The following is a 144,179-nucleotide window of genomic DNA, read 5'->3' as shown; positions in this document are numbered from 1 at the left end:
ATAAATGATCACTAAAGAACTATACTGTTGAAGAAGAGAAGGAAAGAGGGGTGGGGGAGAGAGAGAAGGGATAAGAAAGAGAGAAAAGAGAGAGGCACAGAGAGACAGAGACAGAGAAAGAGTGCACAAGTTTCAGATAGATGATTGTGTCCTATAAAGTAGACTATCTTTAGGTTCTTTTTTCCTTTGTCTCTGCTTCTCTAAGGTCAGCATCTATGTATTCATTTCTTTCTAGGTCCATTAGATTTTATTGAGATTCAGAAAACTCTCCTTCACTGTCTTATTCACTCTCAATATTCCATAAACAAAGATTCCCCGAGCCTACAACCATCAACCCTGTAATCCACGATACCACCTAGCATCCATCCATATCATGCTGTTCAGTGGGCCCTGCCTTAGACACCTCGTGGCATCATAGGTGGTGGCTGGGAGTTAAGATGTACCAGTTATAAGAAAGAAAGGTAATTTAATGGTAAGTTTTTTTTTAACTCATAGATGAAACCACAATCAGAAAAAACTGGTAACCATAAAGTTGGCACATAGACTTAAAAAAAATCAGTCTTTTGTAGGGAAGTTTTTTCTACTTTATGAGAAAACAAAAGCCACCAGACAGGAAGTTCCTCCAATTCTTGCCACAAACGTAGCTGCAGAAGTACTCATCATTTCCTCCTTCCTCTCTGTCACAGTTAGAGAGATTTCTCATTGCCAAGGCCATTTCCAAGGTCCTAAACTTGTTTTGCAGCTTGATAGATTTTGCTTCATTGCTATCCTTTCTCCTTAAGCCAACATCCTCCCTTGCTCCTACATCTTTCCCACTCACTGCCTATCTAATTTGTTTTGGATACATCAAGCTTGTTGAGATAGATGTCCATGCTCATAATCACTATTTCCTTGCTCTCCATGCTGAAATTCTCCTTGACAGCTAGCTTCTACTCTAACGTCCCACTGGTCTTGCCAAAATATCTAATAATCTTCCTTCCTTCCTTCCTTTCCTTCCTTCCTTCCTTCCTTCCTTCCTTCCTTCCTTCCTTCCTTCCTTCCTCCCTCCCTCCCTCCCTCCCTTCCTTTCTTCCCTTCCTTCTTTCTCTATGTGGCTGGAACTCAGGGCCTGAGCACTATTCCTAAGCGGTTTTGTTCAGGGCTAAATGTTCTACCACTTTGGGCCACAAGTTCCACACGATGACTTCTTAAAATCCTCTGTAAGTTCCTTTTTTGTTTAATATATTCACTGTAGAATTCATGGAATATTTCATAGCTTATCATTCCTTACCCAGAAATCTTACTATCATTTCACAATGAGCACATTCTATACTGAGTACATTATTTCCAACCCTAATCTTGCTTTCACAAGATCATCCTTCTCTCAGTAAATTGCGCTGTCATCTCTTAGGAATCTCCACATCATCCTTGATTCCTCCCTCTGCCCCATATTCTTTTTTTTTTTTTTTTTGCCAGTCCTGGGCTTGAGCTCAGGGCCTGAGCACTGTCCTTGGACTTTCTCAAGGCTAGAGCTCTACCACTTGAGCCTCAGCACCACTTCCGGCTTTTTTCTATGTATGTGGTACCAAGGAATCGAACCCGGGTCTTCATGCATGCTAGGCAAGCACTTTAGTCACTAGGCCAAATTGTTGGCCCATGCCCCATATTCTTAATGTCCAGTCAATCACCAAGACCCAGCAATAGTATTTCTCAAATGTCTCCAGGTCTATTTATTCCTGGATTATTCTGAGTTATTATCCCTCTCACCCAGTTAATGCAACAACCTCCTAACTTACTTGTCCTGATTCTCTTTTTGTCCCCTTCCTTCTTTACTTTACACTGTATCCAGGTTCTTTATTTTTTCTTTCATATATATTTTATTATAATAAATAGAAAGGTTACATTATATTCACCAGTAGAAGGTGCATTACTTCACATATATTGATACCTTTTCTCATGTCTTGGTCCCCATTTCCCTCCCTCCACCCCCCCATTTTGTTTTTCCCCCTTCCCTATCCAATTTCAAATAACCGAATATGCATATATACAATATATCAGATAACAAGGTGAAATACTGTAACAATATGAGATAACCAAGGGACAGCAAAAGAGATGAGAGATAACATAGTACATTAAGAACAACAATCACTCATTATATGGCTTTTATCTCTATATCATGGAGGTCCTTTCATTTATCATCATACTATATGGCCTTATGTATCTAGGTTTTGTTCTATTGTAACTCTCTGCTAGGAGACCCCAAGGTTTCTACTGATTATGACAAATGAGGGAAACCATTGAGCCTAAGTTCCTTTGAGTCTGGCTTACTTCACTTAATATGATTTTTTTTCTAAGTCTTTCCATTTCCTTACAAATGGGACGATGTCATTCTTCCTGACAGCAGTATAGAATTCCATCTTGTTGATCCACTCATCAACTGAGGGGCATCTGGGTTGGTTCCATATCTTTGCTATCTGAGCATGTCACTCCTTATTTACACAAACCATTAGTTAAGGCAATCAGCAGGACTGATGATTGTATTCTTTGATTCTCTGATATTTTTCACCACCCTCACCAAATCTGCAGTCTTCACTAAACTATAGTATTCTCAACATGCCTTCTCATTTGCCTTCACTTGTCTGTGTGATTCTGGAAATTTTGCTCTTAATTCCATTTCTTGGTTAACTCCCAAGCCTGTTTTAGATCCTAGGTTAAAAATAGGACTCTCTTTTAAAGTATCTGATCCTGGAGACCATAGCATACGACCAAAAGTATCACACTTACCACAATAGTGTGCTGAGAGAAACCTACAAGTTACTAGCAAGAGAGACTTGCTTGTTTTTCTAACAGCTGTAAGCCCATCAGGAGCAGGAGCAGGTCTGGTGGACTGGACCTTTTCCAACACTTTGCATGATGATGGCACAGTTGCTGAATATATGATTCCAACCAAGACTGTGGACAAAAATAACAGTGACATGATCCATGTTCTGAGAACATTAAAATCTTCGTCTTCACACTTCTGTCATTACAAGAATATATTCATTGACATGCACTTTGGGTCATGCAACTGTCTTAATCCAAACCACTTCCCTCTTTCTTCCATTGAGATGATTTTTAAATAAAGCCACTTTCACTTTTCTCTTAAAGCTGAGATCACTGTTCTAAGGATTGGCACCTGAAAGACCCCAAGGACTACTCACTGACTTCAGGCCACATTGACCGCAGGGCGATGATACATTTCCTACACATTCCTGATATTTGTGGACCCTGCAATGCCATCAGTTCACGATATGCCTAAAAGAATGTCAATGCTGTTCTAACTTAATTTGCCAATGCACTTGTTTAAGGATTGTTTTTAAACTTGCTGAACCGGACCATTTGTTTTCCAGATGTAATAATTAAATGAATAGTAAATCAATAAGCTAACTTTCGGTGTGCATTTAACAATGCCATTGGGAATAGGCGCTAGAGAGGAGGAGGTCATTGCGAAGCACAGTGAAGTCATTATTGGTGAGTTAGTAGAATTCTCAGTGGTTTCCTGGAGCATACATAGTTCACACATCTGAAATTTGGAGCCTATTTGGCAGAAGCTCTGAAAAATAAAAGGCTTACATACCTAACTGCTGAAGTCACCATCCAGGCAGACCTAACCCATACTTCTCCCAGAAAAGTTGGCCGAAATCTAAACAGCAACATCAGATTTTTGGATAAGTGATTCCATTTCCATTTTCATGGAAAAGACACTACTCTTCTAATGCTTCCTTAAATCACCATTCAGAAGTAGGAGAAAAGATATCATAAAGTTAGCATTGTCATCAAATTTAAACTGAAATTATGCACTTAAAGTTGGACGAATAGAATTAATTTTCTAGGCAAAACAAAAGTACTATTTAAACATTTTGTCTTATTTTATTAGGTCACGCTTTTTCTTCTTAAGTCACAAAAGTCATCACAAAGAATCAAATAGGCTCAGAATTGGATCATCAAATTCATTTTTCCCCATAAAATTTTAAATCAGAATAAAACTGAACAATTCAAATATCTTCTGAATAGAATTTGTACCAGAGAGTTGTTTCATGTGAAAATCTGGTTATCACTGAACACAAATGACCTTTCAGTAATTTTACTTCCTTTAATCCTCTAAGTATGGTAGTTTGGTCAAGAACAAAGAATTAGTATTAAATGTGCCTTCACCCCATGCTAAATTCAGAGAGGAAGATGGTACAGGAGTGAAGAGGGCCAGCAGTTTGGCCTAATGGTAGAGTGCTTGCCTAGCACACACAAAGACCTGGGCTTGATTTCTCAGTACCACATACATAGAAAAAGCCGGAAGTGGTGCTGTGGTTCAAATGGGTAGAGTTCTAGCCTTGAGAAAGCCCAAGGACAGTGCTCAGGCCCTGAGTTTAAGCCCCAGGACTGGCAAAGAGAGAGAGGAGAGAGAGAGAGAGAGGAGAGAGAGAGAGAGAGAGAGAGAGAGGGAGAGGGAGAGGGAGAGGGAGAGGGAGAGGGAGAGGGAGAGAGAGAGAGAGAGAGAGAGAGAGAGAGAGAGAGAGAGAGAGAGAGAGAGAGAGAGAGAGAGAGAGAGAGAGAGAGAGAGAGACACCCAGGGACATCGACAGAACTAGACCATTATCTCTTCTAGGTGTCATGTGAACTGGTTGTGAGGGTGGCTAATTGAGAAGACTCACTGATGGAGAAAGTTGGAATTCTGGAGCCTTCTCCTTTTTCCCCCCACAAACTCACTGGAGCAAAGTGTTTTCTCCAGCTTCAAGCCACACAAGAAACGTTTCAAAGAGAGGCCTGCTTCTGAATAAAACAGATGTCTTAGGAGCAAGCTACCATAGGAACAGGCATCATATTTGAAATGGATTTTGGCTAAGAGAATTTCCTAAGTCAGAGAAAGAGCCCTAACAGAAGTTCAAAGAGTTTGAAGAGACAGACTCCAAGGACTTCTAGAATATTCATAACGCCAGCCAGATAAGACTCATTTTTTCCCAGCAAGAGAGATTAAATGAGATGACCTTTAAGAAGCTTTATTTCTGAAAGAGGCAGCTATGCCAATCCATTCTTTGTCCCTTAACCTCTCTTCCTGAGTGACCCTGATATTTGGAGAGGAAGATGATTAAAGGAGGAGAGAAGAATTCAATGACACTTCATTCTTCCATCTGGAGATTTCCATGCCTGAAGCTGGTCTGACCTAGAAGTTTAGATGCAAATAAGATTGGAATCTTGATATTAAAGTATAATTGTTCTCATGTGCTTCATGATGCTGGGTATTGAAACTTGGACTTTGCATATGCTAAGCAGCACTATATCATTGAGCTTTATCCTCCGAGCTCTGCTTTTTTACAGTGATAGAATATTCTGGAACCTAGGAAGGCTTTAATACCTGCTTGTGATTCTGTATACTATCTGGAGAAATAGTCAAGAGTGAGTTTATTATAGAGCAAAGACAACATTAAAATTGTTCTCATGTGCACATTCTGCTGATATTAATTTCTTAAAAAAGTGGTCAGGTATACATCTTGGAATATTTATTTAAATATATGTAAATCAGTATTTTATAGCTTCCTTATATATGAATGTATGTACATTATATAATTTATTATATATCATCTATATGACTATGAATATGCATATAATCATAGACTTTCACAGATGATAAGATGTTTAGAGACAGTCCAACACAATACATTAATTTTATAAAGGAGAAATATAACGTTTTGTAGGATCTCTGAGTTCTGAAAGTTTATGAATTTCTTATGGGTTGATGGCAACTAATAGAAGATACTGATACTTAAATATATCATATTTTCCTTTAGATATAAATTAGATTGTCTTAAAATTGGGTCAAGAAAACTGTGGTGCTGGGTTGGCACTCAAAGCACTAGATGGCTCATTACTTTTTCAGTGTACCCAAAGATGATTTCTCTCCTCCCTCCTTGTCCTCCTCCTCTTTTCCCTCTTAATTAGAGTAGGGACACACCAACCTAAATAACTGCAGTACTTGACCAAGAGCCAAGCCTGAGTTGCTCAGTGTACAGCTAAAATATTGTCTTTGTTTTAGACAAGATTGTTTCCATTCACTTTCAGAGAACTTTAGGGGTGCAGGCAAAGTTTTAGGCCATGTCTGTCTTTCTGTAGAGTTGTGACATGCATCCCCAGGTTTACTTCCTGCCCATGGTAGGTGAATCCACTATGATCTTTTAGGACCTTTGGTAGTAAAAGTGAGATAGATAATGGCCACAACGGCATTTATCTCTTTATTGACTCTTCAATTCTCAACACACAAAATTGCTTTCTCTTACTACTTAGAAGGCAATTTCTGTGTGTTATCGTAATAGGTAGATGAAGGGAAGAGAACAAAATCTACTACTGGAATCTGACAATCATTCTATGATTGGTAAGCACCAAAAACATGGAAGTCTTAATCCTACACCTCTTCTGTTCTTACATTCCCAATGGTCATAGGCTCTAATAGCCAAGAATAGTTAAGTGGTTCAAAAGCCAGAGGCAGTGTCTGGAGCTGTGAGTTTGTGAGGGCCTCAGCTATTTAGACCAACACTGATAGCACTGAAAAATGTGTGGAATCTGGCTTGGAGAAACTCTTAATGAAAGGTGTGACCAGAACTCAGTGCACACTGTCTTCTCTGCCTTCTCTGGCAGCAGGTGACAGAAGGCTACCAAGGTCCACACACAAGGATGTCTACTTCATTCTTGGGGATACCCAGCACAGTTTCAGGCTGAGTGGACTAAGCATTTCATCAGCCTTTAAAAGTGTAGGGCTTCCTCATTAGCCCTAGTTTCTTGTTTCTAAGTTTTAAAGAAGTGTGCTGACTGATAATAAGAGTCTTGTTGTTGTTTAAAATTTGTTTTATTAGTTGATATTAGTTGTACAGGGGATGCTTATTGTGACACTTCCATGCCTATAGACAATGTAGCCCTAACCCCACTCGGAGCCTTAACTCTTATTTTCTACATTTTTCTTTTTAAAGTAGACTGAATATAAAAACATTACCCTTTAATAGAATCATTATTAGTTCAGCTATTGTATTAATCAAGAAATCAGGATAAGTAATAAGTATTGTAATAATTCCTAAATCTAAGTGGCATAATGACAGATTATTTCTTAAAAACATTACAGTCAATCTGGGTGTTTGGCAGGTAGGCCAAGCAGCTTCTGTCTAATATTTACCACATTTTCTAGGTTCTTGGATCCATTCACTGGACCCTCTGAGTATTTGGGAAGAGACAGCATTGGAGCTTGAAGTCAGGTTCTTGCCCTTGCTAGGCAAGATCTCTTATACTGGAGTCATATCTTGCTGCACCCTCTATAGATGACTCCTGTCGAGGAACTAGAGAGCAAGTAAACCCCTCTCCCCCTCAGAAGATCTAAGGAAGATAGTTGCATTATAGAGATTCACCAATTCAGATTTATCCCATCTTCATCACTGTGTGTGCCTGGCAAGGTGGGCAGCCAAACGTTTTGTGGTGCACAGTGTATAAAGGAGTTGGTAGGTAAGAGCCAGAGCCAGAGTCAGGTCTCTTTGGGCTGGAATCTTGCCCCTCTGCTTTACAACTGCATAAACTTCTTTGTAAAGTGGATACAATAATGATTGCCTTGGAGGGTTGTTGTGGGGTTAAGCATGAAGGTGGGTGTAGATACTAAATCTAGGATTGGGACTGTATGCTTGAAAGAATTGAGAAATATTAGCTATTTGTAATTCACATGACCTAGGCTGCATCTGACACAAGAGATCATCATCTGTGACAAAAGAAAGTCACTTGAAACTTACCTTCAGGGTCTTAATTAGATTTTATGTATGATTCCAAAATTGCACAACACCTCATTCCATGATCTAGAATGAGTATTTTGATAAGCAGAGAAAATAGGTTTTTATAGATAGAAAAAGGTCCAGGAAAGCAGAAAGAGACAAAATCCAGTTGGCCAGTTGCTTCAAAGTTACTTTCTCTGTAAAGATTAGCACAGTCTTATCTTGACAGTTAAGTGGAGCTTGAAATTTGGCCACTAAACTACTTCTTCATAATTTCTCAGAAAGTAAAATAAAAAGATTAAGCTTGGGCTTGGTAGTGCGGAACTGAGAACTTGAGGGTGTGTCACTCCAGTTGGATCCAGTCTGTTGGGCCCAGTGCAGGAGCTCAGTCCAAACCAAGGAGCTCCTAAAAGTTTTATGTAACCACTGGTGCAGTTACTCTCTTCCCTTATTTATGACTTTCACTAAAACATTGTTTTCTAGTGTTCAGGGCCCTCCACTGATTTCTACCAGCTTCTCCTTTTCTTTTCCGTTGTCTTCTTTGCTGCAATTTGTTTCTGCTGTGAATTTTTATTTCTCTTTCCTCCACCACACACCCAAGAGTCCCTTCCATTTACTCCCCTCCCTGTGGCTTCCAGTTCCTTCTCTATGAAATGCCTCCTGAAGACTTCCTCTTAATAAAATCTGGTCTTTATTGCACATTTAAAGATTCTCTCTAAATTAAGTGGGTGTTCCCTTTTAATTTCAGATTCCCTTCCTTATATTGTATAATTCTCACAGGAAATACAACCCAGGGGAGTCAGGGCCATTAACAGTAGCAATCCCTGTAACCAGAAGTCAGGTTTTATAGTCTCTGGGATTGTGATGGGACAAAGTCAGGAAATAGAACCTAAGATAATTCATAGGTTTTGTAATTGCCTCATCCATATAAATGACATCTGGAGGTTTTAGTTGGTGTCCTTGTAGCAGGGAACTTCAGGAGACAAGGCCTTTTTTTTTTTTTTTTTTTTCTTTTTTGCAATCTTGGGCTTAAACTGTGGGCCTGGGCATTGTCCCTGAGCTCTTTAGCTCAAGACTACTACTACCTTACCCCTTGAGCCACAGTGTCACTTACGGTTTTCTGGTGGTTAATTGGCGATAAGAGTTTCTCAGACTTTAGTGGCCAGGCTGGCTTTGAACTACATTCTGGCCTCCTGAGTAGCTAGGATTACAGACTTGAGCTTCCAGCCAAGACATCTTGTTTTTTTCACATCTGTCCCTACCTCACTTGGATCAGTGTACAGAGCCGGTGTTCAGATTGTTTTGTTTAACTGATCTTAAATTTGGAGGGAAGAAAGAAATAATTGGAAAATAAAGCAAAAGAACAGATTTATTAAAGACGAGTTTATTCTGATATTTTCCATCTTTCTTTTTATGATGGTTTAAAATTAAAAGATTAAAGCTGTCATTAACAAAGAGTGCTCTTGGTATCAAAGGACATTGGAAGGACTAAAATTAATTATATATAATATATAAAAATTGTATATATGTGACTAAAATTATATTTCAGGATCTAAATGATCATCGATATCTCACTATCTTCCTTCCTTCTTTCCTTCCTTCCTTCCTTCCTTCCTTCTTTCCTTCCCTCCTTTCTTCCTTCCTTCCTTCTTTCCTTCCTCTCTCTCTCTCTTTTTCTGTCTTCCTGTCTTTCTTTCGTTCTCTGTCCTGGGGCTTGAACTCAGGGCCTAGTCACTTAGACATTTCTTGCTCAAGGCTAGTGCTCTGCCACTTGAGCCACAGTGCCACTTCCAGTTTTTCTGTGTATGTGGTACCAAGATATTGAACCCCAATCCCCCAAAAGACCACCAGAGCCCACGACCAGTGCAAGCAACAAAGAGCCATTTATTAGCAAGCTCGAGCTTGGTCCTCTGCCCCTTAGAAACCAGTGATGCTTGGAGGCCCTGAGTACAGAATTAGCATAGCTTTTATAGTACAGAATAAACAAGGTTTTTTTTTGTTTGTTTGTTTTTTAGTTTTCATTCTCACAGCCTTAGTCTCATGTTTTGGTTAACTTTTACATTGGAACACTCCTTCATTTCTTATCGGCTTTGATGTTTCGGTTTTCCACACAAGTTTAGGTCAGGATGGCCTTGCTAGCTGTGGAGAACAGCTGCAGTCCTAGAGATGACCTTTGAATGTCCTTGCTAGCTGTCTGAGTAAACAACTGATGGGGCATCGTACAGTTCTCCTGAGAAGAGGCAATTAGGCGATTTCTCAGAGCTTTACAAAATGGAGACTGCTTAGAAATAACTTTTTACGGAAGTTCATCAAACTTCAAAATGAATTTAGGCCTCACAGAGCTTCATGCCTGCTAGGCAAGCACTCTACCAATAAGGCCACACTCCTGGCCCTATTTATTTCTTTTCTTATTGTCAAGAAGACATGTTCTGAGTGCTAGTCTAGCAGGCATGAAGCCCTGGATTCAATTCTTTGGTACTATATACACAGAAAAAGCAACAAAAAAAAAGGAAAAAGGAGAAAAAGAAGAAGACATTTTCTTCAGATGAAGCTTGATTGAAAACAGGCAGTTACTCACGTGTTCACATGGGTGAAATTTTAAGGCAAGACAAAACTACAGCCAAATGTTATATTCTAGTAAAATAAAGTCTTATTTCTTTATTTATTTTGCCAGTTATGGGGCTTGAACTCAGGGCCTGGCCCCTGTCCCTGAGCTTTCTTTTGCTTAAGGCTAGCACTCTACCACTTGAGTCACAGCAACATTTCCAGCCTTTTCTCTTTTTGTGGTACTGAGGAATAGAACGTAGGGCTTCATGCATGCTAGGCAACCACTCTACCATTCCCAGTCATAAATTCTGATTTTAAAGTCAACTTTTAAATGTTAAAGATAAACACACATGAGAATCTTCTTCAGATATTTTTCAGGCTTCTCTCGTAGGCACCATCCCTGCACTAAAGTTACTATAGCAGAATGAGTGCTTCACTGGGTGTTCCCTGGCTTTGGATGTAAACATACTTGAGAGGATGCTGCATACAGCCAATTTCGTCCATTACCAGGGGACTGTGTTGACAGCTGATAGTTCTTCCAGAGCTCTTTCCTTCCTTCTCTTTATCCCAGAGCTCCAGAGGCACCCACAGGATAGATAAGTGGTCAGGAAAAATGGAAACAAAAAGCCATCTGTTTGGCTTCTTAAAAGCAGTTCTTAAAAGGTTTAAATGAGAAAGTAATGGGTAATCCATTAAAATGCTGAGCCTTGGGTAACCTTAAGTGCTTCTCTATGCTTTGCTGGGGTAATTAACCACAAAGAACACTTGCTGGATCCTGCCTTTCCTACTTTCCACCCTGAGAAACTAATCCATGTTGGATAAGAATGAAGCAAAGGCCCAGGCCCAGTGTGGGACTGTTGTGTGTGCGAAGACTTGCTCTTGGGCCTCTTTTCCCAATCCTACAATCTTGCCTGTGGATTCTTCTTTCCCATAGTCCTGCAGATGCAGAAATAAGGTCAAACTGGCAGAAGCTATCATTCTGAGAAAAGTTGGAGATGCTGATATCAACTGGGAGAGTTTGTGGAGCTACTAGCACTTCCTAAGAGTAAGGTAGACAAGACTTGTAAGAACAGTTCATATTGTCTCCCATCTGATTATGCAGCCAAAAATGCAAGCTTTATTTCTGAGATTCAGGCTCTTGAAGAAGTGCAATGTAAACATTTTGGATTATCATTTCATTTCAATTTTTATTCACATGTGTGTGTACCTAGAGTTTATTTTATTTTTGGACTCTGTGACTGGGATGCTGGGAAGAATAAAAGCAGAGAAAGTAATGTTTGGATTTATTAAAAGGTACCAAGGGAGATTTAGAATTGTGTAGGTGGTTTAGGAAAAAATGGCAGCTGGGGATCTGTCCACCATTGGTCATGGGCTGGGGGTAGAGCAGGATTTTCATACAGAACGAGTGGGAGAGGAGACCAAGAATATATAAGGAGAAACCCGTGAGGTCACTAACTATTAGGCAGCTCCTGGGCTCCTTCTCCTAAAGAAGCTTTGTTCTTTTTGCTTCTATAATAAACTTCTCTTTGATTCGCATCCTTTTCCTTTTTTGCTCCTATATCTTTTCTTTTTTATTTGCTCACACCTCATTGGATAAGTGGCTCACTGAGTCTCCAGTCAGGGAATTATGTTAACTCATAAATTTCTAAAAGAGGACTTGACCTCTCTCTCTCTCTCTCTCTCTCTCTCTCTCTCTCTCTCTCTCTCTCTCTCTCTCTCTCTCTCTCTCTCTCTCTTCTCTCTCTCTCTCCCTTCCTCCCTCCCTCCTTCCCTCCCTCTCCCATCTTTACTTCCTTTTTCTCCTTCCTACTCAAACTTCCAATCTCTCATTTCTTTGAGATGATTGAAAAGACAGATCTGAATCCTAGACAACAACAGACCTTCATTGGTCTCAAATCATAGAAAAATAAAGAACAACAGATTTATAGTCTAGTGACTTTTCCCTCTAATTCATTTCAGAAAATCCATAATCATTTAACCCCTTCTAGTTTGCTATTTCCCTTCTAGTTTATGCATTTTTTTCCTATAGCATCAATCACACTTGTAGTCTATACAGATTTGTTAAAAGACTAAATAGTCTGACACTCTCCTGCCATCTTGAATGACACAGTAACTATCTGGACAGGAAGTTCATGACTGATCAGTGGTCACTGGTCTTCTTCACCTTGGAAAGGCAACTACCTAAGATAGAAATTTAGGAAAATATCACTGAAATGAACATGAGCATACCTGTTGTCGTCTTTGTATTGGAATGCAGAACCCATTGTGGTGGTGGCAAGACAAGTGGCCTTGATTTATGTTTCTTTGGATTATGCAAAGACAGATGAGCCCACATACAATTTGATAGGCATGGCCTATATGAGAAGGACTGCAAGGAGACAGCAAAAGAAACCCCCCAAATAGAATGAAGATCAGAGAGACTGTGATGGCTAAAGTTGGAGCTGGCAAAAAGTCAAAGCAATGAAGACCCTGCAATAACTTGATCTGAAGTGATGTGAAATTTTCACAGAGACCTTCTTAACACTTTCAAAAAAGAAAAAAAAGGCTGAATAAGCCTAAACTGCATTATATTAATATGTTGTTGGTCTGGATAAGCTAAATCCAGTGAAGAGAATAAGTGGCAGAAAATGCAACAAATTACAGGTCTTGGCTGCTATGACGATCTACACCTGCAATCCCAGCATTTAGAAACTGATACAGGAGGAGAGTGAGTTTAAGGCCAGCCTGAACTACCTAGCAAGGCTATGTTTCAAAAACAAAATGACATTCCTAGATCATTTTATTGTTTATTTTGGCCAGTCCTGGGGCTTGAACTTAGGGCCTAGGCACTGTCCCAGAGCTGCTTTTGCTCCAGACTAGCACTCTACCGCTGAGCCACTTCTGGCTGTTCATGTGGTACTAAGAAATCAAACCCAGGACTTCATGCATGCTAGGCAAGCATTCTACAACTAACCCGCATTTCCAGCCCAAATCTCCAGATTATAACATTAGGATCTGGTCACTATAAAGCCCTTCCTATCTACTGAATGAAGTCTGAGTCTGAGCCATGCAACTTTTAACTGTTCTCCTTACTAAGAAGAGTAGTTGGTTATATCCTTAACAAGTAATTCAAACTCATAAATATTAATTTCTGCACAAAAGATATATACTTTGCCTGGGTTTATCTACAACTCTTGTTTATCCCTATGCTAAACTATTTTCTGTTGCCTACCACACAGCCACAGGCTGGGTGAACTTTTGTTAAGAGAAATTTGCTTTGGCTCAAGGGTCCAGGCCATGATGGAGGAGCTATTACATCTAGAGACGATGACCGTCTCACTGACTAGGACCTGGGATAGTGCAGGATATAATGTAACAAGATAAGGCGCCTAATGCTTGTGCATATGTGTGTGTATGTGCTTGCTTGCTCATTCCTCTTCCTCTTCTCATCAAGCCACCATGATTCAGGTTGAGCCGTCAGGACTCAACCTTTTATCTAATCATAATCACGTCCCACAGGGTGCAATTCTAAACAGATGGTCTGATTATCTTTCCTCATCAGACCTTATTCTGGGGATCAAATTTGCACATAGAGGCCCTTGGAGGACACATTCAAACCACATACCAACGATCATGATTTTCTTAATCCTGGAAGAACTAGCTTCAGGCAAGGCATTGGCATATCCATTTCCTGTCTGATTTGGAATCTTTACCAGGTATACTATGTATTTCTTAGCTAGGAGGAGGAGTTAAGGGGAAGGAAGATCACATTCATTTCCTGAGTGTGAAATGTATGTTGGATATTGGGAGTGGTAACAAGATCAGACAGGAAGCCACAGAAATGGTATCTATATTATGGCCAAGCCAATTCCCTTGAACACAAAACACTGACTAAAGTGCAGCTGTTGCTAAGTTCATGGGGTTCCGGTGTAGTTAGGAGAAGCTGGGCTCATGTACGAATACTCATTAATGTGCCCTTGGCTCAAGATGAGCTCTTAGGAAATCTCCCTCTCGGTACAGCTCTGAGTCATACACACAGATATTATATGCGTTTTCAGACCTCTGAATTAAATATGTCCCACAAAATACCACAATTTAATAAGTAAAATCTAGACATGTCATGATTATCCTCAAGAATAAATTCTTCAGTATAAGTGTTATCAAAGCAGTATCATTAATGATATTATTTAAGGGGCCTATAATGGAAAGATTTTTTAAAAAGAGAAATGTGATTCAGAATATGCTGGATCTAAACAAACAGCTGAATAGAAAGGACCTTGACTTTCATTGTTTGCTCATTTCCATGGTCTTAAAGCCTCCATTATGACTGACTTCAAGTTCTTAAAATTCCTGAATATTGGAATTAATGATGAATTCTTGCAAGATGGCCAGAGCTGGCTGCAGGACACCCCACATAATAGAACTGCATACCCTTCATAAATCTTTGTTACAGTCATACAAAGGGCTTTATGTAAATTCAAGTCCATCAGGTATGGTATGGAGAGATAGCTTATACTCATGCACTAAAATCCTTACTACTGCTTTCTGGGACTAGAGATGCCAGGGAATGGAGATTCCTCATATCTTCTGTTTTTGCCCTTGTATTTCTCTTCTATTGTCTTCTAAAATCACTTGTTCACAGAACACTGGGATAGAGAGAGTCTTTCAGAAACCATAAAAGCATTGCCTTTGCATATAGCTTTTCTAGAATTCATTTATCATGTGTGTTTGAGAAAATTCTTGTCAGGCCTTCCCCTAACTGGAAAACAGAGATCTAACTATAAAAGAGGCTTCCCCCTGGGCTTATTGCTATTTTCTTATACGTACTTTCCATATATACTTTCCATCTTGTTGAGATAAACTCTGATAAATTGTTTTCAGCTGCAGTTATTGTTTGGCCTAGTAATAACATCTAAGGTCCATTTTTAAGTTCTTGATTTCCTTTTTAATCTGATGAAGTGACTTAGTGTTCGTCGCTCTTGCTTTCCCCACCAGTGAGATCCAATGACATCTGCCTCCAGGGCCCTCATGAAGCATGGAAGGAAGGTATATTTGGTATTCAATGTGGGATTATTACTGAGCCCTGTATGAGGCCCTTTTGTTCCTTTTGCTTGCCTTGAGAACTCCTGCCTGCCTGATTAGGGCACTACTAAGCACACACCCACACCCACACCCACACCCATACCCACACAGACTACTTGGAGACAAAGTGGTTACTTTCTGGAAGAATCATGAACGGTTCCACCTACTTATCTGCCTGCTGGTTGTTCCCCACCTGGTAGATTGATACAATCTTTTTCTTTTCTTTTCTTTTTTTTGCTTGCTAGAGCGTGGTGTGGGTGGCAGTGCTGTGAAGCAGAGCCTTCCAATTCTTCCATTCACTGGCCACTGAATAGGCACGAGTCACTCGGAATGGCCTCTGGTGTCATTATGGGCTCTGCTTTAGGCAAAAAGAACACAAGATTTGGGGAAAGTTCAGTAATATGAGGTGTTAGTCATTTGAGGTCCTCCTTCTGAGGCCAAGGCCAGGTTTGGCTTAATCTTTGCTAAGAACAGTTCTCAGCTCTCAGATGTAGCTTTACTTCCCATAGCTTGTCCTTTTATTACAAGGGTCTAACTAATCAGAAAGTGTTACTGGCTTCCCTTTAAAGCCTTTTATGTCACATGTGTAGAAGCAAAGGAAATAATTTCCTCTCCCCTCTCTGTCTCTCTGTCTCTGTCTCTATCTCTGTCTGTGTGTCTGCCTGTCTGTCTGTGTGTCTCCCTGTCTCTCTGTGTTGATCCTTTGCTTTCTCGCTCAAGGCTTAGCTCCACTGTGCTACCCATTAATTCTCAGGGCTTAGCTTCCTCCTGACTAGACAGGATTATAGGCATGAGCTATCAGTGCCTGACTCTTTCATTCTTTTACACTATTCACTATTTTGTCTCTATTCCAGGTTCCCTTTCAGTGCAGCAGGGATGGACATGTGTTTGTATCTGGGTTCAATTTGTTCACTTATTGAATTTACAGTTCATGTGGGGCCAGCCAGTTCTGTCTGGCAATTTACTTTCTCATCTTACAGCAAACCTCCATTTCCAAACACTTGGGTTTCCTTGCTTTAATATTAACCAGCTAGTTTCTACCTCCTCTTTCTAGCTGATTTTTGTTCATTTTGTTCCTGATCTGTAGGCCATTAACAACTGCAAGGTGCTTTCCATTCACCACTAATAAATTTTTACTAGGGATTTAATAACCAACAAGTCATTTCCTGTTTTTCACATGTCAATGTGAAAACTACTGTATCCCTCCAATGACAAATGTGCTATTATAACCTGATGTCTGGAAACACTTTTTGGCCAGTACTGGGATTTGAAGTCAAGATCTTTTGTTCTTGATTTTTTTAGCTCAATGTTCATTCTTTACCTCTTAAGCCACACTTCTGCTTCTGTTTTGTGTGTGTGTGTGTGTGTGTGTGTGTGTGTGTGTGTGTGTGTGTGGTTAAGTGGAGATTAGAGTCTTTCACATTTGCCTACCCGGCTGACTTTAAACCTCAATCCTCAGATCTCAGCCTCCGGAGTAACTGATATTATAGGCATGAGCCACCAGCTCCTGGCTTAGTTTTTAATTTGATACTGTTCACTGACTCCCCGAGTTTGACTAATGTGGATATTCTGAAACATACTCAGCTACTTCAAAACCAGGGCTGGGCTAGAATAGAGCCCAAGATGGAAAGCATTTGCTTTAGGTGACTATAGGTTTTGTTGGGAGTAGGTGACTTGGGAATTGAACCCAGAGCTTTTTGCATCATAAGCAAATGCTCTGCCACAAATCTATACACCCCCAGTTCAAGGCTGTAGTTTTGATTAAAATGTACAGTTGTGGGTCATTTTCTACCAGTATTAACATTTCTCTCTCATGATGTAGGAAATTTGGGATTCTGATTGAATTTCTTGCCTTGAAATGTTTTTCCCTTACACAATTAGAGACTTTAGCCATTTTATGTGAGACCTGTTAGTATGTTTATTTAAAATTTGGCTTGGATATAAAATGTTATACTCAAGGTATACATACTAATGGACAACATACTTGTAAGTTACTTCATTTAAACATATATATGAGTTCCAAAAAGTGGTTAAAAAATACCCTTCAAGGGTTAGGATGCATTTGCTTCAGGAAATAGGTAGAGGCAAAAGTGGAATTCATGTTTATGCCTGTCCTTCTGGAAGATACTGTATCACTAATCTGTTGCTTGGTTTTTGAGCTTTTCTAAAATCATGCCAAGCTTCTCTTTATAGATTTGGAAAGATTATAAAGTGGAATGGCAGAAATTTATTCTGGCATAGTCCAAGAGGATGAGAACATTGGAGTTAACTGTTTACTGGGAGAAAGAGCACCTGGAAGAAAGCAAGTGCTCACCAAAAGTAACTAAGAAAAATAGGGGAAAATTAATAACTCTAATTTTTAAAAACTTTAAATGGTACAACACAAAGTATTTGTTTGTTGGGTATCTCCCATAAATGGTAAGAGCAGATCTATTTTGTTTAAACAGATGTAAAAGCTGAACAAACAAAATCAGAAAGGAGACTTTACTGAAGGGATAGCTATCTATAACATCAAAGTGAATTTCCTGGAATAAAAATGATGATTTAGGAGTTTTGTATATAGGCTATGGGACCAGAGAGACCTTGCTTCTAAGTCCTGCTCTGCCATTTATGAGTTAGATTTGGGGAAAACCATACAGCTAAATGGGATATAAATGAGATGAGGAAAATCATATGCCTATCTCATAAGTAGATATGTTTCAAATGAAATAATGTATTGAAAGTTATGATGTTTTTCATATGTAAACATTTTTAGTAATGACAGGAAAGCAAGAAAAGAAGGTGATAAAGGACACAGCGATAAAAATAGATAAAAGCCATTTTAGACAAAAATGTTGCTAGAAAAATTTTTTTTGGTGGTACTGGGATTTGAATTGATGGACTTTGATCTCTCTATTACTTGGGTCATGCTTCCAACCCATGCTTTAGTTTTAAACAGGCTCTCATGCCTTTTGCCTGAGTGTGGCTTCAGATTATGATGCTATGTCTCTTGCATAGCATGAATTACAGTCATGGACTACCATGTACAGTTTGCTGGCTGCTGTGGGGGTTATCTCATAAACTCATTGTTTGTGATCTCCTCAAAGTGTGATCATACTGATCTCTTCCTGTCTAGTAGCAGAAATTATAGTTGTAAGCCTTCATGGCAGGCCTTGGAATACACTTTACTTTTATTTTTATTTTTGTGGGGATAGGGATTGACCCAAGGGCTTTTCATGTACTAGACATATACCCTACCATTAAGCTACATCTCAGCCCCAATGGATGAATACTTACTGTATTATCTTCTCATTACTGTAAGGGAATCGCTGAGATATTTTACCTTGTAAAGAAAAAAAGGTTATTCGTCTCATTGTTTTGGAGATTCCAGTTCATGCTCCGCTGGCCCCTTGCTCTGGTGTTTGTGGTGAGGTAGCACATCATGGTAAGGAAGGTGTGTGGAAGTATTTCACCTGTGTGTTTGGGATCAGAAAGAGGAGAGGAAAAAGCTATGGGCCAACAACTGCTAGGATTTCCACTAACCCCCATCTCTCTCTCTCTCTTTTTTTTTTTTTGCCAGTCCTGGGCTTGAGCTCAGGGCCTGAGCACTGTCCTTGGACTTTCTCAAGGCTAGAGCTCTACCACTTGAGCCTCAGCACCACTTCCGGCTTTTTTCTATGTATGTGGTACCAAGGAATCGAACCTGGGTCTTCATTCATGCTAGGCAAGCACTTTAACCACTAGGCCAAACTCCCGGCCTAACCCCCATCTCTTAAAGCTGATAGAAAGCTGCTGGTGGCTCATGCCTATAATCCTAGTTCCTTGGAAGGCTCAGATCTCAGTTTCAACTGAGGATCTCAGTTCAAAGCCAGCCTGGGAAGGAAAATCTGTGAGATTCTTATCTCCAATCTTCAATTAATCACAGAAAAAGCCAGAATTGGAGCTGTGGCTTAAGTGATAGAGTGCCAGCCTGAGCAAAAGGAGCTCAGGGACAGCATCCAGGCCCAGAGTTCAAGCCCCAGGACAGGAGGTGTGGAGGGGGGGAGGAAGGGGGAGCTGCTGGGGGAAAACCTTTGAAGACCATTTAAGACCCAAGTCATATAAAGTTATATATAGTATTTAATGTTTGCAGAACTGGTGAGGTTCAGAGAAGGGGTCTTCAAAAGAGGAGAGGACTCTATTAGGCCTTTGGTCCCTTTTACCTCTTGCTTTGGCCTTTGGTTTACACTGTGCAAATTTTCAGGGCATATTAAGGTAGAGATCAATAGTGTTTATTAGTGAAGGAAAGATAGTACATGACTCAGATACTAGTGTGGGCACATCTGATAACCATGCATCAAGTGCTTACAGGTATTTATGGTGAAAATGTGTAGGGGTTTTGGTTTAAATTTGCCTATCAGCTTACCTTTGTTCTAGATACCTGGCATATTCAATCATTCTTGCTGTTGTCTAATAAAATGAGCCTAGAGGTACTAATATTTGTCTGCTTGTTATTGTAACATAGATATCTGAGTATCGGGGTCATTCTGATGTAGATACCTGAGCATCTCTTTAAACAAATGATTGGTTCTGCCAGATATGGGTTCATGCCTTCAGTCCTAGCAGGAGGCAGAGATCAGGAAGATCACAGTTTGAGGAAAAAATAGGGGAAAGTTAGCAGGACCCTATCTCAATCAACAAGCTGAAAGCTGAAGTGGTGGCACTAGCCTGTGATCTCAGCTGTGCAGGAGGCTGTAGGTAAGAGAATATGATCTGAGGCTGGCTCTGGGTGAAAACATAAGAACTACCTGAAAAAATGTTAAAAGGCAAAAAAAAAAAAAGATTGGGAGCATGTTTTATGTGACAGAGCACCTGTCTAGCAAGTGTGAGACCTTGACTTTAAGACTCTGTGACACTAAAAAAACAAAAAACAAAAAAACAAATAGAGGCTGGGAGTCTGGCTTAGTGGTACAGTGCTTGGCTAGCATGAACCAAGTCCTTGGTTCAATCCCTCAGTACCATATACATAGAAAAAACTGGAAGTGGTACTGTGGCTCAAGTGGTAGAGGTCTAGCCTTGAGAAAGCCCAAGGATAGTGCTCAGGCCCTGATTTCAAGTCCCAGGACTGGCAAAAAATGTGTTTTACTTAGATAACCTCCTATGCAACCATGTCTGTGCTGAGTTGTTGCTGTTGTTTTGGTCCTGGTGCTTGAACTCTGGGCCTGGGCACTGCCCTTGAACTCTTCAGTTCAAGGCTAGCACTCTACCACTTGAGCCACAGAACTGCTTCTGGTTCTCTAGTGGTTAACTGGAGATAAGAGTCTCATGGACTTTTGTGCCTGGGTTGGCTTTGAACCATGATCCTCAGATCTCAGCCTCTTGAGAAGCTAGGGTTACAGGTGTGAGCTGTGCTGAGGTTTTTAACCAAATGTTTTGTTCCTAGACTGGCTTTCTTTAAGTTAGTTTTGCTCATTCCCAGAATGTGGTAATCATTTGAGCAAGAGGGCATGGTTAAAGGTAAAGGTATAAGCGCTCTCTCTCTCTCTTTCTCTCTCTTTCTCCATTATAGTTTAATGATAGTGCAAAGATGATAATTATTGTGTTTGTATTCAGGCTACTCATTAATACAATGCTTATTTCTGCTCTCCTGTTTGCTGTTTCCCATGCATTATTTCTCCTGCTTCACTTAATACTTATTAACTATTGCCAAGGATGAATCTGCCCAATAAGCATCTTGGCTAGATGGCAAGGGACAGCTGCTCTGTTTAGCTCTATTTAAAGATGTGATGGTGAGCAGCTAACAAAAACATTTCCAAAGCAGATTGGATAGAAAAGTCCAACCCTGGGAGGTTGTGTATATATGTGCATAAATAAATCTACGTGTTAAGGAATGATGGCTTTTTCCATGGATGGCTACATTTACAAATGGTTCTGCCCTCTTATTTGCTTAGTGGAAGGACATGTCATTATCCTTAACTGGCCATTCAACTTTGGTTAGTGTTTTAATCTTTTTGATAATTCATCCACCTTCCAGTTCTCCTCTCTCTACACACATGGGTGACATTTCCCCCTTTTTCTGCTCTTAGAAGTTAGTCATGTTCGTGTGATTTGATTTGGCAAATGAAACACGTGGGGACTTATGAGACTCGTGCTTCATTTCCAAGAAGGCACATATCAAGATGGAACCTCTATCAGCCAACTCTGCCAGCTGGTGTGGAATGTGAATTGTGGATGAGAAACAAATTGTGTTGGCCAAAGAGATTTCGAGATTGTTTTATTATTGATGCTGAATCTAGCCTATCCTGACTAACCAGTCAGTGTTTGACATTTGTATGTAGACTGGAGACATAACTAATAGCTTCAACAATTGAATGCATACAAACACAAAAATGGCCATTAACATAACAACAACAAAAAAGAAACACTTCAGAAGCCTGTGTCTTCTAATTTGCCCTTGCTTTAGCCACTCTCACAGGGGGATGTTGATGGTAGACCTTTCTCATTTAGAACCTCTGGTTCACAGAACCACTATTGTCAGAAGAGGACTGTGATCTCTTCATGATCACTTCTTCATCTCCTGTCCTTACCAACACCCTCCCTGCCTTTCTACTTCCTTCCTTCCTTTCTGAAAAAATTAAATGATTGCTTACTTTTTGCCAGGCACTGCACAAGTTTCTAGGTACAAAGGCAAAGAATAGTAATTTGGCCTCTAAGGAGCATCTGCCTAGTCAGCAAAGGAAAACTCATCTAAAGTGGAAAAGTTGTTCGTGCTGGTGACCCTAACTACTCACGAGGCTGGAACGTGAGGACTGAGGTTTGAAGCCAACCTGAGCAGGAAAGTTCCTAAGACTCTTATCCACAATTAAGTACTACATATTTAAAAAAAGCTGGAAGTGGAGCTGTGGCTCAAGTGGTAGAGTGCTAGCCCTGAGCAAAAAAAAACTCAGGCATGGTGCTCAGGCCCCGAGTTCAAGCCCTAGGATCAATACACACTCACACACACACACACACTACTTTCTTTCTTTCTTTCTTTCTTTCTTTCTTTCTTTCTTTCTTTCTTTCTTTCTTTCAGTTGTGAGGTTTGAACACTGGGTCTGGACATTGTCCCTAAGCTCTTCAGCTCAAGGCTACCTCTTAAGCCACTGTGCCACTTCCAGTTTTCTAGTGGTTAATTGGAGATAAGAGTCTCATGGTCTTTAGTGCCTGGGCTGGCTTTGAATCTCGATCCTTATCTCAGCCTCCTGAGTAGCTAGGATTACAGGCGTGAGCCACCAAGCCCAACAAACACACGATGTTTCTGTAGAAGAATTTACACAACTAGTAGTCTCAGAAATGAAGTGATGACGTTTTCCCCCCTTTTTTTCCCTTTTGGTGGTTGTAGGGCTTGAACTCAGGGTCTGGGCGCTGTTCCTGAGGTCTTTTGCTCAAGGCTACCACTTTGAGCAACAGCTCCTCTTCCACTTTTGAGTGGTTAGTTAGAGGTGAGTCTCATGGGGACTTCTCTGCTTAAACTGGCTTCAAACTACCAGTGCCCACCAGTGCCCAGAGACTAGGATGAACAGAAAACGCTATTTCAAAAACTTTTTTAAAGAGTATATTTTTTGGTCGAACTAAGATTTTAATTAAGGATCTATACTTGCTAGTCAAGTGTACTACTTAAGCCTCTGCTTCAGTTTTCTTTTTTCTTTTTCGTTTTTTTTTTTTTTTTGCCAGTTTTGGGGCTGAACTCTGGGCCTGATCATGGACCTTGGGCTTTCCTCAGGGTTAGTGCTCTACCACTTGAGCCACAGCACCAGTTCTGGGTTTTCTATGTATATGGTATCGAGAAATTGAACCCTGGTCTTCATGCATGCTAGGCAAGCACTCTAGCACTAGGCCAAACTCCCGATCCTGCTTTAGTTATTTTTAAAACAAGGTCTTATGTTTCACATCCTCAAGATGCTATGGACTGTAATTCTCCTATTTATTTATTTATTTATTTATTTTTGTTGGTCATGGGGCTTGAACTCTTGGCCTGAGTGCTATCCCTGAGCTCTTCAGCTCAAGGCTACCACCCTACCCTTGAGCCACAGCCCCACTTCCCATTTTTTAGAGGTTAATTGGAGATAAGAGTCTCACAGACTTTAGTGCCCGGGCTGGCTTTGAACTTTGACCCTCAGATCTCAGCCTCTTAAGTAGCAAGGATAACAGATGTGAGCCACCTCGCCTGGCTTAATTCTCCTGTTTATTCTTCCTGCATAACTGAAATGACAGCTGTCAAACCACTGCATTCAGCTGAAGAATTATTATGTATGTGGGTATTTGAGGAATGTGGGAAAGGTCTGTCAATTCTTTAAGGCCAGGATGTACCTTGCTGATAAACATGATGTTCTCATTATGGGAACTATCAGTCATACCTGAAAACAACAGTAGGCAGAAATAATCAAGTCACAAAGAAGGGACATAGACATTGTCAAATGATTTGCGTTATAGTGGGAAGTGACAATACTAGAAAATATTTTGTAGAACATAGTACATCTTAAAAAAGCCACAGATTGTAACCAGTAATAGGAATTTATTACTTTAATTTTTTTAAGCTTTAGCAATCTGAGGTAGAGTTACAGAAAGCGTGAAGAACAAGTCTGGGATATACTTTTTTGTTGCTGTTTGTTGTTTTTATTCAGCAAAGCATACCTTAAAAAAGCATAACATCACAAAACCATTCAGCAAATAGACAGATCAGCAAACATGCCACAAAGCAAACCAAACCAAACGTAGCTAGGTTTCCCAGTTAATAACACATTTTCCTATGGCATGTAGCAGTTATAGAAACTCACAGACTTAGTCATCTATGCATATTCTAAGATTTTAAATTTCTTTGGGAAATATCTTCATTTGGAATCAAGAATCTTGAATTATAAAATCAAATGGCTTGTAGAGTGCTACTTGCTAAATCAGTCTGTGTTCTTACATACTGGAGTAATCTTGCCCTTTGAGGGCTAGAAATATGTCATCTGAATTTCCACAGGGAATGGCCCACAATTAGTTCACATCACGGGTGGGATTCTCAGCGTGGGTATCCTCTTCATCTGCTGGGCCTTGTCCTCGTTGGCTTGGAATGGCAGGAAGCACTCGGTTGGTTCTTAGAGGTTCTCCAGATAGAACTGGGGTAGAGGAGGGGGAGGCATTGAGTGAGCTACTTAAGACATACCACTGTGTAAATAAATCAGGCAAAGTCAGGTGTGGTGGTCTATACTTGTAAATCCAGCACAGGGAGAGGCTGAGGCGGGATGATTGTGAATTCAAGGTCTGCTACACTATAGCAAGCGATCCTGTCTCAGAAAAGATACAGCCCCATCTCTGCTTAGGCATCACAGGTCATGAGTACAGAGAGAACATGGATTTCTATTCATTCTATGCATTTATCATAAGGAAACCAAGGGGTCAAGGTGACTAATAAGATTCTTTAAACTATGTTCTTAAAGACATCAAATAAGGCACAGGAAAATAAACCTGTTATTGTTTTTATAGTTCAAACACAACATTTTCTGAATGGAGCAAATATTCATTTTTTTAAAAGAAATATTTTTGGGAAGAGATTTAGTATTAGGTTTTAATGAGCTTTATAGATTGTCTCTATTTTCCTACGGTTTATAGGTATTGGTACTTGATGTTATTTTAGAAATGAAAATAAAGTGAAATAACATTGAGCTATGTCTAGACAAAGTGTGTACACTTGCAAAGGAAGCACAGGCAGGTTAAGATACTCACATTTTTGGTCTGTTAGGGGAGCTAGGTTGTTCCGAATGAAAGGAAGTTCTCTAATTTTGGGTCTGTTAGGGGAGAGATGCTGAAAATTTTGTCCTGGGAACAAACATATTTGTATTAGTCATTTGCACTCAGTCAAGTGCAAATTATAAAATCCAATGGGCTAGAGAGTCATAAATGTTGTTACACTAAACTGAATGTAACACAAACAATGAAATCAAGACTAGCCACACTCCGTTGCATTTTGAGTATTCCATTTGTTGTTTAAATGAGAAGGAACCAGGAATCACTTCTGGAATGGCCTAGTGCAAATAAAATTTTGTAAGCATGCATTAACGGTCATTCTATAAAATTGAAAGTTAATGGGCTAGGAGTATGGCCTAGTGGGAGAGTGCTTGTCTAACATACAGGAAACCCTGGTTTGATTCTTCAGTACCAAGTACATAGAAGAAGCCAGAAGTGGTGCTGTGGCTCAAGTGATAGAGTGCTAACCTTGAGAAAGCCCAAGGACAATGCCCAGGCCTTGAGTTCAAGCCCCAGGACTGCAAAAAAAAAATAAACCAAAATAATTTTTTACAAATTAAAAAATGAAATTTAAAGTTGGAATATATTTATTTTTTAAATTTAATTTTTTTAAGCTGTGAAGCTTGAACTCAGGGCCTAGGTATTGTCCCTGAGCTCTTTGGCTCAAGACTAGAACTCTACTCTTTTTTTTTTTATCATGTAATCCTTCTATTAATTACAATTTAAAAATACATAAAAAAGTAACACTGAAAAACAGATTTTACATCATTTGTAAATAACCAGTGGGACTTAATGCCACAATACAATATTAGAGTGAGCTTCATGTAAATAAAAACAGTCTGATGGTGATGCCTCAATGTGGAGCACTAGTTTTAAACTACTTGGAGCTGGGAAGATGGTTTTCTGCCCACTTGGCATTCTATTGCACAGCAAAAGCCAGCTGCAGGCCAGGACTCCTGGAGGCTGATGAGAAGAAGCATCTGGTCTGGTTGTGCTTGTAGCACTCTACTCTTTTGAGCCACAGCACCACTTCTGGTTTTCTACTGGTTAATTGGAAATAAGAGTCTCACAAGCTTTTCTTCCCTAGCTTGCCTTGAACCTTAATTCTCAGATCTCAACCTCCTGAGTGGAGTCAAGAGCCACCACTCCCCAGCCTGGCATATCTTTATACATATCTATCCATCCCATCCTCGATGAGTAAGTGATGACTAGACTTTTCTTAGAGCAAAGTTTCTCAATCCTGGATGCACATGGAAGCATATGAGCTTAAATAACAAACTGCTACCTTTTCCACATTCCAAGTCGATTAGATTGGAATTTCTTGAAGTGGAATGCCAGATCTTCCTCAGCTTGCAAGTAATGAGCATGTGCACAAGATTGCAAAACACTGACCAGAAAGAGAGCTTGGGGAGGATCTGGAGAAACAGCCCTCTTATGACTACAAAACCTGAGCTGGGAATTGATTGATATCAATCTGGTGTTTGAACTTGTCCACCAAGTGGAGCCAGTTCTTTAAAAAAAAAATTCAACACATTACTGATTACAATAATAGAAAGCCATATACAAAAGGTACTTAAGTACATTTTGAAAGCTGACCAAGAAATATAGTACCTAGGAGCTTCCAGCTCCAGCGGTCAGCTAGGGTTGCGCTGAATTTTCTGCTTCCCCATATTTTAGTTTGATGATCTTTCTAAGCTCCAACTTCCAAATCTATACAATGGAGAAAATAACTATATCTTTTCTAGTAATTCATGAGTTGAAGAGTAAGTATAAAGTATCTAGCTTAAAAAGTTAAACAATCAACATTATAAAACAAGGAGATTTGATGCTTAGTAGTCTAGTAAGAAAGAACTTGAATCATTTTAGCAATGCTCATGAAATTAAAGTCTTCTGTTTGGGAAAGTCATTTTTACTGTACGACAAAAGAAAAAAGAACTGTCAAGATTTTACACTGTCAAGATTTGTACTTAAATAATTAGTACACATCTAGGACGCTCCTAGCAGAGGATTACTATAGCTCAAAACCTACATACATAAGGTCAAATGGGATGAGACTAAATGAAAGGATGTCTAGGATATGGAAACAAGAGCTTTATCTTGTGTGATTGTTATTCTTAATGTACTGTATTATTTCTCCTCTCTTGTTGCCCTTTGCCTAATCTCATATTGTTACTGAATCTGACTTTGGATACCTGGTATATTGCATATATGTTTATTTGTTTATTTGAAATAAGAAAGGTAAGGGGGAAAACAAGATGATTGAGAGGGGTGTGGGGAGGGAAATGGGGACAAAAACTTGTGAAGGGGTATCAATGTGTAAGAAGTAATGCACCTACTATCTGGAGAATGTAACTGTAACCCCTCTATATATTACCTGGACAATAAAAAAAAAAAAAGAAAAAAGAAAAAGAAGATTGGGGCTGGGAGTTTGGCCTACTGGTAGAGTGCTTGCCTAGCATGCACGAAAGACCCGGGTTCGATTCCTCGGTACCACATACATAGAAAAAAGCCAGAAATGGTGCTGAAGCTCAAGTGGTAGAGCTCTAACCTTGAGAAAGTCCAAGGACAGTGCCCAGGCCCTGAGTTCAAGCACCAGGGCTGGCCAAAAATAAATAAATAAATAAAATGAATAAAGTTTAAAAAAAAAGAAAAAAGAAAAAGAAGATTGTATCTACTTGAGTGAACTAACAGATTTTGTAGGGGAACCACCTAAGCAATATCATTTGATGGAGTGTGGACAAAATTCCTAGTTTTATACTTTTCCTTCTCTTCCTCCTCCATCTCCTCCCCTTTCTCCTTCTCTTCCTCTTTACTGGACATTGAACTCAAGGCTTCCAACATGCTAGACAAGTGTTCTACTACGTAAGCTTAGTCTTTTTGTTTGTGTTTTGTTTTTGAGACTGGGTCTCAGTAACTCCAGGATGGGCCTCAGGCTTGCAGATCCCATGTGTCTGCCTCTTGATTAGACGGGATGAGCCATCCCAGCCTGATGGCATGAGCCCTCATGAGCCATCATATTTTTATTTTATTCCTTTAACACTGAAAATCAGACAACTTCAAGAGCCATCATTTATTGAAAAAAGGAAAAAGAAAAAAATTCTGGGGTAGAGTTATATTAAAATCCAAATTGGCTTATCTCTTGAATGCAAGAGCACATGTTGGTAACACTAAACAATGACTTGGGTAACTATAAATAGTATTTATTGAACACTTTTCTATGGCCTGGAGCTGGGAAAACTCTTGCATACATAATCTCATTTAATTCCATGTTCCACCTTACCTCCAGAGATGGGTACCATTGTCGTCTTCACTTTCCCTAAGCTTGGAGGGAAGAGCCAGTTTGTCAGACCAGGCCTGAACCTAATCCCACCCTCTCTCCATCCATTAAGTCAATCATCTACGGAGAAGCCACACAGTGTTCCAGACTGAAGGGCACACAGAAGTGGGGTACTTCCTAGTTGCTTAGCCAGGCTGTCATTTATGTGGGATTCAAGACAGGCAAAGTCAGTAACTCCAAAGCCCCAAGGTAGGGCTGGGATGCATGTGAGGGCATTACTGTGGAATGGGGGTCCGCCATACACCTAACCACTTCTTTGCTAATCTCTGACCTTGGGTAGGTAAGTGGAACTCTGTGAGTCTCATTCTTTTTTATTTACATGACACAGATTAAAAAAAAATATTCCTCTGCTTTGAAAACTGAAGCCCTCCAACTAGGCACGGATAATTGTACTATGAACAGGAAGGACGAGCCAGCCCTCCTTCGGACTCCAATGCCCTTCACAGGAAAGGTGACTTTTCAGTTGACTTCCCCACTCCCATTTTTGTTTGATACAGGTCTCACTAAGTAGCTCAGGTTGCCTTGTACTTGAGATCCTCCTGCCTCATAGCCTCCCCGGTGCTGGGCTGGTAGGTGTGTGCCACCATGCCTGGCTTGAGTTGGAGGAATTGGTTACACTCAACAGTGGGAAGAGGCTAAAATAGAAATATAGGCAAAAGAGTCACATAGTGGAAAGGTGACTTTCTAGGAACTGAGAGATATTCAAGGAACTCGTGAGGCTCTGGAGGTGAAGACTGGAGGGGAGAGAAGTACAGAGCGACACACAGGTCAAACAAAATGGAGGACTGCGTTGGTACATTTTAGGAATTTGACTTTTGTCCTGGAAAGCTAGAAATCTGCTGATGCTTTTAAACAAAAAGGTCACAGGATCTGACCTGCTCAGCCAGAAAACTGTGCATTGCTGCTGGGATAATCTAGAAACTTCTGGAGAAGGAAGTTCTCCCTGGAGGGAGAAAGGAAGTGAGCACTTTGTTCTTGTGATGTCTTGTAAATAACCAAGCTAGCAGAAAGCACCGCAGAGCTTTCTGTTCCATTTTCTCTGAAAGCCGTTCACAATAAATTAAGCAGAGGTACTCCAAATTCTAACTCATTAGAATAAGTACCTCAGCCTCATCTGTCATCTAGCCCACTGACAGGTTTCAATAAATGTTAAGCAATCATCATTACAGCTAACTGTTCAGAGTTGCTGATGTAAGCAAACGATAGCAGCTGCCCAGAATTCAAATAGTGGCGTTACTAACCTGCATTATTTTTCCCCTGAATCTGGACAGGAAAAGAGAAAAAGCCAAAGTAAAACGGAATACCCAAGTGTAAGTGAGTGAGTGGTCCAGTCGTCTGACTTATGGCATTACATTGTTTTATCACATTAAAAGGCAAATATGGAAGTTCACTGTAGAAATCTGCTCTGTTTCAACGTACCTGGACTTAACAACTTAGACCCCTTCAGGGAACCCTTCCATTTTAATGCAGAAGGCTCAGTAGTTCTAAACCCAATGGAGATAAAAATAATTGCATGAATAAAGTCCATAAGGCAAGGGAATCTTTTCATTTAGTGGAAAATAATGTAACTCATAAGAAAAATGACATGAGATAACTAGTAGGAATATCAATGAACTGGACTTCAAGATTGAAAGAGAAGAACGCATTATTGTTCCTAAACAGGACTGTGTTTTCCTATTTAGGAAATCTGTGTTCAAGTTCTGAATATATCACTAACTAGCTACAAGACAGAACAGATCACTGAACTTTTGTAGCACGGGTAAATTGTGATCTGAAAGGACCCCCTAAAACAAAAACAGTCCCTGCTCCTGTGTCCAGGGGGTCAGAACACTTGGTCCAGAAATATGACATTTCTTGATGTATCAATATGATTTCATCTTTCAAGCATCTTTCAGAGGATCAGAACACTTGGTCCAGAAAGGACTTTTATTTGGTGGTTGTGGGGCTTGAACTCTGGGCCTGGGCACTTTCCTTGAGTTCTTCAGCACAAGGCTATTGCCCTACCCTTGAGCAGCACCACTTCTGGTTTTCTGATAGTTAATTGAAGATAAGAGTCTTATGGTCTTTAGTGCTCAGTCTAGCTTTGAACCATGATCCTCAGATCTCAGACTGTGAGTAGCTAGGGTGTGATCTACCGATGCTCAGCTACATTTCTTGACATCAATATGACTTCATCTTTTAAGCAGAAGGAAATTCATACAGAATTATACCATGTTATACCCATGATAGAAAAGCTGGGAAGTCAAACATAGGGAGAGTGAGGAATAAAGGAGAGGCTGGCCACAGCTGAGGGATACAGGAAAAGATGGCATCACTGAGTAAGGCTCCTAATATTGGACTGCCTCTAGCCTAGAAAGTGTTGCTATTTGGGATACACTTTTCCCTCCCTCCCTCCCTCCCTCCCTCCCTCCCTCCCTCCCTCCCTCCCTCCCTTCTTTCCTTCCTTCCTTCCTTCCTTCCTTCCTTCCTTCCTTCCTTCCTTCCTTCCTTCCTTCCGTCCTTTTTCATAGTCTTTAAACATTATCTGTAGGGGCTAGGAATGTGGTTTAGTGGTGGAGTGCTTGCCTAGCATGCATGAAGCCCTGGGTTTGATACTTCAGTATCACATAAACAGAAAAAGCCAAAAGTGGTATTGTGGCTCAAGTTGTAGAATGCAGGTCTTGAGCATAGAGCAGCAGATCAGGAACAATGCCCAGGCTCAAGCCTCACAACGGGAAGAAAAACAAAACAAAACCAAAAGAACGTTATCCATAGCTTTGTCATAGAGATGATAGAAACTTAGCAGGAGGGGCCTTCTTGAAGACAGTGGGTCTTTAAAGGTATATCCTAGAGAAGTACATATTATACCAAGCCCTTGTCACTGCTGCCTCTTTGTCCATGCGGTGAGCCACTTTTCTCTACACATGCCTCCTCCATGATGCTCAGTCTCTTCACAGGTCACAGCCAAGGGGACTGGCCAAAGTCTCTGAAATCATGAGTGAAAATTAATCTTTCCTCCTTTAAACTGGAACGCTTAGGGAGATGAAATAACAGCAAGGAAGTGACAGAGGCAGAGTTTAGATGGCAGAGCTTTGGGATCCTTCTTTTAGTTGTGGATCTATCTTACTGGGCACTCAATAATCAGTTCACGAGGCATGAGATGACCAAAGTTCTTCCTGTTTAAAAACCCTACGACTTTGTGTCCAAACAGGAGGGAAAAAAGTCACTTGGAAGTCAGCTTGGAACTACGGTTGTAGTTCAATAGTAAGAGTGCATGCTGAACATATGTGATGGCTTGCATGTGAGCCTCAACAACAAAACGTCAGTAGCACAATTGTTTTAGCAAATTAATTTCCCTTAAAGCTTCTTTATAAGCTAAAGACTCAGGAGACTTGACTTATCATGACTCAGTTTCCTTCAATATCCGACCCCTAGTTATAATTATCACTGACTGTTGAAAACAATAAATACTTTGCTATAAGCAAAACTAATTTCTTAATAATCTCTTGGACAGTTTTGCTTCTCCTTTCTGCTGTTCTGCTGTTCTAGGACTTTTCTGCTTACTTCCTTGGGGGACTAATGCCCTTACCTAATATATTAAATGTCTTAATTATTTTGCTTCAAGTAATATAGAAAAACTTACAGGAGACATGAGATAGATGTACTAGTTTTATATTTAATATTTACCCTTTGTTGTTTTAAAACCGAAGTCCCATTTTGTAGACAGAATAATATGCCCAGCTGTAAGACTACAATGGCTAGTCTTCTTTGCAAATATGACAAAGTGCTGGCCAATGAGCTGCAAACAGAAGTGTGCAACTTGTGGTAGGTTTTTTAAATGGAGTTAATTCGCTGGGGACATCTGCCTTTCTCTAACCAACCATTTACATTTCTTCCTTGTTGGAGTGGTAATCAAGTGGTAGTCAAGATGACAGGGGTTTCTCAAATCTAGGTAATACTTGCCATAAGGGAAATTGAGAATTCAGTGCTGTCAGTTTCCAATTTCTGGAGAGAAACTAGCAGTTTTACATTGTTACATAAATTGTCCTAAGTTTTAGAAACTGGCAATTAATCCACTTAGATACAAATGGACACACTCTATGTCTGAACTGATTTTAGCTGCTTTGTAGCCCAAGAGGCTTTAGGAGCAGAATCACTTGCAGATGTTTCTAAATTAATAAATTGTTTCATGTGATGTATTTATTTATAAGAAGGGGGAATATATATGTATATATCTATTTGAAAATATAAATACTTCAGTGTGATACCATCATTGAAAGGGGAGATATAAGTATATTTCTTATGTATAGATGTAGATACCTTGAAAGGATAATTAAAAAAAATTAATAGCACTGGTAACCTTGGTTGAGGAGCCTGGGTAATTAAGGAAGAGACAGGAAAGAATATTGCTAGTTAAACCTTACATATAGTGAGACTTAAATAATAAACATGCAAATGTGTGGTTTGCCACTTCCATTTCTTTTCCTTTCTCACCAAATTTGGTTCATTAGGTACTGGGTGGGCACTGAATACTGGTTTTAAAACAGGCCACCACACAAACAAATCAACTTCTTATGAGTGATTTTGCCACATACTTCTGGTTAAGAATCCTTTCTAGTGAAAACCTTAACCTACTGTACTCTGGGAGACACCACACGTATTTGTTGGGAAAGTGAGAAGGAACACAGTTACCTGATCACTTTCAGGGCAGAAAAGCAGAACCAGTCTCTTAGCCTGGAAAGCCCCAATTCCATGGCAGTCACAGTGAAAACTGAAACCAAGAAGAACAACAACGAAGGTCCTACTTGCTCATGTAATTCTTTCTCTGCTGCAGTGGCTACCGACTCTTTCAATTCCTAGCCTGAAAGCATGTTTCCTGTAAGAGGCTACCAGGAATGGAGAAACAAGCAAGGGCTTTACCTGGGGAGGTACGATGAGGAAGATGTGGAGGCCCAGGTTGCTCCTGATGACCAGGCCTGGCAGCCAGCAGCCTGTCTAATAGCTTATCAGAAGAAGACACAGTCCAAGCTTTGTAGGAGAACACCTGATTAGAATCCCGTTTCCAGGAGTGATCTAACATCTGGCAGCCAGTCCTGTTATTTGCTAAGTCCTGCTCACTTCGACTTTTCTGAGATCGTTGAGTAGCATGCTGAACCCCGGAGCTCAGGCCAGCCTGGGAAGTGGTCCCCTGGGAGGTTGTCAGGAAGTTATTGCCCAGGGTGATGGGTGGGAGACTCTGTGTTCTGATTGGTGGAAGCCCCTTCCGGGCCAATGATTTCTTTTCAGACAAGTGATACTTTGAATTCTCTGAGGTCCTCTTCTTAAATTCAACCATAGCTACCTGGTCACTAGGCTGTTCTTGGCAGTTGGTCTCCACGATGCTGTCAAAGGTAGTAATGATGTCATCGACTTCCGAGGTGTCCTCCCCCCTGTGTCGGTCCCTGCTGAGATCCTTCTGATGGGCCTTTTGCTCTTCTTTCTTATTTTTTCCAAAGATTTGATTGAGCATGTTGAAGCGTCCTTCCTTCTTGGGGGGTCTACTGCTCTGGGAAGGAAGGGGCCGAGCAGGCTCTGCTCTATGGAAATATGAAGGGACAAGGGGGGTATGTGAGGACGGAAAGGGAAGGAACTATCAATGCCAAAATCCTGGCCCCTCATTCTATCTGCTTGCCAAGTGGGTATGCGATGGCTTATAGAGCTCCCGTAGGAGAGGTGGCTCTCTGCCTACTTTGTACAGGGCAGTCAGAGCCTCTTGTTCCTTAAGGGCTTTGCCTTGACAGTTTACCTTTGGTTGACCTGTTTCCACTAAGATTAATTCAGGTCAACACAGCTTTTGAAAAAACGCCACCATTCTCTCTTCTCAAGCACAAGTTACAGGAGTACAAGCTTTATGTGATGAGATAAACTCTAGGAGTGAGTTTAGGCTTTGCCTCAGAGGCAGGTGGAAGCTGCAGGGTGGAAAAATGTGGCTTTAGGCCTTTTCTAAATGAGATCCTAGAGAATCGAAGCAGAGCCTGACTTATCCACCACACAATACTGCCCAATTTCTTTTCTGTTTTCTGAAAAAATTGTGAATGGAAAATACTTTAAACAAACAGACAAAAAAAGAAGAGAGTACATTAAGTTGGGTGTTGGTGGCTCACTCCTATAATCCTAGCTACTCAGGAGGTTGAGATTCAAGGATGGCAGTTTGAAGCCAGCCTGGACATGAAAGTCTATGAGACTCTATTTCTCCAATTACCCCTCCTCCCCCACACACATACACACAGATGCTGAAATGGAGCTGTGAGTCAAGTGGTAGCGAGTGAGCTTTACATAAAAAAGTTCAGGGACAGAGCCCAGGCTCAGAGTTCAAGGCCCAAAACCAGCACCAAAAACAAACACAAAAACGAGTACACTAAAGGATCCAGGGAGAGGAGCCTTGGCTGATGTGTGCATGCCATGTTCAGATGTGGCAGCAGAGGAAAGCAAGTAGCTGGATTTGCAGGCAACTGCTACAGGGACAAGGTCAGCAGGGCTCTGTTTACGGTGAGTTTCCCCTTGGCACTACCCTGCTTTTGTTCCTTGGGAACTCTGGGTTATTCTCTTTAGAAGCCACAATGGAGTTAATGCTTCTTGTGGTATGAATTAATGATGAAACCTGACCTACACATTGCCCAGGAATCAGACTAGAGAATTACCCTGTGGAGGGAGATAGTGTAATCTGTAACTGGGAAAACATCACTGCTTTGAATGCAGTGAATGTTATCTTTACAGGTCACACAGTGTGTGATGGTCCTTGCTCCTGTGATGTGTTTTGATCTTTATTCTCTCACCTTGCATACATTTTTTTTAAGTATTGAAAGCAGCTTCTCTACTCTCAGGCCTCCTAAAGAGAACCTCAGGGATTGCCAACATCCCTTCAAATTTTCCCACACAGAATATGGTCCAGGTAGCACTTTCTACAACTATGCCCTCTGTTTCAGGCTGTGATTTCACCCAGCAGATTTCTCCATGCATCACTAAAACCCAGGGAAGGTATTCCCAAGACTGTTTCAGGAGTTTCATGAAATTAAAGCTATATTCATAACAATACCAAGTTGTCTGTTGGTATCATGGAGATATGGGCCCCCATTAAATAGGCATTTAAGGGCCGGGAGCATAGCCTAACGATAGAGCGCTTGCCTTGCATGCATGAAGCTCTGAGTTAGATTCCTTGGTATCACATACACAGAAAAAGTGCAAAGTGGTTCTGTGACTCAAGTGCTAGTCTTGAGGAAATCCTAAGACAGTGCCTAGGCCTTAAGTTCAAACCCGAGGACTGGCAATAAATAGGCATTTAATGCATTTTTGTCCTGTAAAGCACTAAAAGTTATTAATTTGATTAACTATTGCCTCTAGTATACATTCTTTTGTGCACCAGTCCTAGAGCTTGAACTCATGTCCTGGGACTCTGTCCCTAAGGTTTTAGGCTCAAGGCTGGCGCTCTTTCACTCAAGCCATAGCTCTACTTCCAGCTTTTTGGTAGTTAATTTGAGATAAGATTCTCATAGAGCAGTTCTTCAAAAGACTAAACATAGAGCTCCCCCATGACCCAGCAATTCCACTACTTGGCATTTACCAAATCATCCAGAAACAAGGACATACTAAATCCACTAGCACAACAATGTTCATTGCAGCACTATTTACCATAGCAAAGATATGAAACCAACCTAGATGTCCCTCAGTTGATGAGTGGATCAACAAGAGGTGATATTTGTACACAATGGAATTCTATGCTGCTGTCAGAAAGAACAACATCGCCCCATTTGTTAGGAAATGGAAAGACTTAGAAAAGATCATATTAAGTGAAGTAAGCCAGACTCAAAGGAACTTAGGCTCAATGGTTTCCCTCATTTGTCATAATCAGTAGAAACCTTGGGCTCTCCTAGCAGAGATTTGCAATAGAGCAAAACCTTGATACATAAGGCCATATAGTATGACGCTAAATGAAAGGACCTCTAGGATATAGAAAAAAAAGCCATATAATGAATGATTGTTGTCCTTAAGGTACTATGTCATCTCTCATCTCTTTTGCTATCCTTTGGTTATCTCATATTGGTATAGTATCTCACTTTGTTACCTGATATATTGGATATATTTGTATTTGATTATTTGAAATTGGATAAGGAATGGGGGAAAACAAGATGAGGGGTGGGGGTGGGGGGGAGGAAAATGGGGACCAAGACATGTGAAAGGGTATCAATGTATATGAATTAATGCACCTTCTATCTGGCAAATATCATGTAACCCTTACAATAAAAAAATATATGGAAAAAAAAAGATTCTCATAGACCTTCCTGCATGGAACTGGCTTCAACTTCAGACTCAGCCTCCTGAATAGCTAGGATCATAGGCATAAGCCTATGATCGGACATCACAGTAATTCTTGGGAGTGTGAACAGAAAGTGTGAGAACTGATGATTTAGGCAAAAGGGAATTAAGAGGACATGGTACCACGGAAAAAAGAAAGAGAGGAAAAGGGACGAAGAGGTTTCAAGTCACATGGATGAAGGATGATTCAGTCTTATTACTGTGAAATTTCCCTACATAAATGAAGACCATTTTATTATTAGATAGTAACAAACACATAATTAATTGCATATGTATTGCTATTTTTCTATAATTCTAAGATGACTCAGTTCATGCTGGTTTTGCCCATGGGTGATTTTGAAACTGTTACCCAATATTGAAAACCTCTGATGTACTCACCTGCTTTTTTGGGAGAGGAGCTGGACACAGGCTGTGTGGCCACAGTACAGGGCATAGGCCAGAGGCGTGCTTTCGTTGATGTCACGCAAGTTGCTGTCCAAGCCCAACTCCAGCAGTGACCGGACACATTCTGCCTTCCCTGCAGCTGCAGCCCAGTGCAGGGGGGTCCTGCGGAGAGCACACCACAGGAAGAGCACAAGTCTGAGCTCACACACTCCTCTTAGGCTGGGCATACTACCAGAAGTGGGGAGGAAGTTGGAAAAGCATGCTGCTATTTACAATATAGAAATGTTTTGTGTGAAATGAGGCATCAGGATGATGGCGTGTGAGCATGGGTCCCTTCTCAATCTAAGTATTCTCTGACCTGCCTTGACTTTTTCTGAGAATTTCCTAAGGAGGAAGTATGAACAATGTTAAAGCTATTTATACAGAGTGCCAGAAAGATTGACTCAATTGATCCTCCCTACAACAGGGTCCCAGTATGCTGCCAACTTGATAGGCAAAATCATACTTTGCTATTGTTTTCTTTTGAATTTCTCTGAAACTAAAACTCAACTTTGGAAATAAATGTTGGAAATTTGAATTTACTTGTTGGAAATTTCTTCACTTATTATTAATGCCCTGTTTCTGTCTCTGTTATCTGTCTGTCTTTCATAATAGACCTTTTTTAAATTTTTTGCTAGTCCTGGTGTTTGAACTCAGGGGCTGGGCAATGTCCCTGAGTTTTCTCAAGGCTAGAGCTCCAGCACTTGAGCCATAGCACTACCTCTGGCTTTTTCTGTTTGTGCTGCTGGGGAATTGAACCCAGGGATTCATGCATGCGAGGCTAGCACTCTAGGCCATGCTCCCAGCCCCATAACAGTCCTTTTTAGTAAGGTCTCACTTTGTAGCCCAGACTGGCCTTGAACTCATAATCATGCTGCTTTAGTTTATAAGTGTGCCTGACAATACTCAACTTTATTTTTCTTTTCTTTCCTTTCCTCATTTCTCTCTCTCTTCCTTTCTTTCTTCCTTCCCTTCTCTCTCTCTCTCTCTCTCTCTCTCTCTCTCTCTCTCTGTCTCTCTGTCTCTCTGTCTCTCTCTCTCTCTCTCTCTCTCTCTCTGTCTCTCTGTCTCTGTCTCTCTCTGTCTCTCTCTGTCTCTCTCTCTCTCTCTCTCTCTCTCTCTCTCTCTCTCTCTCTCTCTCTCTCTCTCTGTCTTTCTCCTCTCCTCCCCTGCCCTGCCCTGCCCTGCCCTGCCCTTCCCTTCTTCCCTTCCCTTCCCTCCCTTCCTTCTTTTTTTCTTTTCTTCTTTTCTGTTGCATCATTCATTCCCCCACATATCTAATTACTACTATTTCTAACAAAAGTTTGAGAAAGGTGGTTTAAATAATGTGTATAGGGTTAACCCACTGGGAGATAGAATTGACTTTCTTCAGATTATATTCTTTCTTTCTTTTGTGTAGCTTTATACTACTCTGTGCCTAAATGTTACTATGTTTGGAAACTGTGGACTTGTAATTGCTCAGAAGATACTGCCAGATCAGTGGAGCGCCTAGAGATGACTGAGAGTGGATGGCTTTGGTTAACAGATCATTATGGAAAATACTGTACATTAGATGTTATATACTTTATTTTTAATTCAAGACCGAATAAATGAACTGAATTTCAGAAGGGTGTTCTTAAGAGAGCCAAATGGTCTCTCAGACATGGAGGCAGCCTGGGGGGGGGGTGCAGAGAAGACTCAGTTGAGGCTACCTGTGAAGGGGTTTGGACCTAAGTGTAAATATATATATATATATATATATATATAATGTAAGTATTCTATACATAAGTATAGTGTATATGTATGCAATGTAGACTCATAGTTCCCCCACATAAATTATGTCCTCTGTCAATTAAACACCCTCTTCCCTACTTTATGCTAGAGGCAGCAATTTCATGACACTTAAGAGTGTCATATATTAGTTTCAGTACCATGAACCATCACTGAATATTTGAACATGACAGAATGATTTGCTTCCTTCTCCATGAACAGAGGTTGTCAGGTAATATTTATTCTGAAACAAAATGAGGCATCAGCAGATTATGCTCCCCAATTTGGAGAATATATTGCCAATAAATTTAGTAGATGGACAGCTGGACATTGATCTATCTAGTCAGGCTTACCAATATACAACAATTCACTTTACATACCCTGTTACCATGGCTAAGAGCAACTGTTTTACTTCTTCCATCACTGTGGAAGAGATCTAAAAGAATAGGAATGAAAACTGAGAAATAAGAGTAGTGTACAGATATACTCAGATTAATATCTTGAGGGCCTTTGGGACATCTAATTTCACTTTGTCCAAGCTATAGTTCCTTTTGAGAGCTAAGCTTCGGGACAGTCCTTCAAACACAGCAGACTGGTCTCTGCAATCACAATGGGAAGCTGGAAGGTCAGAGGCCGTGATTCAGAAGGAATTTGGCAGACACAAACAGTGGGTGGTTATGGTAGTCTCTGGATGGAGAGATGATGGACATAAGGACATAGCAATGGTCAAGCTTCAGTAGCCAAGGAATGGTTTGTGAAACAAACAAATATTCCCCTGAGAATTTCCAGAAATATGTAAGGAGAACTTGGTAAAGGACTGTCCTCCCTGAAGATAAATGAGTTGCTTATTAAAGTGAATTGTGACCTCACAGACTGATGAAATTTGGGACATTTGGAAAATAAACACTACCATTAATTACATATTTCCTATGGGTTTTTTTTCCTTTATAATTGGGAGGACTAGTTCTCCAAGCTTTCCTTCTGTTTCTCTTTTATTAAAGTACTACTTTCTTTTTTTCTTCACTTGCCACAAAGTTTTTCTTTGAGAAAATTTTTCATCAGAAAAGAGAAGGAAAGAAATTTGCAATGATTGTAAATGCTTAATGCACTTAAGCCTATGAAAAATTGAAAATTCAACTACAGAAGCTTATAAGTTCACCTTAATGAAGCTGCACATTCGGCAGCCGAAAAGTCATGAAAAAAGAGGGGAGCAGTCATGGTTCACTCAGTATGTGACACACTGCAAGAGTTGGGCTTTGCATATAATGAATGATTGCTGTCCTTAAGGTGCTATGTTATCTCTCATCTCTTTTGCTGTTCCTTTGTTATCTCACATTGTCACAATATCTCACTTTGTTATCTGATATATTGGATACATTTGTATTTGGTTACTTGAAATTGGACAGGGAAGGGGGGAAAACCAAGAGAGGGGTTGGGGAGGAGGGTAATGGGGACCAAGACATGTGGAAGGGTATCAATGTATGTGAATTAATGCACGTTCTATCTGGCAAATATCATGTAACCCTTTTATTAAATACAATAAAAAATACAAAAAAAGAGTTGGGCTTTGGAGCAGAAACAGCTCTCTTGGAGAGGAAGCTTCCCTTGAACCTTCACTAACTCATCCTTTGTACTTTCTTCCCTGAGGTATGGGGATCTAGCTTTTTTTTTTTTTTTTGCTTAGTACATGGTACTGAAAAAATGTATAATTTTGTGTTCACAGATGCTTCTAGGAGCATTTGAAAATAGGCAATGATCCTTTCAGTCCTCTCTTCTGAAGTTTGTTCTTCTCTTTTCAACCTTCAACTTTTCCATGTTACTAATGTAACATGAAATCTGCTCAGGGTCAACACCTGCTCTTAGGAAAAAGTCTAGCTTCAATGACCTATACATATTTTAATGAAAATCATCATATTAATCACTTCCAGCTTCTGAGACATATGTGGAACCCAAGAATTAGTTCTCCTGCCTTAAAAAAGCAACAAAACAAATAAGCATAACATATTAAATATTACTGAAAACAAAAGCAACTAAAAAACACTTGAGGTATTAGGACTAGTGTTTGTGAAACATTTAAAATCATAGTCTGTAGGTGGCTAATTTCATTTTAATAGGGAAGGGCACAGATGTACCCAAATGATACATAAGCCTTATGTATTTCCAGTAGCCATGTTTATATCTTCCGTCCTTCCTTCCTTCCTTCCTTCCTTCCTTCCTCCCTTCCTTCCTTCCTTCCTTCCTTCCTTCCTTCCTTCCTTCCTTCCTTCCTTCCTTCCTTCCTTCTTCCTTCTTTCTTTCCTTGTCAGTTGTGGACTTGAACTCAGGGTGTAGCACTGTCCTTAACATTTTTGCTCAAGGTGAGTGCTCTACCTCACTGAGCCATAGTTCTACTTTTGGCTTTTTGGGGTTCATTGGAGATAAAGAGTCTCGCAAACTTTCCTGCCTGTGATCCTCAGATCTGAGTAGCTAGGATTACAGGTGTGAGCCACAAGCTTCTGGCTTTTCTTCCATTTCTGTTGGTCATTGCCTAACCAAAACAAAAGTAAACAAATAAACAGGTCCTTGTAGATAGAAAACTCCCAAATTTGAAAGACAGAGATGCAGACCTTCACTGAGTGGCTAACTCTTCTGAGATATGTCTTTCACCTTTCTAGACTCAGTTTCCTCTCTCAGCTATAACACTTCCATTAAAAGAAAAATTAAAAGATTAAAAGAAAATAAAAGAAACATCTACCAACCATTTGTGTCCAATACAAAACCTCCGCATGTTCTCTTCTAAGACCATTGTTGACATTAGAATATAATTCAGGAATAAAGAAGAAAATAAAAGTCTGCTATTAGGAACAAAAAGAATACATGGCAGGAAGCTGCACGATACAAAGCCTTCTGAGAACCCCGAAAACATTTAGTGAAAAGTGGAAAATCTGACAACATTGTAGTCACACCATTTCTCCCCATAACAATGAATTTTCCTCCACTTACTAAAATAGAGCATTTTTTTATTGCCACAAACCCATGGGCATTACCAGTAATAAGACAAAGTAAGGTAGGATAACTCCTTAGACAGCCTTAGTTTAACATTACGGGAAGATGACTGTTGGTTCCCAGCACTTTCTGAGTTGCCATGGATACCTGTCATCCACATCTAGAGCCTGCAGGTTACACTCGGGGACTTTTGCCAGGTCATTAATAATGTCACCAAAACCTGCAGCTGCTGCGATATGTACACACGTCTTCCCACTCTCGTCATCGTAGTTGATTATGGATGGGCCCCGGTGATGGCTCAGAATGATGGAACATAGAATTCGATTTCCACTCTGAAAAAAAGTCAGAGAAAGCCCATTATGAACAGCCTAGTGTTTGTTGTTTTTATTTTGTCAGTCATGGGGCTTGAACTCAGGGTCTGGGTGCTGTCCTTGAGCTCTTTCATTCAAGACTTGTGTTATGCCACTTGGAGCCACAGCACCGATTTCTGGCTTTCTGCTGCTTAACTGGAGTTAAGAGTCTCCTGGGGACTTTCCTGCTCAGGCTGGCTTTGAACTGAGATGCTCAGATCTTAGCCTTCTGAGTAGCTAGGAATACAGGTGTGAGCCACCAGTGGCTGATTTAACACAGAGCTTTTTTAAGTTAAAAATTCAGAGTGAAAGACACAAAAGAGAAAGAGAGAAGAAAGAGAAGAAAAGGAACAGGTATATACACACACACACACACACACACACACATGCACACAAGCATTTAGTGGTACTCAGGTACTTTATTCATGCTCTATTCCTTTTCAAATAGACTCATGTTTTTGTCTAGGCCAATTTCAGACCTTGACCTTGGTTTCTATTCCTGTCTCCTGAGTAGCTGTTCAGTTTTTTTTCTTTTATCTTTCTTTCTTTCTTTCTTTCTTTTTTTTTTTTTGCCAGTCCTGGGCTTGAGCTCAGGGCCTGAGCACTGTCCTTGGACTTTCTCAAGGCTAGAGCTCTACCACTTGAGCCTCAGCACCACTTCTGGCTTTTTTCTATGTATGTGGTACCGAGGAATCGAACCTGGGTCTCCATGCATGCTAGGCAAGCACTTTAACCAGTAGGCCAAACTCCCGGCCCCTCTTTCTTTCTTTTTTCTTTTTCTATTCTTTTTTTTTTTTTGCCAATCCTAGCGCTTGAACTCAGGGCCTGAGCACTGTCCTTGGGCTTTCCTCAAGGCTAGCACTCTACCACAGCACGACTTCTGGCGTTTTCTATGTATGTGATAATGAGGAATTGAACCCAGGGCTTTGTGCATGCTAGGCAAGCACTCTACCACCAGGCCACACTCCCAGGCCTCTGTTTTTTTGACATAGTATCTCACTACCTTTTGTCCAGGCTAGCCTTAAACAGTAATCCTCCCATATCTGCCTCTCGAGTAATTGCAACTATAGAAGACTGCCACCAGATAATATATTTTTTCAATAAATAATCTCTCAAAGGACAAAAATTATAAGAATGTAAAGATGACTATATTTGTTTTTCCAGGTGCTGAGAACCGGGGGATCATGCATGTAGGCAAGCACTCTTGGTAAGCTATGACCCAGCTCAGGTTAAGGTTTTAATTGACTTTATTTCTTATGCTAAGACCAACCAATCCTTAATTTCATACCAATGGGCTGAGCAAAGGAGGCTGTTTTTTATAGACAAAGAATGTTGGTAAAAGCAGAAGCAAAGAACAAAAGATCAAGTGACTACTTCAAATTGACTTTCCTTCTTAGTCTAAACAGACAGCAGCAAAACAGTACTGAGGGTTAGCAACGGGTCATGCTTTTACTGTCTGCAAGGCGAAAATGATGTAGGATTAAATGAGAAGGAATCTACTGTTCCAGGTAGCGGACTGCTGGGAAATTTGGCTATCATCATCATTCTTTTTGGTTTCTCAGAAGGTCAGATAACAACTTAGTCTGGGCTTTGTGCAGTGGAACTTCAGTGCAGTGATGCCGTTGGTTTTCAGTCTGTTCTGTTAGGCCTCAGTGCAGAGATTTCATTCAAAGCAATGACCTTTAATAATTTCTACTTAATAATTTCAACACATTTCCTTTCCTTTCTCTGTAAAGTGTGCAAAACTCTCATTAAAGCCAAATTGTCTTCTATAATTAGCAAATTGAGGAGGGACTTAATTTGCAGGTATTCAGAGCTAGCTCCATAGATGGACTGCCCAATGACAACTTGGTCATTTGCCCTCTTCATTCAGCTTCCCTGCTTCACTATAGAGGGCGACTATGAAGACTGTGGCACAGCTAATTCTGATGCTAACAGAACGACTATGATGAGTACTGAGTAGTGACACAATAACACAGGAACAAAGCTTGCTCTTTTCATTCATTGGTGTCTCTCTTTATTGCCTTGGTGATTTTTCAGTGCTGTTTAATGCGGTACTCCCTTGTGCAGTGGATTTCTACCAGGGATGTGAATTCCTCAGATGCCTAGGACCCACTCTGTAACAGGGTGCATGCTTGAGCTTAGCCTTCTCAGAATCTGTGCTAGGGCCTTCCCTCCAAGAGGCCAAAGAATAGGCAGCCAAGAATCTGCCTCAGGGATTCCAAACTGTATGACTGGAGCATCTACTGTTGTATCAGATTACAAAACAAATTGAGACTGTCCTGATGATAAAAGCAGAGCACTGTCCCATCCTCCCCCACTCCCCACCCTGCGCAGGCCTTCCTTCTAGCATGGATCCCATAATGGCTGCTTGGTCACAGAGCAGAACGTTGCCTCTCACATTTTCTCTTTCCTCTTGTCTAACATGGCATACCTATCTTCAGAAGTTGGCTTCCCTCAAGCCGTCATTTTATCAATGCTTCTTAGGGTTCTTACACTTGATGTTACTAAATTTGTTTTGAAGGGATTTGAAATACATTTCTAACAGTCAAGACACTTTTCTTGGAAAGCATTAGCCATTGGAGAAGGGAAACAGAAAATAATGGCAGCTCAGAGAGTTATTTTGTTCACAACTTCTTGGAAGAGTAAAGGGATTCAGGTTGCCAAGGTGATCCAAAGGGCAAAACAACCTGTTACAATTTCCTGTCTTTGTGGCAGAGGGAGCATTAGGACAGCTAGAGAAAGCAAACCACACTCCTCACTCCCTCCTCCTTCTCTTGTCCTGACTCTTGGGAGTGACTTGGAATAAAAAAAAAGTTTCTTTTTTGTCCAAAATGTCTTTTGTCTTGAATTTTCCAGACAATTTATTTTTTGCCTTACACCTGCATCTTAACTTGCACCATTATCATTTCAATTGTCTTTTTCTTTTTTCAGTGCTGGAATGGAACCCTGAGGACCTCACACATGCTAGATAAACCCTCCACCACTAAGCTGCATGCCAGACTCCTTTTCCTTCTAACAAGATCTTTGAAAGACTCACAGTAGTAGCTGCATTTACTGAGAGGAGTAGATGCACATCTGCATCTATGCAGTGATTATTGAATCCTGATGAGGCAGATAAAATTCAATATTACCCTCATATTGTAGAGGTTAGAGAATAAAGTCTCAGGGGGATTATTTAACTTGTCCAAGGTCCCAATGAAGAAATGGCCAAGCCAGAATTGATTCTGCAGGATCCCTGGGATTCTTTCTGCTCTTCTGTGTCTGATTACAGGAATAGTCTTGCACACTGGCCATTGAGAAACTAAAGGAAAAACTGTTGTTGAACTCTGTACATGAGTAGCACTGACGCATGCCATGACAACTGCACCTTCCTTATAGAGTTAAGCACTACACATTCAAACCCTTTCCTAGGAAGCTTGCTAAGGTGCTCCCTTCCCAAAATTTGAGGACTGGCTTGTGCCAAAGCTGTGGGTGGCCATCACATGACAAGCATTGTCTTTTAAATACTCTGGGCTTGCTGTCAGGCAAAGGCTGGAGGTAAGGGAGGGGGCCATACAGGTCAGGAAGTGCCAGATGAGAAGAAATGGGGATGCTGCAAAGATGGAAGAAAGGAAGAGGGAGTTTATACTTGGTGAGAATGTGATATTTGTAAAACTATGAGTAAAATAGAATAAATCTTTCCTTCTATTAGAGTTGGAGACTTTGACACTCTTCTCCAAAAATGGACAGATTCAGTAAACAGAAAACAATAAAGACATATTTTAACTATAATACCATCAATCAATTGGATATAATTGACATGTATTGACTATTTCATCCCATTAATACAACTATATATACATTAAACAGTAATGTTTTCATGTTATATACAGAACCATAATTTAAGAACCCTAAAAGTTTCTTGATCACAGAACATCATAGGACCCTGAATACATTATTATCTTCCAATTTGCAACCAAGAGAGGCCACATTTGTGTAAGTATTGCATCACCAAGCCATAACCTCTCCCTCAAAGACACATTCTTTTTTTTTTTTTTTTTGCCAGTCCTGGGCTTGAGCTCAGGACCTGAGCACTATCCTTGGACTTTCTCAAGGCTAGAGCTCTACCACTTGAGCCTCAGCACCATTTCTGGCTTTTTTTCTATGTATGTGGTACTGAGGAATCGAACCCTGGTCTTCGTGCATGCTAGGCAAGCACTCTAACACTAGGCCAAACTCCCGGCCCTCAAAGACACATTCTTAACAAGCTCATATGAACATTCCAGTCCACCGGATAGGAGTGTTTATGTTTGGTAGGAAAGTAACAATATTTATTGTACATATTCTATTCTCCTAAACCTCTAGAATTCTGCATTGAGCAGCTCAGGATTGTGAAGTTGTTTGTTTTTGATTTTTTAAAGTTTTCTGCATTTTGTTCACAGCAAGTCCCCAAAGTTGCCTTTATTTATTCTAAAAAGTTTGGGAATTTTGTCATATTTGTTTGACCTATTATGAAGCAGAAGAGTTCATGAAGCCTGATTCAGAAAAAAAAACAAACAAACTACCAGTGGATTAGTATAAACAACAACAAAAAAACAAAAGCAGGAGTCTAATATTGCAACTGTGAATGCTACTTATTCTATTCAACTTTTGGAGGGAGTCTAGTATGAGACCTGTTTCTCTTGTTATGAGATATTTGAGATTTTTTTGAGATTCAAGGCAACAAGCGAAAACTAGGAAAAATTTATTTCAGTTCCTACCTTTTCAGGTTTCAGGCCATGATTGGCTGGCTTCTTTGGTTGGGAGCCTATGGTGAGACAGGATGGCAGGGCAGGGAGCACATGGTAGTAGAGCAAACCTGGTCTGTTTCAACGAGGCCAGGAGGCAGAGAGACAGGAAGTGGCTGAGATTTCAAGGGCATACATACACTTAAGAATCTCACTTCCTTTCCCTAGTCTCTGCCTTCCAGAGGGTTCCTCCCCCCGCCCCCACACAAACAATGCCATGGGCGTATCGCCCAGCCTTTATTTAACACATAGATAGGCCTTTGGGAAACACATCAGACCCAAACCATACCATCTGTTCAGAAGGCAGAAGCCTTGCTAGGCAAGCTAAGCTAAAGTGGATTTCATGTATCAGTCGGCTCCTAGCATATAGTTATAGAAAAGTTGATGAGCAAGAATGAAGGAAAGAGCAACAATGAAGGAAAATAGATACAGCCCAAGAGTAAGTACAAGGGAAGAAAGAAGAGAAAGAGGGGGTAGCAATAGTGAGGAACAGAAGGGAACCAAAAAGTGATGGGTAAAATTCAGTTGTTTGGCTTTGTGCATAGTTTATGAGGTTCATTACTCAAATGTTTATTCATCATGCAGCAAATATTTATTCAAAGTTTACTCTTGCTCTACTTCAGCAGAAAATTTCCTGTCATGGGTTTAGCAAGAAGTACATAACCGTGCTACATGGAGATCCTATCCTTGACAGTGAGCACTAGAACTCCGCACTTCTTCACACTGGCACATCTGGGGGCAGGGGAGGTGGTTTTTCCCACAGTAAACATTAGCAGCTTTGAGAGATGAAGTAGCTCAGTTGTGGGCCTCACCTTCTCATCGTTTCGATCTTCTTCTGCCTCTAGGACAATCAGACCCCGGCTTTTGTTTTCTGCTACTACTGGAATCCAGGCTATGTCACAAAACCTGGATCCAAAGGGGATAACTATGAGAATGGTTGAGACTCAAAGCCCTCTAAGGGATATTATTCCTTCTCCTCTGCTTAGCCTCACACCTTCAGTTCCCAAATGTTCACTCTGCTCCGATCTGCACATCTTTATTTCTGTCTACAACGTCTGGTTCTTGGTAAATTTGGGGACCACATGGTTTAGACATGTAGCTAAATAACACAGGCCAACACACTGGTAACTCCTAAGTATTATCACCATCATGAAACAAGCAGTGGTAGCATCTTCTGTCATCTAAGATAAGGAAGACTAGAACTTCCTCCAAAAGAAGCTACTCCAGAATTAATATATATGTTCGTGAGTAACCAGCCAGTTCTACAGGCTTGAACTATGCAATTATCAAGCATGAGAAAGTCTATGGCACAAATGGTATTTGTGTGCCCTAGGACAAGGCATGATTGCTTTGTGTACTGGTTTCCTACTTGGACCCTGAATTATTAGAATAAGTGACCTATGTTGTCCCTTCCAACTCAAAGATTCTTTGTTTTTCTATTTGTTTTCCTTTCTTCCTTTAAAAATTTTTTGACAGCATGCTGCTATCTAATCCAGACCAGCTTGGAACTCCTTATGTGGCCCAGGCTGGTCTAGACCTCACAATCCTACTTCAGCTTTCTGAGTATTGAGAGTATAGGCACATATCTCCTGGTTACTCACTGCCCTGCCATGATGCCCAGAATTATTATAATTAAAGAAACTTCTTAGGACCAAAGCACTATGTTGGTGTGAAGGGAGGTTATAGGAGAAGAGTCTGACCCCAGCATTTTAGAAGTGGGATTTCGAGAATCAGGGCATCACAGAATAGACACCTCAGTGGGAACCAGATCTGGAGTTATAAAGTAATCCACAGCTGATATATTGACCAAAGCTCTCTGTGGATGCCTGAGGGACCTATACTTCTGTGAGTTTTACCTCTCTAATCATGACCATAGATCATAATAAATACCAATCACCACCCTCAGATCCCAGCCTCCTAAATAGCTAGGATTACAGGCCTGAACCACTGGCTCCTGATGACAATGGCATTCAGTAGTAAAGAGAAATGAACTATCAAGCCATGAAAAGTCGTAGAGGAAACAAAATGACATAGAAGAAACGTAAGCAACTGTCATGGAGAGAATGTAACATTACTTAGCACAAAGCAGAAAAATGTCAGGTTCAGACAGGAGAGCATGAAAGACAACAATGATCTGTTACAGGGGGTCACCAGGTAGTAAGGGACCTAGATCATGGGAGCAGACATGATCAGTTTATTTCTGGGCCCAATGTTTAAAATCCTCGCTGCTTTGGTCATTTGGGTCCAACGGAAAGCACTGTCACTTTAAATGGGATCTTACTGTACTGCTCCAGAGAAAAGCAGGAAGTTGAGCAAAAGGAATAAATGACAATGGGAAAGAGATGATGTGGAAAAACTTTAAAAGGAGCACAGTGTGGGTCCCATATGATAAAAGAACAAGAATAGGAAAGAAGCCAGATGCAACTAGGACTTACCAACATTCAGAGTTACTTATAGCCTTTATAGTGTAAAGGAGAAAGTACAAAACTACATAATTTCTGGGTTTTATTGCAAACCAAAAGTGAGAAAAAGGAAGCACTGATTATGAAGCATCAAGATTTTTAGCCTTTGAAGGCAGTCACTGATTTTCACCGAGTAATTAAATAAAATGGTGGAATTCTTCCTCAGAAAATTGGCTACAAACATACGAATTCACTCATACATGCAATACTGTATATAATTGTGAGGATTAAAATACCTTTGGATCATTTTCCTTCTAGTACAAAACACATAGTAGTTCCTGAAGGAATATTTATGAAATGATTGAGTAAATAAATGAGAGTGGCATTACACAACAAGAATGTGAACATTACAGGCATGATTAAGGTCCTGGCTTGCATGTGTATGAATTCATTTTTCATAGTGTCCCCAATCCTAGCTGTATATTATACTTCCTAGAAAAAGAGAGTTTGAAAAAATTTACTGATACTTGGGTCCCTCTTAAGGGAACTGGAATGAGAATTGTACCCTGAGCATTAATATTGTTTCATAAGAATCCTTTAGATGATTCTAAACAAAATATAGTAGGTTGAAAGTAGTATCAGAGAGATGGAATATCAAGCTACAGGTATGATAAACCAAGTCTTCAACGAGGCAGTAAGGAATAAAACAATCATCTCATCCATTCCATTGCATGCTACATATGGCTGCCAGAAGTATGGTCACAACTGTATACCTTCCAAAGTTCCCTAGATAGTGAAGACACATAGGTGTTGATGAGTTGCCTCTGGTCAAACTCAAGTGTGCTATACATTCTCAAGCCTTCTAAGTCAAATATGTTGTTCTTCTGGTTATGCCAAACTGCCTCTTAGAGGATAAGAACAGAAGGTCTGGAGTCAAACTAGGAATGTTATTTTACAAGCACTGCTGTTGGCTCCATTGCAAAGGTAAGTCAAGGCAGCCAATCTAAATTGGGACTGAGGTAGGGTCTGGAGAAGCTGAAGCAGCACGTCAGGAAGAATTATGTAGAGGAATAATCTGAGATTCTCCCGAATGCACGTGCCTACCACAACTAGGGAATTGAGTGCAGGGTACAGAGAGTGAATAATACGGCAAGTATTCGATTCTGATGTCATTGTCCCCTAGCTGTGAACCATTGTGCATGGGGCTATCCTAAGGAGCAGAGCCATACAGTCCCCCTGTGGAAACACCTGCCTAGCCAGGGGCCAGCTTTGGGACTCCTGGGCAGAGACTGGCATGGAGGGGGTAGGGCAGTTGATCAGATACTGAAAATATGTAGTAAGGGACCAAGGGCAAGTTTTGCTCACCCTGCTCATTTCTGTGTCTTGCTCAAGGCAAGCAACTAAAGCCATTTTAGAGGGACAAAACCAGAGCAGTTTCCAAATCACTCCTGTTTTCCCCTTATTTGATGCACATGTGGCAGTTCTGAAAGTCCCAGGTGGCTACCTCTGCTGTGCTTGGCATAAGAAAATGTTGAGTGAAACCACATTTGGGTGGCAGAAATTACTCTCATGAGAATGCTGGCAGTGGTTCCAAGAAGGTGCTTGACTGGGTTGATAAAAACAGACAGTGGGAGTGAGTAGGTATCAAAGGCTAGAGTAGGTTAGGAAGTCCGCTGAAGGAAATTTAGTGCTACTAAATTTGAAGGAGGGAGTGAATGTGGGACTAGTGAATCATTCCCCTTGAAAACAGAAAGCATGTCAGGATCTAGTAACTGTCATCATTCTTCTACCCCATTCTCAGTTTGCCTGTTGGGTTCTAGATTTTGCAGGCCTATTGTGATGTCTGTAGTCTTATGAACTGACAGAGACTCCCTCTCTGGATGATAACAGAAGGCTAGGACCACTTAGTACACAATACAGGATCACCTACAAAGACACCCAGTGGAGGACTGGGACTGGGACCAAAGAAAGAGTGCTTCAGTGATTTTGAAGGGATTTCCCCAGTACTCCTTTGAAGATTGCCAAGAGCTAGTAGCAAGCACTGGGATGGAGAGCGAGAGCAAAGTGTGTGTGTGTGTGTGTGTGTGTGTGTGTGTGTGTGTGTGTATGTGTGGGGGGGGAGGGAGGGAGGGAGGGAGAGGTGGAGGGGAAGAGAATCAAGGCAATGCCTACATTGTGATAAATTTGCTCCCTCTCCCCCCTCACCACCAGTATGGAAAGAGGGGTGTAAATTTCTTGCTCTATGAAACAAATTTTCTATCAACATTATGGGGTTATTACTTCTCTGAAAGTTCCATCTTTCTTGTTTGACTAAGAAAATTGCCAGCCCCTGCTTTACCCCAGTTGAGTGAGAAAAGCCCTTGGTCAGCTCCTCACCTGGACTGCCCAGTGGAGAGCCGTCTTAAAGTCCTTATCCACAAGGGTGGGGTCTGCTCCTTTCTTCAACAGCATTTGGGTGTGTTGAGGCCGGTTGTGGAAAGCTGCCCAGTGCAGCGGAGTCATTCCCTATGAAACAAGCATCACAGGAGGCAGAGATGAGCACAGGCTCCCAGGAAGGAGTCACGAGTTGACCCTTTCTCTCCAGATTCATGGCAAGGACATCACCAAACTGGTTTAGTTGCTGCTTAAAAGTACACTCACTCATGAAGCCAATCTATATAGACTCCATGGATGTTCGCTGAGCTTCTGATTTTTGTGAGGTAATTACCTGTTGGGGATACGAAAGTGAATAAAAGAAACAATCCCTGCCCTCCTAAGAGTTTCACTGTAGTGAAGAGGCAGAAATCAAATATATGCAAGTTTATAATAATAATAATAATTACACAATAAAAATTATACAAATGATTTCCAGATTGCTAAATGCCATGAAATGTATACACAGGGATCTGGACTGGAAAGTAACCAAGAGGATTAACCTGAGTCAAGTAGGCCTCTGTGAAAAGATTTGGAAGACTAGATTAGCCAGTACCAAGCCACAGAGGTAGAGACTATGTTTAAGAATATGTTGTTAGCATGTGAAGTCTTACCACAGGGTAAGAGCATTATCTGATTATTGTGTCTTCTGTGCCTAGAACAGAGATCATGTGAGTAGATGTTGAATGAATGAATGAATGAATGAAGTAGCAGAAGGGTAGAGGAGCACAAGATGAGGTGAATTCTGTGAATATGAGATCAAGATGCCTTCCATTAAGATGTGAAAGGTGCAAAGGAAATTTGCAGATGACGTGGAGATAAAGTGACACTGCCTTGGTCTTCTTTGTCTCATAGGATAAGCTGAGTTGGAAGAGATAGCCTCTGTCTAGTCATAAGCGCAGTAACTAACAACCAAGAGCTGATATTTATTGATTCAGAGAAATATATATATAAGTATGTAATATAATATATTGTCTTAATGCTCTGAATCATCTGCTAGAGTGGAGAGGATTACCCTATTTACCAAACTATTTCCTCTTCTTCTGCTGCTTATAGTCAGACTCTATTCTAAGCCACCTGGAATGTGACTGAGTTCTGAGAATTGGAATTTGGACAGAAGGGTTGAGAATCCCTTCAAGGCTTGGCCTAAAAAACGAAGCCTATGTAATCTTCTTCACTTTTTCTCCTTGCTCATCTAACAACAGAGGATGACCAGACTCTAGAAGATAAGGTGTCTGGAGCTTTGATTAATAAGGGAGGACAAATCTTCTCAACCAACATTGGACCATGATGTAAGCCAGGAAGACATTTTCTTTTTTTTGTCATGTTTTTTCATATATTTTTTATTATAATTAAAAGAAGGGAGGGCCAGGAGTTTGGCCTAGTGGTAGAATGCTTGACTAGCATGCATGAAGACACGGGTTCGATTCTTCGGTACCACATACATAGAAAAAAAAAAGCCAAAAGTGATGCTGAAGCTCAAGTGGTAGAGCTCTAGCCTTGAGAAAATCCAAGGACAGTGCTCAGGCCCTGAGCTCAAGCCCAGGACTGGCAAAAAAACAAAAAACAAAAAAACAGGAAAACATTTTCTTGTGACAGGTCACTGATATTTTGAGTTGCTACAGCAGTTAGCAGATTCTGGCAGGTGTATTTGGTCCTCTTGTTTCCTAGAAGAGGAAACTGACCTCTCAGGGCTGAGTAAATGCAGAACTAAACTGTGGATTGAGATCTGCGGGACTAGGATTAGAGCACAAAATCCCCTCAACCAGTTTCGTATTTTACATCTGTCGGTCATGATGTGTTTTCAAGTTTCAAGTGTCATCTAACACTGAGCCTCCAGAGATATTCTTGAGGATATTTCAAAGACATCAGTTGCACGTTCTAAAAAATGGTGAACATGGTGCCCCTGTTCTGATAGCTGAGCTTGGAATGCAGAGGAGCTCAGGGCACTGCATTGGGCTCACTCCATTTGAAGTAATGCAGCCCCTGGGGATTAGAAATTTGAACTCAAAGGAATCAGATTCTTTTCAATTTTTTTTCATTCCATTCCTCATCCTGAATCCCACTTGTTTCAGTCACTGACTTCATAATGAAATGATAACAGCTCTGCCTATCTAAATCCCTAGAGCTAAGGGCAAGGCCAAGTGCATTGTAGCCACTAAGGAAATGCTAACTATTAAATGAATAAATGGCTTATCACTGGTTTTTGGTTTTTTATTAGTTTTTCAGTATTGGGAGTGAACCCAGAGCTTCTCCATGTGGGGCAAACTCCTCGCCATTGGAGCCATGTTCCCAGAGTTTTTGTTTATACTTTATTTTTGAGATAGTCTTTCTAACTTTGCCCTTGAACCCTCCATCTCCCTTCCTTCCTGTCTCCTGAGAAGCTGAGATTATGTATATGCACCACTTCATCTAGCTGGCCCTCTTCTTATCCTCAAATCAAGACTTGACTTTCTCCATACTTTCTCTAAAAACGATTACTGTATAAAATAGTTGCACATATTTGGTCGGGTCAAGAGCAATTTCTTGTTGCTTTTACTTATATTTTCAGCTAAGTCAATAGAAATAAAAAATAACTGTTTTTGGAAGTAGTACTATAAACTCACGGCCCCTCACCCCAAGCATTCCACATCAGCTCAAAGGCAGGAATTGATATTGCCTAGCACTGTTTATTGAGGAGCATTTTTCCATAGCCCCTTTTCCCTCCTTCAGCTTCTGTATGGTAGCAGCCATTGTAGACTCTGGTGATCATTTCCCCAGCAGCTTCAGAATGGATAGGCAGTGTCTACGTGGAGTAAGGAGAGAAATTACAATTGAGCTGTGACACATGAAAAAGCAGGCACGGTGGCTTAACCACTATGGTATGCACATTGCACCAAGCACATAGTAGGTGCTCAAGAAATGTTTAGTACAAGCAGTGAATTGCAGGTTATCCAGGATAATCCCTTGGACACAAAAGACGTGTAAAATCTGTTAGCTGAGTGCCAGTGGCTCACACCTTTAATCATAGCTACTCAGGAGACTGAGATCTAAGGGTCATCATTTGAAGTAGCCCAGGGAAGGAAAGTCCATGAGAATCTTATCTCCAATTAATCACCCCCAAAAAGCTGAAAGTGGACTTGTGGCTCAAGTTGTAGAGCGCTATCTTTGGGCAAAAAAAAATACAAAACAAACAAACAAAAAACAACTCAGAGACAGTGCCTCAGAGTTGGCGCATCACACACACACACACACACACACACACACACACACACACACAATTTGTTGAATATGGGACAGTCTCCAAACTGTGGAGACCTTTCTTACCAGGGACTCCCTGGTAAGAGGACTCGGTTGAGCCTGGGGAGTATCTATTTGTTGAAAATCCAGAAATTCCTTGCAGACATATTATGACAAATGCATACATGGTCTTAGTGACAGTAGAATGCCATTCTTTTGAGAAAAAGATTAAACCCCAAACATTAGTTCCAAGAGTAACTCACATTCAGTTAGTAAAATATGCCTTCCAGAATATTTTGATAGGAAATGCCAAGTTTTAGTTGGCCTGGGCTACTGCAACTGAAGTTGCACTGGCAGGGTCTATAAACTTCTCAGTACTCCACACTCCCTCCCAAAACAGAACAAAAAAATGGTTACATCTGTGTTTTCTGAACTAGAAATCTGACAATGTTTGGCAGGTTTGGGGTTTCAGATCAGCTCAGAGGCACAGAGAGGAGTGCTGATGTGGCTGGATGGGTGGGTGCTTGAAGCAGAATTATAGCAGGTGCATGAAAGCTCAGCAAAACAGTTCTCAAATAATTGAGTCTTTGTTTTGGAGTTTTCACATCTAGATCAAGAAAACATTCAATAATAGCAAAAGATTATAATTAAAGACACAAATTGATTTTAGGACACTAAGATGTCTACTAATAAAGCTATGCTACAGAATTCTCATGTTCTACCTATTATGATTGCAAGTAAGTGTGTTTGTGGGACATGGTGGTCCTTCACATTTGTTTTTCCTTTTTACAGTGCTGGGGTTCAAATACAGGGCCTTGCACATTTTGGGAAGTGCTGGGCCACAGAGCCACATGGAGTTATCCATTCAAATTTGTTGAATGAATAAAATAACTATTTTTCTGTTCCACTATTCCAGCATTTAACTATTCCACTCATTGCTCAAAATGTTTCTGGAAGGTATTTTGCTGTCATTGTTTGTTTTCTAATTTTTGCTAGAGAAAAGATTGTATTCATTGATAGAAATCAGGATTGAGTGACCTTCAATTAGACAAAAGCATCTTTGTTTTCACTAAGTTTTAATTGAGATTGGGCATCTTCTCAATTATGAGTATAGGTAACAGCTCACATGAGTGTTTTGCTGTATCTGTGACTTGCTTCCAGTGTAAGTTACAGATACTTTTCTATCCCAGTGGTCACTGGGGTACCTCAACACATTACCCACAAAAATCACTTACCCAAACCACAGGAGTTTTTTGGCACCTGTATCAAATTTTAATGCATTAATAAAAAACCTTGTATGGTATGACTAAACTTTTTTCCTTAAAATACTTTAATTGCTATAGTTTTAGGTTGTTTTTATTAGCATACATTTATTGTACAAAGGGTCTCATGATATTTCCATATGTGCATGTATTGTACTTTGGTCAAATTCATCTTTTCCGTTGCCCTTCTTTATACTTCCTCTTTCCTCTTTTATTCTTAAAGTTCTTATTTTAGAGTAATTGTTATTATTAGAGTAATGATAACATTAGTTTCTCTATATAAGATTTCAATCATATTAAAATAATTGATTTCTTCTGTAGTTCTACTTGCTTATTTATTTATTTATGCCAGTCCTGGAGCTTGAACTCAGGGCCTGCCCAGAACTTCTTTTTGCTCAAGACTAGCACTCTACCACTTGATCTACAGCTCCACATTTAGCTTTGTCTGTTTATGTGGTACTGAGAGATAAGATCCAGGGCTTCATGTATCCTAGGCAAGCATTCTTCTACTAAGCCACATTCCCAGCTTCTATATAATTTATGTTATGTTATGTTTTGTTGTATATTCTGATGAGTTCATAGGCTTCACAACATGTGCATAGTGTCCATGTCACAAAAAAAGAGAGTAAGGCCTTCTCCTTTAAAATGGATATTATTTTTGCCAGTGCCGGGGCTTGTACTCAGGGCCTGGGCATTGTCCTTGAGAATTCTCAAGGCTAGCACTCTACCACTTGAACCATAGCACCATTTCCAGCTTTTTCTGTGTATATGATAATGAGGAATTGAGCCCAATGCTTCGTGCAAGCAAGGCAAGCACTCTACCACTAGGCCACACTCTTGGCCCTAGTATGGATATTTTTTGAAGATCCGAAATGATATAAAATCTTATTTTGGGTAATAGAATTTAGAAATAATTTGTGGTACTTGAAGTAGAAAATAGGTATTGACTTAATTTAAATAAAAATAACACACAAGAAAATGGCTCAAGCCTGTCATCTGAGCATCTTGGGAGGTGGACATCAAGGGATCAGGGCTGGAGGTCAGCAACCAAAAACAAGATTCTTGAGGCCTCATGACACTAAACGAAATGAATTCAAGGATATGAAAACAAGAACTTTATCTTTGTGATTGTTGTTCTCAATGTACTATGCTATTTCCTTTCTCTTCTTTTCCCCTCATGGTTAATCTCATGTGGTTACTGTATCTGACTTTGTTACCTGGTATATTGTATATACATTTATTTGAAATAGGGAAGGGAAAGGGGGAAAACAAGATGATTGGGAGGTGGTAATGGAGGAAAACAGGGACAACATGAGAAGGGGTATCAATGTGTGAGAAGTAATTTACCCACTACCTGACGAATGTAACTGTAACCCTCCATACATTACCCTGGCAATTAAAAAAAAAGACTCCCTTGAGACCTCATCTCAATTAATGGCTGGGCATCCCACTGCTGTCATCACAGGTATGAGACAAGCACAATGGTTAGGCTTGGTGGCACATCCCAGGGATGTGAGAAAGCACAAATAGCGAGACTACAGTCCAACCTGGGCATGAAAGCAAGACCTTTTCTCAAAAGTAATCAGCATGCACACACACACACACACACACACACACACACACACACACACACATACAATTTAAAATGAAATAACATTAATAATATGACTTCTAGAGAGTTTAACTTCTAAGGAGTTTAGCCTAGTGATAGAGTGCTTGCCTAGCATGCACAAAGACCTAGGTTCAATTGCTTGGTAACACATACATAGAAAGAACCAGAAGTGGTGCTGGGGCTCAAATGGTAGAGATCTAGCCATGAGAAAGCCCAAGGACAATGCTCAGAGGCCCTGAGCTCAAACTCCAGGACTGGGAAAAAAATAACATTAATAACATGACTTGTAGAATTTCTCTCTGTGCCTCTTTGCATATAATATGTGTATATAAACATATGTATTTATATGTATACATATGTGTGTATGTGGATGTTATCCATTTTTATGTACATTTTTCTCTCGTTATGTACAAGTCACTGAGTTAGAATGTAGGGGTACAAAGATAAAGATACCAGTTCTAACTCTAGAAACTTATGGAGTTAGGTGTATGGGGGGAGGGAGGAAGTGGTGACTCCACTATATTTTTCAGTTTTAGTGATTCATTGAAACAATTTTGCTTTATTATTTTATTTCTCTTTATAAAGTAAGATGATTTCTAGAGCGAGGGACGGTTTCTTTGGATATGCACAATGTCTGGTGATGTTTGTATCTTAGGAATGTGGTTAAGTGGATTTAATGCAAAGAATTTTGTCTAAAAATTCACATCTGGTTTTGCAATTTCGATTTATTTTCTCAGTGTGCCATTAAAACTGAAGTTTGGATTGTTTGACTGTTCATAAAGATCGACTACCATAAGAATGTGTGTAGGAACCACAATGCATCCTCAAGAGCAGGCCTGCTAACAATCCCTGGGTAAGCGCACTGAAGCTCTAACCCAGAGGCCAGCAGCTCACACGCCCTCTTGATGGGTAACCTCTTGTCAAAGCAAACTTGAGAGCAGCAGAAGTTGGATTCCGATGATTAGCCCTTGCTAACTCCCTGTGGAAAGTGGAGAGTCTCTTTCTTGGCAAGAATCTCTCTAAGGTCCCAATTTTGGAGGAATAAAAATCAGAGGACATATTCCCCATTTCACTCACACTACAGCTTTAAATTCTACTGTATGGATGGCCTGTACAGAGGCTATTCAGAATAAAGCACTGTGGTTAATGACCAGGAAGAATAAACAGATTACTGGGACAACAGAGTTCAGAATTGAAATCACAGCTAAAAAAAAAAAATCTTACAGCTAACTATGAGGAAGTTTAGCATACTATGAGTAAGTTCTTGAGGGAAAAGAAGACAATCTTAAAAAAAAAAGACACCAAATGCAAAAGTAGTAACAGAAAAGGATGACCATTTTGGTTGTCATATTTAAACATTTCTATATAAGAAAAAAACAATATGACTAGGTCTAAAATAAGTAAAAGACTGTAAAATGATTTAAAACCAAACAGCAGACAAAGGATTAATGGTCAGAATCCAAAATAAACTCTCATAGAGCAGTAAGAAGCTAGCAAGTAACCCACAGATGAATGGCAAAGGATATAAACAGAAAAGTCACACATACAAAAAAGGCAAAAAGACCATGACAGTGGTGCAGTGATATGCAGCCTCATACCTGGGTGATACACAAAATGAGAAAATCCGGCCAAGGGAAAGAGTATAAATTAGGGAGTTATAAACTGATACTTTAGAAAACAATTAGGCCAAGTGTATTAAAATTAAAATGCACACTCTTTATTACCTAGCCATTCTTTCAGATGTATTGGCAGAACGCATTCAAGGTGGCTTGCACAAAACTACTGTGTAGATTATTGTCATCATATCCTGCACTTTTGGCTAAGATCATATTGAGGTATAAAAAATCAGAGACTGACTACCTATGTTTACGTCCATGACTAAAGGAATGGAAATATCTTCATAGTATAGAATACTATGGAGCCACTAACAAGAATTAGCTAGATCTGTATCTATCAACACAGCTCTAGTGGTAATACTGTGTGTGTGTGTGTGTGTGTGTGTGTGTGTGTGTGTGTGTGTGTGTGTGTGTGTGTTTTAACTTATGGCCTCATACTTATGTGATAGGTACTCTACCACATGTGTAGCCCTTTTTGTTTAGGTTAGTTTTGAAATAGAATCTCGCCTTCTTCTTTCTCTCTCTTCCTCCCTCCTCTTTTCCTTCCTTCCTTCCTTCCTTCCTTCCTTCCTTTTTCCCAACCTCCTACCATCCCTCCTTCCCTTCCTCCCTCCCTCCTTCCCTCACTGCCTCACTCCATCTCCCACCCTTCTCCCTCCCTTCCTTCCCTACTTCTGGCTTTTTTCTATATATGTGGTACCGAGGAATTGAACCCGGGTCTTCATGCATGCCAGGCAAGCACTTTATCACTAGGCTAAACTCCCAGCCCCTTGGTTCTTACTTTTGAAGAAGCTAAAACAGTGGATTCCCTTGTTCTCTTAGGTTTGGCTTGAAATAGCCAAAAAGTTGGGCAGTATGTATACCCAAGTCACGGAAGCATCCAGCTTCAGCCTTGGGCTACAAGCGTACTCTTTGGGTATGGTCATAATGCATGCACGTCGAGAGGAATCCTTGAACCCAGAGGCTTGGGACAAATGGGAGGGGGTGGCTGTTAGATTCTGTTACCTATAACGTTTTATCCAGCCAGAGTCCTTGAGAGAGCGTAGTACGGGGTACCTTGTATGTATGCATTTTTAGTGTCACTAGACTTTTTGCAACAGTACCAGTTCTTAGTAAACTTTAGCCAAACCAAGCAAACCAGAGAGAGCAAACATATCTAGAACCATCACTTGGCATCTAAGTTTCAGGGACTCAGGAAGACCATAGAAGTCAGTATTTATTTCCCAAGGTGCAGTGAGAAGTTGCAAAATTTCAGTCATATGATTAATGAGTAAGTATTTAAGTGCAATAAAGCCCTTTCCTGTTACAAGCTACCCACACCCATAGCATTTCTGCCTATGGATTGAGAATGGAGACGTGGGTTTCCTTTGCAAGGTAGTAGCACCATAATGTGCTCCTTTTTCTCTTTGAAGAGGAAGCAGAGGGGTGCAGAAATGTCCTCATTCCCACCCTCACTGGTAGGGCCGACTCACCTCACTGTCCTGGTGATTGATCTCACTGAGGTTGGACTGCTGCAGGAGGACTGTGAGGAGCCTGTGAGGAAGAACAGAGTAGCTCAAAAGAGAAAATGGGCATGAGCAAAACCACATTAGAAATCCTGCCAACTGAAGGCCTTCGAATGAGGAGGAAAGCCCTTTCCATTTAGCTGAGAGAAAGACCTGCAGAGAAGCCAGTGAGCTAAGTAAGAAGAGGCCAATGGGAACACAGTGTATGTCAAGCTTACCCCTGCCATCCCGGTGTGCACTTCAAAACCCAAATCATCTCACCTTACTTATTCCACATAAATCTATGTTGCTCTGCTCCTAGTTCGTATGGCAAGGCCTTTAAATGAGTCAGGAGGTGGTCAATGCTTGTGTAGTTCAGGAGGTGGTTAACATTTCTAACTTTGCTCAACCTCTGTAAAGCATGAGACTATCAGAGCATGGGATGACAGTAGTCAGAATGAAACCATGATCAAAGATTCTCAGGTTTACCCACTGGACCCCTATCGGGGTGACTGAGGTCAACACTTCCTCTGATAGCAGGAGGCGGTTGGTGCAGTGTTAGAGCAGACCCTGGTGCAAAACCCATACTGCCTGAGTTCACATCCCAGACTTTCCACTGACAGTTCTGAGTTACTTACTGACCTAAGGAACACTGTAAGTAACACCTTGAGAGGTTTTCTTTGTTTGTTGTTTTGGTTTGGGTGGTATTGGGATTTGAACTTAGATCCTTGTTCTTTCTTCTTTTTTGTGATTCTGGAGACTGAACATAGGGGCTTCTACTTGCTAGCTGCACACTGACGGCTTGAGCTATATCTCTAGCCTCTTTGCTAGGACTCCTAAGCCCAGAAGTTGGGGTGCTCTGGTCCTATAGAGAGAACACTTTGGGGAGGAAGGGAGCATTTTTTTGTTAGTCATAGGGCTTGAACTCTGGTCCTGGGACAGTCTGAATGGTGATCCTCAGATCTCAGCCTCCTGAGTAGCTAGGATTACTGGTGTGAGCCACTGCACACGGTACTATTTAGGATTTCTATCTCTGAAAGTTTGAGAAAAGCCCATCTCCTATAGTTTCATAAAGCTGTCCAAAGATTATGGTGCACTCAGGGTTAGAAACCACAGATAAAGGCACTGAAGGAGTTAATGATCACATACACATCAAGAGATGAGGAATGGTGTGTAGGCAGGCAGAGGAAAGAAGTTCAGATTTACGTTTGGAAGAATTTTTTTGAGATTAGATTGGAGAATTGTTTTGTTTCTTCCTTAATCCATTTTTTAGGACTAAAAGTTTGTTAGGACTTTTAAAGGGTGTTTTCTTTGTTTAAGATTAGTATTAAATTGCTACTAATCATAAAAGAAAAGCAGGATGGACTAATCATACTGCTTTAATAGTAGATGTGATACAGAGACTGCATAGGAATGGAATTCTAGTTATTTGCTATGGGTATGAAATAGCTAGGAAACTTTGTTTGCTTAGCTGGTGTGCTCACTCTACTCTCAATCTGTCAATCAGAGACCTTGGGCACGTTCTGACTACTCAAGGCCTCTTCTTTCTTATCTGCAAAGTGGAGAGAATAGTAATTCCTAATTCCTAAAGATATGTTGTGATTTTAAAGTAAATCATTGTATATAAACCCTTAGAACAACTCTGAATGCCTTCTTCCTCAAGTGATCAATTTCTTAAAGGCTCCTACTTTCTGTTTTCTGAGTCTTCTTCCTTGATCACAATTAGGAAAAGAGAGACCAACAGTGACAGGGAGCCAGAGCCAGAGACAGAGAGAACTCATTACCTGCTAAAAGCTTCCTGAGAGTCACTTTACTTCTCTAAGTTTTTCTACTTGGCTAGTGCCTCAGGCTCCCAGCCTATGAATCCTGTGACTTGTGGGAAAAGGGATACCCCTCAAGCAGCCATGTCACCATTCTGTTCCTGAATCTGTGTAGACATGAGACAGTATGCTGTAATGAAATATTGGCCTTAGGCAAGAGCACCTCACCTGGTAACTGGAGAATAGCACCCCAAGGAAATGAACCATAAAACCCTCCCACAGTAGCTGAGAGATGAAAAGAAGGAAGGTCTGTGGTTATGTGGAAGAGGGAGAAGAAAACAGTGTTGGTAACCATGGAGACCAGGAGAAGGGCTTTTGGAGGAAATGGCTGCTTGCCCTCTAACACTAGAATGCACAATATTATACAAACATAACTCTGTTCTCATTGGAGCTTTGTCTTCATGATTTGCCTCTCTTTCACATGGGGATCCTCTGAGTGTCCCAGCTATGGAAGCAAATAAAAACACTGGGGTGCTGAGAAGGAGAAAGCTTTGATGATGAGAAAAGCACAGGACTCAGAGGAGGAAATGGACCTGTGAAATAAAATCTATGCTCCTTTGATTTGGTCAACACAGCATGCGATTATAAACCCCTATGCCTGCATCTGCCTCCATTCCTACTACATTGGCCTTAGTAGAGAATGTACATTGTAAGTGATGGGTTTGCTAGGGAGTTGTTTCCATCAAAAAGCCAAAATCTCTTCTCAGGTAAAGCACAGCAGAGCCGTTCCCTTGGCTTGTTTACAAGCAGCTTCAGTTTGAGGTTTCTTCCAAATAACCTCTAGTCAACACCCAGTAGAAGGAGCTTACTGTTTAGAAACCTGAAGGTTAGCAGATATTAAAACCAGTATAACGATCTTTGCACAAGGCCACCATCTAGCCTGTGCTTTCTGCTTACTGTTAGGGGAAAATATAAATGCATGTGCACTAAAGAAGGTAGCAAGGGCAGTTTGAGTGGAGTTGAATGGCCAAGTCTAATGCTCAGTAGTGTTTGAAGTTTGCAAACAGTTCTTGTTACTTAGCCAATGTGAGCAGGAGGCTGTTTCTAACTCAGCATCTTTGCAGTAAATGTCTGTGCATGCTGCTGGGATTGGCACTGCATGTACGTAGACCTGCAGATGTGTGCAGATATTTGTGGACCTGTGTGTATCAAGGTGAAGGCAGGATGGGAGCTAAAGGGATGTCATCAAGAGGGTGGCATTATCATCATCACCATCATCATCAATGTTAACACTTTCTGATAACGGACAAGGTACTAAGCACAGTTTTTCATGGCTTCCTCACTTACTTCTGTCTACTTTCCCTACTATCTAAAAATGAAATGTGGCCAGACTTTGACATATTAACTTACCTCAAAAATAGTCGGTAAGAAACAGAGATTCAGATTCAGTGTGGCTTTTACCCACCCTTGATCTCAATCCAACTAACATTTTAGATGAATCTGTTACATGGGGTAAAACAGGATGAGTGAAGAGACTCGACAAAGAGAAAACAAGGGCAGAATAATAAAGATGTGACCTGCAATCCCATGTGTGTGCCAGAAGTAAGACACAAAGTGTTCAAACAAATAAAAGGATAAACATGATCATAAAAGTCACCATGTGGGCCTGGGAGTTTGGCCTAGTGGTAGAGTGCTCGCCTCTTATGCACGAAGACCTGAGTTCAGTTCCTCAGAAACACATACATAGAAAAGCCAGAAGTGGTGCTGAGGCTCAAATGCTAGAGATGTAGCCTTGAGGAAAGCCCAAGGACAATGAGCCCCAAGTTCAGTCCCCAAGACTGGCAAAACAAAAAACAAAACAAAACAAAAGTCACAATGTTCACATAGTAAGATCACATGATTTCTCAAGAAAAGGACAACAATTTATTTTTCTTTAGTAGAATTTTTTTCCACTGTGGTTTCTTAGGAATTTTGAGACGCTGTAATGACTAGAACACATTGTGATCATGAGATAATAAGTTTTGGAAAGCTGCTTCTAATAAGGCCTCTCAGTGTAGGTCAAGAGCTTACTGACAAAATATAACCATTAAAAGAAAGACCACATGGTCCACAACAGCAAATCTTAGATACCCGCAGAACCTATTGAGCTGGTTGTCTTCACACAGGCAGTAGGCAAGTGATTAGCTTCCCTATGCCTAAGTTTTCTTGTCTGTGAAATGAGGATAGGACTATTACCTACTGCAGAAAGCAGTGATAAAGACAAAATGAAGCCATATATAGAAAGCATAGAGAGTTGTGCTTAGGGCGTGGTGATACCCATTGTGACAGTCTTTTGACATCATGGTTATAAGTTAACACAGACCTCTGTGCTCTACCGAACAGCCAGCTGCCTAAGTTGTACCTGCTTAGGAAAATCAAATGATCAGACAGACTCACGTGGCCTGGCAGAGGCTTTCTGCACCTCTTGTTATGATGGTGGGATTGAGAAGTACCTGTAAGCCAGAGCAATTCTTTTTTTCTCAGAAAAACAAATTCTTCAGTTTATGCAGCCCAACTCTGTGACAGAGTGTGGTTTGGCTGGATTCTGCTTTAAACATTTAATACAAATATGACTAAATTCTCTAGAGACCACAACATTTCTCAATAAAATAGCTATAAGATATCTAACTTTTAGCAATTGTTAAGTCTATCAGGCAAGCTAGTATACAAATACTCTGCAAGTAATTAATCTAATTGACTTGCTATATGGGTTAAGAGTGAACCCAATTACTACTGGGAAAACATTTACTAGAAACACTACTTTCGGTTTTAGATTAGTTTTATTAGTTGAAGAAGCTTGTATAGCTAGAGCAAGATTTTATCTTTCAGAATCAAGTGTTCATTTCAGGCAATAAAACTATCCATTAGCACACAGAAGGAAGTCTATTTTTCTGGTTTCAATTTATCCCAGAGTAGTGACTGGGTCATTAGGTAGAATTTTAATAGAAAAGGAAGTCACAGTTCTCTTATCTCTCAGTTATAGCAATATAATGTAGAGCCTAGCATGATTGGGGAACAGTTTTAGATATGCTAAGAAATAACCACCATAGTCCATAAGAGCAGAAGTATACTTGTATTGGCTTCAATTTATTACTGCGCTGATTTCAGAAGATCAATCCACTTAACTGAGCTAGTTAGCGTCAAATATAATTTTTTTTTGCCAGTCCTGGGCCTTGAGCTCAGGGTCTGAGCACTGTCCTTGGGCTTTCTCAAGGCTAGAGCTCTACCACCTGAGCCAAAGCATCACTTCTGGCTTTTTCCTATGTATGTGGTACCGAGGAATCAAACCCAGGACTTTGTGCATGCTAGGCAAGCACTCTACCATTAGGCCAAATTCCCAGCCCCTCAAATACAATTTTAATGGACAAAGTTTAGTTTAGTCTCTCCCTGTGAGGTTCAGCAGGCCAGCTAGCACAGATAGCTAGGTTTTCATCAGAGTTGATGTTTCTCCTTCTTTACAGATCAGAATCACTAGTAGTATGTAGATTTCTGTCTGGTTCTGGGTCTGGATTGCTTGGAGCTCAACTTACTCTCTTGCCTTCCAGTGACTAGGCCTAATTAGTAGAATTGCTGGTTGCTCTGTTTGTAGGCTTTTTCAAAAGTGAAGTGAGGATCCTCCATACTCCTCTTTGCCCATCTACAGGCTAATAAAGGATGTCCTGTGTCCTGAGAGAGTGATGGAGCCCCAAGTTGGAAAAAACTAAAGCCCCCAATTCACCAGGGGCAGAGGAACCATCCACGGTCCAGAAACACCTACACCAGACTCTGGCATGAATGAGAAGATTTTATTGGGCTAACCACTGAATCTTTGAATTTTATTTATTACAGTAACTATAATTTACCATAACTTAAGTAGGCTTTTAATTTCTAGAATCAGTAGATTTTAAAAATAAGTACTCTGCTTAAGACAATTTAAGGCAGTTAAGTTCAGTACATCAAGGTAGAATCATCTTGAAAGGAAATGCTTTCAATTTATTTTCTAAAGATCACTCTTGGGAGAAGCTATATTTTTGTACATAAACCCTTGTGTGCTTTGTTTTAAAAAGTAATTTGTATGCTGTTCTCTTTTTCTACTTCTTCAAAAGGGAGTCTATCTCTTTACAAACAATGTTTATTGATCATTAACTGTCTGGGTTTGCTGTCTCATACTGAAATTTCCTTGCTTTGTTGGTTTTTGGGTAAGGCCTAGTTTTCTGTTTTTTCTGGATATAGTCCAAGATAGTAAAAGACAAGCTCTGGGAATAGTTCTGGAATTTCCCATGTCCTTTTCTTTTCTGTAAAAGTGACTAAAATGAAGAAATCATGTTATTTCTCAGCCTAGAGGATTATGGCTGTGATTTCTAGAACCCTTCACAGCTTCAAGGCTCAGCTATGACACAGATGAGACTTTAGGACCCAGGTTACAATGCCTTAGTGCTGGCCTGTGCCCTGGAACTAGGAATGCTTAATTCTTCTAAGGGACAAAAGGAAGAAAGAGCACATGGTTACTATGCTCTAGTAGAAATGCTGTCACTAATGGCTATGAGAAGCTTTCAAAAGACTGGAGCCATGGGCCAGTTAAACATCTAGAAATGAGGGGATAACCTTAGTGTAGAAAAAACGATTTTTTTGGTCGCTTAATTGTCATACAAAAAATGTGACTACCTCAAACATCAATTTCTTTTCGTAATTTTCTTCATGTGACTTTCTAATGCATGCATTCTTGGTTTTCCTTTTAACCCTCTGGCCTCTTGCCTCAGTAGCCTTTGCCTCCTCCCAGTTCCCAGAGCTGGGCTGGACTCTGGGTTTAGCTTAGTCTTTCTGACCAGCCATGGCTATGTTATCATGCTTGAATTTCTTCAAAACATTAGTCATGGTTGGGATCTATCTCATTGCTTTATTTAGAATGCAGCACTTAGCTCCATCATTACAATGACAGCACTCAGGGACACCATGGACTGTCATCATGACTGGTACAATTGCCAGGGCTAAGTACCGTGTTTGGTTCCTAATAAGGGTTTAATATAGAGCAAGTTAATAACTGACAGATGAATTGATTGGATGGATATACTAATTCCAATGATGCCTAATAATATTTCTTCTTAAATTCAAGATGAGGAGGGAAAATGTTTTGTTTTAGAGTGAGTTTAGGCCCTTTTGGTATGGCCCTCTCTAATAAACTTCAGATACTAAAAATAATAAGAGAGAATTAAAAATATTTAAATATTTAAAAATATTATGTTTCCCTACCATCCCACCATACCACTCCTGGGCATCTACCCTGAGCATCATAACCCAGGATATGATAAGGACACCAGCTCAGCCATGTTCATTTCTGCCACTATTCACAATAGCCAAGCGATGGAAACAACCCAGATGCAGATGAATGGATACAGAAAATGTGGTATACATATACAATGGAATTCTACATAGCCAACAGACAAGATAAAATAATGGCATTCACTGGGAAATGGATGAAATTAGATTGAACCATGTTGAGTGAGATAAGTCAAGACCAAAGGAACAAAAGGTACATGGTTTCCTTGATATGTGGCTATTTGATCCAAACAGTACAAGAGTGAGGACTCAACCTTGGATACCCAAGGTTATGGACATGGTCTTGGAGATATAAGCATAACTACAGAGACATAAAAATCTATGATGGGATATATACTCTATAGACATAATGTTATATTACATAGATTGATACATATCTATGACATACAAACCCCCAGCTTAATTTTAATTATGTTCTAAAATCTATGTGCCAGTGATTATATATAGAGATTCCCTCCTTGAATACTTGTTTATTAAACATGACATTTGAAACATGATGTAAAGTCTTTCAAAATAAAAAATTAAAAAATATATATTGTCAGTCATTGAAAGATGGGTTATCCAGCCACCCTTCTAATGAGAATGGGACTCTCCAGACCTGTATGACATAAGAACATGGATGCTTACCTCACATCAGGCTCAGCAGTGGCTGCGTGTAATGGCAGACGGCCATTTTTGTCTGGGATGTTGTGTTTGGCACCATTTCTGAGCAGACTCACACAGCCCTCAAGCCAACCCTGAAATGCAGAAGCAACCACATAGTTATATAACAAACTCATATAACATAGGTCAATAAGTTTTTTTCTCTCTCTCTCCTCCCCCTCATTTGTTTGGCTTGGCTAAAGACATATTTAATTTGATTTGAAGTTGTTAAGCTCCAACTTGGCCCTTCAACAGAGAGCTGACAGGCCTTAAGATGTAATTTTCTGCCTTTTTTTTTCTGGAGGCCCTTATGCTATAAAATGTGCCTCCATTCCCATTTCACTCACTAGTATTCTATTCATATGAATAGACTGACAAAGGTAGTATGTTGGTAGGGAGATTGACTAGTTCTGGCCTTTGTCTATGGCCATACTCCAAATCACAGTACTTAAACATCTGATTTGGATAGAATGGTCTAATTCTAAAAATTGGACTCTTACGCCACTTCTGAATTCTTGCCTTTATTCTTAGCCTTAGTATTCTCAGTGTCTCTGTCTAATAAATAAACTTTGGTTCTCTATTCCAAGCTTATCTTCTAGTAACCACATGGATAGCATTTTCCTTACTCCAGTCAGTCCTATTTTCAGTGCCTAGACATATAACCCAATCCTTGTTCCCATGGCTGGGTCTCCATATTACAGCCAGGATCTGTAATATGTGGGCATCACCAGCATCCTTCAAAGTCCCCCACTCACCTATGAATCCCCTAGGAAACTCTGTGACCTCCTTGCTGTTCACTGATCATGCCAATTGAGACCAGATATTACCACATCCCATGCTAATCCCTCTTGTTGGCCAACACTGAATGACTGAGTCTTTTCCCCAGTCTCCTATTTCAAAGGGCAGGAGTAGTCTTGAGTGTCCCTGCCTCTGCATTCCATGCTGTTTTAACTGACTCAACCATACTAGTTAGCAAATTGGGCTCCATGTTGAGAGGAAGCCCTCCTACATTCATGTAAAAGGCTTGGACTATTCACTCCATGACAAGGAAACTAAGAAATAGGTGATGCTGGGCGGGGTGCCAGGGGCTCCTGCCTATAAGAGTCAAAGATCTGAGGATCCCAGTTCAAAGCAAGCCCACGCAGACAAATCCCACACTCTTATCTCCACTTAACCAGCAATAGAACCAGTAGTGGAGATGTGCTCAAGTGGTAAAACACCAGCCTTGAGCAGAATAGCCAGTGAGAACATGAGGCCCCGAGTTAATGCCCTAGTATTAGCACAAAAGAAAAGAAAAAACAAAATATGCAAGCTATTATGAAAAATATTTTCTCTTTTGTTTGGAAGTAGACTTCCTGCCTTCATCCATTCAAATAAAATTATGCCTCAAGACTCTTTAGTAATATAAGAAAGACGACTGAAGATATCCCCCAAATATGATGCTGGAAACATTGGAAATGTTAAAAATGTGTAAAGGAGCAAGATAATACTACAAAAAGAACCTTTTAGTTTTGAAGTCTGGAAAATAATCTGTAAATCAAAACATAACAAAATTCTCAGACTCCAATGCTGAATATGGTTCTAGATAATTAACCAATAATTTCTAAATCATAAGTTGAAGCATTATCATGTTGACTCATATTTTGCTAATGTGTAAATCTGTTTTAAGTTACTAATGTCTAAGTCATCAATTTCTCTGGGGAAGAGTAGAAAATATGAGCAAGAGACCCAAAGGAAAGGGAGGCAGAACACATTTTAGAGTTGCCCAAGATTTATAGTTTTTGAAAAGCAGATCTTTGGGCAAAAGAAGGTTTCAAACATTTTACAAATTATTTCACAACGTTTCCTGGAACTCTGTGTGCACATGTGGTTTTCTTTCTTCAGGAAAATGTTTTAAGTCATTGAAAATAGATAAAACCCTTATTACCACTCAGATTCAACAAATGAGTTTGGTATCTACTACATGCTGACTGATTCCATATATATTTTTCTTTCTGTTAAAGTAAACTGAGGTTATGATTTTATTGTACGTTATAAGGAAGGAGTAGTTGGGTATGGTGATGCATGCCTGTAATCCAAGCTACTGGGCAGATAATGGTTGGAAGAATATGGTCTCAGGTTGGTTCAGATGAATGTGTGAGACATTTCTTTCTTTCTTTCTTTCTTTCTTTCTTTCTTTCTTTCTTTCTTTCTTTCTTTCTTTCTTTCTTTCTTTCTTTCTTTCTTTCTTTCTTTCTTTCTTTTTTGTCAGTCCTGGGCTTGAGCTCAGGGCCTGAGCACTGTCCTTGGACTTTCTCAAGGCTAGAGCTCTACCACTTGAGCCTTAGCACCACTTCCAGCTTTTATTTCTATGTATGTGGTACCGAGGAATTGAATCTGGGTCTTTGTGCATGCTAGGCAAGCACTCTACCACTAGGCCAAACTCCCGGCTCAATGTGTGAGGAATTTTTTGAAAAACAAACTAATAGCAAAGGCCTAAGGACACAGTCAAGTGTTGGAATGCTTGACTTGCAAGTGTATGGCCCTGAATCCAATCTCCTATAGTGGAAAAAAAAGGAAGAAAGGAAATAAGTACAGTGAATTTATTTTCCCCAGGTCGTATCAGCTATGCCGTTTATTTGTATACTGATTGAGACAATATTTAATTGCCCATTTTGCCAACATTCTCTTTACTCCTGGAACCCAAGCACTGTAAACAAAAGACTTCACAGTTCAAATCTGAGATAGCTATCTTTCCAGGCGCCTTGGCAGCGACAGGAAGTTGCTCTGTCTTGGGAAGCATACCAGCCCTGGTGTAGTTAAGAAGATGCCTACTTCCCTGCCCTAGAGTCCTATAGAGCATGTTCCTAGGAAGAGCTGACTGCAAGGGCACCATCTTTCTAGGCTCCAAGGTCCCCTCCTAACTCACTGAAGACCATAGAAGCTCATCTTCCTAAATGCTTGCATAGAGGCCAACCAAAGAAATGTTGACTTTTAGAATTTGGGAAGAGGCACAGTTTGCCAACATATTTTCAAAGTCAGTGGCAGTCAACTTTAGATTCACTTCTCTTCTTTCCCTCTATTCTTTATGCAGTTTTTTTCTTTCTTTTTTTTTTTTCAGCTTGGACACTAAATGTCTGTAGGAAGAGCAGTTGTTAGGCCTTGTGTTATCATGGAAGAGACTGACAAGACTGTCATACATCTGCCTGAAATAGGAATTCTCAGCTAGAGAAATGATCTCAAATTGAGTAGACACAAAAGTTGCCAAGGAAGTGTGTTTACCTGACAGACTCCATCCCAAAACATCTATTTCACTAGCGAGTCTAATGTGGCCTCTCAGGAGCCTGCATTAGAATCAAGCCCTCCAACCCTTATCAGCACTAGAGATCTGTAGAACATATTGGAAAATTCTGCCCATATTTTTTTATAAGTCTTAGAGAAATAATGTACATGAATGAAAAGCAAAAAATTAGGTTCTGAAGAAAATCTCTGTAAGAATTGGGCAATGCATCCCTGCAATCCAGATGGAGGCAGGAAGAGGTGGTGTGGTTGCGGGGAGGGTAATGTGTTACTCTTCCTCTGAAGACGGAACCAATAAGATCATCACAACAGAAAAGAGAACTATATGGAGTCAGTCATCATTGATTCCACTGGAGTGCCGGGCCCTTTCAGCAGGGCTAGTCTGGGGCAAATCGACCACTATCAATGGATAGCCATAGCCTGTGCAAAGACAGCTAGTTCAGAAAGATGATGGTCATTGAAAGACCTCTGAGTATCTTCCTATAGTAGAACAGTGATGCTTGCATGGGGTGGTTAGAACTTGTTGGACCCAAACTTGGGGGTCCTCAAGGCCTAAGTCCTCTTGGGACAGTCACAGAGAAGATTTGAGAGAAGTTGGGGTTGGAGATTTTGGCTGAGTTTTCACCAACCATTTTATTGTGGGGCAAGGCTGAACTGAAATCTGGAGCAGGACTGGCATTACAACTTCTGACTGGAGATTGACTGTGAACCGAGTTCTGCTACCTCTAAGAATCTGGTATTTCCTCTCCTTCCTACTTCTCATCCCTTTTTACATTCCTCATCCTGGAACATCCACTTAATCAATCCAACTGGATCTCGAAAGAGTTACATTTTCTCAGAGTTATTTTATATAGAAGACACTTTCACAAAAACCAAGTGTCCAGAGATGTTCCGAGGGAAATTCTGGCATTAAGATAGAAAAGAATATTTTTCCAATGGTGCTATCATCTCAAACTTGATGAAGGATACAAAAATGACTTCACTCCACAAAACCAAGTCTAAGTGATAATAAAAATTGTGCAGATGATTGGAGTACAGTTTTGAGTTCAAGTCTCCTAGCTAGCTACATTTGTCCAAGGATGTTCTTCTGCAAGTGAGACCCATAGGACACTCCTTAGCCCCCTTCACAGATACACGCTGGTACCAGGTAGGTTGCCAGGCATAAACTTGTGCGACCACATGCATCCTGCGTGTTAATATTGGCTCCCATCTTCAGTAGCAGCTTCACGGTGTCCACTTGACGCCCAGAAACTGCATGCATTAAGGGTGTGCATCCTGGAACGAGATGTTAACAGCCTTTTAACATGTTTGACTTAGAAAATTCATGAGCAGACTTGCCTGTTGATTTATTTTTCTCTTTGCAGCATAAACACAGCTGTTAAATTGTGAACTGTGTGAGACTTGAGAGAGGTGAAGTCAATTGTTACTTCATTTACACAAATGATGTATTGTTTTTTTCTGGCATTTCTTCCATCTCTTCTTCTATAATTTTTGCAATCATTGGTTGATGGAAACATTGGAGGCCAAGGATCATTTTTTTTTTTAATTATTGCCTCAGAGATCTGTATAATTTGGGACCTAACAGGCATGCTTATGTGATTTTGCTTCAACAGGCTGAAGCTGGAAGGGCCTTTGAAAGGCAAATTCCAGCCAGGCAAGCAGCTTAGCATGCTTTCATTGGTAAGTAAAAATGCTAAGTGAGGGGCTGGGAGTTTGGCCCAGTGGTAGTGTTTGCCTAGCATGCATGAAGACCCGGGTTTGATTCCTCTATAACACATACATAGAAAAAACCTGGAAGTGTTGCTGTGGCTCAAATGGTAGAGCTGTAGCCTTGAGAAAGCCCAAGGACAGTGCTGAGGCTCTGAGTTCAAGGCCTAGGATAAAAAAAAAATCACTTCTTGTTTTCAGGATCAGTATAGGCAAAAGCATCTTCTTTTGGTTTGATTTAGTTTGTTTTTGTGGTTCTGGAATTTGACCTTGGTTTTGCACTTGTTACGCAGGTGCTCTCACTTCTGAGCCACACCTACCTCCAGGTCAGCGATTGGATGTGTTTTAGTTTTATCTTTAATACTTGGGCAAAGGATTTGCCATTCAGCAAAGCAGTTTATGATTATTATGTGTCTTGGTCAGTGTCACCCCTTTGAAATATTTTTACCCCTCCTTCCCAAGTCAGCATTAAAACTTTATTATTGTTATTATAAAGGTGATGTTACAGTTATACATTTCTTTCTGGACAATGTCACCCCTTCCCTCACCCAACATTTGGTTTTTAAGTATAGAGATGGGTTTACACATTTTGATTAACTTTGCAGAGCTTTTTGAACAAGTGAGCCCAGTGAGCTAGAATCCAGGTTGCTTGCCTTTCTTCAGAAAAAGACACAAGACTTCAAGCATAACCTCTTGCTCAATTGAGACTTATTAGATGTCTTTTGCCTGGAGATTTATGTTCACATTGAGATTCTTTGATAAACTGCAACCTACAATCCTCAGAGGTCCCTGAAAATGGGTATATCTCCAGACTGCTGGTTTTCCTGGATGATTCAAATCGGCAACTCAATGTTTCTCCAATCTCTCCCTTCTAAGATATTTTCACATGTCTATGTTTGGTAAAAGTAGCAATAAAATGCTCTCTCTCTTCCTGTCAAAAGTGATACTTATAACTATTGGGGCGGGGGAAGGAAGACATGCTTAATAAGATAATTCTGAAAGCAATTTGTGAATATAAAATATTCCATTCATTAACAAATGAAATTTTAGATAATATTTTAAATTACATACTCTGACTAATTTGCATCTGTCTTAAGATCCTAGCTTACATATAAATTTTTCTAAGAAAAGCCCTCTGGCTCTCCTGTAAATTAAATCTTCAAGTTATGATCATCATCCTTAAATTTTCTTGAATAACTCGTAACAGAAGATCATGGTTTGAAGCCAGCCTGGTCAGGAAAGTCTGAGAGTCCTATCTCCAATTAACCACCAAAAATCCAGAAGTGGAGCTATGGCTCAAGTGGTAGAGTGGTAGCTTTGAGCAAAAATGCTTAGGGACAAGGTCCATACCCTGAGTTCCAACCCCAGTACTGCCACATACAAAAATACGTTTTTATAAAAATTACCAAACTTAAAAGAGGTGTGACATTGTTCAATAAGAAATGCACTCATTACCTGACATATGTAACTGTAATCCTCAGTATATCACCACTGTTATCAACCTTTTTGAATGATATAAAGAAGAACGAAACATAATCCAAATGGTCAAATTTATGTGTGTAGAGTTGTCTGTAGTATTTATTACCTGTTAGATATCTGCAGGGTCTGTAGTGATATCTTTAGTGTTCATTCTAATAATGGAATCATGCTTTCTTCCACTTTTTTGTTAATATCACTAGAGGCCTGACAAATTTATTGATGTTCCCATTGAATCAGTTTCTTGTTTGACTGATTCTTTCTATTGCCTTTGTGTTTTAAATATCATCTTCTATTATCTGGTTTTTGGTCAAAGCACTTGAAGTAAAAACCTAGATTAGTAATTGAAATTTTCCCTCCTTCCTGAGACCACTAAACTTGTACAGGTCCTGGAGTATTAAGTCCTGGAGTTTTGAAGTACATTTGGCCATTGCTACAAAGATATTAAATATTAGAAACAAACTCAAAGAAACTGACTTCATATAAGGTATGATGTGAAAGATTTTGAAGCTCTGTGTCTAACATCATTCTATAATAAAAATTGAGGTATCTGCACAGGCAAGACACCTCCAGTATCAAAGTGACCAGTCAGAAATACTGTTATTAACATTACTTATCTCAGAAAAAAGTAAGGCTGAAGAGTACATTTGGAATGCACAAACATCTCACCTTCACTATCACAGCATTCTAGGATGGAAGGATCTTCCCGAATCACTGCAGTCAGAGCAGTGACATCTCCGTTCGATGCCGCCTGGTACACCATGGTCAGGTCAACATCTTCAGCCGCGTCACCTCCATGAATCAAACAGGCACACCGTTAGCGTGTGGAGTGAATCCACTCATGAAATAGCACCCAAAGTGTCACCCACACAAATGATTCATTCCACCTTTCGGGAGAAAACAAGCAGAGTTTTGAGTCATCCTCATCAAACTCTCTCTCAGCATCTCACCTGACCAGTGTGTGGGCCATTTGTAACACCAGTGTATGTTGGACAGGTGCCTAAGCCATTAGATATCCTTTTAGATTGTATGATTCCAGGCATTCAGGTTTCCCAAATTAGTCTGTTTTCTTCTTGATCTGAAACATGTCACTTGTCTTCTCATGGTTTTGCTTATCCACCTTTGTAAGAAGCATGGTGATGCACATTCTACAAACACTTAGCACCTGTCCTGCTGGGTACTGCTGTCTGTGTCTCCACAGTCCCCTCCCCACTTGCAGGTCCATGGGAAGCAGACTGGGGCCTGGAGGAACAGATGGGGCAATTCTTCACATCCCCCAGCATAGTGGTGAGTAGTCGCTTCCTCCCTTCTATCAGGAGCTCTTCCTTTGCAGAGCCAGCTCTCAGTGGATCCTTTGATAACCAGCTCTTCTCATTCTCCTCCAGCTGTATGCCATACAACAGCCTTCCACCCGTGGTGATAGTTCTCAGATCCTTTGCATGTTGTCCTTTCTTGAAAGCCCCCTTGTTTTAGCCATCTGAATGAGATTTCATAAAATGGCACTTAATTTCAATTTGGTAGCCATTTGTATGGTTGTATGGTTTGTGCACGATCAGTCCAACTAGTAATTTTGGCAAAGGTGACAATATAGTTGTGGGACAGGTAGCTCTGGAGTTGCACAGGAAAGCTGAGAAGCAAGTTCCTCAAGAGAAAAGCCCTATTGAGAGGCAATGTTGATCTTCTCTATGTCCTCAATTTTCTTAGACATAATTTTCCACTGAACATAACCACTACCCTGAGAAAACCTATGAGAGTAAGTTTTACTTTATGTTGTACTTTCTACTAATGATTTTGCTAGAGAGGCTTTTCAGATCTGTTGGGTTTCTAGTTGGCAAGAGTACAAGCCATTAGGTTAGTCTCTGTCTCAGTATTAAGAAACATTAATGGTTTTAAACCAGTTAGCCTCTGGCAGAAAGTACTTGTTACCGAAAATGACAACACCATTTTGTAAAGTGAGTAGTTGCTTCCTGCTTCATCCATAGTAGTTAAAAAAAGAAAAAGAAAATTCAACCGGAGACACGAAGTGGTGTCCAGACTAAATGTACTACTGTGTTAAGTTTGGAGCCAGACAACTTAGGTACAGATTCTGCTTGTACTGACCAGTTGTGTAGGTCAGTTATCCTTGCTGGGCTTTGATGGTGGTGATGATGACAATTTATATGGTTATTGTTTGGAAAGAATGAATTAAGTAGGTGCATAGTCAAAGATGCTGATAAATATCATCATATTTACTCAGAAATAAAGAATAAATTTTATGTCATTTTTCAAGAAAATGGATGGAATGGGAGAACATGTTAACAGAAATAAGCCAGACTCAGAAAAACAAATACTGCATGTTTTCTTTCACAGGTACAGTCTAGATATTTAAAGACATGGAGAGAGAAGGAGGACTACTAATAAAGAGGAAGGGGACCGGCAGAAGGGAGAAGATAAATGTGGGTAACGGCAGGGGTGACTAGGACCCAGATATGGTAGCCATTATTTTATACAATAAAAGACAAAACTAGGAGTTGGTTGCAGTGACCCACACTCATAACCTTAACTACTTTAGAAGGAGAGGATCATGTTCAAGGCATATCTGGGTTAAAAAAAAAAAGTAAAACCCTCTCATCTCAACCAATAAGCCACGTGTGGTGGTGTGGAAATAGAAGTGGTGTATGTGTGTTTGGGGGGCAGGTTTGTGGTCTGAGGCCAGCTGCAGGCAATAATGTGAGACATTATCTGAAACATAACTAATGTAGTAAGCTGAGGACATGGCTCAAGTGGCGCTGTGCCTCCTTAGCTAAGTGTGAGCACTAAGTTCAAACCCCAGTATCATTTTAAAAAATACGCAACCTTAAAAAATTGTTTTTTAAAAATAAAAACCTAGAGACTTGAAAATGAAAGTAAGCGTGTTCATCTCATAGTGAAGCTTCATTATCTGAAAAAAAATAGTATTCATAAAACGTTTTGCCAGAATGATTTCTATAAGACCAAATTTGACAGTAGACTATCTTGGATGATACAGTACTCACTTTAACCTATCCTTTCTGTTGCTCAAGCTCCTCTTGCCCAGCTGTAAACCGGATTATTCTCTGAGGTCCACTTCTGCCTCACATTCAGCCCCCCGGCTGATTCAGTGCATGGACTATATCCTGATCAGGGGGAGGAACATGCAGCCTAGATGACTTGGCATTCTCATTACCCTGATTCATGGATGTGACCCAATTAGAGTGTGAAAAACAATAGCACTGGCTAGAATAGTTGGGAACAATGGTTTTACCTTGTTCTGTCAACCATGAACCTGAGAGCGTGGTGACATCTCATGGGTGGAGAACCTGCCTAAGAAGAATGATGACAAAACCAGAAGGGCAGAGCTGGATCAAGGGAAGGAAATAGTTGAGACCTGGTGATGTGATTTAAACCAAATCAAGGCACACCTTACACCAGCATCATCTCTGGAATAGCTACATGTGCCAGTAAGTCCCATTTTTTGCTTAAGCCAATTTACATTCTATTATATGAACAACTTTGATCTTAGTTTTAGCCATAGGGCACAGTGGCTCATTCTTGTAATCCTAGCTACTCAAGAGGCTGAGATCTGAGGATTGAGGTTCAAAGCCAGGTTGGGCACTAAAGTTTGTGAGACTCTTATCACCAATTAACCACTAGAAAACTGGAAGTGTTGTCATGGCTCAAGGGTAGGGCGGTAGCCTTGAGCTGAGGAGCTCAGTGACACCTCCCAGGCCCAGAGTTCAAGCCCCACAACCAGAAAAAAAAAGTTTCTAGTAATAGCATACTAGAAAACAATTTGAAGTTTTAAATTCAATAGATAGCTCCATAGGAAATATCCTGGGCCAGGCTAACTAAAAAAATAATATAATGACTAAATTAATAAATGAAATAACTAGGTGGAACTTTGGCTGCGTTATTGGTAGTCTGGGGGACAATAGGCCCCTTCTATTCATAAGTGATTATTGTCACATTAAGGTAGATGGTTATGCACTAAATAGGGTTACAGGTAGCTGGAGAACATTCAGAGGAAAGTGACCAGGAAGAGGTAGGAATGGACTCCACCCATGTCCCATGCGAAATGGCTGAAGAAAACAGGTGTGTTTACTGTGCAGATTATGCCAGCCTTTAGAACATTTTTTTTGGTCAGTCATGGGACTTGAACTCAAGACCTGGGCATTGTCCTTGGTCTTTCTCAAGGCTAGTGCTCTACCATTTGGGCCACAGCATCACTTCCGGCTTTTTCTGTGTATGTGGTACCAAGGAATGGAACCCAGGGCTTCGTTCATGCTAGGCAAGCACTCTACCACTAGGCCACACTCTTGGCCCCAGACTTTAGAATGTTGAAGTGTTTTTTTTTGGGGGGGGGGTTTGTTATTGTTGTTGTTGTTGTTAAAAATCTGTGTAAGAGAGGCAGGGGAAATGTTGGATTAGAAGTATTAACAATTTTGATTCTGTGAATGGGAAGAGTCAGATAATGCAAGAACAACTATATTCTGAAGAAAGGAAGAGAAGAAACATATTGAGAACCACTGAAGTAGCAGTACAACAGAAAAACACAGAAGTTCAAGCAGCAGAGGTAAGCAATGAACAAGTTCTAAGCCCATCACCACTTCTGAGATTGAGATAAAAAACTCAAGAAGCCATCACAAGGTAAGGTAAGATAGCTTTGGCAAAAGAGTGATAATTCTAGGTAAATCCACACTTCTTACAGGTCTTCAACCTAGAAAAGGGATTTGTGAGATAGTGACTACTCCAATGTAGAAGGCTAGCTTTGTTGAAGAAAGCCTAAGGACAGTGCTCGGGCCCTGAGTTCAAGCCTCAGGACTGGCAAAAAAAAAAAAAGAATAAAGACAAAATATGAAAGCCCTATAGACAATACCATATTAAGTGGAAGAAAAACTGAAATCATGTCCTCTGAAGTCAGGAATGGGATCAGAATGTCCATTTTTACTGCTTCTATTCCATTATAGTGGTGGAATTCCTGGTCACATCATGGAAACAGAAAAATCAGAATATATTATAGAATCAGAATATATTATAGAAGTATGATCATACAAGTACAAACATTTATCCTTTTTGAAGAAAAGTCAAAAACATTCATTGGGTGCCGAGTGTACTAAAACTAGATGTCTATCTCTCACCCTGTGCAAAAAAAAAATCCTAATGAACCCAAGATCTTACTGTAAGATCTGAAATTCTCAAATCACTACAGGTCAATATAGGGAAATAATAGAAGATAGAGGGGGCCGGGAGTTTGGCTTAGTGGTTAAAGTGCTTGCCTAGCATGCATGAAGACCCGGGTTCGATTCCTCGGTACCACATACATAGAAAAAAGCCAGAAGTGGTGCTGAGGCTCAAGTGGTAGAGCTCTAGCCTTGAGAAAGTCCAAGGACAGTGCTCAGGCCCTGAGCTCAAGCCCAGGACTGGCAAAAAAAAAAATAGAAGATAGAGGTATAGGCAATTATTTTCTGAATAGAAAATTACCTAGAAAGAACAACAAGAACTGACAAATGGGATTGTATTAAATTTAAAAGTTTCAACATTTCAAAGGAAACAAGTAAGAGAATTAAGAAACAATCTAAGCCAGGCAAGGTGGCTCATGACTGTAATCCTAGCTATGCAGGAGGCTGAGATCTGAGGATCAAGGTTCAAAGCCAGCCCAGGCACAAAAGGACCTGAGACTCTTATCTCCAAGGGGCTTGGCTCTTCAGCTCAAGGGCCCAGGCCAGGCCAAGTCCAAGCCCCATGACCCCCGAGAGAGAGAGAGAGAGAGAGAGAGAGAGAGAGAGAGAGAGAGAGAGAGAGCCTACAAGAGGATAAAAATGTTTACCAGCTACTCAAAGAATTACTATCCAGAGTATATATACATATACAGAGAGAGAAAGAGAAAGAGAGAGAGAGAGAGAGAGAGAGAGAGAGAGAGAGAGAGAGAGAGAGAGAGAGAGAGGGGGGGGGGATAAACAGCAAAAGAACAAGGAATCTAATTCATATATGGACAAATGAATTGAACAGACAATTCATGTCTGATAAACATGGAAATTACCTTGAAATTTCATCTCACCCCGTCAGAATGTCAGTCATCATTAAAATAATCATAAATTGTGGTGAAGTTTTGAATATCACATTCCTTCACTTGTATGTAGAATCTAGACCTAAAACTACAATGATATCAAGTGGACCTGAGTGTAAAAAGGGACTATTGTGGTGTGTGTATGCTCGCGGGGAGGGGGGGAGGGGGTTATCAGCAGAAACATGGAGGGAGAAAGTAAGGGTACTGTGAGCTAAAGAGCTTTATAGTTTATGTTTATGATTTGATCTTAGGTACAGCTTTTGTTAATTTTAAATATGGTGTAAGTTAAGGATCTGGTAGCAGGTCCTTAGGAGATCTGGAGCCACAGCTCCACTTCGGGTAGCTAGGATTACAGGCATGAGCCACTATGTCCAGCTTGTATTGAGCTTTGAAATAAAAAAAAAAATGAGTCTTATAACTTTGTCCCCAACCCCCTTGTTTTTTTTAACATAACTTTGTTTTGGTATCTTGGGTGGGAGTCTCATGAGATTTCATATAAATTCAGGGTAGATTTTTCCCATTTTTGTAAAAACATCACTGGGATCAGTAGAGATTGAATCTGTAGTCTGCTTGGGTACTATTGACTTAGCAGCCATATTAAGCCTTCTAATTCAGAATAGTTTTTCATTCATTGATATCTTCCTTAATTTCTTTCAACAATGCTTTGTAAGTAATCAGTGCACGTGTATTTTTGCCTCTTTGGTTAAGTTTAATTCTAAGTATTTCTTTTTATAAATAGGATAGATTTTTGTGAATAGAAATGTGTCTACAAGGACTTTTCTACAAGCACTATTGTGGTGAAATTATTCTTTGAGGTGCTAATGGGCAGAAAGAAAGGTATTTGAATTGGTAAAACTTTATAAACATAAAATTGTTCCAGGTCACTTCAAGCGGTAATGAGATGGCCAGTTTGGCAAAAGATCATCCAGGAAATGTATTTAGAAGGAATTTAGCCACAGAATGAAGTATAGGGAAGTAAAGCCCTGCAGAGCTGAGAAGAATGGCATTCAGAGTTTCTTTTAGCCCAGGAATAAGTTCCTCAACCACCATTAGGAGATAGGAAATGAAGGAATTTCCCAAGAGATTGCACAAGAACAACCAATCTCAACTGTAGTTAATGCAAACCACTGGGCCTTAGCTTAGAGCGCATGCAAAGAATTTCTATTGAAATGAGAAAAGATGTTGTAGAAATAAGAGGTACAAAAAGAAGAATGAGTGACCATCTTCGATCCTTGTAAAATCCAAAATGGGGACAGAAAAACTTTTTTCTACGGAAGGTTACAAATGCAACTAACATCTAAAAGAGGCTCACAAATCCAAAACATAGCAATCTTTTCTTCTCTTTTGTTCCTCCCTCCCTCCCTCCCTCCTTCTCTTCCTTCCTTCCTTCCTTGCTATTGAAATTCCCAGGAGTCAGCTTGACACATGTCTTGTATAACTAGTGACCTTCTTGTTGAAGGGCTAGGTAAATGTAATGGCAAACTGAGCACTGCAGTTTTAAGGGCTTAAACTTGATCAATGAAGAGGTTCTGTTTATACTATTCTGGGGATTCTTGAGTGACTGAACCCATCTGAGTCTCCATGGAGTCTGGGTGCATCTGGGGTGACTCCAGAGCCCTGTGCAGATGTTTATAGACTGTGCCTTGGAGTGGAACTACTTGCCTCTGAAGTACTTAACATTTTTTTTTTATTGACTCATTTACTCGGCATCTCCCATAAATCTAACAAAACTTGGTTACAAAGATGGGAAAAATCTCCATCACTGAAGAAGAATATGGCATATCCTAATCAGAAGATAAATGTCCAATTTGTGCTGAGACATACTAGGAATATTCTGGCAGGAAAGGGTCACTTAAATGGAAAACAGAAAGTGCAGACATTCTCTTAGTTGTAGTCCTCTTTCTTTCTGAAGAAAATTGTTCTGGAAGCTTCAGGACAGTAAAGAAATTGCATTGTTAGGGCTACGCAGAACTACCTTTCTAACGAAGACAGACTATTTTTCTTTCAGGGAAGGAACCAGACTTTTTGCACCCCAATGGCTGTATATAACAACATTGCCACCCACTGGTGATGAGGACTCTCTGTGGGACTTCACCTTGGCCTTGAGCAAGGCTGGTGCCAGTTCCCCTGAAAATTGAGAGTCAGCCTGGAATTATCTCTGCCCAGGCAGGAACACAAGGTAAGTGATACAGTTGGCTGATAGTGAAACAAAATCAGTCTCATGTGCTTCTTACCATACATAGCATTTGACGCACAGTGTGGACTCCTGCAGGTAATATTCAAAAATGGTAGAAATTCTCACTCTGACCCATCCTGAATGCTGGCACTACCATTTGCTAGCTATGTGACTGTAGGCACTTTGTTTAGTCTTCCTGGGCCCTCTTGCCAACTTGGTTAAGAAAAGTCCATGAGTTAATTCACATTAAATGCTGAAGCCTTATCTGGCACGAATCCAGATGGATAATAATGAACCTTAGTAGTGTAACAATAATTAGTACCATTTTCCACATTTCGGTTTCGATGTACGTAGGTCCATCTGTCTGTCTTCTTTTCCCTGAGTGAGGCACTCTAACTTGCAGAAGAATGACATGATTCTGGAAGCTGAAACATTTTTCTGTTTCTTAGAATGCTTTGCTTGAGAGTTTAGGAAGGTTTTATGAACTTACAGTCACATGGGAAGAATAAAAATAACCTCCAAACTTTTCTACATTGAACTGGTTGAGGGAACATGTAGTGAAAACAAGCTTTATGCTTGTTTGTGGGGGTACAAAAAAAAAGACTGCCTATGGGAAGGAAATCCTGCAGCAATATTCTTTTAGGGGTAATAAATATCTAGACATACTCTCACTTTCCCTCATAACCAGACTTGTCATACAACATATTGTTTTGTTGTATCTCAGCATCTATGATCCTGGCAGTGTTATTCCTCCAAGCTGTGAATGAATTCCATGTCTAGTATATCTCCTGGCCAGAATTGTCCTTGAAAATGACATTTCTGATTTAGGAAGCATGTCTGTGTGAATTTGTGTATACTTAGGCATGTCCTGACCAAATATCTGTGGAGAATCTCTTTCTCTCCTCCCTCCCCACCCCGTTTCTCTTTCTCTCTTAAGGATTGAACAACTCAGCCTCATAGCTTCTAGGCAAGGGCACACTACTTTCCTGAAAGTGAACCTGGGAGTTCAATGACTGATTCTTGGTCAAATTTCCTCCCAGAAGAGTGGATCAACAGCACTTGAGGCCACTTACTTTGCCCCATCTATCCTCAACAGTACTGTGCACTATTATTTCTTAATAAATTGATATTGGTGTGAAAGAATAATACATAAACTTGCATTGGCCATTTATTTTATTGTTCATGTTTATTTCAGTTTAATAAGTTCGCTACTGGTGTCTTTCAGTCCTATTATTCTTATGTATTTATCTACTTGATATGGAAAAGCTTCTCATAAAGACATTAACCCTTCATCCATTAGATGCTGCAGTTGTCGTTACTTGTTGACCTCAAGTTCTTACCTTGGTTTCATTGGCTTTTGCTTAGTTTAATGGTTACATTATCAGAATTTATATAAATAAAAACCAATGAATACTGCACTGTGAAATTGAATTCATTGCCCTAAAGACTAGAAAAGTCATCTTTGCCAAACTTTATATTTTTTTATATTGAATGGGAGATATTCAGGCATTATTTTATATATTGCAATTCATTTGTTGAAGTATCAATAATTCTCTCTCTCATGACAAATGCTAACTTTATCATTTACTGCATCCTTATTAGTAATAAGTCCCCTTTTTGCTTTTTCAGTGTAACTATGATTTAGGGAGTGGGATTCCCCAAAACCACACTTCTGTAGTGGTTTGTATATGAATTTGGGATGACAGCCAATGTCTGCCTTAGTCATATTCTACAAAACTCTGTGGTCAGTGTACTGTTAGAGTTCTTAGTTTTTTAAAAATATTTCTTGCATATGTTTGATTTCAAAACTTTTGACAGCACAGAAGAAGGAATTTAAAGTAAACCTAAGCAGCCACATAATCAGTTCTACAGAATATCTCTTTGTCATGATAAAAGAATTGATTCTCACTGTGTGGCTCACAGGGTCTTTTCAGGAATATGTCACTGTTTAAACAACAGTCAAAATGATGGTCCCCACTTATCTAGAACTCACTGTATGCCAAACACTGGTTTGAATGTTCTATAGATCATATCACTGAATTGTTAATAGCCTTAAGGCACGCCGAGAAACTACAGTGATTCTCATTTTATGACTAAGGATACAGAGTCATTAACCAATTCATCCAGATTCCATAAATCACTAGTGGTGAAACTGATAAGGCTGCAGGCTGTCAGACCTTGGATTCCATCCTCTGACCCACAAGAACTGTGGTCTGTAGCCACCTGTCCCTGGGAGGTAGACCCATATGATCTAGTAACCTGTGACCTTTCTTTGATACTAAATAGGCATTTCACTTTCCTACATTCCAAATTCCATTCTGTTTTACAGCCTCTGTTCCACCCAATAGGGTATAATCTACACGGCAGTGTTCTGCCTCACGGACAACTTTGTGCTAGAGTTTATACTCACTGCCACAAAATAAGTGTCACACATTAACCCAAAGTTGGGAACACACTTCCAACTTCCTGGTGGTTACACATGAGTGAGGAAATCAAGGCTAGTGGCAATGGCGGAAATGTCCCATAGTGTCAGGGAGAGGAATCTTGTAAAATGTTAAGATAGATGTCAAGTGACCAAGAAGCAATGATTCTCCTACTGAAGCATAAACAAAGACATGTCTTCCTAATTTATTATCTATGGTTAAGCCTAAATTGATAAACACACATGCTTACATACGCACATACTCATACACACTCATACACATACATACATGCACACAGGCCAATTCCATGAGAAAACAGAATTTGAAATTGTAAATTAAATTATATGGAAGCAAACTCAAGTGAGGATTAAAAGAATGTATTTCTGACCAAATGGAGTTTATTCCAGTATAGAAAGATAATTTCATTGGAGTCTATATCTCAATAAAATATATCATAACATTAGAGCAAAAGAAAACACGTGATTAGATGAGCAAAGATCAGAAAAACATTTGATAAACTTTGGTCTCTATTTTTAAAAAATAGTGCTTTTAGACATAGAAGATTACATTCTTAAAATATATTATTTCAAATCAATTATAGCCATCATGTCTAATAGTAAAAGAATAGACAAAAAAGACAAACTCAAATTATTATCATAAGATAAAAAAGCAAAAATAATGGCATCTAATAATCACAAAGGAAGAGAAAAATAATCATAGTTGTAGCTAACTTTTATAATAACTTGAGCTCCAGGCACTGCTCTAAGAGTTTCATCTTGCTGGATCATTTATGAAGTAGGTAGTATCAGAAATGGAAGTTTTAATAACTTTTTAATACTGCACTTAATAGCAAAAAGTGCCAGCAGAGGATGTGAAGCTGTTCATGGAACCTGGAGCAGGATTCTTAATTGCTAAGTGGCCCTTCCACTCCTCATTTGAATGCTTTAGAGTAACCCCCATCACCCCTTTATAGATCATTTCACTTACCCATGGCAAATATAGTCCAAAAACATTAAACGGAAGTTTCCTGTTGTAAATATCTGAGTTTCAAACTGCCTCAGATTCTGAGTCATTCTGAAAGTTCTTGCAGTCTTGCACTGCCCCCCAAGGGATCTGAATCATCCCTTCGTCAATGCATTGGAGCTGCATAAGCCATTCGTCACTTCGCAGCTGTCCTGATTATCACGTTGGCCGCCGATGTGTCACAGTTCCTGTGTTCAAGGCACCTTTATTTTACTTGATAAAGGTCCCAGAGTACAAGGACAATGATTCGGAAATTCAGATATGTTAAAGAGAAGCTATGAGATGCTACCTTTAAAGTGAAAGTATAAAATGCTTGTGCATGCGCGCGTGCGTGTGTGTGTGTGTGTGTGTGTGCGCACGCGCACACATGAGAGAGAGAGACAGACAGACAAAGAGACAGAGACAGACAGAGAGACAGAGACAGGCGGGATACATTATATTACTAAAATTCTAATTTAGCAATGGTTAAGATTGGTAAGCTCTTGCTTGTGCCTAATTTTTAAACTAAACCTCATCTTAGGAATGCATGTGTAGCAAGATATAGTATAAAGAGTTTGTTACAATCCTTGATTCCAGACACCCACTGGGATTTTGAAATTAACCCTTGAGGAAAAAGGAGAACTACAATAATCATTCATGAAGGAAGAGAACTAACCAGAAGAGATAAATTTATAGAAAGAATAAATTGTGTTCCTAGATAGGAAGACTACATAGTACAAGCAAACTTTAATTGTTACCATAAACATAAGTCTAGCATCATTTCAATCAAACTTCTCACAGTCTAGGAGCCAAAGACATCACACATTCATTTGCATTTGTAAAAGTAAATGACAAAATTAGGGGTTTTTGCCAGGTGAGGTGGTTGAGATCTGAGGATTGCCATTCAAAGCCAGTCTGGGCACTAAAGTCCATGAGACTCTTATCACCAATTAACTACTAGAAAACTGGTAGTGGCACTGTGGCTCCAGGGGTAGGGTGGTAGCCTTGAGCTGAAGAGCTTGGGGACAACGCCCAGGACCAGAATTCAAGTCCCATGAGCAACAACAACAAAACTATCTTTTTTGTTATTGTTTTGCCAGACCTAGGGCTTGAACTCAGGGCCTGGGCACTGTCCTTGAGCATTCTCAAGGCTAGCACTCTACCACTTGAGCCTCAGCACCATTTTTTTTTTCTGTATATACGATACTGAGGAATCAAACTCAGGGCTCCATGCATGGTAGGCAAGCACTCTATCATTAGGCCATGCTACTGGTCCCATAAAACTATCTTTTGAAGAAGACTAAGTATTTGTTTATCTGCTTTTTTTTTAAGTCTCTCTGAAAAGACGTATCAGGAACTGGTTTACATTGCTTAGCTGCTAGATAGGGGAGCTAGATGGCTGGAGGCTGGGAAGGGGATGCAATATTCACTGAACAGGTTTTTATACCTTGAAAGGGTATGATTGTGCTACTATTCCAAAAAGCAGAAACAAACAAAAAGAGGAGACAAAAAATTGGGTAAGATTATAAAACATAATTTTTAAAATAATAAAGTTCTACTTTGAGACTGGACAGATTACCAGAGAAATTTAAAGCCCAGAAACTTGAATGGCATCCATCTACAAGGTGAACTCTATCAGCAAGGCTGGCTTTTGAGCGAAGGGAAGAATTTTATCTAGAAGATGTCTTAGTTTCATAGGAGAAAGAGCAGGCACAGAGGAAAAAGAAAATAACAACATTCCAAGGTCTAGGAGTTTTCTTGGAGAATTCATTTCTTTCCAGTATAGTGTTTTGCTTAAGTAAGATCTGTTCTCCCAAAAGAAAAAGGGTGATGTGCTGAGCACCCATCTGAAAGGAGATAGCTGGGAAACTTTGTCCAGTTGACTCTAGGTGAGTCACCTAAGTCACTGGTTCGAGGACTTCACATGAATTACTTCATTAAATCTTTATAATAATCCTCTAAGGACTGTTATAACCATCTTCATTAGCCACTCTGTTACCCACACCAACACTTACTGAGCAATTAGGGTGGGACAGGCATAGTTCCAGGTGTTTTGTGTGTATTAATTAATTCAATATTTATGGCAGCCCTTCATAATGTCCTCCTTTTAAATTGCAAGGTGAAGAAGGCAAGGAACAGGGCTGTTAAAAGAACTGGCCCATGAGCTGGGAGCGTGGTCTAGTGGTAGAGTGCTTGCCTAGCATGCACGAAGCCCTAGGTTCCATTGCTCGGCACTACATACAAAGAAAAAGCCTAAAGTGATGCTATGGCTCAAGTGATAGAGTGCTAGCCTTGAGAAAGCCCAAGGACAGTGCCCAGGCCCTGAGTTTAAGCCCCAGGACTGGAAAAAAAATAAAAAAGAAGGAAGAAAAAAAGAAAATTGCTGGCCCACACGGTAAATGGCAATATTGGAATCTGGGCATTGCGTTTGGTTCCCAGTGGCCACACAATACTATGACTGACTCCTCTAGCTCTCAGCCTCCACGTATAAAGAGAAAGGTATGGAAGCTAGGAATGTGGCTTTGTGCAGAGTGCTTGCCTAGCACTCATGAAGCCCTGGGTTCAATTCCTCAGTTATCACATACACAGAAAAGAAAAAAAAGAAAGCTGGAAGTGGTGCACTATGGCTCTAGTGGTAAAGTGTTAGTCTTAAGCAAAAGAACTGTCAGAGACAGTTCAAGCTTCTCAGTTCAAGCCCCAGGACTGGCAAAAATAAAAAGAAGAAAGGAAAAAAAGAAAAGAGACGGAGGGAATTGGATTTTGGATTATTTATTCACTAAGGTTCATTGCAGTTATAAGATTCTAAAAGTATATTTTAAAGTAAATATGGTTCTTATTTAAAGGATCCATATTAAACTGATTTCTGCTGTAGTCACCTGAAAGTAGACACCTACGAACCCACCAAAATTCCTTTCTGTCTGTATTCAATAATTCCTCATGTCATGCTATTTGTAAGCAAAACTTTAGGACAGCATTTAAAAATAATAGTAGGTAATCAGAAGGATGAGTGTCAGCTGGGTGGATTTGGGATTCCCCCCTCTCACTGGCTTTGAAAAACAATTGTAAAAAGCATAGATTATGTTCTGAATCACTCTGGGGAATCAAAGATCATGGATGTGGCCTCAAGGGAAAGCTGAAGATATCCCAACCAAAATGTAGAATGCTAAGTTTGAAGACGTTCTTTTTCTTTTAGTTTAAATCAGCTGCTGTTTTCCTGTGACCTTGTTTACAACATCCGAAGTCTCTGAACTGTCTCTTGGAGAAATGTCAACTTGCTGCCTAGAACAAAAAGACTGAGTAGGAGGGTGATAAGGAACCCACCTCAGATGCTTCTGCGATGGAAGCCAAGTCTTGACCTTGCAGATCCCTGGTTCCCCTCACATCGGTTCCTTAGGACACTCCAGTGCCATCTCACCCTTTGAATTCTTCCTCTGCTCCTTGTTCTCCTCCTTAACTGCTCAGGCCATTCTTTGCTTCTCACACAGGCTACCATGGAAACTCAATCCACCCCCACCCTGGGAAAGGCCAAACTGTCACAGTTTGCTAAGGCCTCTTGGCCAAACTCCCTTCAAAGGGAAGCCCAGCCCAGATGAGCCATGGTTATCGCAGCTCCACTAAATGAGTAAGATGCTTTATTTCTTACTTGTTTCATAATTGAAACAGCTACAAGATTTTTTAAAAAAATCTAATTTGGACTGCTTCTTATTGTTGGTGTTATTTATTTTTTTAAAGCATCTTTAAGTAGTTGTACAGAAACAGCTACACATTTGGTGGTTTTCTTTTGGGTTCCATTGACATGGCCTGTAACAATGTGGTGATATTCACAGAAAAGGGAAAATCTCCAGATATGAAGTGACCAGCCGAGTTGCTTAGTCCTGAAGTGCTGTGAGATCAATGAACAGAGAAAGCAGGGAATGCTCATTACTGGGCCGGGGCTGCACTGAGGCTTGGTCTTCTGAAGTGGATATGATAACATTGTGGGAAATACCTGAGTTGACACAGAAGATGTAGCTCCGCAGGCAGAGGATCCTTTCTCCCTGGATACCACTCCTGGGGAAAAAAGATGCATGGGCTACCCAAAGTGAACATGCACCCAGTGTCTTGGGATACCTATTCCAGCGAGAGCTCCCCATGTCCACTGTAGAGAACGACACTTCACTAGTCTCTTACTAACTCACTTGCATTTTCTGGGTTGTTTGCAGGGGGGAGAGGAGAGTCAGTGGCTGAAAAGGGGAGGAGGAAAGGGTGATCAGGATTGTTGTTCAAGGTGGTGGACAGATGGGAGCCTCCATCTGTTATAGCAGAGACTCTAGAATCACAGCATTTCCTAGGAGTTGAGTGAGGAGAAGAAATGAGCAGCATAAGAAGGAGACAGAGAATCATGTGGTGGCGTGGGGGTAAGTGGGTGTGAGGATTGGAGTAAATTCCTAGTAAGCACACTTGCTTAGGCGTGGTCTTGAATGGCTAAGCATATTGACAATGATTCTTTTACCATTTCTCTTTCCCCTTCTTCTTTTCTTTCTTATCCAAGAAGAGGAGAAAGTGAGACATCTCTTCAGAAGAAATAGAGAATCTGATGCTATCTAATAGATGAGTGATTTGTCATCTGGTCACCCTTTATCCAAGCTGTCAATATGAAAATCAATCTCAGGATTATCCTCAGTGCTCCTGGACTTCGATCCAGGCTCTTAGTTCAGATCTGCCAGCTTGATAATCAACTGAGCCATATCAGCCTCTTTCTTGACTTTCATGTCTGCCTCCCCATTGTGCAGTTCCCTGATTCCCTTCTAAGCCTGCTTATTCTTCCTTTAGTCATCTGGGTTGTTATACCCCAACTATAACTTTTACACTTTCAAAAAATTCAAATATTGTTGTTTAGCTTCTCATTTTAGGAAAGAAACTGGGATCAAAACCCAGAACATCTATGTGTGGGAACTTAAAAAACTTTAAAGCACAATAGCTTAATGATGAAAGTAAATACTCTGCTATATTTGTATTTGGTTATTTGAAATTGGATAGGGAAGGGGGGAAAACAAGATGAGGGGTGGGGGTGGGGGAGGGAAATGGGGACCAGACATGTGAAAGGGTATCAATGTATGGGAATTAATGCACCATCTATCTGATAAATATCATGTAACCCTTCTATTAATTACAATAATAAATCTATGAAAAAAAGTAAATACTCTGTTATTTTGGTTTTTTTCATTGATTCCTTAATTGTCCATTACACTTTATAGATGACCAAGGAGGAAACACACTGTGACAGAAAGAACATGGGGCTTGAAGTAAAAATAATGGGACTGAAGGTCAGATGTGATGAATGCCTGTGATCTGAGCACTTGGGAAGCTGAGGCAGGAGGAGTGCAAGTTTGAGAGCAGTCTGGGCTGTATAGCAAGTTCAAGGCCAGCTTGTGCTACATCATGAGATCCTATCTCAAAACAAAACAAAACAAAAACAAACAAAAATTGTGGGGTTGAAAAGAGACTTCTATGAGCTTGATAAAGTCCAATCTTTTACACAAGAGTCTTCATCTGTTACTCTATAATCAGCCTTTGTGATTGTGTTATTAATGGAAACAACCTGTTAAGCCTGTACCAAATACAGCCCCCTCTCTTCTATACACCTCTGAGATATCAACTTCCCTTCTAGCTTCACGAAAATGGATTCTACCAAAAAACCTTATCATCAGGTTGCATCCTTTCTGGAGTTGACTTCCTACTTCATGTGCTGGAGTAAATGATGGCTCTAAAGATAAATTCATGACCTAATTTCAGAACTTGTGACCTTTTCACACCTGAGATGTGAAAAGATGTGGTTAAGCCAAAGCTCTTGAAGAGTTTATCCTAGGTTTTCTGGGGCTGAAGGAATTTGAGACACACACATGGAAGAAAGACACACATGGAGTAGGCCATAGGAAGTTAGAGGCAGCGTCATGAAGCCAGTCTAGCCAGGAGATGGAAAAGGTAAGGAAAGATTTTTCACTGACAATTTTAGAAGTATGCTCTCTGCTGACAATCTTCATTTCAGATGTCTGGTCTCAGAACTATGAGAGTAAATTTTCTGTTGTTTTTAAGTACCATAATTGGTGGATAAATTGTTACCACAGCCCTAAGATGCTATGTAACACATTATATTACTCTGCATACCACCAGCCTTTCCTCTCATTCTCTTAGTTACTTTACAAGAGAATCAAGCAGGAGGGGCCCGCAGCCCCCCAGGGCAGGACCAGAGTCTCTCACTCTCAGCCTTTTAGAAGCCTCAGTAAGCTACCAGACCCCCAACACCTTGTTCCTCCTGTTTTCTCTCTGAGGCCAGGGATTCCTTTAGGCATATCAAAGCATTGCTTTTCACAAGTAGAGATAAAGCTGAAAATGAAAATATGTTCAGTTACATAACATGTCGACTTTCGCAGGAAGCTTTGTGTTCTGTAGTAAATGATGTTACTACAGTCCTTTCCTGAGTGTGGGCTTTGAGAGGGACTACTGCCAGGAAGAGCACGTGGGACCAGAGAGCTGTTGCTATGGCAAAAGCAAAGAGCACAAAAGAGGAGTAGGGAGCTCTGAAGAGTCAGGCATCCCCCTCTTAAGCTTTTAGAGCAAACAGAGACTCTGCCCAAAGCCCAGCCCAGTGGCCAGGCACAGAATCTGATCTTGAAGCCTCCAGAATTTTATGGATATAAAAATCAGTATAATATTAGCCAGATTTTTTTTTGGGGGGGGGCAGTCCTGGGGCACTCAGAGCCTGGGTACTGTTCTTGGACACTTTTTGCTCAAGGCCAGAACTCTGTCACTTGAGCCACAGCGCCACTTGCAGCTTTTTCTGTGTATGTCGTTCCCAGGAATCAAATGCAGGGCTTTGTGTATGCTAAGCTAGCACACAACTACTAGGCCATACTCCGGGCCCTTAGATTTTATAGGAGGGGAGACTGAAGTCAAAGGAGATTAACCAGCTTGCTCAAGCTCCTGGAACTGAAAGAATGCTGCGACAGGACTGGAGCAAATGTCCATCAGTCAGTCAATAATCCCTGACTTGCACTTGGAGGGAGGCATTCAAGTTTTCCAGATCCAACTGGATCATTTTATTTCCCTTCTCTGGGTAACCATGAACTAAGCTCTGGACTACGTTCACTTACATTAACAGGAAGCTTCACAGCGCTCTATCTTCTGGATAGAGAACATTCTCTGATACTAACAAATGGGGTGTGATTGTTAGAATATATGTCAGGCCATATCCCCCACCAATCAAATTGGAGGCTCCATGGATTAGAGTTAGGTACCCATATTTTCATTTCCCCTCCCCTCCATCCTCCTGTAGTAGATGTCCATGCAGCCAAGTTGGAGAAGCAGAAGGACTGCAAGACCTAAGGTTCTTCCAGATACAATGGTTTCTGCCAAGATTTGCATTTTTCCTAGATACTAAGAACTCTTAGAACCTCTTCCTAATCTCCATATTCAATTTTTCCTAAGAAAGTCATCTCAGCGTGGGTCACCTAACAAGAGGCTATTTATGAACTACTCAGCTGTGATCTTCATGCTTCTTAAGAGGAGGACTAATGGGTCAATGGAACTATTCACATCTTATTTTGTTAATTTATTGCTTTAAAGCTTGTTTAAAATGGTACCCTAGAGTTCTGAGAAAAGTAATTGGTGCAATCTAGTCACCCATCACCAACTAAACCCTTTTAATCTGAGGACTATTAAACCCAAGCTTGGAGACTGAGAGGTCAGGAGGTTTTTATGCTTAAGGAACTTCTAGCACATGGTGGAAATAAAAATGAAAGTAATAACAGCAGTGGCATGATATGGAAATGCCTACTGTACCTAGGTGATTCTCATGTGTTAGCCCTATTATGTAAACATGATGCTTCTATTTTATGGCTGAGGAAACGAAGGCCTAGAGAAGTTAGGTTAAATGGCCAAGCTTACACAGCTTCAAAGTAGTTAATCTGTCATTTTGATTGAGCTATGACTGTAAGATTTAGAAGCCCTGACATTTCCATCATATCTTAGCATCACAGAGAGAAAGTCACGGGGGCTGCAGAGATTATGAGGACAATTTATGTTCATGGGGAGAGGCCAATCTAGGGTTTGAGGAATTGCTGTAAATTACTCACATGAAAGGTATGATGAGAAAATCAATACTATCAATTAATATTTCAGCTGTCTTAGGCTCATGTCTCTTGGGAGGCACCACAGTGGAACAGATGGGTTCATTATGATGGTTACATCTCTGCAGTCAGTCCCAGCTCCCTCCAGTTTGTCATCAGAAACAAACCCATTGTGTTTCTCTACAGATTTCATGGCTCAGCAGTGTCATTTTTTAGCCACAGTGAGTGCTTTGCTTCTGAGCAGATTTTTCACTCTTGCTGATTGGACAAAATGTGCAAAGAGGATGGGGTGGTGGCGGCAGTGGTGATAATCCCCTTTTCTGTGGCGTATGTATACAAAAGCAGTAGGAACCAGCACATATTGAAGGTGCATGCAGGTGCACGCGCACACACATAATACACACACATACCCCAAAATGAGTTAAGATCTAAAGAAGACATTGACACAGGTAAACATTAATTAGCCATCTAAGTTATAGTTTGAGACATTCACTGTACTAAAATGATCCACCCATGAAGCCAGAGGTAGTAACCAGAGATTGAGAGATGATAAACACGATGTGCTCAGGAAGCTAAAGGGAGAAGGAGAGAAGGAGTGGGTTCTCTGAGAGAGCTAGCACAAGCCACCACTTCACAATGCAGCCAAAACAACACAAATTACCCAAGTACTTAGGTGCTTGAAACATATTCAGAGGCTGTGGACTATGGTTTAGATACCAGACAAAAATATTTATTACATTTAAAACATGGAAATTTCCTATGCATAACACAGATTAGATATAAAATTACATAGATTACATGGACATATATATACACACACAATGCATATGTAAGATGCACATGTGTAGACTATATGAATATATACATATGTATATACTTGTTTATTAGAAGAATAGTTGATTTCATAGTAAACTTTGCAGGCACAAAATTATCTACACTCTGGAAATTGCAAATAAGTAAGCTATGCCCTGATATTGATGATAATCGCCAAATGATAAATCCTTATAACATCTTGGATGAGATATCTAGCAGCTCACCACCTCTATGGTCAATATCTCTGCCTGAAGAGAACCAGTGACAAGATGCAGTGACAACACTGGGTTTGCAGACTGAAAAGAGACACATGACATGTTCTTCTGATGTGATTTTCTCTGATATATTGAAAAGATTATTTAAAAGCAATAAAATGGCATTGTTTGATTTAAATTCAAAATTTTAAGCTCTTAAGTACTTCTATAAGACAGAAAGCCCATAAGCTTATTTTCGTCTTACAAATGCTTATTCAAAGTGAACATTCAGAACACGGTTTGTTTTTTAGATGAAATCTTTCTTCTATAACACACACACACACACACACACACACACACACACACACACACACACACACACCCCTCTTTATAACTGAAAATCCCTGTCATTGTATGAAGGATGCCAAAAGCCAAAGGACGTATTAAAGTAGCTTTTTACCTTTTTGCTGATCAAACACTGAAGAGGTGCTGAAATCCATGGTAGCCTGTCTCATCATTTACCATCAGAATGGCAAAAAAAGCATCCAGGTCTCTAGAGAAGAAAACAGCATCTCACGCGTTGTGCTGCCCACACTAATGTGATACAGCAACCCTCGCCAAGACCCTTATGAAAGAACTAAGCACACATCAGACCTGCAGGCTGTTGTCAAGATAAATGATAAAAATAGGTGAATACTCTTCCTGTAATACCTAACAGGAAGAGTTACTCTCATAGCTTCATTCATCAGCTGCACTTGTGTCTAAGTATTACACATCCCACCGCCAAGCAGAGAGACAAAACAATGCAAACCCTTAAGAAAAATCAGTATTCATGCAAGCTACCTGCCTTGGACCTGGGCCAGGAAAACAACGCAGGTCTCAGAGCTTTAGCAGCTGAAACGTTGCTTTAAAAACCAACAGAAATCTCAATGGATCAGTGAGGACTCACAGGGCCAGACGGAGCATGTGCAAAGCTGCCAATGCAGATTGCGTTTCGGCTGTGTTCTTGGTGGAGTGAGAACTGCATTTGGGTCATGTGAGCAGAGAGTGCCATCTCAATGGAATAGGATGTAAATATTGTAGCTGCTGGCCATGTGCTGTGTGGAGGAGGAATTAGCTGCTTTTGCAGCTCATCTTCCATCTCCCCCTCTGTGCTGCTTTCTGGTCTCTGACAGGGAGGCTGGGGAAAGAAAGTAGCATTTGATAAGGCTTTATTTCAAGTATTTGTTATAACAAAATGACAATAGGCAGTCACAAGGGTGTTGATTGCAGCATTGGTGAAATGGAACCTGAAAAAGCTCCCAAACATATATCTTTTGTGGGAGCGGCTGAATAAATGGCAGTAACACCATGACACTATAGATTTTAAAAATGAAGGTCTAATCATACTCATAAGACAGGGATGTCACTAATCTGTGGATAAACCAAATCATTTCTACTCTATTTGTTTGCACTTTTATGAAACCAGAAACCCCCATGTGTAGATATGCTTACATATAACCATATGAAAAGCACATATATGAATACTATTTAATAATTACATTATAATACCACAAGGATTGCAATTAGAGCAGAAAATGTTTAACTTATTCCTTCTCAGTCTCTGCATTTTTGGCTTACTATAACAAGTATCTATTATTTTATATTTGTAAATAAAAATCTGATATAATCAACCCAAACAAGGCAAGCTCTACATTCTAGTTACGGACAGACTTTTGATATGTCAAATAGCCACTTAGTAGGTGTTGCCATAAGTGCTACTAAAAGTGGTAAATAGCTGTTTTCTTTTTAACCAATTATTTAACCAATGAGGAATTAAAATAGAAAGCTTTAGCTGGGTGCTGGTAACTCATGCCTGTAATCCTAGCTACTTGCTAGGCTGAGATCTGGGGACTGTAGTTCAAAGCCAATCTGGGCAGAAAAGTCCTTGTAAGATTCTTATCTCCAATTAACCACTCAAAAACTGGAAGTGGTGCTGTGGCTCAAGTGGTAGAATGCTAATTGAGCACAAATGAGGCTCAGGGACGGTGACTAGGCCCTAAGTTCAAGCCCTTCAAGAAACAACAACAAAATAAAGGAAGCATTGTCCTCTGCATATAGCCACACTGTGTGTGTGTGTGTGTGTGTGTGTGTGTGTGTGTGTGTGTGTGTGTGTTGTGTGTGTATTTTGCTGAGGTCCTCATACATTCTACCATTGAGGTATACTATACTCCCAACCTTCACATCTGTTTGGTTTTTATGGGGGGAGGGGTATTTTTATTGCCTTCAAGTAATTGTATACAAAGGAGTTGCCATTCACCAAAGCAATTTATGATCACTGCCAGCCTTTTCATCATTCTCACCCATCCCCCCTTTTTTTCTGTTATTTTGTTTCCTTTGTGAATCTCAGGCTGGTTTCAAACTCATGATCTTCCTGCTGGATTTCTTAGTGCTGTATTCCAGGTGGGCACCACACCTAACTTATTCACATTTGTTTTGGCAGGGACTGGTCTTATTTATACATTGGGTCTCTTTGATAGTTAGGTTACTTTCTATAACAAATTTGAGGCTTTTACTTTCCTGTGACAAGACCACAATTCACTGAATAATAATGTTGCTGAAGCTACCATATACCACACACTCAACAGTATGGTTGCTCACCCTACAAAGTCCACAACTCACTCTGCTTTCCCATACTGGCTATGAACTTCATGATGCCCTGTATTCTGCTTACTTAAAAATGAAGGCAGATGGCATATGGCCACCTTATCTTTGATAAGGGAGCCAAAAAACTAGAATGGAAGAAAGACAGCTCTTTAACAAGTGGTGGTGGCAGAACTGGTTAAGCCCCTGCACAAAACTAAAGTTGGATCCTTCTTTGTCACCCTGCACTAGGATTAATGCCAAATGGATCAAAGATCTCGAGGTAAAAGCAGATACACTGAAAACTTTACAAGAAGGAATAGGAGATACACTAAGTCTCCTTGGAACAGGTCAAAACTTCCTTAATAAGGACCAAGAAACAGAACAAATCGGAGAAAGGCTGGATAAGTGGGACTGCATTAAACTGCAGAGCTTCTGTATGGAAAAGGACATAGCTAGCAAATTAACTAGAAAGCCTACAGAGTGGGAGAAGATCTTCACTAACCATACAACAGACAAAGGCCTCATATCTAAAATATATCAACAGCTCAAAAAATTGAATCACTCCAAAACTAATCTCCAAAGGAACAACCATCCCATTAAAAGATGGGCCAAAGACTTGGGGAGAGTTTTCTCTGAAGAAGAAATAAGAATGGCCTAAAGACACATGAAGAAATGCTCGACATTTCTGGCCATAAAAGAAATGCAAATCCTGGGTAACAGATCAGATCAGAAATGAAATTAAAAGCTTCCATGAATGCAATGACAATCAAGAAACATCACAAAGGAACGTATGGGACACAGCAAAGGCGGTTCTAAGAGGCAAATTTATCGCACTAGGAGCGCATATGAAAAAGACAGAAGAAGAGCACGTAAATAACTTAAAAAAACCTGAAACACCTAGAGGAGCAAGAAAAAGTTAATTCTAAAACAACTAGAAGGACAGAAATAACAAAAATAAAATCAGAAATATCAGAGATTGAAATAAGATCTATTATACACAAAATTGATAAATCAAAAAGTTGGTTCTTTGAAAGAGTCAACAAAATAGACAGACCCCTGGCAAGATTAATCAAAAAAAGGAAAGGGGAGACTCAAATAAACAAGATTAGAGACCCCACGGGAACAATCACAACTGATTTCCAAGAAATTCAGTCCATAATGAATAGGTACTACCAGGGCCTATATTCAAAGAAACAAGAAAATCTAGTAGAAATGGATGAGTTCTTAAATAAATATAGGCTACCCACACTGAACAACGATGAGGTAAACAAATTGAACAGACCGATTTCTTACAACGAAATTGTGGAAGCAATCAGGGAAATGCCAACCAAAAAAAGCCCAGGTCCAGATGGATTCACTGCGGAATTCTACAAGACATTTAAAGATGAAATAACACCTATACTCTTGAAACTCTTCCAAGAAATAGAAACAGAAGGAGCAAACTCATTTTATGAAGCTAATATTACTCTCATCCCCAAACCAGGGAAAGACCCAACAAAAAAAAAGAAAACTACAGACATATCTCTCTTATGAACACAGATGCAAAACTCCTCAATAAAATATTAGTCAACAGAATCCAAAAACAAATTTAAAAAATCATATACTATGATCAAGTGGGCTTCATCCCACAGATGCAAGGCTGGTTTAACACTCGCAAATCAATCAATGTAAAACATCACATCAATAGAGCTAAGGATAAGAATCATATGATAATTTCTCTGGACGCGGAGAAGGCATTTGACAAAATACAACATCCATTCATGTTGAAAGCACTAGAAAAAATAAGAATAAGAAGTACATTCCTCAAAATAGTGAAAGCCATATATGAAAAATCTACAGCCAGTATTATACTAAATGGTGAAAGACTGGAACCATTCACCTTAAAATCAGGAACTAGACAGGGATGCCCACTCTCTCCACTTCTCTTCAATATAGTGCTGGAACCCTTAGCCAGAGCAATAAGGCAAGAAAAGGACATCAAAGGGATCCACATAGGGAAAGAAGAAATTAAACTATCCCTATTCGCAGATGACATAATCCTCTACCTGAGTGATCCAACAAACTCCACTCCCAAACTTCTAGAATTAATAAACTACTTTAGCAAAGTGGCAGGATACAAAATCAACCTTCAGAAGTCAGTAGCCTTCTTGTACACCAACAATACACGAACAGAAGGCCAAATCAAGAAAATGATCCCATTTGCAATAGCCCCAAAAGAATAAAATACTTAGGAATATACTTAACCAAAGAAGTAAAGGAATTATTCAATCAAAACTATAAAAGCCTAATGAAAGAAATTAAAGAGGACACTAGGAAATGGAAACACATTCTATGCTCATGGCTAGGGAGAACCAACATAGTGAAAATGGCTATACTGCCAAAATTGATATACAAATTCAATGCAATCCCCATCAAAATCCCAAAGACATTCTTTACGGAAATTGAAGATACAATCCAAAGATACATATGGAACAAGAAAAGACCTAGAATAGCCAAGACAATTCTAGGCAAAAAGAGCAATGCTGGTGGTATTACAATACCAGACTTCAAACTCTACTATAGAGCCATAATAACAAAAACTGCTTGGTACTGGCACAAAAACAGACCAGAAGATGAGTGGAACAGAATAGAAGACCCAGAAATAGAACCACATACCTTTAGGCAACTTGTATTGACAAAGGAGCCAAAGATATACAATGGAACAAACACAGTCTATTCAATTATTGGTGCTGGCAAAACTGGGCAGCCACATAGAGAAAACTAAAAATTGACCCTAGCCTTTCGCCATGCACAAGCATTAACTCAAAGTGGATCAAAGACCTCAATGTCAGACCGGAAACCGTGAAACTGCTACATGATAAAGTAGGACAGACACTGGAACTCATAGGCACAGGCAAAGGATTCCTGAACAGAATCCCAGGGTCACAACAGATTGGAGAGAGACTCGATAAATGGGACTACCTAAAAATAAAAAGTTTCTGTACAGATAAAAACATAGTTGCAAAAGTAGAGAGACAGCCAACCAACTGGGAAAAGATATTCACCAACAATACATCTGACAAATGCTTAATATCTAGTATCTACAGGGAACTCAAGAAACTAATCCCCCCCAAACCCAATAAACCATTCACTAAATGGGCAAGGGAACTAAAGAGAGACCTATCAGAAAAAGAGATTAAAATGGAAGAAAAACATATGAGAAAATGTTCATCATCTAAGGTCATAAGGGAAATACAAGTAAAAACAACCCTAAGATACCACCTTACCCCAACAAGAATGGCCAAGATTTTGAACTCAGACAATGACAGTTGCTGGCGGGGTTGTGGAGAAAAAGGAACCCTACTACACTGCTGGTGGGAATGCAGCCACTCTGGAAAGCAGTGTGGAGGTTTCTTAAAGAACTGAAAATAGACCCTCCCTACAATACCGCCATACCACTTCTGGGCATCTATCCTGAACATCATGATCCAAGATATTATAAGGACACCTGCTCAGCTATGTTCATCTCTGCACTATTCACAATAGCCAGGAGATGGAAACAATCCAGATGCCCTACTGCAGATGAATGAATACAAAAAATGTGGTATATATACACAATGGAATTCTACATAGCCAACAGACAAGATAAAATAATGGCATTTGCAGGGAAGTGGATGAATCTAGAGCGAATCATGTTGAGTGAGAGAGGTCAAGAACTAAGAATCAAAAGGCGCATGGTATCCTTAGTATGTGGCTATTAAATCCAAAGAGTACAAGAGCGAGGACTCAATAACTGCATACCCAAAGCTATAGACATGGTAATGGAAATACAAACATAACTATATAGACATAAAAACCTATGACTCTATAGACATAATTTTTATTTCATAAATTAATATGTTTCTATGACATACAAACCCTTAGTCTAATTGTGATTAAGTTCGAAATACTAAGTCCCAGTGATTGTAAATAGAGATTCCCTCCTTGAACACTTGTATGTTAAACTTGTCATTTAAAACATGATGTAAAAATCAACGTTAATAAATTCTTTAAAAAATTAAGCTGAGGGTTTGTATGTCATATATATTAATATATGTAATAAAACATTATGTAAAATATATTTTTAAATGGGAAAAAAAGATGCAAATCAAAACAACTCTTAGATTCCACCTCACTCCAGTTAGAATGGCCAGGATCAAGAAATCTAACAGATGCTGGAGTGCAAACCACTCATGATCCAACCACTATGGAAAGCAGTATGGCAGTTCCTCAAAAGACTAAACATAGAGCTCCCCTATGACCCAGCAATTCCACTACTTGGCATTTACCTAATCGTCCAGAAACAAGGACATACTAAATTCACTAAGCACAACAATGTTCATTGCAGCACTATTCACCATAGCAAAGATATGGAACCAACCCAGATGTCCCTCAGTTGATGAGTGAATCAACAAGATGTGGTATTTATACACAATGGAATTCTATGCTGCTGTCAGAAAGAATGACATCACTCCATTTGTTAGGAAATGGAAAGACTTAGAAAAAATCATATTAAGTGAAGTAAGCCAGATTCAAAGGAACTTTGAGATATGTTACATGGGTCAATCTCTTAAAGTTTCCAGCACCAGTCTTTTGTACACACACTGTGTGTGTGTGTGTGTGTGTGTGTGTGTGTGTGTGTGTTGTGTTAACCATAATAGCCTAACTGAAGAGGCTAAGAGTAGTATGAGAAAAAAATTGTTGATTACAGAAGCATAACTCAAGGGTAAGGTGGTTGCCTTGAGCTGAAGAGCTCAGGGACAGTCCCCAAGCCGAGTTCAATCCCCATGACCCACACATAAAAAAAAAATCAATAGAAGTCCAACCTTCACTCTATGAAGCTTTAGAAAGTGAAGTTCCTTTCTGGAAGATTTATTCCTACTTGGTTGCAGTTATATCCTGTACAGGTCAGGCAATGAAGGCAAAGGAATCCATCTTCCTCCAGCTATTCCAAGATAACCTTTTATGCAGATTCTAGAAGTAGCTGAAGTGTGGGATTCACTTTTAATGTAGAGGACAGCCATCCTTCCTTAGTGGTGAACAGTTCTAAGTTTGACGGAATAAGGAGGTGGGCTACTCTCAGAAATTAATAGGAAATTGGAATGCTTCCTTTGATATTACAGTTAAAAGATGAGAAGAGAGGTGGCATGACATAAGGACAGAAGAAAATCAGTTCAGGCTCTCCAGATCAAAAACTACAACTCTTTAGAACTTGTGTCCTAAATGGCTCCCCAAACGCAGGGCCTGATTACTTATGGCATTCCAGCAAGTGCTGGAAACCCTAGTGAGCTTTGTACTGAGTCTAGTCTTTTTTGATTTGGATTTTTTTCTATTGTAATACTACTTATTAAACTGTTCAACATGCAGAAAAAAAAGAAGCATATCCCCAGCTAAAAAGAGATAAGCTCAAACTGAAACTTACCCAATTCTGGAAGGTGCAAGAAGTTGTAGTTGTGAATTGCACTCTGGTGGCTCACATCTATAATCCTACCTCTTTGGTCGAAGGCTGAGATCTGAAGATTGCCATTCAAAGCCATCCTAGGCAGGAAAAACAACCAAATATAAAGCCAGAAGTGAAGCTGTGGCTCAAGTGGTAGAGCACTAGCCTTGAGCCAAAAAAGCTCAGTGACAGCACCTAAGCCCTGAGTTCAAACTCCAGGACCAGCATACACACACACACACACACACACACACACACACACACACACACACACACACAGAGCAAGCCACAGAGAAAATATAAAATATATAACAAAAGTCTGGACTACCTAAAGAATACTAAAAAAACCCCATAGTAATAGGAAATTATATTAAAATAAATATATCATCAAACACTAAAACAGATGTGTCAAAAAGAAAGAGACTTATCAGACTTTTGCCAAAATAGAGAAGGAATGGTGGAAGCAGTTAAGCCGCTCATCCCTCCACCCCGGACTGAGCTGTCCAACTCGGGGCAGACCTTTCCCTTTCTGAATTTGTCAGATGTTCCCCTTGAGACCATGCTTGCTATGTAGCCTAGGCTGGCCTGTAACTCACGTTCCCCCTTGCTTCAGCCTTCCAAGTGCCACCTTGTGCCATCATGCTTGGTCTTGGAAGGCAGTTTTTCTTTTCTTTTCTTTTTTCTTTTTTGCCGGTGCTGGGGCTGGAACTCTGTCCTGGACACTGTCCTTTAGCTGAAAGCTAGCACTGTAACACTTGAGCCCCAGCTTCACTTCCAACTTTTTCTGTGATTAAATGGAAATTTGAGTCTCTCAGATTTTCTTGCTCATCTGACTTCTAATCGTGATCCTCAGATCTCAGCCTTCTAACTAGCCAGGATTATAGGCATGATGCACCAGTACCCAGCTCTCAGAAGGTTTTGAATGAAGTAAGTTCATTTAAATTGGTTGCGTTCTCAGAGCAATACCTTATGCAGATAGATAGATAGATAGATAGATAGATAGATAGATAGATATTGTTTTGACCAATCATCTGTGTCATCTCTTTTCCAACTTCATCCTTTTCCCTCATAAAAAATATTCTCCCTAAGGAAAACAAGATGAGGGGCAGGGGTTGGGGGAGGGAAATGGGGACCAAGACATGAGAAAGGGTATTAATGTATGTGAAGTAATACATCTTCTATCTGGTGAATATAATGTAAACCTTCTATTGATTACTATAAAATATATGAAAAAAATTCCCCCTAGCCTATGCCTATGTTCACATCTTTCAGCTTAAAAACAAATGAAAATAAAACTAGGCTGTTTTGTTTTTTTTTTCCTTCCTTTTTTTTTTTTTTTTTTTTTTTGCCAGTCCTGGGCTTGAGCTCAGGGCCTGAGCACTTGGACTTTCTCAAGGCTAGAGCTCTACCACTTGAGCCTCAGCACCACTTCCGGCTTTTTTCTATGTATGTGGTACCAAGGAATCGAACCCGCGTCTTCATGCATGCTAGGCAAGCACTTTAACCACTAGGCCAAACTCCCGGCCCAGGCTGTTTGTTTAAACAGACCTAGTTTTCTTTTCCTGACATGCTTACAGAAAACCAAATAACCCTTCTCATGGACCCAGTTTCTGGGTATAAACACTTAGATGTTTAATGGTTTGAAAAGTTGCTTGGCAGCATTCCCTCTGCCATGAAAAAAAATATAGGTGAATAGAAACTTTTCTACAAACCTAAGAGCATTTTTTTCCATGTACACATCAGTGTTGAGGGGTAGATTTGCAGTCTAAGCATGTAGGTAGATACGGCATAAAGGGGTAAACTTCGGGTCACAAATCAGAGCTTAAGTAGCTATTTTGCTTTGATAGTGTTAAATTTTCAACGAAGAGGAGTTTATTTGCTCAGAGAAACAGTCAATTGCCTTCTTATTTATTTATTTATTGCCAGTCGCGGGGCTTGTGCTCAGGGCCTGAGCACTGTCCTTGGACTTTTCTCAAGGCTAGAGCTCTACCACTTGAGCCACGACACCACTTCCAGCTTTTTGCTCTCTATGTGGTGGTACCAAGGACTCAAATCTGGGTCTTCATGCATGCTAGGCAAGGATTCTACCACTAGGCCAAACTTCCGGCCCAATCACCTTCTTATTTTTATGGAAATAGACAAGCTATCAAGGATGGAACCAATGCTAAACACACACACACACACACACACACACACACACACACACACACACACACACACACACACACACCAAAAAAAAAAAAAAAACCCACAAAAAAAACCCCAAGCAGATGTTGATTGTGTGAGCCTTTAACTCAGGAGATGGTAATGCAAAGAACTTGGATAGGATTTCCTCTGTGAAGGAAGTTGGAGCCAAAGAAGAAAGAGTTGATGGAGCTTCTACTGGATCCAGACATGACCATTCAGATAGAGAATAAGGCTCTGTGGAAATCCTCTCACATTTGAAGCTAATCTGGTTTTTAACGGTATCACCAATCTCTTCCTTTTTCTCTGGGATTTTTTTCAGGGGCTCTTTTTCTCTACAGGAGAAATTTAACCTTGAAATTCCCCTGATCACAGTTTGAAAATTTCTTGAATGTTCAGAGAATCCTAAACAATAACAAGCAAAACATTATCATAGCATCCTCCTTTTACAAACAGACTCATGTAGTTGATAATTAAAACAATAATCCTCAGGAAAAAACAATCCTCTAATTATAGAAAGAAAAATAAGTTTGGATTATGATATGGTTGGCTAAAGTGATATTCTCAGTGCCTGAGTGTGATATCAATTGTTCAATTATGTCATGGAACTGGAGTCTTCCTTGACATTCTGTTCAAAGGATATTTTCAATATGGTGTTGCCAGATAAGTTTAGAAATGGTGAAAGATACTAGTAATCCTGTTTTCTAATTGATTTCACAATCTTTTTTTCTTAAATATTGGGGATTCTCTACCATTTGAGCCACACATACCCCAATTCTTTGGTTTTGGGTTTCATGCTTTTGTGTGGGCCAGCGTTTCAGACCAAGATTCTCCTATCTGTACCCCTGCAGTAGTTGAGACTATGGACACGTGCCACAATGCCTGGTCTGATAGCACATTTTCTTGTTCACTTTGCCATCATTTATTTATTTCTTGTTCCAGAACACAAAACAAACTCTAAACTTTGGATTAAGCAGTACTAAAGTAGAACACTTCATGGAGGACATTGCTGAAAATGTTTTATCTTTTATCCTTCTTTTTCTCTGAACCTTACAGATAAGTTATAGTGAAGACTTGCTGCCTATAATTTCAAATATTACACCAAGTTTCTGAGGAAAAAAATTGACCTAGAAATAGGGTACCAGTCATTGTTCCTTCCCTGTAATGGAGAAGATTGTCAGCACAAGAGACTTCCATTGCTGGTTTCAGAACAGACCTTAGCAAATGGACTTGTTAGTCCTTTGAGGAAGACAGATACTATCTTCTCTTATGCCTAGTCTCTAAGAATTTCCCATTTAAGTACTGTGCTTTTACTCTGTTTCTAGTTTGAAGAGAAATATGGTGGCCTTAAAAATCATAGGTTTTCAGCATCAAAGCCTCTGTCTCTTAACTCCCTACATGACTATATAAAGCGGAACATTCTGAGATGAAGACTCTAAGACATAGAATCCTAGCCTAGAGTTGTTAAATAATGATAATATATATACATATATATTTGGCCAAGGATATTTCTTTTTTAAAATTGTTTTTGTGTAGTTGATACACAGATGGGTTACAGTTAACATGAATCACGTACCATCAGTACAATTTTTTGAACCATTTTTCCCTTTCCATAGAGCTCTCCCAGTGTTTTTCCTCCCATCCCCACCCATTAAGATATCCAATCCATTTTCTATACAGTGTCTGGTGAGTATCACAGTGGTATTTGTTTATACTTGTTCCACCCTTAATGTGCCCTCCCTCAACCCTCTCAAACACAAGCTAAGTATAACAAACAATAAAGACACACATTTAGAAATTTCTATTTCTTTTCCTTTGGACATGGAGGAAACAAATTTATATTAACCTTACAAAGCAGCAAATCAAAATTTTAGTCAAACCATGATGTATATTATTATATGTCACACATTATACGAAACAATTAGTATGACTGACTTCTGATCCTAACGTGATCATCTTTTTTGTACTACAGTTACACAGACTTGGTGTTTCTTGGTGAAATGGTGACTGAAATCTTTTGCCATAGTATATCGTATTTGTTTCTGTGAGGTTTTGATGTCTGAGTTTGACATACAGTTTGTTGGGTTTTTTTTGTTGTTGTTTTTGCCAGTCCTGGGCTTGAGCCCAGGGCCTGAGCACTGTCCTTGGACTTTCTCAAGGCTAGAGCTCTAGCACTTGAGCCTCAGCACCATTTCCAGCTTTTTTCGATGTATGTGGTACTGAGGAATTGAACCCGGGTCTTTGTGCATGCTAGGCAAGCACTCTACCACTAGGCCAAACTCCTGGTCCGACATACAGTTTTATATCAGCCTTTAGGCAAGTTTGTCATTTAATTTTTCTTATTTGTCATTATAGTTTTGCCTATAGTGTTTTTTTTAATCAAATGCCAGATGAAATTGCTGAAAATTTACAGGGACTTTAGGTAATGTTATTTTCTTATAATGGTTGTCTTCTGGCAAACAATATCCTGTTATAACATAGTTTTATGCTATTTTGAGCTAGGCTATTTCTGCTTTTCCTTATTCCTACAGATCAATCTTAACCTTAATCATGACTTCCTCCTATGTACTATAACTGAAAATTCTAACCCAATCTTTAAGTATCCAGTGGGTTACTCTCCCATCCATATTTTGAGTTTTATCCCATGCATGGTCAGTCTAGGAATCTACTAGCTTTAGAGAAATATATATACACAATATTTGCATATTATGTGTATATATTATGATATATAGTAATATATAATATATATTACATGTATATATATAATATACATAGTGTGTGTGCAGACTTTTAGGCTTCTTCTGTATTATTTTCTTTAATTCAGGATTCATCTGACTTCTACCTGCATGGCTCAGAAAGACTTGTTTTCCATTTTGCAGTTTGTAAATGTTGTTGAAAATAATCTGGAATGACTGTGGAACGGATGACCTGGGCTTCCTTCCTTCCAGGCTTGACTGTGCTCATTGTCTCTAATGCCACAGTCCATTGCTTTTGTATTTTATCCAAGACTTCTACATATTTATTTTTTGTTAGTTGTAGGATTTGAACTCTAGGCCTGCGCACGGTCTCTGAGCTCTTCAGTTCAAGCCTACTGCCCTACCCCTTGAGCCACAGCTCCACTTCCAGTTTTCTGGTAGTTAATTGGAGATAAGAGTCTCACATTCTTTAGTGCCCAGGCTGCAGCACACCGCATAGCTTTTCTGGAGGGGTTCAAGGAGAAATCTCATGAAAGGAAGGAAGGAGGGGCACCTCTTTCTCACCATCTACCTGCATAATGAGACGCCTGTTTACCCAGCTACTGTAACGGAAGCCAGGGCTGGTTTGGGTGGGTAGAGTGAGCTTCAGTGTAGCAAGTATTAAAGAACAGTTTCTTAGAAAATGTATTTTCAGGGCTGGGAGTTTGGCCTAGTGGTAGAGTGCTTGCCTAGCATGAATGAAGACCTTGGTTCGATTCTTTGGTACCACATACATAGAAAAAAAGCCAGAAGTGGTGCTGTGGCTCAAGTGGTAGAGCTCTAGCCTTGAGAAAGTCCAAGGACAGTGCTCAGGCCCTGAGTTCAAGCCAGGACTGACAAAAAAGAAAGAAAATGTATTTTCTTCTATTTTTCCCCAGAAAATGGAATCTTTTCTGGTAAGTACATTTGGATGTTGTTTTCTTCTTGAAAGAGAAGCTCATAGTTCTGATTTCATCCTTCTTCCACCGAGACTTGCATTTGTAGAACTAAGGAAGGGCATTGGAATCTATGGGTTTGCATCTGTGGGTTCAATCAATTTCAAGTAAAATAATTGTCAGAAATGACATCTGCATTGAACACATGCATACCTTTTCTTGCCATTATTCCTAGATGATACAGTATAATAAATACTTAGACAACATTGATGTTGTGTTAGGTATTAGAAGTAACTAGAAGTGATGTGAACTAGAGAGGATGGGGGCACAATCTATACTCAACTATTGTCCTTTTTTTATAAGAAATTTGGAGTCTAAGTGTTTGCTTATGGAGGGATACTATGGTGCAGAAAAGGAGATTCTTCTATACAGTATATTTGTAACCAGTGAACAAATCAATTGTAAGGATTAGGATAAACCAACTAAACAAAAAACATAACTGGAGGAGCCAACTAGACATAACAAAAATGGAAACTAAGACAATCAAGCAAACAAATCGGAGATAAGAATGGGAACATCTGTACAGAAACAAGGAAGATGCTGAACACTGGAAAGGAATATTTTGACAAACCTTTAAGCTAGCAAACTGGAGAATCTGGAAGAACTAAAAGAATTCCTAGAGAATGTTATATACTCAAACTAAACCAAGAAGACTTAAGCCAACTAAATAGACCCATAACAAATAATGAAATAAAAATGTCAAGAAAAGATCTCCTATCCAAGAAAACCCCAGAAATTCTATAAGACTTCAAGGGAGAACTCATCCTGATGCACCTCACTTTACAATGAAATAGAAAGGGATTTGCTAGTTTCCATTAGAAAGAATGATATTGAACCATTCCTAAGAAAATTGAAAGACTTAGAAAAAATGTATTAAAGTAAGCCAGACCCAAAGAAACATAGGCTGCATGGTTTCTCTCATTTGTAATAGTTAGAATGTACCTGTAAGCACAACGGATGGTAAAAAGACAAAAAATTATGCTTGGATATGGTAAATTGACTCTAAAGAGTCACACAGTGAGACCAAAGGAGGATAGCCAGGAGAGGCTCATTAGCTATGTGTACATGATCATAAAAGATGGTGTTTATCCATAAAAGAAATGCAAATCAAAACAACTCTAGGATTCCACCTCACTCCAGTTAGAATGGCCAGGATCAAGAAATCTAATAACAACTGATGCTGGTGGGGTTGTGGCCAGGAGGGATCACTACTACACTGTTGGTGGGAGTGTAAACTCCACTATGGAAACAGTATGGCAGTTCCTCAAAAGATTAAACATAGAGCTCCCCTATGACCCTGCAATTGCACTACTTGGCATTTACCCAATCATCCAGAAACAAGGACATACTAAATCCACCAGCACAACAATGTTCATTGCAGCACTATTTACCATAGCAAAGATATGGAACCAACCCAGATGGCCCTCAGTTGATGAGTGGATCAACAAGATGTGGTATTTATACACAATAGAATTCTATGCTGCTGTCAGAAAGAATGACATCACCCCATTTGTAAGGAAATGGAAAGACTTAGAAAAAATCATATTAAGTGAAGTAAGCCAGACTCAAAGGAGCATAGGCTCAGTGGTTTCCCTCATTTGTCATAATCAGTAGAAACCTTGGGCTCTCCTAGAAGATTTACAATAGAACAAAACCTAAATACTTAAGGCCATATAGAATGATAAATGAAAGTACCTCCAGGATATAGAAACAAAAGCTATATAATGAGTGATTGTTGTCCTTAATGTACTATGTTATCTCTCATCTCTTTTGCTGTCCCTTGGCTATCTTATATTGTCACAGTATTTCACCTTGTTATCTGATATATTGTATATATGTTTATTTGGTTATTTGAAATAGGATAGGGAAGGGGGAAAAACAAAATGAGGGGAGGGGGTGGGGGAGGGAAATGGGGACCAAGACATGAGAAAGTGTATCAATGTTTGTGAAGTAATGCACTTTCTATCTGGTGAATATAATGTAACCCTTCTATTAATTACAATAAAATATATGGAAAAAAGATGGTGATTATCAAAATGAACTTCAAGAAATAGAAACCAGAGGATTTGTATTTTACTTTTTGTAGGTTTTTCTTCTGCTTTTCCCTTTCTGTCTCTGTTTTTGATCTCTGTACCTTTTGTCTTGTATATAAGTTTATCTGATTTGGAGAGGGGAAGAGGAAGCACAGGAATGGTGGGATAAAGGGTAAACGAATGCAGCAGTGACACTCACTAGACATTATGTTAAAAACGAACTACACAGCTGGAAGGAGAGGGGGCTTAGGAGGGGAAAACTGGGAGAAAATATGTAAAGAGGTAACACTGTTGAAAAAGAAATGTTCTCATTGTCTGATGTACCCTTCTGTAGATCATCTTTCACATAAAAATTAATACACTTAAAAAGAAATCAATGAGGTGAACTTTTGTGGTCTGGAAGACATTGATAATTGATGTAGGGAATAGGAGTGGCTACTAGGGCAGTTCAGGGTGGCTTAATCTGGTTTTATGCCCTTGCCTTTTCTTCATTGATCTTCCCAAGGCATCCAGGGTTCTGAGGCTGCCACCGTTCTCTGCTGTGTTCCCAGGACCTGTCACTAGGCAGGGACCTGGGTGTAGGTGAAAGCAAGATGAGAAGTTAAGAAGGTTAAGAGCGGAATCTGATATTATCTGGATGTGTGACCTTCACCAGTGTCTGATGGTGTGTGTGACTGGTAACTGGATTGGATCGATTGACACCTAGGAGATTAGCAAGGCAGACCTCTGGATGTATCTGGAGGATGTTTGCATTACCAGAAATGGTTAGATCATGAGGACCCAAATGAAATCAGTGGTGGAGCAGTAGCCCAGTTGGAGGAAGTGGGTCCCTGAGACAAGCACTGGAAGGGGCTATCTTGGTCCTGACCTCCTCCTGTTTTGCCCAGCAGCTATGCTCCACCAGGCCCTTTGACCATGATATTCTATCTCATTTCAGGTCCAGAAGCACAGGGCGAGCTGGCCGTGGCCTGAAATCCTGAGCCAGTACAAGTCTTTCCTTTCTCAAGTTGATTTTCTTAAGACTCTGTCTCAGTGGATGACGAATACAACCAAACTTTCTTCTACTTTCTTTTCTTCTTTCTCTCTCCTTTCTTCCTTTCTTTTTCCTTCTTTTTTTCTCTCTCTTTCTCTTCTCCTCTTTTTGTCTCTCTGTCTCTCCCCTCCCTCCCTCCCTTCTTTCCTTCCTTTCTTCCTCCCTCTGTCCCTCCCTCCTACTATCCCTCCCTCCCCTTCTATATTTGAACTTAGAACTTTATCCTAGCTAGGAAAGCACTATCATTTGAAAGTATAGTCCATAACCAAATTTCTTAATCAATCCAATAAGAAAACTTTGGAATACAAATAGAATGAAAACCACCTTCAATGACTTAAATAAGAACAATAATTTATTTCCTCACTTGTTACGAAGTCTAAGACAGAAAATTGAAAAATATATTATAATTATCGGGGCTGGGAGTTTGGTCTAGTGATAGAGTGCTTGCCTAGCATGCATGAAGACCCAAGTTCGATTCCTCCATACCACATACATAGAAAAACCCCGAAGTGGTGCTGTGGCTCAAATGGTAGAGCTCTAGCCTTGGGAAAGCCCAAGGACAGTGCTCAGGCTCAGAGTTCAAGCCCAGGACTGGCAATATGTATGTATGTATGTATGTATGTATGTATGTATGTATGTATGTGTGTGTGTGTGTATGTATGTATGTATGTATGCATGCATGCATGTATGTATATGTGTGTATGTATGTATGTATCTATCTATATTATAATTATCATTAAGTAGTTGTACAGAGGAGTTGCCATTCAAGACAGCAGTACGTGAATGCACGGTGTCGTGACCGATGTCATTTTCATCTCTTTATTTGCTAGATTCTCAGTCCCTGAGTCATTCTTCCCATGTGACTCTTTTCATTAGCCAACCACCTTTTTTCAGAAGCCCCCAGAGTTGGAGCTGCAGCACAAATGGTCGAATATTAGCCGTGAGCAACAAAGCTCAAGGACAATGCTCAGGCCCTGAATTCAAGTGACAGTAAACACACACACACACACACACACACACACACACACACACACACACACACACACACTGCTGTGCTAAAGGTTGCTAACTCTTGTTACTCCTCTGAAACACTGGGTAGTAATAACATCAGTTCTACAGGATGATTATAAAGATTAAATGCAATAATCTACAGGAGGCATCTGGCGCAAGTGACACTTGCTACTGCCACACAGGCATTACTACTGGGCTCCTGGAGAGTGTCAGGAGAAACTGCTGATGAAAGAAAACCCCTTAAAAACTGTTCTGAGTATCTCACACATTATGTAGAACTAGACAGAAATCTCAACAGATATATCCAGACGGGTAGAGTGTCCTCTTCTCAGTGGGTAATGTAGGTAACATCTGATTTGTCACTTTGGATCTTGGATGGATTGCAGGTGGACTGTTTTTGGCTTGTATAAATCTGAGCTAAAGGTATCTGGACATTTAGTTTTCTTTCCCTCTGAAAAGATTTCTTTGGAATACATACTTGCTGAGCAGGATGGAGGATGATCAAAGCAGAGGAAGAGAGGATTGCTTCAATAAACTATCCATGCTTATATATTTCTGACTCTGGCATGTACTCCAATATCTGTTTGACATATATTTTGTCTCATCATCCTTTTTGTTCATCCATCTAATGTATGTTCAGTTCTCAGTCATCTCACTCTGCAGACAAGGAGCCTGAGGTTTGGGGAGGCAGAACAACACGTTCCAGTTTCCATAGCTGGTAAGAGGTTAAGGTGTGATTTGTATTTTAGCCTGTTTCACTCCACTGCAAGCAGATCCTTTGCAACTTCCTTTTCTGGAAGCTTCCCTCATGTTTAATTTCACCAGGCTTTGTCTGTTAGAGATGGGGGCAGCGGGAAGCCCTTGAAAATGTCACACAGGCTGACAATTTGAAGGAGAGAACAGTGTTGCATGGACTGCTTAGGTCACTTTGCATTAGTTCTGCTGTGTCCAGCAGGTGGCAGGCTTGTATCAGTCAGTGCTTGCACCGCACTTGCAGAGACTAGGGGCAAACTGGCAATGTTGTTGAAATCACCACATATGAGTTTTGGCCTCACTCTGTAGAGGAGCAGCTGGACCTTTATAGCTACCAACATATAAGAAGTAAAAGATTCAAAAGCACCACATTCGTATTGGGTTTTTACTTTTAAACAGTGCTCATGTATTTCTGAGACACAGCCACAGTTCACAAATACTGAACTACTTAGGAAACATACAATGGAGACATCCTTAGCATCTCATCCCCAAAGCTATTTTTCCTGTGAGCCTCCATTTTCTCTTATATTTACATTACCAGAAATGGTTAGGGAAATGGAGGAGGAGGAGGAGGATAAGGAGGAGGATAAGGAGGAGGAGGAGGAGGAGGAGGAGGAGGAGGGGGAGCAGCGGCTGACTCCTAAGCCCATTCATGAGAACAAAGGCCTGTGAATGTTTCTTGGTTGGTATTTGTCAGAAATAGTTATTGTTTTCAAGTGAAATGGCTAAACACATCAGATCAGAAAAACTATTATTACAGATTATAAGGTGCCTGGAATTTAGCTAGACCCTAAGGGTATCAGCTCATCTTTGATTGATATTTCCTGCCAATAGTTCAACTATAAGCCTTGTCACCTCATATGGAGCACTGTTGAAACAATCTATTGAGATCGCCCTTCCTGCAAGGAGGCTGTACCCATCACTGCGTGTGTAAGGGCAAGATTTTGGTGTTTGGTATCTAGAGTCAAATCTGGGCAGATAGTTTAAACTTTGTATAACATTTCGACGATTAGGAGTTTGAGGCCAGTTTAGGATACTGTTTAAAAAAAAGGAAAAAGAAAGGTAAAATGGTAAAAGAAGACCAAACTAACAATAGTGATCTGAATCTCCATGAAAGTAGATTAACAGCTGGATTTAGATATCAACCTGATATCAAAATTCATTTACTATCAAGCATTATAATTTTATTTGGGAATATTTGTAACATTCAACTTCTTTTTGTTGGTGGGGGTGTTAATGAGAAAGGTAATATAAATTAGCTGGACTGATGAACAGGCCAGAGCAAACCTAAATGGAAGGCGTGCTTTTTATTCTGAACTAAACTCTCTTAGCTTGCTTAATTCATGACTCAGATGACCAAAGTACATAGTAGGAGACACCATAGAAATATCAACATAAATGGATGGAACTGGATGCACAGCACACTTAATAGTCTCTCTGTGAGTGTCAATGATAGACTGAGCTTTGTGGCCTCAGGTTTTGAGGGCATATATTCTACCTGTTTTCTTGCTGTGGATGGTCCTTTTTTTCCTATCTCAAGAACTTTATGCTCAAGTGATGACACAGAACAGGTAGTAGGGGAATTTCCTATACATAAGGAAGGAAGGTACCAAAAGGACCAAAGAAAGAGAAATAAAAGTCAACTATGCAAACGACAATCTCAAACCACATCTTGACTCATTTTCAGATCAAATGGAAACTAAAACAAATCCCACACACTATATCATTAAAGTGGAAATATCTTGTACCACATAAGGGAATACGGAGGGATAATAATTGTAAAGGTAAATCAATTTTGCATTAGTTGACGGCCACAGTGGCCTGGAAAGGGCTGGGTGTTAAGCAGGCTTGGCTATTCCATAGATGCAGTACACAAGATTAACCAGTAAGGGTCAGAGATGTTCCATATTTCCAAGCCCAGGCAGCACCTCCCACTTTCTGCTCAGCACCTTTAACCTCCAAACCTCCCAATCCTGCACACAGGAAATCAGTTGGAACTTTTGGAATTCATATTGCTATGCCTCATCACAAAGGTTGGTTGGTTTTGACTTCAAAACCATGTGCTTACTTTGTGCTTTTTCTTGGTTTTGTTTTATTTTCATGTTTTCTCTTCCCATCCTGATTTTCAGTAAGAATCCCTCTGTAAATCACAGGACTGTAGCCCATTTCCTCAATCCTTCTCTTAATGTAGCTTTCTTTTGAAGTCACGAGGAGTCTGAAGACAATGCTTAGGTGGGTGGGTGGGGAAATGTCTAACAGCTCACAGCTGTATAGTGGCATTCATTGATGGCTCGTGCTGGTGGCTCGTAATCTGATTGTGTTTATTTCTTACCACCAGTTAAGTAGTGTCAGGTTGGTAGTTTGATGGGGACTGGCATGTAGATATTAATGCCTCCCCTTAGGAAACTGCTGCAAAATCAGAGCTTTCTCCCAGTATTAATCAGCTTCCCCAACTGCAACAAAATATCTACAACAAACAGAAAATAAGCAAAGTTTATTTTGGATTTCAGTTGGGCTTGTGGCTTTAAGTCCTGTGGTAGAATTACATGTTGAAATAAACTGTTAACTTCATGGTCAGGATACAAAGAGGAGGAAGAACTCAGGATGCCAATGCTCCTCTGTGGGATATCCCCGGGATTGACAGCCCTCTTGCTGGGCATTTTCTCTGAGTTTCCTTCCACATCCCACTAGTGCCAAGCTCGAAAGGAAACCTTTACTACATGGATATTTGGGGGACATTCAATATAAAACTATAGCATTCCCTGGAAAGCTGCATCGTCAAATATCAACAGGCACAACAATGGTTCCATGTGTTACCACCATCCATGCTCAAGCCACAACTTACTTTGTAAGGCGAGAAAGAAGCAGGATCTGATAGCACGGGGTCTTCTGGTGTGTGCTATTCCAAAACAGCCCACAAACATGTCCATTCCTACCAAAGACAAGCAAGAAGGAATACAATTTTCCTACGAAATATTTATTTATTTTGGTACCAGGGCTGGAATTTAGAGCTTAGTGCTTGTTTGATTTGCTCACTTGGCTGGTGTTCTACTACTTGAAACATGACTTTGAACTTGGCTTTTGGCTGCTTATTTTTCTGAATTGGTTTTTTTTTAATTTTTTTATTGTAATTAGTAAAAGGGTTACATGATATTTGCCAGATAGAAGGTGCATTAATTCACATACATTGTTACCCTTTCACATGTCTTGGTACCCGTTTCCCTCCCCCCCCACACCTCCCACCCGTCTTGGTTTCCCCCCTTCCCTATCAAATTTCAAATATCCAAATACAAATAAATTCAATATATCAGATAACAAAGTGAGATACTATACCAATATGAGATAACCAAGGGACAGCAAAGGAGATGAGAGACAACATAGTACATTAAGGACAACAATCATTCATTATATGGCTTTTGTTTCAATATCCTGGAGGTCCTTTCAATTCTGAATTGGTTTTGAACCTTGATTCTCTGAATGTCAGCCTTTTGAGTGGCTAGGATTACACGTGTGAGCCTCTAGTGCCTGGCTCCAATATGATTTTAACGGTGGCACAACAATGCTAAGAGGCCCATGAAGTCACATGCCCTGTTTCTCATTCTAGTTTTGATGTTCCAGAAAAAAAATGTGAGCCTCTTCAAGATTAACTACTCAGAGCTTGGAATAATCTCTTTTATTGTGGCACATCATGAGCCTTGGGGGAAATATACATTTGCTGATGTCACACAATTGTACTACTCATGAATTTAAATTTCATTAATTTAGCTTAGGGACAAAACACTTCCATAGCCATGGACGAACTTTCACTGCAGTCAACAATTCCACATTGTTGGAAGACACACATTGGAAAAGTCTGCTGGTTTTGATATTACACTAAATACAAAAAATTAACATTTATGTTAGCATAATTATTATAATTTATAAACTTTGCTCATGGTGGCCCTGAATCTAAGGTCACAGTCTTGAAATCTAAGATTTCAGATTAGCAAACTGCAACTACATTTGGCCAATAAAGGCTTTTATTTGAGATTTATTTTTGGTGGACTGTGGCTGTTGAGATTGGCATCGCTCGTTCTTGTTGATTCTACTTGTTCTCCTGAAAGTTTGTGGGGAATTTACCTTATAAGTAAAGTGTCCAAGACAAAATAGTCCCTAGAATCAAAAGAAATGACAGTTGACGCAGCAGGACAAGCTCTCAGGGAGAAACATGACAGGTGCTGAAAGCGCCCTTATCAATGTGCCGCAATAGTGAATGAGATGTCAAAGACAGAGGAGGGAAGGGAAATTTGCCACTGATACCTCTGGAAATGGGTCATATTAGTTCCAATATATGAGGAACTAAAAATTAATAGCAAACAGATCCAATAACTCATTTTGCTAAATGGGCAACCATCCTAATTAGATATGCACACGTATCCACACAGGCATTTTCTGTTTCTTCCAGAACTTTGAATGACCCAGATGCCCTGGAATATTCAGCTAGCTAAACTTCCAATCTTCCCAGATTCTCATTCTCAGAGAAACCAATACCAATCACTCCAGCAAAAATGAAAATTATCCCTCATTCCATATCCCTGACCTCCTGTCTCTGCTCTATTTTTTCCCCATAGCGATGTCACTTTTCACAGCCCATGTTACTATTTATTTTGTTTAGTTTTGATCTCTCTCCTCTTGCACATAAACTTCACGATGGCAGGTGTCACAGGACAAGTTCCTTGGGAACAGAACTCAGAGCTGGGGATTTGTGTGCTGAGGGCTTGCGGGAGGAGGGATGTTTGGGGGGCCAGCAGCTACAGCGCACGGAGGGCAGCATGCCTGGCAGAGAAAGGAGCGAGATGTCCATATAACGACATGGTGAACTGAAAGGAGGACTCATGGAAGTGGTTCTTGAATGTTTTGAGTCGGTGAGTCAAAGAGGCTTGGACTTTTTTTTTCACCTCTTCATAAGCCAGTCCTTGGTGTAGGCTGCCCCAAGGAGGAGTGTCCTTGGGGATACAGCCCCCTTGGGGAGACACGGCTCCTTAGAGTAATTCTTGAGGAAGACTGAGCTGGAAATCATTAGCCAGTGACCTTCCCAGCAGCTGAAGAAGGAGCAGCGTGGCTCTGAAAGGGAGTCAAGGCAAAGCACTCAGGGAACAATCATCTAGACCTATTACTGTGCCTGTAGACCAGGGCCAGGGTCATTGAATGGGTGAGATGAATGTATGAATTTTGCTCAGAAAGGCAAGCATGTACAGAGGATGTGGCCACGCAGACAAGCAGAATGGACAAACAGAATGACAGAAAAACACAAAACATGACACACAAACCTTCAAGTCAGTTAAGCATTGTCTTATTCCAGAAAGTTTCCAAGTCATATGCACACATCTTGGGCAGTTGTTGAACCAGGATGTGTTGTACCTGGCCTGAGCAGGGCCCAAGGTTAAAGGAAGCATGCCATTAACTGGTGCCCATAACAGAAATTTGAACAGGCCTTTTCTCCTATCTGTTGACTCAGTGCAGGCTGGGGAATTCTTTGAAATGCAACATGCCTATAAGTCAGCAAGCCTGTAAGCATGCATTCCAGGGTCTTGGAGGAAAAAGCTGCACACTAAAGTACCTCCTCTAAGTCTGCAGGAATGCCACCACGAGTGGCCTCAGAGCTCTTGGGGTTAGTCTCCAGGCTAGGAATAGAAAGTACCCAGGAGAAGGGACCAGGGAGTCTATAGCCAGAGTGGCACAAGATGTTTCAAATATTAATGTAGAGCATCTCCCCCTCACCCAATGGTGCCAAGCAGATGCTAAGCGCTCAGTGACTAGCTGGTGAATGACACAGCCATAGCCAGGCCCTGGTTCTGTCGATCACTTGCTCTGAGACCTCCAGAAAGTCTCTCCACTTCTCTGAATCTTGATCATAACCTCTATTAAAAAATGCATTTGAATACAAATGGAATTTTGGGTAATGAAAGACTTGTGAGACTGAATTGCAAATGCATCTGAGTGGAAATATAAACAAAATTTTAAAAATCAGGTAGACATGATCAAATGGGAGATTCATATACAAGTAGTTTGTTTTCCTACCTCCCTGTCGCCCTTCCTGCCTTCTTCCTTCACCCTTTCTATTTTATGCCAAGTCAACCCAGCTACCTGGCAAGGGCTGCAGCTGGATGAAGCTAATGCTCATATAGGACTAGTGTCCTGCGCAGACAACTTGTGAGTTGTGTGTTCACATCTTCTGTCACTATGCAAAGGCAGTTTGTCACTGGACAGTATCACTGTGGATATACAAGCATTGTTAATCCCCAAGTCACCAGGAAGAGAAATTTGGCAAAACTGGCACGAGTACTGGGGATGAGAGAGGTGAGATGTCAGGTGAGGGTCAGATTTGGCTGTTCTGGCATAGTGTAAGCAGGGACTTGCTGGAACATGGCTCTGTCTTCTCTGGGAGCAATGGCCTGCTGTTAGCTGGCTCAGTGACTTGATAGACGGTGATTACTGTGAATGATGAGAATTGACCATGCATTTGCTGGCATCTCCCCAGTTCTGAAGTTCACTGTGAGGACAGGCATCACATCTGCTTTCCTTACCTCTGGATCTCTGCAGTCCTTAGTAGGTGCCGGTAAGTATGCATTTTTAAATAAATAATTGAATGAGTTACAAAGAGACTCAGAAAGTGAAGGCTAACAACAGGAGTCAAAGGAACGGCTGGGGAAGTGGGGAGTAACTCATCATCCATGGAGACAATGCAGAGGTTTGGTGATATGGGAGGGCCCAGCACAGTGCATGCTGGGTTGGCAGGTCACTTGTGGTCTGAGAAGGATGTAGAAAACAGATTGCAGTGAGCTGAGGAAAGGACAACAAGGACAAAGAAAGGATGCAAGGAAGGTATGTTTGGGCACATTTTGGTAGGAAGTGGCGGTGGGGGCGGGGAAGAAGTTTAACAGAAGTTGAGAAGCATTTAGCCAAGGATGAGTGAAATTCATTCAGGCTTAGAGAAATTCTGGGAGAACTACAAGCTGAGGAGAGTAGCTTGTGGAGGAGAGAGAAAGAGAGAGAGAGAGAGAGAGAGAGAGAGAGAGAGAGAGAGAGAGAGAGAGAGAGAGAGAGAGAGAGAGGAAGAAGGTGGGAGGAGTAGCTTGCAGTTAGAGGTGAGAACTGTGGCTCAGGGAAGAGGTTGATTCTGAACAGGAAGAGGGAGAGAGGGAGAGGGAGGCCTTATAGACTAAGGGAAAGGAAAAAAGGCTAAGGATGTGGTATGTTTATAGCTAAGGGAGCAGGAAGGTCAGTAGGATCTTTCCTGATTAGCAGGCATGTAGACAGTGAGCTGAGGCTTGAAGAAAGTGCAGGAATTCACATTGGCTCCATCAGAGCACTCGGTAGGCTCACTGACACCAGCCACCCTGTCAGTAGAGTGACCTTAGCAGCCAGGAACAAAAGAAAAGCCAGATTGGATTACAGTGATTTGAGATCTGCTGTGAACTTCAGACTAGTGCATGCTGGTGATTAGAAAATGGTGGTGGGGGTTGGTGAGGACTTAGGGAACCACGAGTGAGGAAGAGCAGATGGGGTGGGGAAGTGAAAGGAGAGGTTAGACTTTCTTGTGGGGAAGCCATAAGTGATGGCTAAGTGTCACCATGAATGTATATGGGCAGATTTGTAGACTTGCCAGTGTTGAAAAAGTCCAGAGATTGCACGGCTAACGACCCTGATTTAACCCCTCTGGCATTGATTTAGTCCAATTGCCTTTTGCACTCATTAGACCTTGCACTGAACAAACCTCTTACTGTGGCTTCCAGTCTTAGGCAAGTATCAGGAAAGCAAACTATGAGCTGCTAACCATTATGTGTATGAGAAGATATTAACCATACAAAGTCAGGCCTATGTAAAATGAGCATCTTTCCTCTATCTTCTTTATATAGCCTAACTGATTAGTTATTTGATGGAAATTTTAAAAATAGTTGTACTCATCTGGAAGTAGTGTGGTAAGTAGAGGAAAATATCTGCCCTTAAAGTCAATGCATCCAGTAATTGGCCCTAGTCCTGTCATTAACTAGTCATATGATTTGGGCAAGTTTGACATGTGGGGTCTAGTTTCCTTAGCAAAAAAATAATTAGGAGCATTTGATATCTAAAGTTTCTTCCAGTTCTGAAAGCTGTAGCATTAATATATATATATATATGTGTATGTATGCTTGAGAGGGTCTAACTATATAGCCCAGACTGGCCTCAAACTTGTGATACATCTGTCTCAGTTTCCTGAGTACTGGTATTATTGTTATGAGCCAACATGCCTGGCATTTTATTGTTCTCTAAAGAAGTAGTAGTTGGTGCAGACCCGAAACAGAGCCCAGAGCCCGACAGCTGATGGACTCCAGGAGCCCAGCCTGAGGTATGATGACTCAAAATGACTGAAGGCTGATGTTTATATGTGGTTGGACTTCCAGGCTAGATCTCCACATGTATCATGAACTCTGACCTCCCAAATGCACTCTGATACTTCATACATACACCCCCAATCCTCTCTCCCCCTGTGGCTCCTTTCCTGGACTCTAAAGAAATGCTTAATTTTCCTGACATTGTCTTTCCTTCTATGCTTCCATTTCTCTTTGGGATTTCATGTAAAAGGAGCAGACTCACTGCCTGCAGATTGGTTATTTCCCGACTTCCCATATCCTCAGTAGTTCACTATAAGAAAATCTTGAAGAATATTATGAAAACTAGGTATAGAATAAGGGCACATAAAATCCTATGTATTGTTATCAATATCTCAAAGAGCTTCTTGTTTGGGAGGAATTTGATTTTGTTATCCGAATAGTACTTTTCATATTTACTGATCTTCTTAATGTCGTTAAACCCAACAGGAAATAATTTCAGCATCACAGCTAATTTGTTTTGACATGTCTCTAGAGAACTATTTTTTTAAAATTGTGCCTGCTGCTTTCTATCAAACCATGCCCCAATTGAAGGGGCATCTGTTATTGGAATGTCTTTTTAAAAATAACAGTGGAGTCTGAACGTCTGGAAGGTTTACAATAAAATCTTCTATTTGGGGCCAACATTTGTGGTGGGATATTTGGGTTGACTTTACTGTATTTGTTAAGATTTCTAGACTTTTTAGGATGTCATATTGGGTGATCAGGTTTCTTTAGTTGATTGTCATTGATTAAATCTGTGTCTGAGACCCAGAGAGCAGAGGTACAAATTGAGTATTCTGGGTTCTTAAAGAAATTCCTTGCTTCTACCTGGAGTCAATTTCCATTTGCCTCTGTTTTGAAGAGTTAAACTAACATGATAATTTGGTAAACAGTGAATGTTCTTTTGATACTCATGAATAGTATAGAAACCTCCATAAAGAGGAGAATTTTTGTATTCTCTTAGTCATAATGTCACAATAGTGTACACTAAAATTAAAGTGAGGCTTGATCAAAATTTGGCAGTTATGTATTAATATTTGCTTGTAATTATGAAAGATAAATGTCAAGCTATTTCAAAGATGCCAGGTGCCAGTGGCTCACGCCTGTAATCCTAACCTCTCAGGAGGCTGAGGTCTGATGATTACAATTCAAAGTCAGCCTGGGTAGGAAAGGCCAGGAGATTCTCACCTCCAGTGAATCATTAAACAGTAAAGCTGTGGCTTGAGTGGAAGAACAGTAGCCTTGAGCACAAAACCTCAGGCCCTGAGTTCAAGCTCTATTAGAGGCACACACACACACACACACACACACACACACACACACACACACACACATACACACACGCACAGAGGCACAATATTCCAACCCTTTTACTCTAGAAGATCAGGTTTGTTGTGAAGTCTGAAGATTTCAAACCGATGAGATCTAGTAATGATATAAATTACCTGGTGTGTCAGATTCAGCTTTCTGTGTGCCTCCTCCCAACTGATGACCAAACCCTAGGTCAAGTACCAAAGCCTCTCGGGGCAGATAGAGATAAACTATTGAAGTGCGAAGTAACCTAAAGGTGATTGGCTCTGGACTGGGGTTTCCAATTTGTTAATCAACAACAACGAAAGAGTTGATTTCTAATTAGAAAATCTTGAATGTTATCTTCTGCTAAATACTAGTTTGGAGTGAATTTGTAAACACATCACACATCCTGTTCATGGCCAAATCCAGCATAATTTTCCTCTCTACTGCTCAAGCTAGACAGCTCAGAGTATTGCTTCATAGAGCCATATAACTTGCCCATTGACAGTTCTGAGAAGTCTGACTAGTCATTTTTCAGCTTGGCTTTCAGTCCTTAGCAGTAACTCCCCTTGAATTACAGAAGCTCATCTTCACTTTCTTCTCTTCCAGTAGTTATTTCTGCATAAAGTCTGCTGGCGTCATGGGGAGCACTCTACCACTGACCAACACCCCATCCCTCCTCAACAGTGAAGCCAGGTGTCCCATCACACCTTCTGTTCCAGTCATCAGATGCTTTTCACAGTTTCCATATGTTTGGACCTGGTCTCCTGGGCAGGGCTCTGGTAGACTCAGCTCTTGGCTGCTCTCAGTACCTGGTGCACATTGTTCCTTATGTTGGGGCCTCCTTTGTGCTCCTGTTTGTTGAGATCTAATCTTCAACTTGACCTATGTATAGTCACTGATAGGAACTATTGTGTGTGTGTAAATTTGGGCTGTCAGGCCCAGTGCAGGATGCCCAGTGAAATTTGAATGTTCACAAATAATGAACAGTATATTTTTCCATATATTTTTATTGTAATTAATAGAAGGGTTACATTATATTCACCAGATAGAGGGTGCATACTTCACACACATTGATACCCTTTCTCATGTCATGGTCCCCATTTCCCTCCCCCTCTCGCCCCCACTCATCTTGATTTCCCCCCTTCCCTATCCAATTTCAAATAACCAATTAAGCATATATAAAATATATCAGATAACAAGGTGAAATATTGTAACAATATGAGATAACCAAGGGATAGCAAAAGAGATGAGAGATAACATAGTACATTAAGGACAACAATTACTCATTATATGGCTTTTGTTTCTATATCCTGGAGGTCCTTTCATTTAGTGTCATACTATGTGGCCTTAAGTATTTAGGTTTTGTTCTATTGTAAATCTCTGCTAGGAGAGCCCAAGGTTTCTACTGATTATGAAAAGAGGGAAACCATTGAGCCTATATTCCTTTGAGTCTGGCTTACTTCACTTAATAGGATTTTTTTTCTAAGTCTTTCCATTTCCTTACAAACGGGGCGATGTTCTTTCTGAATTCCGTTGTGTATAAATACCACATCTTGTTGATCCACTCATCAAATGAGGGGCATCTGGGTTGGTTCCATATCTTTGCTATGGTAAATAGAGCTGCGGTGAACAGGTGAACATCTTTGTGCTAGTGGATTTAGTATGTCCTTGTTTCTGGACAATTGGGTAAATGCCAAGTAGTGGAATAGATGGGTCATAGGGGAACTCTATGTTTAGTCTTTTGAGGAACTGCCATACTGCTTTCCAGTGGTTGAACCAGTTTGCACTCCCACCAACAGTGTAGTAGTGATCTCTCCTGGCCACATCCCCTCCAGCATCTGTTGTTATTAGATTTCTTGATCCTGGCCATTCTAACTGGAGTGAGGTGGAATCTTAAAGTTGTTTTGATTTGCATTTCTTTTATGACCAGAGATGTCAAGTATTTCATGTGTCTATGGCCATTTTTATTTCTTTTTCAGAGAGGACTCTCTTCAAGTCTTTGGCCCATCTTTTAATGGGATGGTTGTTTCTTTGGCGATTAGTTTTGGAGTGATTCAATTTTTTGAGCTGTTGATCTATTTTAGATATGAGGCCTTTGTCTGTTGTATGGTTAGTGAAGATCTTCTCCCACTCTGTAGGCTTTCTAGTTAATTTGCTAGCTATGTCCTTTGCCATACAGAAGCTCTGCAGTTTAATACTGTCCCACTTATCCAGCCTTTCTCTGATTTGATAATGAACAATATTTTTATACGGAAGTCTCAAGCAATATTTGGAACTTATTCATGCTACACAGTTACCCATTTGCATTTCAAGTTGAATTGGATGTCCAGACTTATATAAGTAAACCTGGCAAGCATTGTAACTCAGCTCTGTTGTCGTTCATTGGAAAAGCCTTGAAGACACTTGTACTCAACTGAGCAACCAGACTCCAGACGCAGCATCATGTTCCTACTGAGTACATGTTTCTAGAATAGAAAAAAAATGACCAAAAGAAAAATGGATGTCACCACTTGCCTTTTCCCGCTTGGAAAAATAACAAATAATGATGTCAGGCTTCTTGGTGGGTGCAAGAACTAGTTCTCCTTATGTCTAGAATATTTTGGAAGTTAAAAGTTGTTCCAGGGGGGGCTGGGAGTTTGGCCTAGTGGTAGAGTACTTGCCTAGCATGCACAAAGACCAGGGTTCAATTCCTGGGTACCACATACATAGAAAAAAGCTGGAAGTGGTGCTGAGGATCAGATGGTAGAGCTCTGGCCTTGAGAAAGCCCAAAAAAGTTGTTCCAGGGGCCAGGAATGTGGCCTAGCGTGCACAAAGCCCTGGGTTCAATTCTGCAGTACCACGTAACATAGAAAAAGCTGGAAGTTGTGCTCAAATAGTAGAGTGCTAGCCTTGAGAAAGCTTAAGGACAGTGCCCAGGCCCTGAGTTCCAGCCCCAGGACCATCATAAATAAAAGTTGTTCCAAAATAGGAAAGAATAGGAGCAATAGGCTGAAAAAATAGGAGCAAAGTAAATGGATGTTACAATGAGCATGTAGAAGTAATAATAACTACCAAGAAAGTTATTAGGTCCCAAAGCCTCACGGGGACACTGACTGGGGAGAATTGTTTGAGCCTACCTTATATCCAGAAGCAATGTATAAAGTTGCTGAAGGTTTGCATGACAGTTGGACTCAGTCCCATTTCTTCCCAGGAAGTTTTCTTGGCCTGTGAGGGAATCTTATGCTTCCACTTTTGTCTCAGTCTTATAGCTATAAAACGGCCTGGACCAAGAGTTTGTTTTAAGGGCTTATGACCCAGGGACATAAAGAAATGTTTGACAAGGGGGAAGGGAATAAAAGCATGACAGATTCCGTGTGGGATGAGGCGTTTGGTACAGCCACCCTCCCCCCTTTCCTTTAGTTGAACCCATGGTGGGAGACCATTCAAAAGGCCAACAACTTGGGTAACAGCCCTTAAATTGACATTGTTTGGGTATGAATGGGTCCAAGTGGCTTTAACTGTTTTGTTCTCCCACATAATTCCTATTTTAGGCAGATTGGTTACTATAGAGACTTGTGCTTCCTTCAGTCTGGATAGTCAAGAGAAGACATGTTCACTAATGGCTAGAGCAGAGGTCAAAGTTCCAAGGTCCTGGTATTAGCTCAACTCAAACACTGAAAATCTGTCTGTAGTGTACCCCTGTGTTACATTCTCCATAAGTAGAATAGAGTAATATATATATATTAAACATTTAAAAATATTTATTACATATGCAATTATTATATATATACATACTCACATTATTACATATTTCTATACATATAATTACATAAATATATGTGTGTGTATGTCTAAACCTTTTGCAAAATGACACTTTTTATTTTACGGTTGGTGGGGGAAGGGAGGAAGGACTGGGAAAGAAGAAAAGATTCTAACATATAATGACTAAAAAATTTAAATTAGAAATGGGGATAATGTTGTTTACTTGGTAGACAATCTGTTGGCAAGAAGTATCACCTGTGAAACTGGGACCAATGATTGTGGCTTGAGTAGTTTTTAAAAATGAAAATGTGTGTGTGTGCCTGGATGCGTGTGTGTGTGTGTGTGTATGTGTGAGTGTGTGTGCGTGTGTATATGTGAGTGTGTGTGCATGTGTGTGTGTGCACAAGCATGTGTGTGTGCCTGGATTCATGTGTGCATGTGTGTGTGCGCGTGTGTATGTGCGTGCGTGCATGTGTATGTGCGTGTGTGTATGTGTGTGTGTGCCTAGATGCTTGTGTGTGTGTATGTGTGTGCATGTGTGTGTGTGCGTGAGTGCTCATGTGTGTGCGTGTGTGTACATGTGTGTGTGCGTGTGTGCGTGTGTGTGCATGTGTGTGTATGTGTGTGTGTGCCTGGATGCGCTCATGTGTGTGTGTGCATGTGTGTATGTGCGTGTGTGCGTGTGTGTGTGTGTGTTGGGAGTGCCCAAGATCATCAAGATCATCTGGCTGAGCCAGTTGAGAGTTGTTGCAGATATAGTGGCATTTTTACCTTTAACTCCTTCAATGTGCTTTCCCTAAGGATATGGACATTAAAGCGTAATGTCATATTATAAATATCACACAAGGAAACGTAACACTAAGACAAGAATATTATCCATTATTCATTCCACATTAAACTACTGCCAAGTGCCATAGTAATATACTTATGGTTTTTGGGGGGGGAAAAAGAGAAAGGAAAATAATCCAGACCAAATATAGAATTAAATACTGCACTTCAGTTGTCATGTCGCCTCAGTTTCCACTGTCTCTGTCTCTGTCTCTGCCTCTTCTAGGGCATGTTAAGGCAAGAGCTTTACACTGAGTTACATTTATGTCCCTTGTCTTTACTTCTCTTTAATCTAGAATGCTTCCCAAAGATGACTGCTTCGTTGTCAGTGGTGTCTTTCATGATGTTGACAGATTTTGATTAGTTCTTAGAAATTAAATTAGACAAATTAAAGTAGACATGGTGATACGTACCTACAATCCCAGTACTTAGGAGGCGAAGGAGGAGAATCATGAATGCTGGGCCAGTTTGGGCTCCATAGTCAGAAATTGTGTAAAAATAAAGCAAGCAAGCAAACAAATGAAACCTATTACCTTCCAAACAGGAACTGGAAGTCTCTATTTTATAGTGAATTGGGAGGATTAAACAGAAGAATCGTTGTGTAGTACCTACAGTAATTATTATAATGACACATGTCATTCTAGGGCATGAGGCCTAACAGACTACTATGGTCCTGCATTTACATTCTTTGCCATTTCCCCAATAAAACTCTTAAAAAACATGTTCCCCTTTTGGGGGAACAGTAGGCTTGCTGAATAGTTATTTGTTGGTGTCTGGAGTCAGATAATTAAGTCACAGTTCAAACTCATTCCCTGTTTTGTTTCCAGACCATATGCCCTCATATTCTCTTCATCTTTCTTCCCATTCCTCCCCACTAAAGGGCATGTTAGATGAGATGCCACTGTGTGGACCAGAACCAAATGAACTTCCTTAAGAACTGAGCCAGGAGTACCATCTGCACTCCTAAAGCCCAGCCAAAGTAGGACTACTGGTGCAAGAGAAAGGGTACAGTGGCATCCCTACTTGTGACCAAGGAAGGAGAGAGGATGTGGGCATGGTCACAGGTTCTGCATAGAGAGGGAGACCATACCAGGGTATGAGTCCTGTCAACCTTCATGTGTGAGTTCAGGACATCCTAACTCCTTATTGGCTTAGTGGTTCCATGACATCTCCCACGGTTCATCCACACAATGACATGCAGCTACTGGGGCTCAACAGCAGCCAGTGGTCTCGCTGGCTGGGTATATATCAAGGTTCACAGAGCATGTGCAGAAGCAGATGGTGTGAACTGGCTGAAAATCCACATACAGCCCAGGTGCCTTCTGTTCCACATATGGGAAGCTCCCAGGTTCCAAGTGGGAGAAGTGAAGCTGAATATCTGGGAGAGACAGGAACATGTGGAGCCTTTTTTCTTTGTACAACTGTGGAGATGGAACAGATTCGCCTGTTTTCTGAACTGCAACAATGAGCAAATGTAACTGTGAATAAGAATAAATTATCAGGTACCCCGAAGCCATGCAGAAGACCCTGGAAATCACTTGAAGCTTGCTCCATATAGGGATAGAAGAAATACAGATAAATGCTACGTCAAGTACAAACATCTCTAAAGAAAAGCAAAAGCCAATAGAAAATGCAAAATTGTAAGAGGAACAAAGCTAAGCCGTAAGATGTAGAGACTTTGCTCTATGTATAGCAGCATATACCAATTTTGGATTTGTCTCACTAGGTTTTTGTTTGTTTTATTATTTGTTTGGTTTAAAACTAGGGTTGCTATGTAGCGCAACTAGCCTTGAACTTGAGATCTTCCTGTCTTGGCTTTCCCAAGAGCTGAGATTACAGACTTTTGCGTTATGCTCAGCTTAAAAACTTAGAGTGGTTAGGGGGCTGTCCACAGACCTTATATGGCCTCTGATGGGTTAGCATTTCAACATTGTTTGCCTTTATTCCTTACTGCTTCTTTCAGAACCTTTACTTAATTACTTGATGAACATCACAATATTCATATTTTAAATCTTGGTGCCTGATCTTTCCTTCATTTCTCACCTCTTTGTATTCTGGACTGTATATCGCTATACATTAGGTTCAAGGCTCCTTCAGAGTTCTGAGTACTGTTAGCCTAAGACTGTTGGTATAGATAAAACATAAGAAAAAGTATGTATCTCCATGTAATATTGGATTGGTATATAAGTGTGTGTGTGTGTGTGTGCATGCATGTGCACACATGCTTTACATGTGGTAAGGTTTCAAACCTATGAATATAAGATGTATACATAGGTATGCAATATAGTGCATATCTGCTCCTCATGAGTATACAGGTAAGGGGGTAATGGAGGAAAATGGTTTTGAACATGAATGCTCATGTTTTAACATCAAGTAATTCATTTCTGTAACAAAATCTGCTGAACTGCTTTAGTGGCTAGTAACACTGATTAAGTGTGAGAATTGAAATTGGAAGAGAGGTGATATAAGCAGAGAGAAGGATGCTCCTGTGTTCTCCTTTTCCTGAGCAGGCAGGGGGCCGAGGCTGGGCACCTTGGACTGAGGATTTTCAGAGAAGCAGTGCTCTAGTTTTTAGCTTGTGTGAGAAGAGGGAGCTGAAGTTGAGCCAGAGGCCTGGCTTAGTCCAACACTAAATGGCTGACATGCTAAAGGAATTCCTGAGCTTGAAGTCTGGGAAATCTGTTTGAATGGACATTGTTTTCAGTTAGGAAAGGGCTGTCCAGGTTTTCTTCATTCATCTCTGGCTTGTGTCCTTTATCCAAACCTAAATCTGTACAGCCAAAGAAGGAGAAACACCCACCCTCAGCTCTCCTTATGTTGGAGCTGTAATTTCTCACGAAAGCATTGTGTCCCATACTATGGAGGTGATTTGAAGCCTGTAGCAAATGTAGCAGGATAGACCCTCAAATTTATTTTCTTTTCCAAGTATAGTGGCATAAGTGCCAAAACATCATATTGTTATGGAAAGAGACACTGTACTCTGTGAGATAATTTAGATGCTAGATTTTATATCAGCAAACTGTATATGATCTTGGCCAATTTTGTCAGCCTCTTGAACTTGGTAGCTCATCTGTAATGTATAAAAATAAAACAAAACAAAACTCCTCAAACTCATGCCTATCTGCCAGTGTTGTGAGAAAAAAATGCCATGGTATAGGTCAAATGCCTAAACGTGTTCCTTCCAAATAGTCATGTATCTTTCTTTCTTTTATTTCACCCTCATTGTCAGCTTTCCTTTATTTTTTTTTGCTATAGTTCATAAGAGTGCGTTAGATCAAACATTAGCTTCTTTTTATTTCTTCTGAAAAGTTGTAAAAAATATAGCATCTCTAGAATCCAGATAATTTTCTAACTTTGAATAATAGTGTTTGAGAACTGTGCCAAGGAATGGAACATATTTAGCCTATTCAAACACTTGTTACAGTTCAGAAAAGGGTTCAGTGCAGCCTTCCAATATGCAAGCCAAGGGAGACCAAGAGCTCTAACAGAAGCTGAGTAATTCCCCCACTGGGCAGAACTAAGGGGCCAGAAGTCCAAAGAATAGGATATGTTTCCCAGACATCTGTTTCTCTTGGGGGTTTGTAGTGGTGATCCTTGTCTCAAGGATCTGAATGTCTAATTGCTGGAGACAACTCAAAAGGAATTCAATCAACTGAGACAGAAACAATTAGTAGATAAGCTAGCCCAAATGGGACACCCTCCACAAGATAAGATATCCAATGAGATAGTGGAAAGATCTGTATATCTGGAATGAGTAGGGACCCAGTGCAAGAAAATTGCTAGATAATTAAGGAAAGTATATGCAATGCTGTTATTTTTAATGTGGTTCTTGAATTAATTTCTGTTTCTGGTCCAGTGCTCCATGTAAACCTATGATATTCTTATGAGAGAGAATGGCTGGTGGAACAAAGGTGGGGTAGAGTGGTAAGATGTGTTCAGAGTTAGAGATGAGTGTTTCATAATGGAAATATGAGTCTCATCTTCCATAAAATAATACAGCTGTTTTCTACTGGCACAGAGCCTTGGAATTGGTAAGGTCACTGGGTCCCAAATCTATAAGCCATCAATTAGGTAGCATTGGGCTAGCTTTGTAGTGTCTCTGAGTCCTGATCTGTATAATAGAGAAAAATAACTCCTACTATATAGATTCGTTTTGAGGTCTGAATTAGGCAAAGTCTGTGTTAGACACTGTTTAATTTGAAGAACAAGACCTATTATTCGGAATCCCTTTTTCCACATCTCTGTCTCTTTCTCGATACCTCCAATCACCCTTTCTAACAAGTGTCCATCTGACAGTCTGCCTCCACTCACACCGCTACTCCGCCCCTTCCCTTCCTACTCCACCTCCTGTCCCCTCACTCCATCCTCTGACAGTCTTCCTGACTCAAATATCAGGTCATGGGGATGTATCAGGTGTAGTAGATGTTAAACTGGATCTGGTTCAAATTGTAGCATGAGTGAAGCTGGGCTTTGACATTCTGCTTCCTCTCTTACATGTAGGAACTGGTTTCTTCCTTGGACAGATATTAATATGGCTTGCTCATTGCTGTTCACCCCATGTCACTCCCTGATTTAGTAAGTGGATTGACTTTGTTATTGGGAAGGATAATTCCCCCCCAGTACCTCAGGAGAATGAATCATAGTTACTTTAAACCTAGGGCAACCTCATTCCCTTTGATTGGTATATGGAAAGACAAGTGATTCAATTTTAGCCAGTCAGATGCAAGAAAATTTCTGCCTGAGACTATTGATTTTGTTTTCCTGATAGAAGGCACTTATTTCCTGTTGCCATCAGGCATAAAAATCCACCAGTAGAAAAAGCCACCATAGATGGAGAATCTCAGGTATAGTAGTCAGGATGATCCTGATTCTTGATGACAGGACAGAGTCCTGACCTTCTGGACTTCTTTTTAGGTGAGATGAGTAAATGTCTTTATTGATCAAATCACTCAAATTTTTTTGTTACAACTAAACCCATTCCTATCTGATATCTTTTCATTCTGGACAGCATATCTGTATAACATGTCACACTGCTATCTTTGTTTCCGGCTAGCTGCCATGACATTGCTGGAGATCATTGCGTTAGCTGGATTTAATAAATGTTTTCATTAAAAAGCATGTATTATCATGAAGGATTCAGGATACCAGAGACATTTCTTAGAAACAGAGGAATAAAACATTAATGGCAGAATGGTGATCTTGAAGTCACTACTTTGCAGAGGATCATGAGCTTTGATTCCTGACCCTTCAGTCCCCACCTGGCAACTAATGCATGTTCCTATGAGCCTTTGATTCCTGACCCTTCAGTCCCCACCTGGCAACTAATGCATGTTCCTATGAGCCTCACTTCTCAGCCTGCGGCCCACTGAGCATACTGACAGTTGATATTCTACTGTAAAAATCACAATCTTGTGTCTCAGTGGAGGCCTATTGAATTAGAAAAATGCATTTGAACAAAAATCTTCAGATGACTCAGATATACATTAAAGATTGGGAGACTTGCCTCCATACTATGTAGAATAACTGTAGAGTTAAACAAACAGATGAACAAAAGAATCCCACTTAGTTCTCTAATACCATGAGAATGGACAAGATATAGTATCACAAAGAAAAGTCCTCATATTATCTTTCCATGTGGCTGTAGAAGTCTGAGACAAACCAGAAGTCTTGAGGAAACAGACATAATTCTTTCTGAAGTATCTGAACAGGGAGACCTGAACTACCCAGAATGACTACTTGTTCCATGGCTGTATCTCATTTTTGAAAAAGACATAAGTTAAGCAGAAATTGAGACAGAATAGAAGTGGAAACAGTGGCAGGGAGGGTCTGGGAAGGTCCACCAAGCTGGACACAGACACGTGTTGCAGGACGTCATATCGAATCTTTCATGTGAGGATCTGCCTGCTTCCTCAAAGACCCACAAACTAGTTATTGGTAGTGTTAATGATCAAGCAGTATGGGTTATCTGTGCCAACAAAAACAAACATCAATATGCATGATATTTAAAAATGTCAAGAAGTTAATTCATATGAAATATACAACTATTTTGCAGACAAGAAAGCTTCCTTTAGCTGGTTCCAGAGAATGTTTTCCCCCTGTAAATAGCTTCATGGGAACCAAAACTCAAATCAGAATTCCTCACAATGGTTTACCAGAAGATATCCCTATTTTGGGGACTGGAACTCTTGAAGGATCCCTTGTCTTCCTCCAAAAGTCTGATTTCCATGGGCGGTAATGTTTCTTGGACAACATGCTGTCTCTTTTCAAATGATTTATGTATTCCTCTTATATCCTAATAGCTATCAACTTACTGTTTAATGACCTGTGGTAATACATGGCGATATCATTTCACGTATTTCCAAGTTCTTAGTTGGTACTTCATGGTCAGTTACAAGAGGAATAGTTTAGACAAGAAGATATAATCTCAATTCTACGTCTTGCTGTTAAGGGGTGCTATCAGAAAGCTTTCTGGAAAGTTTTATTTTTGTCACTGTATTTGTATGTTAGGCTGATTTCAACAATATACTTTAATATCCTCATGATTCTAGGAATTAGCAGATTTTCAAAATATGGAACAGATTTTCACCCTGACCTCTCTCTCCTTGCTGTACTGGTGATTGCCTTCTTGTGTCGACATGTGATTTTTCCCCCTGGGTGTTTATGTCCTAATCTTATCTTAAAAAAATAATGGTACAAATGATGTTATGCTTGGACCTACCCTAACGACTATTTCAACTTAATACATCCAGTCCACATATTTGGAAATAATGGTCTTTGGGACATCAGCCTATGAATTTTCAGGGGACTACAACTTAGTCTGTGTCACTCAGCAGTAATATTGAGGTAAGTATGTGGCTGCTTCCATCCCAATCCCAAGCCAGCATTCCAGGACACAGTTGCCCCTAATTCTTAACAAAGATGCTAAACCCAGCTGCACATGGGAAGTCCAGTAGAAGGCAGGTCCAAGCTACCAGTTGACCTCTCCCACTAGAGTCATATTTCATCTGCCAACAATGAGGTGTGACACTGTATGAGCTGTGTTATCGACCAGACAATTCTCCATCCTTGACATCCTAGGTTTATAGTGAGGATCTATTACATAGGCATTCAGTACCACGTGGATGATCTCATTCTTTCTGTCTCTACCTCCCCAGGGAACACAGACAATTGCCATACATCCATAAATTACACTTTCAGTATAAACTTATCTGCCTCTACTGGTTTGACATGGCTCAAGACTTGGCATACAAAACCACTTTTACCAGGCAGAATATTTTAAGGGTTTATAGGTTTTTCTCCAGGCTAAAGGCCTGTCCTGAACTCGATGCTTTCTTTGAAAGGTGGATGGTTAAGCTGCCTAAGCCTGCTGAGTCGGCTTCTTCTTTGAATTGTGTCTTTTCATATAAATAAAAATCTGTTTAGGATTATCTGCCTTTTGCTTTTTGAGATGCTTTTTTGATTGAGATAGAAGAGGACTGAGTTACAGCTTTTATGCTGGATCCTGACACATGGATGTCTATGCACGTGACTGTCATCCTTCATAAAGGAGTAAAAGGTTGATCACTGCCCATATACTAGAAGGAATAAAACACAAAGAAAAATAAGTAAATATCCTACATGAGCTTGAAGGAGGAACAATGTCCCACTACTGGTGAAACTGGAAAAGATTCTAGGAAATAAATACCTTAGAGATGTGCTTTGGATCTTGGTAAAACCAAGATAGAAAGAACTAGGTGGCATAAGAGGTTATTTTAGAACATTGGAAGATGAGCAAAAGGTGCAAAGACATTGAGGTATGAAAGCTGGTGTGAGTACAAGGATCAAATCTTTGGAAAAGTGGAATTGGAAAAGTAGGTGAGAGTCATATTGTGGGGATGTCAGTATGGAGCTTGAAATTCTCTGTTGAAATCAGTATGTGAATGACATCATCCCATTTGTAAGGAAATGGAAAGACTTAGAAAAAATCATGTTAAGTGAAGTAAGCCAGACTCAAAGGAACATAGGCTCAATGGTTTCCCTCATTTGTCATAATCAGTAGAAACGTTGGGCTCTCCTAGCAGAGATTTACAATAGAGCAAAACCTAGATACATAAGGCCATATAGTATGACCTCCAGGATATAGAAACATAAGCCATATAATAAGTGATTGTTGTCCTTAGTGTACTATGTTGTCTCTCATCTCTTTTGCTGCCCCTTGGTTATCTCATATTGTTACAGTATTTTATCTTGTTATCTGATATATTGTATGTATGCTTATTTGTTTATTTGAAATAGGATAGGGAAGGGGGAAAACAAGATGAGGGTGGTGGGGGCAGGGAGGGAAATGGGGACCAAGATATGAGAAAGGGTATCAATGTTTGTGAAATAATGCACCTTCTATCTGGTAAATACAATGTAACCCTTCTAATAATTACAACAATATATATACATATATATATATAAGAAATCAGCATGTGAGAGAGAGGCCTCGGTCTCTGAAAGCCTTTATGCAATAGCATCATATTTCTGGGTCTATGCATGAGGGAAAATATGCAGTAATTTGGTAGATTAAAGTTTGAATCAGAATCCCCAGTAACAAAGTCATTATGAGACAAGCTTCAGGCCAAGAATATGGTTGTAGACAGGAGAAGATATGGAAAACTATTCAGACAGAGTCTATGGCTCTGAACTCTAGGAATTCAGTGGCATGTTAGAGAAAAGAGCACAAAAGAGGCTGAAGCTACCCAGGTTCCATGGTGTAGAGTACTTGTTGACTAGATGATTATGTTTATTTTTAATATGAAATAAGGAAAAGGAAAAAGAAGAGTTGGAATTGATTTAAAGAGAAGTTGGAGTAGGGAGACCAGAGATAATCCATTAGGTTTAGAACTCATGAGTGTGATCAATGAGACCTCTTTTTACTACTAAAAAATAGAATAAATATTTGTAGCTTGAGTGAAGGTTATAGTTCTGCAAAGGACAGTTTGGGTGAAGGACATAGTTCTGCAAAGTTGGCATCATAGTACTGGGGAAATAACTGACATCATGAAAAAGAGAATGTACAGGGAGAAGAGAGGTAAGCTTGAGGATACCAGTGTTTAAGTGACAGGTAAGGGGGAGGCACCAGAGAAAGTTAAAGAAGGAAGCCAAGGAGAATGGGGCTAGAAGCCAGGGGAGGAAAGGGGAACCTAACCAAGTATGACATGACCTTGGGAGGGGGAGCAGGCTGCAGTAGAAGAAACTGGTGAGTCTGTTTCGCAGCAAAGAAAGACAAGGACTACCTAACCTTGAAAAGAACATTTGTTAAATTTCAAGGATCAGGGGACAAATGAATTCTGGAAGAGTAGAGGAGAAACTCTCATTCCTGGGGAGAACTGAAACCATGGGTGGGAAAGCCTGGATGGAAGGGGCATGGATCCAGAATAGGGCTGTGCCACCAAAAGCACAATGCTCATGGAAGAGACACCCACCCCTAAAACTCTGAAGCCAGCTTAGGAAAGCAAGTCTTCAAAGTCCAGGATGATGCTTTCTTCTCTTTCAAATGAAACTGGGCAGATACTTTGTTAAGGTCTTCTAAACTGCTGGTGGTATTGTGAATGCCCCTTAGAGATCACAGGACAATGTTTCCTCTAAGCAATGGCTGTCCTGGCACTCTTTACTCATCATGGAATTTGGTGTCTTTGGGTACTGTGATCCAGCCCAATATCTCCTGCTCTTCAGATTAAAGAGCTGTTATAATTCTCTGTTTATTTTTTAAAAGATTAATGGTTTCCCCCTCCTCTTTTCTCAGGGACAAGAGTGTAGTCTGTCTAGAGTGAGTCACTAAATACATAGCTCAACTGCTCTGGCTGGAAGATTACAGATATAAAATCATCTGATTTTTGACAAGAAACAGCTGTAGGCATTTCTTCTTATTTTGAGTCCACTGTTACATGTGGATAGAGAGAGGTAGGGCCATAGAGTGGTAAGGATTCCATGACAGTCTGAGACACAGGTCCTCTAATCTAGAGTCTTACCAACTTATCACATTCTACAGGAGGTCTCTGAATGAATTCACGTCAAATCAATTTATTGGATTCAACCAACTCTCATGAATTACTCCTATGAGGGATGTGCTATGGTAAGTGAATTAGAGAAATATTTGCTTTCAAAAAGTTGACTACACAGCGTGGTAAGGTGCAGCTCTGACCCATGAAGATTGCTAAGTGCTATGGCTGAGTGCTGAAGCTAGAAAGCACAGAAAGGTGAGCTCCATGACTGCCAAAGAGGCAGTTTAGGCACTGATCTTGAAGAATCTAGGCAGATGTGTTTGTGTGCTAATTTGAGCATGCGCACAAGTTTGTAGGACTAATTGCAGGTAAAGTGAAGCAGTCTAGGAAAAGAAACAGAAAGCCTCACGCAGGCATGAAAAATATGTGGAAACATTAGAAGTGGAACATTAGAAGGTCTTGATGTTGACAAACTTTGATGTATTAGAATCCACCTGTAAAAAATCATGAGGTCTCTCTTCTGAATTTCCCAAGCGAGGCTCCAGGGACTTGATGTTACTGACATTAGCAGTAGAACCAGCTAGAGGACTTGTTTTTAGGGAAGGATAAGTATTTTTTTTTCCTTGAAGGGGTTGTGATGTAAGGTTTATGAAGGGAGTGACAAAAGAAAAGTGACAAACTGGATAAATTGGAAGGAAGGCCAAAAAACATTGGAGAGGCATTGAAACTTTGAGAAGTGACATTGTCAAAGTAATCCAAAATAGCATCTAAGATCAAACATTTATGATCCTGCCCACTGGCTTGGAAATAGAAGTAAAATTGGCTGCTGGGTCCCCTATTTTCCTAGTCAGTTTGTCCTTCCACCCCTGTCTGAACCATGCTCTCCCAACAGCGTACAGAGGTAGAGCTCTTACCTATTATGTAAGTGGCAAAATACTATCAAGAGCCCATACTCCATCAAGCAAACACAGCACTGTAAGTTCCAGAGGTGCAGAACTGGCAAAAGGAATGCAAATGCTCACCTGGCTCCTGGCTCAAAGGCAGTGTGTTCCTCCTCCTTGGGACCTCATGGGTTCCCGTCTGTATGGTAGGAAATCTACCAGCCTCATTTATTTACTTGAGGATAAAAAGAGACTGTGTGTGGCGGGCCATGTTCACCACAACCAGAAGAACCAATTGGAAGCCTAGTGTGTGGGTGATGGGCCTCTCAGAAGCATTCAGGGCTTCTGAGAGAGAGAGAGCAGAGCAAGGAAGAACTACCTTGCTGCTTGAGGTCTATGATTTAGTGGTCTTGTCTTTATTTAAGGCTACCTTGCTTATTGCAAGATGAAAGAGAGGGTAGAGAAAGACCCTTGAAATCTGCTTTAACCCTACCGCTAATTATAGGTGAGGGCACCCATAGGTCCCTGTTAAGTCCTATAGCTGAGACTTTCTCAGAGATCTGAGTCTCAGTGCTGTGACTTAGTAATTCTCAGATGCAGCTCGAGGCAGGATATATACCTATTGTGCTCTGGCCTAAATAGCTGCCCAGAGCAAACATAGGTTGCTTTTACCAAGGAATATATCTGACGCCATGATCTCATAATTTATTCTTCTTTTTGTCTTTTGGAGGGAAAAATAGAGTTTAAACTGAAAGATTAAATACAGGCACCCTAAATGGAAGCACTCTTTAGAGAATGAAGCTCAAGGTTGTAATTAAAATGTTGGCAGTATCATTGGATGACAGAGAAACTATCACCTTGGAACAAAAATTGGGCTAAAATAACCCAGGGTAAAGAAAATCTTTGTAAAGAATTCACTGCATCATGTATAAGTCCATCCTCATTTTGTGTAGGGCAAAGGCAGAAGGTCAGGTTTTTCATTTATACTATGCGCAAATCACCAATGTTTCTCAATGGGGATACTCTGACAGCTTGGCAGTTTGATGTTACAAAGAATTTCCTCATTTTCTGGTCTTCCAGTGTTCCCAGCACGTTCCCTTAAAAGCCAATGGCTCTTCCCTTCATTATAAAATTTGGAAAATGTCTTGAGAAACACTATTAATTCCTTTAATGTGCATAATGATTCAAAATGTTTGTAACATCTTCATTCTTCAAGTGAACTCAGACTCCAAATGGCTGTTAGTCTTTTTTCAATGGCTCTTTAGGGATCTTGCTTGGGTCTCAAACTCCAGTACCCTAACTTCTAATTCAGTTCCTTTTCTAAAATAAAACACTTCTTTCCCACAGAAGCAGAGACTCATAGTTCATCTCAATCAACAAGTTTTTTTTTATCTAGCTATGTCCTAAGGAGCATAGATTTTGTTAAACAGGGTATCTGTTCCCCTGAAGTTCTTTAGGGAAACTTAAAGATAGTTTTTAAGGGAGACTGAGATGATTGGACTGACAGGAGAAGACCCTGGAGCTCCAGAAAAATAAGGAAAGGGCGGGAGGGGGGAGGAAGAGGGAGGGAGGGAGGGAGAGAGAGAGAGAGAGAGAGAGAGAGAGAGAGAGAGAGAGAGAGAGAGAGAGAGAGAGAGAGAGAGAGAGAGAGAGAGAGCCAGCCAGAGGTCAGGAAGCTCTTGAGAAACCTTGAAAACCCTGAAAGCTATGGCATGATCCACCCACACACTATCAACTGTACATCCAGACCTGTAGTATACTGTATTACTCATGAAATGAATGAGTGAATTGTTTTGTGAAGAATAGGAAAAAGATGAGCATTACATCTGGGTTGAGAAAGGCTCATACAGGGACAGTCATGTCAAAAGCCAGAGGCAGAAGGTATAGTGAGTAAGCCCCTGCATTGTTGACAGAAAGCCAGGGCAATCCCATACACACAAGTATGGGATTGGTAGAGTTGCCTAGATGTCTGAGACTGCAAAGGTACAGCTCACATCTGGTCACAGGCAATTCAAATGAAGGCTGAAACTCTTCTGAGTTCCATAGTACTTTCCAGAAATGATAGAAAGGGAATACAATTTAGAGGTCACTGAAATTCTTTTTCTTTCTTTTGTTGACTTTGCTGGAGATTGAACTGAAGGTCTTGTGCGTGCTAGGCAAACACTGTGGACACTAAGCCTATCCAGATCCTTCATATTCTTATTTAAAGAGATTCATGAAATACAATTCAGTGATTCCTTTTTCGGTTTCTGAGAAATGGCAGAAATAAACCAAAGTGTAGTACAAAAGGTAGTAAAGGCAAGAATGCTAATATGTGTTGTTGTTGTTGTTTTTTAAGCTTAACCAATACATTAGCCAGTCCTGCAATCAGTCTATGTTACAACGATGAGCTTTTAAGTTTTGGACATTTCAAAGAAACTAAAGGAGTTCCTCAGGATGTGTGCATGGCTGGTCTGTCATCTGACTGATGTGGAGCAAATTGGATTGACTGAATGATATGAAGGAAGGAGCAAGGAACCCCTCTGTCCTCAAAACATCCTCCTCACTACCTGTCACAATTGCTTGAGCACCCGTCAGTAATCATTTCATTGGTTAGCATAAAGGTAACCCCTTTGAAGCTGTGGCACTGTTTCTTTTAATATAATTTTATTCAGTGGTCTAATAAATAAATGAGTGACTCCTTGAGTAGGCCAACTACAAGGCACAGATGCACGCTGCCAGAGATTTTTTAAAAAACTGGGTGAAGCCAGGACTCAGAAATTGGGAGATATGTATCCTGGAATCCTCAGTGTTGGGAATCAGGGTGCTGGGAGGGGCTGGGAGTGTCCCTACCTCTTGGTGCCCATCACCTCTCATTTCCATCTATCCCAAGTATAGGAAAAAATGTTGCTCATTTTCTCTGTGTGCCAGCCATGGAAACAAATGTTAAGAAGCTGCGAAGAAGGTTATTATCCTCAGGTAGAGATTATCCCCCTAAGTCTTTCCTGTCAAGTGTCCCCGGGAAGGAAATCCATAATAAGATGAATCTTGCTGGGGACATGGTGGAAAGCTAGATAGAAGCTAGCTTTCCCAGTAGGGAAGGCCTAGAGAACTCTGGATAAGCCAGAAGGAAGAGTCTGGATGTGCCACACACAAAAGGAACAAGACTAGGACCAGAAAATAAGACTTACTCCAAGAGAGCGGGCAGAGACCAAGGATGCAATAGTACTCTGCTACCACCTCAGGCAGCAGCTCAGCCATGCGTAGAAATACCACTTTTATTTGTGAGAGAGATTTCTCATAGTGTATGGGCTTCTCTGAGCGCTCCAGAAAAGGGAATTCTTTTTCTTTCATTGTTCTTTTTTAAAAAAGATTTTAATTGTAGTGTATAGAGGGGTTACAGTTATATTTGCCAGATAGAAGGTGCATTACTTCTCACACACTGATACCCCTTCTCATGTTTTTGTTCCCATTTCCCTCCCCCCGAAAAAAGAATTCTTTACCTAAAAGAAGACAGACTTGAGTTTCGAAAGGGAGGGTGAGTAATCCCAAGCAGGGACCCATCACGGAAGGAGACAGGCCCTGACAGTCCTCGTTGAGGCAACAAAGCTGCCTCCCACCTCCTCCCACCCCAATGTCCTTTTCTGTTTCCCAACTTCTTGTTCCCATAGCTATGACTCACAAGTGTCAGCCACTGGAGTGCTCCCCATCTCTGGGCTTGTGGTGACCCCATTGTGTGCCTTTTCGGCTCATCCCCAGTCCAGGATTGGGCACCAATCCAGGCAAGATCCACTTTTCCAATAGCACCCCCTGAGGTGCAGCTTCCTGGCAGCCACCTTCCACAGGCAAAAATGATTTGCCTCTGCAGTCTTAGGCACCAGACGGATAAGCTAAGGTTTATGGGTTTCCACCAAGGGGTTTCACAAAGCCCAGCCAATTCCCCTTTTGCCATTGGCCAAGTCCCTTTTCATTGGCTCTCTCTGCCTGTCATCTGCTTTGTCAGCCAAATCCCTTTTCATTTTTTCTCAGCTTCATCTTGGACTCAGGCCTAGTCAAGCTGTCAGGAAGATTCCTGATGTATGAAGTTTTATGTCTCTTCCACCATCACCCGAGAGGCATTACTTGTTCTTCACCTCTACATGTGTTGCAGAGAAGTACATTCTTCTGTCTTAAGTAGAGCAGAGTTGACCAAAACATCAAATGAATAATAGCCACACAGTTATTTTCAAGTGAGAATTTAAATCAAAAGATGTCATGAAGCAATGGAAATAGAATCCTCAGGAG

At 40.3% G+C, this 144,179-nt stretch overlaps 1 protein-coding gene and 1 long non-coding RNA gene across 2 annotated transcripts; one reads left to right on the top strand and one right to left on the bottom strand.

Annotated features, from left to right (window-relative positions):
* Positions 1–23,873: 23,873 nt before the first annotated feature.
* Positions 23,874–86,985, bottom strand: Ankrd55 (ankyrin repeat domain 55). Its single transcript, XM_090331926.1, has 11 exons — positions 86,912–86,985; positions 75,931–76,053; positions 73,223–73,353; positions 68,785–68,894; positions 61,031–61,091; positions 51,814–51,942; positions 42,064–42,248; positions 37,138–37,305; positions 33,328–33,983; positions 25,071–25,163; positions 23,874–24,463 (listed from the first exon to the last, which is right to left on the bottom strand). The coding sequence occupies exons 1-11, from the start codon at positions 86,913–86,915 to the stop codon at positions 24,342–24,344; spliced, it is 1,782 nt and encodes a 593-aa protein (XP_090188052.1). The 5' UTR covers positions 86,916–86,985; the 3' UTR covers positions 23,874–24,341.
* LOC150064475 (uncharacterized) lies at positions 78,497–90,207 on the top strand. Its single transcript, XR_016535273.1, has 4 exons — positions 78,497–78,719; positions 79,721–79,831; positions 83,334–83,504; positions 90,120–90,207. It is a non-coding gene; the product is annotated as an uncharacterized LOC150064475 (long non-coding RNA).
* Positions 90,208–144,179: the final 53,972 nt, after the last annotated feature.

This window comes from Megascapheus bottae, chromosome 4, assembly GCF_031878675.1.
Source record: "Megascapheus bottae isolate mThoBot1 chromosome 4, mThoBot2.hap1, whole genome shotgun sequence".
Classification (NCBI taxonomy): domain Eukaryota; kingdom Metazoa; phylum Chordata; class Mammalia; order Rodentia; family Geomyidae; genus Megascapheus; species Megascapheus bottae.
This window is presented reverse-complemented; position numbering and strand designations above follow the sequence as displayed.

Coding starts and splice junctions, on each gene's coding strand:
- Ankrd55 (XM_090331926.1), bottom strand. Junction 33,984..37,137: donor CTCCTCTCCCAAAAAAGCAG/GTGAGTACATCA, acceptor ATATTTCCATAG/AGCAGAGCCTGCTCGGCCCC. Junction 25,164..33,327: donor TCCTCATCGTACCTCCCCAG/GTAAAGCCCTTG, acceptor GTTTGTTCCCAG/GACAAAATTTTCAGCATCTC.